At 43.9% G+C, this 144,179-nt stretch overlaps 2 protein-coding genes across 4 annotated transcripts; one reads left to right on the top strand and one right to left on the bottom strand.

Moving 5' to 3' along the window:
- The first annotated feature begins 46,828 nt into the window (after window positions 1-46,828).
- topaz1 (testis and ovary specific PAZ domain containing 1) lies at window positions 46,829-109,513 on the top strand. The gene is made up of 21 exons (XM_041190228.1): window positions 46,829-46,982; window positions 54,225-54,391; window positions 56,346-58,465; window positions 60,007-60,077; window positions 61,145-61,263; window positions 61,935-62,002; window positions 64,903-65,006; window positions 66,089-66,177; window positions 69,794-69,907; window positions 70,275-70,338; window positions 72,325-72,476; window positions 74,242-74,334; window positions 75,650-75,765; window positions 79,432-79,498; window positions 91,184-91,355; window positions 94,287-94,387; window positions 95,915-96,077; window positions 103,890-104,054; window positions 105,409-105,612; window positions 108,930-109,113; window positions 109,198-109,513. The coding sequence occupies exons 1-21, from the start codon at window positions 46,829-46,831 to the stop codon at window positions 109,412-109,414; spliced, it is 4,704 nt and encodes a 1,567-aa protein (XP_041046162.1). The 3' UTR covers window positions 109,415-109,513.
- A 6,498-nt stretch (window positions 109,514-116,011) lies between these two features.
- On the bottom strand, window positions 116,012-139,125 carry tcaim (T cell activation inhibitor, mitochondrial). Of its 3 annotated transcripts, XM_041189677.1 has the most exons (10): window positions 138,955-139,125; window positions 135,326-135,458; window positions 132,689-132,842; window positions 130,694-130,943; window positions 125,941-126,063; window positions 124,458-124,555; window positions 120,355-120,446; window positions 119,566-119,798; window positions 118,408-118,539; window positions 116,012-116,451 (listed from the first exon to the last, which is right to left on the bottom strand). In XM_041189677.1, the coding sequence occupies exons 1-10, from the start codon at window positions 138,999-139,001 to the stop codon at window positions 116,226-116,228; spliced, it is 1,488 nt and encodes a 495-aa protein (XP_041045611.1). In that variant the 5' UTR covers window positions 139,002-139,125; the 3' UTR covers window positions 116,012-116,225. The 3 variants fall into 3 exon arrangements, with proteins under 3 accessions (XP_041045611.1, XP_041045612.1, XP_041045613.1); XM_041189678.1 differs by lacking the exon at window positions 118,408-118,539; XM_041189679.1 differs by lacking the exon at window positions 120,355-120,446 and having other exon boundaries at window positions 119,566-119,740.
- Window positions 139,126-144,179: the final 5,054 nt, after the last annotated feature.

Raw genomic sequence — 144,179 nt, 5'->3', positions numbered from 1 at the left:
TTACCACAGAAATCCCAGCCTCATCTTTTTATTTGTTTATGGGATGTGGGCATTGCTGCCTAGGTCAGCATTTACTGACCATCCCTAATTGCCCTTGTTTAGAGGGCATTCGAGTCAATGACATTGCCGTGGATCTCGAGTCACATGTAGGCCAAATCAGGTAAGGACGGCAGATTTTCTTCCCTAAGGGAAGTAGTCCATTAGAACCAGGTGGGTTTTTACGACAATTGACAATGGTTTCACGCTTATGAAACTTTTAATTCCAGATTTTTATTCAATTCAAATTTCACCATCTGCCGTGGTGGGATTCGAACACAGGTTCCCGGAGCATTACCTGCTCTTGTAGCCACAGTATTCCAGTTCAGTTCTGGTCAATAATGACCTCCAGGATGTTGATGATGGTCATGCCTTATTGATCAGTATTTGGCTATACGATTAGTTGCCCTTTACAGTTCATGAATTGATTCCCTATGTTCTGCCCAAGATCTCTTGGGTCAATAGATCCTCGCTGTATCTGCAAGGCAGTCACCTCAAATAATACCATATTTTTATCAAATACTATTATTGCCAGCAGTTGCCTTCCCTAGGATGAGAGAGACATGGGAATGTACAGATCAGGAAAGAACAATGACAATCGTGCAGCCCAGTGAAGTCTAGAAAATATTGTGCACTCTTATCTCAATCATTTATCCTGCCAAAAAGTCTTACAGTTGCCTCTTGAATTTGCCATCATCCACTTCCCTGGACCCCCTAGTCCGTTTTACCGTTCATCATCCTGTCTGTAAAATAATTAAATTTGAACTATATAAACTGTTTCCAGTGGTAGGGTTGTTAACTGAGGGACACAGATCGAAGGTGATTGCAAAAGAAGCAAAGGGGGAGATGAGGTAACATTCTTTCACACAGCCAGTGGTTGTGATCTGGAAAGCACTGCCTGAAAGGGCGGTGGAAGCAGATAGTAACTTTCAACAAGGAATTCAATAAATACTAGAAAAGCAGGAAAAAATAATACCAAGCTACAGGGAGTGAGCAGGGGAATGGGATTAATTGAATATCTTTTTCAAAGAGCCAGCACTGGCATGATGAGCCAAATAGCCTCCTCCTGCTGTATTATTCTATGATTCTACATTCACCTTGAATCTGTTTTACTTTGTAGAGTCAGTGACTACATCAAATATATATTGAGTGAAAATTTCCTCAGAGCATTACATGCAGCAACCCACATCCTTTGTAAACTGCTTCACAATTTATATTTATTCATAGGACTCAAGAGGAAAACTCTCGTCCATTATTAGGCTGGCCTTCAATACTTAAGTAAGATCTCTCTGATTCTTTCCCTGTTGACAAAGTGAGCAGTTAGCCTTATCGATCAGCTGCTTGCATTGCCTTGTAGATCAGGTGCCTCACCCAAGTGTCTTTTGCTGTACCCCCTCTGAAGCCATGCAGGCTGTAAATGTTGATCTAGACCTTACAGAGAGGCCTGATCGAGGCAGGCCTCAGCTGCTTCACGTGGGTGGGGGGATGTTGGATGGGATAGTGTGGGGCTCAATCGCCAGGACTGTTGAGTTGGGGTGGTGGAGGTAGGAACTCCGGCTCCTCCTGGTTCCACAGAAAAGTGTATTAAATTTTAAAACCTCATCCTTGTTTGGCATCCACAGGGACTGCAGCAGAACATCAAGTGCAGATCTGCTCACTGCCCCTATCATCAGCAACATATTTTTGTAAAGGGCTCCTTCAATACACCTAAGAAGCCACATAAACATAGGATTATGGTTATACAACACAAAAACACCCTATTCGGCCCATCCAGTCCATGCCAGTGTTTATGCTCCATTCGAGCCTTCTCACACCTTTCCTCATCTAAATCTACCATCATAACCCTCTATTCCCTTCTCTTTCATATGCTTATGTAGGGGTGTGCGACTTTGGAACTCTGCCTCAGAAGGCAGTGGAGGCGGAGACACTGAATATTTTTTAAGGCAGAGGTAGATAGATTCTTGTTAGGCAGGGGAATCAAAGGTTATCGGGGGTAGATGGGAATGTAGAACTCGAAACACAAAAAGATCAGCCATGATCATATTGAATGGTGGAGCAGGCTCAAGGGCTGAATGGCCTACTTCCATTCCTATTTTGTTTGTTCCCCTTAAATGCATCTATTCTATTTGCTTCAACCACAACCTGTGGTAGCCAGTTCTACATTCTTACACACAGGGTAAAGACATTTCATTCTGAATTCCCTATTGGACTCTTAAAGACTATATTGATGACCTTTAGTTATGCTCTTCCCCACAAGAGGAAATATTCTCTCTGTATCCACTCTACCAATACCCTGTATTATTTACGACCTTAGGTCAACCCTCAGCCTTCTTATTTCAAGAGAAAAAAATTAAGTGGCCTAAAGCCAGCTTTATGGGCCACAACAGTGAGTCCAGCACCTGCATGGGATCTCTTGCGGTGCAGCAAGTGGTATCCCCACTTCTGAGCCAGAAGCTGCAGGTTCAAATTCCACCCTGGGGCTTGATGGCCAAGGAAGGTGCACTCATAATGTGACCAAACAGGTTGAGTATCAATCTGCAAATCCTTCCAACACACACCAATGACAGTGGGTAAGACTGGGTGAGGTACCTGGTCAGCCATATGATGGAAAGCAGTTGTAGCTTCTACCATCACTTTCCATACATCCAGACTACAACATGCATATACAAGTGCATGTTACCACAGCAGCTTGGACCCCCTGAGTGAACTGTAACCCACCAACTGTACAGATTAGATGTGGGACATCTCATTGTTTAATTGGTGTGTTTTACAGCCCCCCCCCCCACCCCCACCCCCGCCGAAAACCCAACACAATGCAGGTCAATTTCTGTTACAAGACATGCTTGTTTCGGTACAGAAACCAGAATGATAAACAGTATCTTAGATCAATGCTCTGTAGATAGCACCTGCAGTCTATCCCTCTTTGACTATTCTCCCCAAGAGATTGTGATGTAACATCCCGTGATTGATTAAAGAAGGTTTCACATGTGAGCCAAGAAAAATCACAGGATTTATGTTTTGTAATCTTTGAACTTTCAGTGGTGTTAGTTTTAAAATAAGTATAGAGGTACTTGTACGTTGAGATAACTGACCATTAATTTGTTCATGTGATGCCCACTGGGAACACTGGCAGTGGAATTCACAGTTCTATGCCTGAATTTTCAAATCCACTTCAAAATTTGAAGGACCAGCAGCATCAGCTTGAGCTTTTATAGCGCTATTTACAAAGAAAAACACCCCAAGGTACTTCACAGAGTTATAATCAGACAAAAACAGATGCTGAGTTACAGAAGAGATTTAGGGGCAGTGACCGAAAGCTTGGTCAAAGAGGTGGATTTTAAGGTGCATCTTAAAGGAGGAGAGAGGCACAGAGGCTGAGGGGGGAAATTCCAGAGGGCAGTGCCTGGATAGATGAAGGCATGGCAGCCAACGGTGGGGCAAAGAGTGGACATGAAGCGCAACAGCACAGTAGGGGGTTGAGAGATGTGATGGAGAGATGGAAATGCTTGTCGCCAGTTGACCCAACATCTATGGGCGGTGCTGCTAAGAGGCAGACTCTAAATGATGAACAGGAGGGAACCAAGGATACATCCTTGAGTGAAAGAAACCAGAAAGACACAGAGGTTTCTTTGGTGTCCAGGGGTCTGGATGAGTGGGAGTTTTGGCAGAGAAGAGTGAGTGCTGATAACACTTGAGATGGTGCAGCAGATATGCTCACAAAGGAAAAACCAGTTGTGCATGAGATACATTGAAGTCTGTGGCTCCTTGGACTTGAGGGAGTGAAAATGGGGGTGTTGCCAGGGGGGATGAGCAAGAGAGGAAAGCATAATGATTTTAATGTAGTGAGGGAATGGTTGGGCAAATCTTATCCTAAAGGCTGGGCATTTGGTAGTTCGAAAGTGTGGTTGAAGGGATTTGGGGGAGAGCTTTATCGAAATGCAGAAGGAAGCAAGACTGGAAGATGGTAGGAGGCTGTGGCTAGTGAGAGACCTAAGGAATTGGTTTTGTTGAAATCTGTAGGAGCAATCCCAAATGTAGAGTTCTGCACCTGAATTTGTAGGCTGACATCTGAATTTGATGGACTGTTACTGATATTGAAGGCTGATGTCTGAATTTACTTTTAACAAGTCCCAGTAGAAGATTAGGACTCTGAATTTTGAACATTGTTATTTCACCCATGCTGTGTTTCAGGTAAGACATTTAACCTTGACCATGTATGCTCTCTCAGTATGGGCTGTAAAGGATTTCATGGCTACTATCTCCAAGGATGGCAGTTCTTGCTGTTGCCCAGGCCAATGTTTATCCCTCAACCAACATCATTAAAACAGGTTATCTGGTCATTATCACATTGCTGTTTGTGGGAGCTTGCTGTGCATAAACTTGCCTCCGTGTTTCCTATGTTACAACAGTGACTATTCTTCAAAAGTACTTCATTGGCTGTAAAACACTTTGGGATGTCCAGAGGTTGTAACAGAAGCTATATAAATGTAAATCTTTCTTCTTACCAAAGGAGTCAGCATGTTAAGCATCCCAACTATTTCAAGCAGTTCAGAAAGTTCTTCACACTGTCATATAATATTTGTATTTGATTCCCTCTGTGGATTGATCTGTGCCTGGGTCAAATGCCTCTCTCATTGTGACAATCACCCATTCTCACTAGAATTGGTACTTATGCAGTAGGCCTTTTGGTTAATGAATCTGGAATAAAGTGGCCAGGCCCATTGCTATTCTAATCCCTTTCATAGGAACAGGAGAAGGCCATTCAGTCCCTGAGCCTGTCCCACCATTGAATTTGATCACGGCTGATCTGAACCTTAAATCCATTTACCCACTTTGGTTCCAAAACCCTTAATACTCCCACCTAACAAAATCCATCTCAGTTTTGACATTTTCATTTAAACCCTCAGCCTCTACAGCTTTTTGGGAGGTGGGAGAGAATTCAAGATTTCCACTCCCCTTTGTGTGAAGCACTTCCTGATATCACCCCTGAACCACCTGACTCTCACGTTCTGGACACATGAGGAAAAAGTATCTCCCTATCTGCCCGATCAAATAATTTAATCATCTTAAACACCACAATTGGATCACCGCCTAATCTTCTAAACTTAAGGAAAAACAAGTCTAGTCTGTGCAAACTGTCCTCACAACTTAACCCTTTCGGTCCTGGAATCATTCTGGTGAATCTGTGCTCTACCCCTTCCAGAGAACATATATATCCTTCCTGGAGTATGGTGCCTAGAACTGGGTGCAGTTACTCCCAGTGAGGGTTGGGGGAATGTGGGGAGGAGTGGGGGGAGGGGGGGATCTAACCAGAGCTTTATATAACTCTATCAGGCCCAACCATCTTCAGCTGCTTCATCAATGACCTTCCTTCTATCATAATGTTCAGCACCATTTGTGACTCCTCAGATATTGAAGCAGTCCATGTCCAAATGCAGCAAGACCTGGACAATATCCAGGCTTAGGCTGACAAATGGCAAGTAACATTCGCACCATACAAGTGCCAGGCAATGACCATCTCCAACAAGAGAGAACCTAACCATTGCCCCTTGACATTCAGTGGCATTACCATCGCTGAATCCCCCACTATCAACATTCTTGGGGTTACCATTGACCAGAAACTGAACTGGACTGGCCATATAAATACTATGGCTACAAGAGCAGGTCAGAGGCGAGGTTTCCTGTGGCGAGTAACTCATCTCCTGACTCCCTAAAGCCTGTCCACCATCTACAAGGTATAAGTCAGAAGTGTGATGGAAGACTCTCCACTTCCCTGGATGAGTGCAGCTCCAACAACACTCAAGAAGCTTGACACCATCCAGGACAAAGCAGTCCGCTTGATTGGCACCCCTTCCACCTACAACATTCACTCCCTTCACCACCTACACACAGTAGCAGCAGTGTGTGTTCCATCTTCAAGATGCACTGCAGGAACTCACCAAGCCTCCTTAGGCAGCACTTTCCAAAACCACAACCACTATCATCTTTCTAGAAGGACAAGGACAGCAGATGTATGGGAAAAGCACCACCTGCAAATTCCCCTCCAAGCCACTCACCATCCTGACTTGGGAAATATATCGGCCGTTCCTTCAATGTCGCTGGGTCAAAATCCTGGAACTCCCTCCCCAACAGCACTGTGGGTGTACCTACACCACATGGACTGCAGCGGTTCAAGAAGGCAGCTCACCACTGCCTTCTCAAGGGGTAATTAGGGCTGGGCAATAAATGCTGGCCCAGCCAGCGACACCCACATCCCGAAAATGAATTCAAATAAACTACAAATTCTACCTCTTCACATTCCACGTCCCCTTGTGGTACATGCTGTTCATCTTCACTCCTATATTAATCAGAATCCTAAGCCCATGGAAGGTTTTTAAGAAAGTGAAGCCTGTACTGGGGCCAAACAACCACCTGATCTAGTGCCAGATTCCTGTGTTTGTTTAGCGCTGGGAGAGGATTTGGTCCAATTATGAGAAGCATAAATGTGTGGTCCAGAACAGAGCCACTTACAGCTCAACTCTGATTAAATATTTTTGATGTGGTGAAAATAATTAGCTTGGAGGAAAAAAAAATGAAGTTATATTTCAATGAGTTGCCATGTAATATCCTTCACAACTGAAAGACAGAAATATTGCTTCCGATTTAAATAGTAAAATGATAAATTAAATATTATACACAGATTAATTAGGAATTTCAAAACATGTCCATAGATCGACAAAACAGCCACTTACATCTTTATTGAAAAGTTTTGTTTCAAATCGTAAATTTGTATCATTTTAGTTAATTTGTGGCTATCTGCATTAGCTTCGGAGGTAATAATGGTGCCTGAGGTATTGTTTCCCATAAAAATGATTCCTTGTAATAAAGATTACTGTCTCTCAAATCGAAACCACATTGACTTAATATCATTCCCCATTCCCACTTTAACCAATCATACAGTAATGCAGTTATGCTCTATCAGCTGCCATCTCAGTTGTCCTCGTTCATTTAATTCCAATTTCACTCACAGGTTTCTGTTCTTTTAGCATTACTGTTCCTTTCTGTCAACATTCTCACCCCACCCCCACTCCCCTCTTAGCTGCACCTGACTTTTGCAGTTAGAAATGTAAAAGGTGCTTCAGGTGCAGATGAAGAACAGATGCACCCGCTGAGCTCAAAGATTCTAAGGGGAGAAAGAGAGGAAGGTTTGCATTAACATAGCACTTTTCATAATCTCAGAACATTGCAAAGTGATTTATGGCGAATGATACTTTTGAAGTGTGATCACCGTTGTAATACAGGAAATGCAGCTGCCAATTTGTGCACAGCAAGCTCCCACAAGCAGCAACGTCATAATGACCAGGTAATTTGTTTGTTGTGATGTTGGCTGAGGGATAAATATTGGGGAGACTTCCCCTGCTCCTCTTCAAAATGGTGCCATAGGATGTTTTACATCCACCTGAGTAGGCAGATGGGGTTTCAGTTTAACATCTCATCCAAAAGATAGTGTAGCACTCCCTCGGCACTGCACTGGGATTGTCAGCCTGGATTTTTGTGCTCAAGCCCTGAAGTGGAACTTAAACCCAGAACCTTACAGGGACAAGAGTGTTACCCGCTGAGCCAAGGCTGACACATGCTGGCATGTTCTGCACTATCTTCCTCCTGCCCAGACACTGCCCATTCAGCTGGAGGTTCCACCAAAGAGCCTCATTGCACACCCCCATCACCCAGCCTCTTCTCCAGGATTGGACTCTCTGGGAATTGAAGATTAAGCTCCTCAACATTCCAGGAGAAAAAATAATAGGGGCATTTTTTAAAAATCATTCTCTTTCAAGTTTTTTGTTCGGTAGTTATAAAGAGGCTGTTTGACCAACAGTCAAGAACCATCCAGTCAGGTAACAGGAGGCACAGTTTGCTTTCTAACTGATGTGATGAAGTCTCCAGTATTATGTCCAACAACAGTTAGTGACTAATGTTCCCTTTAAGCTGCATGACTGCAGCCACTTGAAAGTCCCCACACGTGTGCGGTCCCCTTGAGAAAGAAACTAAAGGGGCCACGCAATTAAACAAATTGCCCGCGAACTCCAAAAAAAAAAGTGAGGGTAAATTGCTGGCAACTTTACACCAAGCCCAGAGACATTGGGGTCAATTTTGCCTCCCCTTCACCCCACGCTAACGCGGTGATGTGACAGCCTCAAACCGGCAGTCTAGTTAATGGCCGTGTCCCTGTCGGCGCCATTTTTAAAGGGCTTTGGGACTTCCTAAGGTTGTGAAAGGCGCTATAGAAATGTATTTTCTTTCTTTCTTTTGCAGCCCATGTACGTAACTCCTAGTAGCTCTGGGTAGTGGCTGCAAATTACCTGCTGCCCATTTAGTAATCCTCAAAATGCATGCAGAGCACTTTTCCAGTTCCAAGATAATCCTTCAACTAAGTGACAGGCCAAGAGGCTGTTGAGGGAGATCTGGCTCTTTGTTTAAAATCAATCAGACATCTGCATCTAATGCAGCTGAGAGTCTCCTCAGGAAGTATTAGGTTATTAGCCTCTTCTGGCAGGGAAGCTAAAATATAATTTATGCAATGGAACACATGAAGATTACTGTTTGACAGAGCGAAACTGAAACCAGGCCATCTGATCTCTGGTTAGAGCAAGTAACTGTTTACTAACTGTTTTAAGGAATATAAGAAATAGAAGCAGGAGGAAGCCTTTTGGCCCCTTGAGCCTTCCCAGCCGTTGAATCAGATCATGGCCGATCATCTACCTCATCTTCACTTTCCTGCCCTACACCCATATCCCTTTATTCCCTTAATGTCCAAAAATCCATCAATCTTTGACTTGAATTTACTCATTGATGGAGCATCCACAGTTCTCTGGGGTAGAGAACTTCAAAGGTTCACAAACACTCTGATCAACAGTGTTATAATAAAAATAAAATAACGCGGACGCTGGAAATCTGAAATAAAAACAGGAAGTGCTGGAACAACTCAGGTCTGGCGACCTCTGTGGAGAGAGAAACAGAGCTAACATTTTGAGTCCAGTATGACTCTTCATCGGAGCGCCCTCTAATGTTTCTTGGGGAGTGCATGGGTGATTTTTTTTTTTCTTTATACTTTGATGGGATGTGGGTGTCACTGGCAAGGCCAGCATCTGTTGCCCATCCCCAATTGCCCTTGAACTGAATGGCTTGCTGGGCCATTTCAGAGGGAATTTAAGAGTCAACCACATGGCTGTGGGTCTGGAGTGACATGTAGGTCAGGCTGGGTAATGATGGTAGATTTCCTTCCCTAAAGGGCATTAGTGAACCAGATGGGTTTTTACAACAACAGCAAAAATGATAGTCTCATGGTCGCCATTACTGAAACTAGCTTTCAATTCCAGGGCCAGAATCTTCGGGTTGGTGTGGAGGGGTGGGCCCCACTTGCTGATGCGTAAAATGACACACGGTGACATCAGGCCTGTGTCCCGACGTCACCGCGCCTTATTCCGATCTTCAGTTCGGCGGGTGCGCACTGGAGTTGGCTGCATGCCCGCCGATCTGTCAAAGGCCTATTAAGGCCATTTACATATCAATCAAAACAATAAACTGAGCTTAAGGTTGGCGGGGGGGGGCAGGGGGGGTGGTGGTGGTTGCAGGCGAAGAGTCCAGGCGGCCTTCGCATTTATCGCGGAGTCTCAACCACGGGCGGGATGAGGTTTCGTGAAGGACTTATAATTCAAGTAAATTTTTTAATTAAAATTCATTGACCTGCCCCAGCTCACGTGATACTGTCACCGTGAGGGGACATGTCTGAAATGCCTTTTGACTCTTCATTTAAATTTTTCAAAATGTAATTAAACTCCCTGAGGCAGCTCAGTGCCTCAGGGGGATTTCTGCGCTCTTTCGCATGCATGCACGAAAGAGGCCCCGACTCAGCCTGCTCCCCCCCCCCCCGCCCCCCCAAAGTGCCCCACAAGGAGTGCTCAGCGCTTACGGGTGTGCGTCACGCAGGGCGGGCCTTAATTGGCCCCGCCCACGTAAAATGGTGTTTTATTAATTGAATTCAAATTCCACCAACTGCTATGGTGGGATTTGAATCCATGGTCCAGACCATTAGCCTGGGTTTACTAGCCCAGTGACATTACCACGATGCCACCATCTTCTGTTTAAACAGGTGGTCACTTCAATCTTTTTCGCACAGCCACACACACACACACACACACGCACAGGTAACTTAAAGGTGGCCAACTTGAGTGGAAACTTTTGGTCACACGGTTTTGAAGAAACATTGCCTGTTGAGTGAAGAACTTTCTCCTCATGTCAATCCTAAATGGCCCACCCCTTATCCTGAAATGGTGACAGCATGTTCCAGACTCTGCAGCCAGCAGAGTCATCCTCTCCAGAATTTTATAGGCTTCAAAGACATCACCTCTCATTCTTCTAAACTCCAGAGTGTGTAGGCCTATTCCTACCCAATGCTGCTTGTTGGCCAGTTTGATGGGTAAAAATACCGGATTTTGGTCTCTCTGAGAATTAAGGGATATGGGGAGTAGGCGGGAAAATGGAGCTGAAACCCACGATCAGCCATGATCGTTGTGAATGGCGGAGCAGGCTTGATGGGCCGTGTGGTCCACTCCTGCTCCTATTTGTTACGTTCTTATTAGATGTTGCTGCGATGGGAAATATCTCCACGCTGGACTGTAGAGGTTGAAGAAGGAGGCCAAATGGCAGCTTGCAGGTGGACAACAAAATATTGGCCTTGCCAGTGTCGCCAACATCCCAAGAATGAGTTTTAGGAAACTGGCCCCAAATGAGACATCCACCTGATGTACTGCGCCAGGCCATTCTCCCACCAACATCCAGCTTGACCTGAACTGTAATTCCTTGAGTTCTGCTTCAGTAAAGCAAAATTAATATTTAAGTAGCACCTTACATAACCTCAGGAAACATGACAGGCAATTTGAGCATAGCAAGCTCCCACAAACAGCAATGTGATCTTTTAAATTTTAATTGGCTCTGCAAAAATCTGTCTTTGTCATGTTAATTAAGGGATAAATATTGGCCAGGACACTGGAGAAAACCCCCCTGTTCTTCTTTGAAATAGTGCTATGGGATCATTTATACCTACTTGAGAGGGCAAATAGTTTAATGTCTCTTCCAAAAGGCAGCACCTCTGACAGCGCAGCACTCCGTCAGTACTGCACCGATATGTCAGTGTAGATTCTGTGCTCATAACCCTGGAGTGGGACTCAAACCCACAGTGTTCTGACTAACGGGTGGGTGTGTGACCCACAGCTATAGCTGATACCTAACTCTCAGGGGCATCTCACCTGCCTTTGGGAATATGCAAGCAAGGGGGCACGGTTTCTAAATTCTACTTCAGGAAAGTGCAGAATGTTCCTCCTCCTCTGCATCCAGAGATAACACTGTGGAACACGAGCCAAAAAGTAAACAACAGCAGCCAACCACAAAGTTGGAAAAGCAGTGCTCAGATGATGAAACCAAGGTAAAGAAAGTCAAGTCATAGTCATTCTGCACTGTAATGATGCAAAGTGTTCAATATTTTTCCAATTAATTATTTATTTTGTATTTTTGCCAACGAAGCAGTATCTGTTTGGCTGCGAAGTTTGCAAAAATCAAATACAAATAAAAGCCACATGGAGCAGGTATGGGCTTTTTTTCATTTGTTCACAAAATGTGGATGTCGCTGTCAAGGCAGACATTTATTGCCCATCCCTAACTGCCCTTGAGATGATGGTGGCAAGCTGCGTTCTTGAGTATAACTGAATGGTGTGCTGAGCCATTTCAGAGGGCAGTTAAGAGTCAACCACATTGCTGTAGGTCTAGAGTCACATGTAGGCCAGACCGGGTAAGGGCAGCAGATTTCCATCCCTAAAGGGAACTATGAACCAGGTGGGGTTTTTATGACAACCAGTACTTTCATGGTTACCATTACTGATGCTAGGTTTTTATTCCAAGTTTAATTATTAACTGAGTTTAAATTCCCCAATCTTTCAAGATTAGCTCCACTTCTTAATTTTAATAGGCTCCCCAAAAATTGTTTAGTAAGCTCAAGGAGACCAGGTGGCACAGTTAAGGGAAACTGGTGGAAAATCTAGTGAGGCAGCAGCACTTAAAGGGCTGCCACTTGCCATTGAAGAGTAAGAGATTTTTCTATAATTTTCTTTCAAATGGAATAAGCAGAGATTGCTGGGTAGAAGATCTGCAAAGTGTGCAATGTTGAATAAGGACTGAAAACAGAGATACCAGAGGTAGATGTCTAAATTGGGTAGGGGAGTAGAGGAAGCTAGAGGTATAAAAACAATAATCATTTAAAGTAGTGACACAGGTTAATAAAACCCTAAAAATAAAAATGCAAGCATAGGAGTTCATTTCTAAAGGGATTGAACAGAAAAGTTTGTTAAACTTGTACTGAACCTAAGTTAGACATTAGACTCAGTGTACTGTGGCCAGTTCTGGCCTCCACATTATAAAAAGGATATTGACGCACTGGAGAAGATGCAAAAAAGATTTACTGGCAGGTTTTATCTATCAGGAAAGACCAAACAGGCTAGGGCTCTTCCCTCTGGAGAGAATACTGAGGGGTGACTAATGGAGGTTTTTAAAATTATCAAGGGATTTGTGAGAGTGGACATAGAGAAGCTGTTTCCACTTGTGGAGGGAGATCACACTGAGGTCCATTAATATAAGATTGTCGCTAATGAATTCAATCAGGAATTCAGGAGAAATTTCTTCACCCAGAGAGTGGTGAGAATGTGCAACTTGTGACCACAGGGAGTGGTTGAGGTGAACAGCATTGATGCATTTAAGGGGAAGCACATGAGGGAGAAAGGAATATAAGGATATATTGATGTGATTAGATGAATTAGGATGGGAGGAGGCTCATGTGGAGCATAAACACTGACATGAACCAGTTAGGCCCAATGTAAATTCTACGTAACTCCCTCTCTTTGATGGCAATGCCTTGGAAGTTCTTCTCCAAGAGATGCACCAAGAGGAGGACACCATTTTTGGAATGGTGAAGTTTGTGGTGCAAGCTGCCAGTATGGAGGTCATTTTTCTTAACTCTGGCACAGGCCCACAGGTGCCAACAATCCCACAAGATTTTTAAAGATGCGGCTCATTGTGTAGAAGATGTGGGGGCGGGGAGGACGGTGTGGTCTAGATTTAATATCACTGGATCCATATTATAGACCCAAAACAGATTCAATGATGACCAATTTAGCAGAGCTAAGGCTGATGCCCTATTTGCACTGGAGTTCAGTCCACTGCTAAGTTGGTCGGTGATGAATCCTGCTTCAGACATCAGGAAGTAGACTTTTTAGTCTTGAGTCTGTTCACGACAAATCTCTATTAACAACCCCTAACTACATATGTAAATACAGTAGATGGTGCAGGTATGGAGCTGACTCTATCCTAGGTCTTTACACATCTCTGTCCATCTCTAGACTGACCCTGGCTCTGGGTCATTTACATTCTTACATCACTGTGTGGGTAGTGCTGTACTCAGTTCCTCATTAACCCTGTATGTACCAGACTCTACCACGACAGTCAGGGCAGTTATACCTACCAAAAATCTATCAATCTCAGTTCTGGCATTTTCAGTTGACCTCCAGCATCAACAGTTTTTTGCTGGAGAGAGTTCCACATTTCCACTACCTTTTGTGTGAAGAAGTACTTCCTGACATCACCCTTGAATGGCTTGGCTCAAATTTTAAGGTTCTGCCCTCTTATTCTGGACTGTCCTCCATCAAAAGAAATAATTTCTCTCTAACTATCCTATCGAACTCTTTCCTCATTTTAAATGCCTCAGCTAGATCACCCATTAATCTTCTATACTTGAGGGAATACAGGCCTAGTCTATACAACCTGTCTTCATAATTTAACCCTTTTAGCCCTGGCACCATTCTGGTGAATCCCTCTCCAATTTCTTGTCACCTTAAGACAAACACTACAGCAGTGTAAAGAATTAAATAAAGGTAGTGTAGTAAGCTATTGAAGACAGTTCTGCACATTGTGCTGAATATTAATAGAGAGTTTCACTTGGTATATTCATTCTGATTTGGGAGTCTCTTAAGTGGAATAAATTGCAAGATAAAATCATTAAGTGGAGCAGATGGAAATTATTTAGTAGGCAGATATCCTTTTAGCGGGATTCTGTCAATAAACACATCTTTATCGGCCCTTGCTGGTGCCTAAATACTTCTTATAATCTCAAGGTTTATATGTGTTTATGTAATTCTGTAATTACCATGGAAACCAACATTTACCATGGATAATAATGTCAACTATTGTGCCAAAGAACTAGGAGAGGGAGCAGAAAGATAATTCCTCACCAAGGGAAGAGTTCCACTTGAGGACAAATATCCTGCAAACAGCAGCGTGATAAAGAGCAGGTCATCTGTTTATTAGATACTGGTCGAGGAATAAATATTAGCTCAGGAGACTGGGAAGAAATCCCCTGCTCTTCTACTGAAATAGAGGCTGTGAGATCTTTTATGTCCATCCTAGAGGCCTCAGTTTAATGTCTCATCTGAAAGACAGTACTTTTTTTTTCAATTTATTCCTTGGCAGTGTGTGGGCATTGCTGGCTAGGCCAGCATTTATTGCCCATCTCTGATTGCCATTGAGAAGGTGGTGGTGAGCACCTTCTTGAATCGCTGCAGTCCCTGAGATGCAGATACACCCACAGTGCTGTTAGGAAGGGAGTTCCAGGATTTTGACCCAGCGACAGTGAAGGAACGGCAATATATTTCCAAGTCAGGATGGTGAGTGGCTTGGAGGGGAACTTGCAGGTGGTGGTGTTCCCATGCATCTGGTGCCCTTGTCCTTCTAGATAGTGGAGATCACAGGTTTGGAAGGTGAAAGGTCCTCTGACAGTGCAGTGTCCCATCAATACTGCATTGGGAATATCAGTCTGGATTTTGTGCTCAAGGGTTTAGAGTAGGATTAAGCCCACAGTCTATTTGTACGCAAGAGTTCTAATTGCCGAGCCATAGATTGAAGTCACAACAACACGAAGAGTCATTCAAATTGAAATTGAAATGGGATATAAATGAGCGATGAAGTAGATAGCACAATGCTCCATAGAAATAACAAGAAACTGATTCATAGGGCCAACGCTGTAATTTTACTGGCTGACATGTCCTCTCTGATTTATATATAACTATTTTTTTGTTGTTCTTGACAGAACTGATGAAAGAGCCCCAAATCTATTGTCTAAATAGTAATATCCAAAAATAGGAACTTGGCTGAAATCGTAAAGGGAGCAGGAGTAGGCCATTCAGCCCATTGAGTCTGCTCTGTCATTCAACAAGATCATGGCCGATCGGATCGTATTCTTAAGTCCACTTTCCTGCCTGTCTCCAGGAACTCATAACTCTCTTGTCAATCAAAAATCTATCTAACTCAGCTTTGAATATATTCAATGTCCCAGCCTCCACTCTGCTCGCTGGGGAAGAGAATTCCAAAGACTAATGACCTCTGAGAAAAGAAATTCCTACTCATCTCCATCTTACATGGGAGAGTCCTAATTCTGGATTCTCCCACGAGAGGAAACATCCTCCTAATGTCAAACCCGTCAAACCCCCTCAGAATCTTATATGTTTCAATAAGATTACCTCTCATTCTTCTGAATTCCAATGAGCATAGACCCAACCTGCTCAACCTTTCCTTATAAAACAATCCCTTCATCCCAAGGATTGGCCTAGTGAACCTTCTCTGAACTGCTTCCAATGCAAGTATATCCCTCCTTAAGTAAGGAGACCAAAACGGTACACAGTACTTCAGGTGTGGTTTCACCAATGCCCTGTACAGCAGTAGCCACACAACCCTAAGTATATATTCCATCCCCCTTGCAATAAAGCCCAACATGCAATTAGTCTTCCTAATTAATTGCTGTACCTGAATGCTAACTTTTTGTGATTCACGTACAAAGACAACCAGATCTCCCTGTACTGCAGCATTCTGTAGTCTCGCTCTATTTAAATAGTATTCCGCTTTTCTATTCCTCCTGCCAAAGTGGGGCAGAATTTCCCGGTCGGCATGCAGGGGTGGGACCCGCATGCTGACGTGTAAAATGACGTGGGGTGATGTCGAGCATGTGTCACGTCGTCGCCCCGCATCATTTAGATTTTCAGTTTGGCGGCCACCGAACTGTCAAAGGCCTGTTAATTACCTAATTGAGGTCGTTGTCAGGACTGCCCATCCAACCAAGTCAGGCGGGCTTCCAAGAAAACATGAAACCTCATCCACAGGCGTGGTGAGGTTTCATGAGGGTTTTTAAAAATGTTAAATTAAGTTTTAACATTCAAGTAATTGACACGTCCCAGCTCATGTGACAGTGCCACACGAGGGGACATGTCAGTAATTCTTTTTCTTCTCCGTTCAGCACAGTTTTTAAAGTTGAAGCGATCTCCCTGAAGCAGCACTTAGCCTCAGGGTGACCTGCGGCTTCTTTCGCACGTGCACGAAGGAGCACACGGACCTGCTCAGGGAATCCCCGCCTGGCGCACACAGGGAGCGCACAGCGCTTCAGAGCGAACGTCACACTGGGCAGGCCTTAATTGACCTGCCTGCATAAAATGGCGGCATGCCCCTGACTGGCGGCGCCAATCGGGAACCCACCTGCCCACAAACGCGCCTGCACAACCCCCCCAACGGGCAGAAAATTGGACAACCTCATATTTTCCCACATTATACTCTATCTGCCAATTTTGTGCGCACTGACTTAACCAATCTATATCCATTTGCAGGTTCTTTGTATCCTCCTCACAACTTGTTCTCCTAACTATCTTTGTATTGTCAGCAAATCTGGCTACACAGTTGGTCCCTTCATCTAAGTCATTAATACAGATTGTAAACTGTGGAGATCCCAGCGCTGATCTCTGCGGCAACTCTACTAGTCACTGTTTGTCAAACCACAAATGACCCATTTATCCTGACTCTGTTTCCTGCTGGTTAGCCAATCCTCTTTCCATGCTAATATATCACCCCAACACAATGAGCTCTTATCTTGTCTCGTAATCTTTTATGTAGGACCTTATCAAATGACTTTTGGAAATCGAAATACACTACATCTTCTAGTTCCCTTTTATCCACCCTGCTAATTATATCCTCAAAGAACCCTAATAAATTTGTCAAACACAATTTTCCTTTCACAAAACCATATTGACTCTGCCTGATTGTATTATGGTTTTCTAAGTGTCCTGCTCCTCCCCTTTTAGTGATGGATTCTCGCATTTCCCAATGACCCATGTTAGACTTACTGGCCTATTGTCTCCCGCTTTCTGTCTCCCTTCTTTCTTGAATAGTGTTACATTTCTGGTTTTCCAATCCACTGGTGCCTTTCCAGAATGAACGGAATTTTGAAAGATTACAACCTATGTATCCACGATCTCTGCAGTCACTTCCTTTAATATCCCAGGATGCAGGCCATCAAGTCCATGCGACTTGTCAGCCTTTAGTCCCATTTGTTTTCCCAGCACTTTTTCTCTAGTGATTGTGACTGTTTTAAGTTCCTTCATCCCTTTTGCCTCTTGATTTTCTAATATTCTAGGCATTCTTTCTGTCTTCCTACTGTGAAAATAAATATAAAATACTTGTTCATAGTCTCTGCCATTTCCTCATTTCCCATTATTAATTTCCCAGTCTCACCATCTAAGGGACCAATGCTCACTTTAGCTACTCTCTTCCTATTTATATACTTGTAGAAGTTTTTACTGTCTGTTTTTATATTTCTTGCTAGTTTCCTCTTATTCTCCCTCTTTAATTATTTTTGCTGGTTTCTAAAATTTTCCTAATCTTCTGGGCTATCACTAATATTTCCAGCAATGTACATATTTTCTTTCAATTTTATGCCATCCTTAGCTTCTTTAGTTTGCCACATATAGTGTATCCTTCTCACAGAGTCTTTCTGAATTCTCAATGGAATACATCTCTGTTGAGAATGATAACATATCTCCTTAAATATCTGCCAATGCTTCTCTACCATCTTACATTTTAACCTATTTTCTCATTCCACTTTCGCCAACTATCTTTATACTCTTGTAATTGCCTTTATTTAAGTTTAAGACACTAGTTTCAGACCCAAATTTTTTGCCCTCAATCTCAATGTGAAATTCTATTATACTACGATCACTCTTACCTAGAGGGTCCTTTATTATGAAATCATTAATTAATCCTGTTTCATTACACATTACCAGGTGTAAAATAGCCTGTTCCTTGGTTGGTTCCAGAAAATATTGTTCTCAGAAACTTTCCTGAATATACTCAATGGCCACTTTTGCCAATTTGATTCATCCAATCTATCTGAAGATTAAAATCTCCTACAATGATTGTAGTAACTTTCTTACAAGCCCCCGTTATTTCTTGATTTATATCCTTGTCCTACAATGTAGTACTTTCAGGGGTTCTATGACCACTCCCATGAGTGACTTCTTTGCTTTGCTATTTCTTATCTCCACCTAGATTGATTCTACACTTTGATCCCCTGAAACAAGATAATTTCTTAATCCTGTACTGATCTTATCCTTTATTAACAAAGCTGTCCCAATCTAGAGAGAATGAGCAGCTTTTCATTTGGAAGAAGCACAGGCTAGTAGTAGAGTTCACACAATTCACTGTCCCTAAAAGTGTGCCAGGGCTAAAGGCATCCACACTGCATGCCTTGAGGGTTAATAAAAGTTGAAAGCAAAATATTGCAGATGCTGGAAATCTGAAATAAAAATAGAAAATGCTGGAAAAACTCAGCAGGTCTGGCAGCATCTGGTGGAGAGAGAAACAGAGTTAATGTTTCAAGTCCGTATGACTCTTCAGGGTCATATGGACTCGAAACGTTAACGCTGTTCCTCTCTCCACAGATGCTGCCAGACTTGCTGAGCTTTTTCAGCATTTTCTTTTTATTTTATAGTAATAAAAGTTGAGTTGACTGATACCAGAAGTTCTTCTGGTGTGAGGCAGATTAACATTGGGGAGATGTGGCAATCAAGGGGATGGGTGCACAAGTTCTATTTAGCAAGGACTTAAAGCACATTCAAAAGTAGCTGTTATGCACTGGCATCTAAAATATTTAATGAGAGGCTTAATCAATTTGACTTTGCCTGATGACTTTGGCAGACTGAGAACCCCACTGTGCAGCCAATTTCCATGTCTCCTGGCCAGCCTTGTGTTCTTGTTCTGCTTGTTGCTGCCTTTCCTCTCCTGCCTGTTCAATGTTTAACTTTGTAAGGTGCAGGTATGTGCTGTGGGAATTCCACAGAATACACAAAACAAAAACAGGCCAACGTTTATTCTCCACACAACCTCCTCCCGTCCTACTTCATCTTATCCTATCGGCATATCCATCTATTCCTTTCTCCCTCATGTATTTATCCAGCTTCCCCTTAAATGTATCTATACAATTCACTTCAATTACATCTGGTGAAGTTCCATATTCTTACTACTCTCTTGGTAAAGAAGTTTCCAGCATTCCTTATTTGATTTCTTGGTGCCTATCATTATATTGATGGTCTCTAGTCCTGCTCCTCCCCACAAGTAGAATCATGTCTCCTCCCACTACCTTATCGAACCCTTTCATTATTTCAAAGGTCACTCCTCATGTCCCCTCCTTTCCAACAGAAAGAGTCCTAGCTTGTCCTGATAAATAAATCCTCTCAGTTCAGCCACAATGTTGTGGTTTCTTTTTTGCACGTATCATGAATGGTTAGTTATGGACCACCTGGCAGGTTTGAGTCTAACTCAGATTTTGAATCTCAGTTCCTGGCTCACCCCTTTTTTAATTCATTTATGGGTGTTGGTGTCACTGGCTAGGCCGATATTTATAGGCCTTCAGATGGTGACGGTGAGCCACTTTCCTAAATGCAACTGAATGGCTTGCTAGGTCATTTATATGGAGTACTCCACAGCCCAGACAATATACATGTATTAATATATACATAATATATATATATAAATTGGTAAAAACTCATCAGGTTCACTGAACTTTTTAGGCTATGTATTTTTTTAAAATTATATATATATATATATATATAGTTATTGTTATACTATATATAAGAAACTGTAGTAAACTTGATGAGTTTTTAGAACTTACAATTTTTTAGTTCATTAACAGAATTCAAATTCCTCAGCTACTATATTGGGATCTGAACTCATGCATCCAGATTACTAGCCCAGTGACATAACCATTATGCTACCAGACCCCTGTGGCTCTTAGCTAGGTTTGTCAGGTTATCAACAGCAGGAGTTCCAGTGCTAGAGCTTCATAGCTAGATGGAAAAATTGGCACCTGAATAATAACCATTGAAAGCTCATCACGAACAACACTGACCAAGACTGAAGGAGCATCTACAGCTCATTGACTGAGAATACATTGGAATCTTTAGCCCATTGACTGAGACTGAGGGGAATCACTGGATGTGTTGCATGTCTTAGACGGGGCTGAGGGAGCTATGAGAGGTAAACTAATGCAACTGCGTCTACTTGTGGTGTGTCTTGTCTGTACTATCCAGGGATCTGCACTTCTAGAAGGTTAAACATATACCAGACATGTCAGAAGAGACGTATTTTCATCAATTTCTGTTTTATAAAAAAGATAGAGACCACCTCAGAACATCCCAAAGCTCTTTACAGCCGATGAAGCGTAGTAGCTGTTGTGATGTAGGAAATGCAGCAGCCAAATTGCGCACAACAAGCTCTCAGAAACAGCGATGTAATTGTGCTCAGATTATGTTATTTTTGGCACTGATTCAGGGATAAATTTTGGCCTCAACACCAGGGAGAACACCTACTGTTCCTCTTTAAAATATTGCCCCAGGACCTTTCAGATCCATCTGAGTGGGCAGATGGACCATTCTTTTGCAAGCCAAGTTAAAATTCTTTTGCAAGGCAGCGCCTCTTCTTAATATTAGTCCTTCAAGAGGGCAGATAAAACTTCTGCCCATTTCTGCCCACTCCCACCGGGAATTTCCACTGTCCCTCCCTTTGCAATGGTGACTCAGAGCGATGGACCCCACCCCATTTCCTTGCTCCGCCAGACAGCGTTTGTAGGACTTCTATCCCAGGACACCAATGGCCCTGAGACTTTGGTTGCTAAAGGCTGAGGAGACAGGTCTTTTCGATTATGAAAGGGTTTGATACGGTAAATGTGGAGAAGATGTTTCCACTTATGGAGGAAATCAAAGCTAGGGGTCATAAATAAAAGACAGTCAGTAATAAATTCAAATGAAAATCAAAGGAGAAACTTCTGTATCCAGAGAGTGGTGAGAATGTGGAACTCGCTACCACATAGGAACGGTTGAGGTGAATAGCATAGATATATTTAAGGGAAGCTAGATAAACACACGTGGGTGAAAGAAATAGAAAGATATTTTGATGGGGTGAGATGAATAAGGGTGGGAGGAGGCTTGTGTAGAGCATTAACACCAGCATGGACCAGTTGGGCCAAATGGCCTGTTTCTGTGCTGTACTTTCTATACAATTCCATCTTTTGATGGTGATGCCTAGGAAGTTCTACTGCAAAGAAACATAACAAGAGGGTGGCACCATCTAGGCTGTAAATTCTATATAAAAACGCTGGGGAGGTTTTACATCTCTGTAATACCCCGGGTGAGTTAGCTTGCGGAGTGCAGTGGATGTTATGCCAATGGGGTGAGATAAAGTAGAGTTGGGGGGAGGCTCACATGGAGCATTAACACTGGCACAGGCCAATTGGGCCAAATGGTCTGTTTCTGTGCTGTAAACAAGGTAATTCTATGTAGAGTGCACCAAGGTATCAAATATGTGACAAACCCAATGATTGGAAGATGCAGCACCTCAATCACATTCCCTATGGAAAGGATTTGATCTGGGCACAGAGCATTCACGGGATAGCAGGTTCCCACAAGTCAAAAATGACACCCCCTTGCTTATATTCATGGCTACTGAGACCACTGCAGAGCAGGGAAGATATTTCTTCTGGTGGGGGTAGTCCAGAACAAAGGGATACAGAACCTTAAAATTGGAGCCAGGTCATTCAAGGGTGACCTCAGGAAGCACTTCCTCACACAAAAGGGAGTGGAAATCTGGAACTCTCTCCGTAAAAATTGTTGAGGCTGGAGGGTGGATTGAAAATATTGAAACTGAAATTGATAGATTTTTGTCAGGTAGGAGTACCAAAGGTTACAGAGCCAATGTTGATAAATGAAGTTGATACAAACCAGCCATGAACAGGCTTGAGGGACTGAATGGCCATCTCCTCGACCTAAAAAAAAGGTTTGCATTTATATAGCGCCTTTCACAACTTTAGGACATCCTGTAGCACTTTACAGCCAATTGAGGTTTGAATCATAGGCACAGTCCTAATATAGGAAATGTAGTAGCTAATTCGTGCACAAGATCCCACAAAGAGCAGTGTGATAATGACTAGATAATCTGCTTTTTAGTGATGTTGGCTGAGGGACAACATTGGCCCCAGAACGAATTCCTCTGTGCTCTTTCAAATAGTGCCATAGGGTAGCGCTTTCACATCTGCCTGAGAGGGCCTTGGTTTAACATTTCATCCAAAAGACAACACCTCTGACAGTGTAGCACCCTCTCAGTACTACACTGGGAGTGTCAGCCTAGATTTTGTGCTCAATACTTTGGAGCTTGAATCCATGAGATTCTGACTTTGAGGTGATAGTGTAACCCACTGAGCCAAAGCTATCGTGGGTTGGGGGTGGGGAACTGTGAGTGCCTCAGGCTAGTGGCTTGCCCTGTTGTAAGATGTCCATTAGCTGCCACTTCCAAATGCAGAAAGTGTGCCTTCTGGTTTTGGCACAATGAAACTGTACATTCAAGGGCGCATGTAGTATTTGAAATGGCGTCTCTCAGAGGGCGTGACAGACTTCACGGTGAATTATGCGCTAATGAGCACACCGACCTCTATTGCTCCCCCCCTGACACCAGTGAACTTCTGGCTGACTCGCTCAGAAACAAGCTGATGGGAGTGATTCAGTCAGTAACCTCCCTCCAAGTCACTGGTGCCTGTTGCCTACTGCTCCAGATAGGGCCATATTTACTGTATTGGTTGCAGGGCAGGTAGATCTCCAGCATCAAAGGGAGGGATGTTTCTTCTTGTTTCCACAGCACCACAATTTAATCAACATTCAAGGGTAGACTCACTGACCTTGCACGGTGAGCACACATTGGAAAATCACAGGCTTAACGGCCATACTTTTTCACCCATTGACAGCAATAGATGGATCATCACCAGCTGTGGAACAACCACCGCCAAAAAGGAATAAAAACAGAAAGTGCTGGAAACACTCAGCAAGTCTGGCAGCATCCATAGAGACAAAGGCCAATATAACTCTTCAGAACTGCCGCCAAAAGGAAATTAGATAATACTTGATTTTTCTCTGCAGTTGACCATTTGTCCAAATTATTGAATCGTTGACGGTGGCTGTAGTTGTCCCATTGGGCTTGAGGAGATTGAGTGGTCAGAAAGATACCTGGTAAGAAGGGTGGTATACTGCATGCTGATTCGCACCAAGACTGTGCAAGGAAAGCACCTGTTATGTCAACTAATGTTACCTGACAAGCTAACTTGAAATTACCTATCATGGTGCTATCTACAAGTGTTAACTAGCACTGCAGGTACCTGGCGACACTTAAAATGGATTTTGCCATAGACAAGGTCTGACATGGGAGTTTTCGATGCACTTTGAACTGTAATATTGCCACCAGCTCTGCAGTTTTAAAAGGTAATACGTAAGCATTTAAAAATTATTTCTTGGACTTTTATAATGTTTGAAGGTTGCAGACTCTGCTTTGGAATCTGAGCCTCTCTATATGAACAAGGAGCAGGAGTAGGCCATTCGGCCCCTCGAGCCTGCTCTGCCATTTAATAATATCATGACTGATCTGACAGTAACCTGAAATCTGCATCCTGCCTACCCCTGGTAACCTATCACCCCCTTGTTAATCAAGAATCTATCCACCTTTGCCTTAAAAATATTCAAACACTCTGCTTCCACCACCTTTTCAGGAAGAGAATTCAAAACACTCACCACTCTCATAAAGAATTTTGCCTATTCTCCATTTTAAATGGGCCATCCCTTATTTTTAAACAGTGACCCCTAGTTCTAGATTCTCCCACAAGGAGAAACATTCTTCCACATCCACCCTGTCAAGACCCTTCAGGATCTTATATGTTTCAATCAAATTGCCTCTTACTCTACTAAACTTGAGCGGACATGAGCCTAGTCTGTCCAACCTTTCCTCATAAGACAACATGCCCATTCCAGATATAAGTCTGGTAAAACTTCCCTGAACTACTTCCAGTGGATTTACATCCTTCCTTAAATAAGGTGACTGATACTGTACACAGTACTCCTGATGTGGCCTCATCTTTGTTGAGACAGAAGAGAAAGACTAGGAGAACAACTGCAGAGAGACGTCAAGTGGCCTCGAAGCCCATCCCCTTGTTGCCCAAACCTCCTCTCACTGTAGATTAAGGTAGGGCAACTTGGATAATCTAACAAAACACCGGCTGCTGCAGCCACATCTTAGAAGGGAATAGCTGATGAAAGTCCATGGCATGTGAATCCTGCCATCAGAGTTACCCTCTTAGCAACAAGCTCAACTTGGTTAGCTCTCTGCCATTGCTATCAAGGTGCCATCAGCAGCCCATTCCGTTGGTCATTTGCGCAGACACCTCACCTCAGATCATTCTGCACCTATCTCATGAATGACAAAAACATGCCACTGAAAATGATATGACCACCTTTCTTACTGCTGGAGGGCTGGCTCTCTTCCCTTGGTCCCTTGCATCTGTTGTCTTTGCTTTTCAAGGTGCTAGAGTTCCTGGGTTTGGGAGGTTCTGTTTGAGAGATGACCGACCAATGAATTGCTGCAGGAGCCTTGAATGTTGAGGTGGTTCCTGTCTTGCCTTCAGTCGTGTTTCCCTTTCAGATTAGAGCAATTGAAGGCAATCCACTTGCCAGCATATGAAATTAACCCAAGATCCTGTAATGGAACTGGCAATTAAATATCTATCATTTGTCTTTTCCACTGTTTCCTTATGTGTTCAACTGTGAGTAAGGGAGCAGTTACAGGAGAAGGAATAGGGTTGTGCAGAACGTTGCAGAGACCTCCTGCATTTAGGTGGTAAATTATAGATGATGTTTGGCTCAGCAAGGACAAGGTGGCAGTATCTGGGATACTTGCTTATTGCGGTAAACTGCTGCAAAGTGTGACTGTTTCCTGTTATCCTGGCTGCTCTAGCGAGGTCAGTGAACTTTGTTGAACGTTGAATAGCCATGTGGAGGTTGCTAGAGTTCATGCTCACTGCCAAGGTCACCTCCTGCCATGGACCTGAATTCACAGAAATCAGAATTATACAGCACAGGATGAGGCCATTCAGCCCATTGTGACCTTTCCAGCTCTTTGATAAAGTTGTCCAATTAGTCCTACACCTGCTGTTCTCCCTAACCCTGCAATTTTTTTTTTTGCTTTTAAGCATTTATCGAATTCCTTATTGAAAGTTATTATTGAATCTGCTTCCATTACCTTTTCAGGCAGTGAATTCCAGATCACAACAACTCGCTCCATATTCCTTTTTCCCTCATGTCACTTCTGGTTCTTTTGCCAATTGACCTAAGTCTGTGTGTCCTCTGCTTACTGACTGTTCTGCCGATGGAAAAAGTTTCTCCTTATCTACTCTATCAAAACCGTTCATTATTTTCAACACCTCTATTAAATGTCCCTTTAACCTTCTCTGCTCTAAGGAGAACAACCCCAGTTTCTCCATGAAACTGAAGCTGTTATTTCATCCCTGGAACCATTCCCGTAAATCTCTTCTGTCCCCTTTCCAAGGGCTTGACATCCACCTGCAAGATACCCTATTTCTGCAAACAAATGTACATAGGATTAGGATTGGTTTAACCTCATGTGACAGCTAACTAATGAATAATTACTGTAGCTAGAAATCATGAAATGATTCATTTGTAAATTTTCAGGATATTCCATGGTTTAATGTGTCAGTATGCAATTAAGCTGTTTAGCTTCTGTTTAAAGCATGTTTTGTACCAGTTGACATCTTTTGTTACTACATTCTAAAATGAGGCAGCCAAGATCATCCTGATATAAGATGGACACTGGGGGCTAAGATGAACAGTTAACGTGCTTAATAATAAACAGATTGGCCATCTGGAAGTTCTGTAACAACTACCACATTTTGGGGCATGTCAATCACAAATGTTACCAGGACGCAATAAATCATCTAGGATTCAATGTCTGACTAGAGATCTATCTAGACACCTTTGTAGTGACATGATAAGGGTTACATATCTATCCAAGAGATACTTAGCAATTGCATTTACTTCTCTGTATGATTACTGCTTAGAAACATTGAATGTGTCAAGATGTAATTGAACACAATAAAAAGATTAAGTTCCAAACTTTATTTGGTGTCAGATCTGAATTCTCTTATACTTCCGAAAGTGTGGTAGCCAGAATTGGACACAAAACTCTGTCTATGACCTACCCCAGTGGTTCATAACCTATATCCAGTGTGGGCCTCCTTTCCTCAGGGCCAGAAAGTTGGACCCTGCTTTGCTGAATTACAAAGAGTAACGCCTTGACTGAAAAGTCTTTAAATGTGTTGGCGCATGCCCTGAAGAAACACCAACCTCACATGATGCAGTTCCCATCATTATTACAGCTCCAAAACAGCCATCGTGATCCTCTCACCTTCCAGTACATCACTCCGCACAGAGACAGGAGGAGGTTATTCAGCCCCTCAAGCCTGACCCATCATTCAGGCAGATCGTGGCTGATCTGTATCTTAATTCCATTTTACCTGCCTTGCTTCTGTAATCCCTAATACCCTTGCCTAACGACATTCTATTGATCTCAGTTTCGACATTTTCTATTGACCCCCAACATCCACAGTCTTTCAGGAGACAGAGTTCCAGATGTCCACTGCCCTTTGTGTGAAAAAGTGCTTCCTGACATCACCCCAGAACCATCTGGCTCTAATTTTAACGTTCTGTCCCCTTGTTCTGGACTCCCAGCCCACCAGAGGAAATAGCTTCTCCGCATCTACCCGACTGAATCCTTTAATCATCTTAAACACGCTGTTTTAGATTGCCCTTTAATCTTGTATACTAAAGGGCACAAGCACAGTCTATTCAACCTGGGGTCATAATTTAACCCTGCTCTTCTGATTTGTTGCACAGTAATAATATATTCACCACTTCGAACGTGGTTCTTCTGCGTTATCGATGAGTTTTGTAGAGGTCTCCAACTCATCAAAAATGAATGGATAGTCACGTACGGTGCTCATGTCGCCAGATGTTTGCAATTAATATTCAGTGAGGGTACCCCATTGGGGAAAATTGAATCGGGGCAGGGTTTTACACTGATTGGGCGGGCGCGCGCCTGACCCGATCGGATGTGAAATTGCGCGAGATGACGTCGGGTGAGTGCCCCGGTACCCAGTGCCATTCGACGCTCGAGCAGTATTTTGGTCGGTGGGCGCGCACGGGTGTCGAAGCAGCACCCGCCGTCAATTAAGAAGCCAGTTAAGGCCATTAAAAAGACAATTGACCAAGATTTCACATTGACCGTGCAATTTTGCGCTCGTTGCATGGGCAAAACGGGCAGCCCACGTTTTGTAAAACTTCGCCCAAGGGCGGGATAAAAAAGGGTCAGCAGCATTACCAGTGTGAGTAGTGAGGAGCTGTCAGAGATAAAAACAAAAAAACTGCAGATGCTGGAAATCCAAAACAAAAACAGAATTACCTGGAAAAACTCAGCAGGTCTGGCAGCATCGGCGGAGAAGAAAAGAGTTGACGTTTCGAGTCCTCTTGACCCTTCAGGCAAGTTCTGTCGAAGGGTCATGAGGACTCGAAATGTCAACTCTTTTCTTCTCCGCTGTCAGAGATAGTTCGCTGCCGGTTGTTTTTTGGTACTTGGTAGCTTCATCTCTGTTTGCGGCTTCATTGTTAGCACGTCCAGCCTTCATTTCAGGACTGATTGGTGTCTCCAAGGCCCCCCAGAGGATTCAGACTGTGTGGGCCCTTCCAGGTATCAGACAGCCTTCCCTTTCCCTGGTAATGGGGTTTATGGTCTCCGCTGGAGGCACCTCCTCTGGGGAGGAAGAGAGGGGCAGAAGGGAGAGAGGGCCAGGTGTCCCAGTGCACCTTCCAGGGGAGGGACCTGTGGGAGGCGAGGCGCAGGCACAAGGGGCGCAGGGCCAGCAGGTTGTCCAAGGCGTTAGGGGCCGCAGAAGATGCCACTATCCTGCTGCCAGGGTTTACAGGCGGCGATGCAGCCACCTCAATATGTCCCAGGTGCGATACCAAAGGAGGCTCCGCCTCTCCAGGGAGACCGTGACCTCCATTTGCCAGATGACTGAGCCTGAGATCAGCTCCGACTGTGTGGGTGGACACCCCATGCCAGTGGTTCGGAAGGTCACAGTGGCCCTGAACTTCTCTGCCTCTATCTCTTTCCATGAACATGCAGAAAGAGTGAGACCACAGGACGCAGATTCTAGAAGTCTGTGCAGGTTACCCTGGCGGCTCCCATGACATGTACATCCTGAGACACTCCCAGGTGCCGAGGCTCTTCAGTGCTCCAGCCTGGCTGGATGGATGGCTGCTGGATGACAAGGGCTATACATTGAAAAGGTGGCTTATGTCGCCTCTCTGGTATCCAAGAACAGAGGCAGAGCAGTGTTATGAGTCATACCGCCACAAGGGCAGTGATAGAGAGGGCCATAGGTCTTCTGAAGATGCGCTTCCCATGCCTGGGCTGTTCAGGGGGAGCACTGCAATACACCCAGAGCACGTATCACCGATAGTGATTTCAGGCTGCACTCTCCACAATCTGGCACTGACAAGGGGGGACTCACTAGAGGAAGAGGACGTTGACACAGCTCCACAGGCCACAGAGGATGAATCCAGTAGTGAGACAGAAGAGGAACACGGTGAGGAGAATGCTGAGGGCACTGAGGCAGATCTTGGTAACCTCCAGGGAGGCAGGGACACCAGGAATGCCTTGATCCAATGCTCCTTCAGCTCGGCTGCCAAAGATCCGCTCCCACCTCGTGCCAGGACTGCAGCCTCCATCCCAGACGTCTGAAATGGTCCTTTCATTTGGACCCAAAGTCCACTCAGTGTCTGTGTATTAAGGTTTAGAGCCACTCACGTCCAGCATTACATACTGGTGTACCCTGCACTAGAAATAAAAGGTGAAGCATACTCAGGCCATCACAACAAAAGCAAATTTAATGTTATTGTTGCATTGAAATCACACTGACATGACCATTACTGGTGTTGCTGCCCAGTAGACATATAAACCAAACGTAACTGAACAGAAGATCACCCATGATCAGTCCGTCTTGTGCTTATGGTGCCTTAAACTTATATTTGCGAGTGTTACATCTTGGTGCCTTACCCCCGACCCCTCACTGGCAGTGGCATTGGAGGCAGCCTGCTCACTCTGCTGTCTTGTTTGTCAGTGGAGCCTGTGCTGGCCCCACCTGTAAAGGGAGCGGCAAGTGCCACAGCTAGCATCTCCCCAGTCATCGCAGCCTCACCAGATGCCATGGTCACTGTCAGAAGGGCAGAGGAGCTGCTGCCGTCATCCAGAGCGCCCTGAGAGGAACCCACAGAGACAACAGGCAGCTCGTGCACCAACGTGAGGTTGCCTGGTTGCACGGGAAGCCGCAAGGCACTCTGTCCAAGCTGCCAGGGCTCACCCCCCTTGGCCAGCTCCGGCATCATTGACAGTTGGCACTCAGACTCTAACACCCCTGAACTCCACAGGAGGATCAACCAGCCCTTAACACTTCTGTACACCGATCCATGCCAACTCGGTACTCACCCTTCCTGAGCGCAGCTGGACACTGAACCTTTTGCGGCACTGGGCCCACATGCGCCACACAAAGTCATGGCTGCCACCTCCTCCCAGGCTTTCTTCGACAGGTGTGGCGGCCTCCTCCTTCCTTCCCTTGGTACAAGGGTGTCCCTCCTGGTAGCCATCTCCTCTGGGAGGACTGCGAGGCACCCATCTGAAAAGCGGGGTGCCGAGTGCCCACCTCACCTGCCCTCCCGCCTGGCGTCTCTAGCCGAGACCACAGGTGCCAGCTCCGCAACGCAGGCTGTACGCATCTTCACCGGCAGCCTTCAAGGGGCTGCCTGTGCTGGTTTTGAACTGGCTGCCGGGTCGCCATTGGACCCTGCGCACAACATGGCCCCCGCCCGCGCGCGGCCCTTCCCGACCACTCGGGAGCCGCGTTTCACACTGGGCAGGCCTTAATTGGCGATTGCAGCCGGCGGCCCATTTCCCGGCCGATCCCAGGCCTACCAATCGCGCCCGCTGACCTGAAAATTCAGGCCTTGGCTCTCAGTAGCGTAACTGTGGAGGAAAACCTACCAATGAGGAAAATTCATCTGTCTTACAATGCTCATGTCTTAACTCTATATAAAGGAGGCCATTCGGCCTATCGAGTCTGTGCTGGCTCTCTGAAAGACCATTCTGCCTGATCCCACTCCCTTGCCTTATCCTTATAACCTTGCACACTCTCTCTTTTCAGATAGCCATATAATTCCGTTTTGAATCCCTTGACTTGCCTCCACCACCCTCTCAGGAAGGTCGTTCGTACGTATGGTGGTTTTGTTACTGGTCGAGTAACCCAGAGGCCTGGACTAACGATCCGGAGACTGAAGTTTAAATCCCATCATGGCAGCTGGGGATTCGGTTCTTTAATCAAATATGAAATAAAAAGGTAGTATTAATCATGATGACCATGAAACTACCAGGTGGTCGTTAAAGCCTCAGCTGGTTCTCTAATGTCCTTCAGGGGAGGAAATCTGCCATCCTTACCTGGTCTGGCCTACATGTGACTCCAGACCCACAGCAACGTGGCTGACTTTTAACTGCTGTCTGAAACAGCTGAGCAAGCCATTCAGTTAAGAGTACAAGGCTCACTATCACCTCAGCAATAAATGCTGGCTGTGTCAGCGATGCCCACAACCTACAAAGCCATTATTGGCAAAAACAATAGCGCATATTGGAAGCAATCTTGACACGTGTTGGTAATTGATTGGCAGGTAGGAGACAGGAGAATCGGATACGGTGCTCTAATTGGCAAGCTGTGGCAAGTGGGGTTCCTCAGGGGTGTGTACTGGGACCTCAGCTTTCACCACCTATATGAAGGAATTGCGAGTTGTATACTGAAGTTTGCAAGTGACACTAAGTTAGGAGTCACAGTAAGTTGTGCAGATGGGAACAGCACGTTACAAAAGGGGCACAAGACAGATTAAGTGAGTGGGAAAAGTATAGATGAGAAAGCTCAGTGAGAGGTTGTCAGATCCTGAGAACAACTTTGACGGAGAAATGGGTGGAGTGTGCAGGGCAGATGCCAGTCTCATTTCTTCACGTGTTGAGAGGTCCAACTGCTGGAGGCTTTGCAAAAATGGTAAGTGATGTGAGGATTTTTTGTAAAAGATTTTTGTAGGGTCAGGAGGAATAGGAACACACATCACACCACCCCTCATCGCCCCCCCGCCCCCCCCCCCAACCCCTACCACCATCGCAGGCCATACCTGCTGGATGGCTGCATGCTACAACCAGCTGACTTTCCACCATTGGAAGCCTTTTTGCCATCTTCAGCTTGTAGTATAAGGCTATCTGTCATAGCTAGGGTCAATGTGGGACTGGGAAACAGCCCCGCCCACGGTGTGATGTAAAGAGACACATGCCCTGAGACTAGGGTTAGTTATGGACTGGACAGAGACAGGTTCTACATATAGGCTGACGACACCAGCTCTACCTCTCTTGACCTTTTCATTGCCCGTGTTATCAGACTGCATGTCAAACATTCAGTCTATCTGCACACCCGAATGTTGGAAAATAATGTGCAGGATGGCATGACTCCTCAATATATCACCAAAAAGCTGCCGATACTGATTTTCATTCACCATGATACAGTGTAAATCAGTAGAAATTTAGTTGTCCATCAAATTTCCTGCTTTGCTCCATTCCATAAACCAAAACACCCAGAGCATAACAGAGATATAAAATTTCTCCAGTGTCTTATATAGAATTTACAGCTCAGGTGATGCCCTCCTCTTTGTATCTTTCTTTGATGTAGAACATCCAAGGCCTCACTGTCAAAAGAGGGAGTTACATAGATTATGCAGCACAGAAACAGGTCATTTGGCCCAGGCGATCAATGCCAGTGCTTTTGCTCCACATGAGCCTCCTCCCACCCCCTCTACATCTCACCCCATCAAGCATATCCTTCTGTTCCTTTCTTCCTCATGTATTTATCCAGCTTGCCCTTAAATAAATCTATATTATTCGCCTCAACCACTCCCATGTGATAGGGGGGTTCCACATTCACACTACTCTCTGGGTAAAGAAGTTTCTCCTGAATTCCCATTTGATTTATTAGTGACTGTCTTATATTTATGACCCCTAGTTCTAGTCACCCCCTCCCCCCCACTAACCTCCTGGTATATCCTTCTTGCATCTTCCCCAATATTTCTATATTCTGTTTGTAATATGGAGACCAGAACTGCGCACACAGCATGCTCAGTGTTTCCTTCTGATTTAAACAGAGGTTATAGTTGCTAATGGTTTAAATCCTGAGATGACATACGCACACCCTCTGACAATGTTATTATTTCCCACATATTAGTCTTCTAAACCTTTTATTGCTGATGGGAAGTGGCATGACTAAAAAAATTAACACTGCATTTCCTGGGAAAGGGTGGGGTGAATTTCTGGAACATTTCAAAAATCAATTTGCAAGCCCTCCCTTTTTGCTGTATCATGTTGGTTTTTTTTTAAATGGGGGAGGCGAGTGACTCTAATCAGGTTGCTCGTGGAGTGACTTCAGATCAAAACCACTTAACAGAGAGGGTGATGTACAGCCAGTTAACGTGCATTGACTGCACTCTCAGTCTGCTGACTCCCCCCCTGCCACCATCCTACATGGTGCAGGCCAGCAGATTATAAAATGCTCCATGTGTCACTCTGATCGCAGAACCAGGGTGTAGCAAACTCACCCGATTCAGCAGACAGAGCTACATGTACCATCCTGATATCAGAAGATGCTGGCAAGAAAATGCAGAAGAACACGCAGGTGAGCTTTTATAAAATAAAACTTGCTATAAGAGCGCAAAGAAATTCTGTTCAGTAATTATTTTTAAGATTTTGGATTAAATTGCAATTTTCAATCTGATGAATTTTTATTTTAAAAAGAATGTTTCTCTTTTACTTTTTTCACACACTTCTACCCTCAGTTAATCACCACATTGCGAATCTGTTCTTATTCATATACTGCTGATACTATTCACAATGTCCAAATCAAAATTAAGATTTTTAAATCAGAATTTATCAAGGACTCTGCTTTCAAAAACAGCCACAATTATGTTTTAATTAATGCTCTGGCAACGTTAAACCTCACCTCCTTAATTAGCAAGTTGTAGTCAAATGCTAAAATGGTTGGCCTCAAAAAAAAATGGATGTGAAATTGTTATACACGTAGATCACAAATGAACGAATTCAGAAATGTTTCCCATGCATCATCAGTTCAATGTGAGACTCTGCAGACATTTGCCTTGTCCCCCCTTATGCATAATAGCAGAAAATGCTGGACATACACAGTGGGCCAGTCAGCATCTGTAAAGAGAAAAGACAGGTTAATAATTTTGGGTGTGTTCCCCTTCATTAGAGCTCCTTTTCCCATCTTCCCCGCCCCCCCCTCCCCCATAATTCAACAAGGCTGATTTTCTCCCATCGTCTGACAAGTGCAGATGAGAAGTAACAAAAATAATTACGCATTGCAAGTGAAATGGCTGCACCACTTGAGACATTTATGAAGACTGGCTGGTGTGATTCTTGTCTGTATCATACATCTTCTGAGTTTCAATCGAAGATGGGCGTAGCAGGAGGAAGTTGAATCACAGACGGCTTGTAGATACCTGTAGGTTTTCTATTCTGCTGTTCTTTTTTTCTCACAACTGAAATGAGCATCAGCCGGGCAGTTCTACCTCAGAAAGAAAGGCTATTCCTTATTTGCAAATATTTAAAGGCTAGACACTGACAGTCTACATGTTACGGGCTTGTTATCTCTAACCTTCTATCGGATGACAGCATTCCTGAATGGCACTGCAATTATTTTCGTTACTTCCATTTGCAACTAGCTGGTTTAGGGGAGTTCCTCCTGGTGTCCTGGCCAACGTTTATTCCCCCAGCAGCGAAAACACAGTGTCATTACCTCTTGCTGCTCATGGGAGCTTGCTGTGCGCACGTAGGCTGCCGCATTTCCTGCATTACAACAGAGACCGCACTTCAGAAATGACTGCATCGGATGCAAAGCGCTTTGTGACAGCCCGAGGTCAAGAAAGACTCCGTAGAAGTACAAGTTATTTTTTTCTCTCTTTTCGAATGTTTGCAGCAAACGTCTATGCTTCCTACTTTTCCTGCATCTGGAACAAGGTAATGCACATATGCAATATCCAAAAAGAATATTGAGTCAAAAGGCACACTTTAGTTCCAAACCACTGGGGCTTCGGTTTTCCAATCCGGTTTGGAATTGCTATCTCACTGTCAATCAATTTCTTCTTTCGGCCAAGAGAGCAGGAAACAGTGAATGATCAATGGTTGATTGATTGATGTAAAAGGGACACAAAATAAAAATAGTACAGGTGAACCTCTCAGTTGGCATCGTACCAGCACAGTCAGGTGGCAATAAAAATGACAGCAAATATAGCTACCGCCTGCATTACTGGTAATTAGGATAAGGTTATTATTAATAGCAATAAGTATAGGATGAATATTAATAGTAGTTAATATCGAACTGTCACCGATAGTAATGAGTATTGGGCTAGCGTTAATGATAGCGAAAATTGGATTTGCGTTATTTGTGATTAATATAGGGTTGGCCTAATGGTAACTAATAAAGGACCAGGCTCACTGGTAATGATCTTAAGGCCAGCATAATGTTAATGACTATAGGATTAACACTATTAATTATTACATGGCTTCCATTAATCCAAATGAATATAAGGCACACATCAATGGTAATAAACATAGAGCTAGCATGATAGTAAATCTGGGGATAGTATTATTGGTAACAAATATAGAGAGAACATTATTAATGATTCATATAGATAAAGCATTATTGTTATTGAATATATGGTAAACATTCATCGTAATGTAATATAGAGTTTGCATTAACGATAATGAATATGTCTGTCCGTAATAGGAATGAATGTAAAACCAGTATTAGTGGTAATAAATAGATGACAAGAATCATTGCTGGTGAATCTGGGGTTAGTATTATCGGTAATGAACATAACATTCACACTATTACTAATGGATATGACAAGGATTAATATTTTTTATAAAGGACTAACATTAATACTAATGAATCTAGGGATAGCATTAATGGTACTAAATGTGGTATTAGATTTAGTCATAGTGAATATAAGGCTAATACTAATGATATAGGGATGGTATTACTTGTAATTAAAATGAATCCAGCATTAATGATAGCAAATCTGAGGCTTGCATTATTGGTTTTACACATAGGATTAACATTATTGGTATAAATATGGGATAATCATTGGTATAAATAGTGAATATGTGACTAGCATTACATTAATAGATATAGGTCTAGTACGAATAGTAATAAAGGGCTACTATTAATGGTAATGCATGTGAACATTAATGATAATAAATCGAGTGCTAGAATTATTGGTTTTGTATACAGGACTAACGTTAATAGTATTCATTATAGGGCAGTCATCAATGGTAATGAATATATGGTTAGTATTAATGGTAATGATATAGGGCTAGTATGATTGGTTAAAAAATATAGGACCAACATTATTGGTAATGAATATAGATTCAACATTAATTCTAGTGGGTATAAAGGAAGTATTATTAGCAATATATGTAGGTATTAATGGTAGTGAACATTGAGCTAGTATTTTTGGTAATGAATATACCACTCCCATTATCGATCATAGTTTTTGGGTTTTAATGGTAATAGACATATAATGCACATATTGGTAATGATAATAATATTGATAATTGGTTAAATAGGGCATCCTCATTAGTAATGAGTTAAAGCATTAATTGTAATGGATATAGATGTACTATTCAACTCCATGACCCCTCCTTCACAAAGTCTACAATTTTCTCCCTCCATAACAATACTTCCCTTAGCCATACTTCAGCCCACCAGCTGCTAAAATCCTCATACAAGCCTTTGTTACCTATAGACTCGATTAGCCTAATGGTCTCCTGACCCGCCTCACAATCTCCATCCATTCTGTATAACATCAGCTCATCCAAAACTCTGCTGCCTGAATCCTCTCACACCAAGTCCCACTTGGTCATCACCTGCATTAATCTCCCAATGCCCCATAATTGAATTTATGAATTGGTTTTTAATTCCCTCAGTGGCCTCACCTCTTCCCATCTCTGAAACTTCTCCAGCCCTATAATCCACAAATGCCACCACAACCCCCCACTCCCCAACTGTTTGTTCTTATGGCTTCAGCCTAATCTCTCTTCACTTCACGATTTTTGGCCCAACATTCAACTGCCAAGACTCCACACTCTGGGATTGTTCCCCAAAATTATATATGAACATACGAATTAGGAGCAAGAGTAGATCATTCGCCCTCTCCCCAGCCTGCTCTGCCACTGAATAAGATCATGGCTGATCTAATTGTATCATCAACACTACTATCCTCTGCCTACCCCCGATACTCTTTGACTCCCTTGTTAGTCAAGAATCTATCTACCTCTGCCTGAGAAGTATTCAATGATCTGCCTCTAACACTGTCTGGGGAAGAGAGTTCCATAGAGTTATGACTATCTGAGAGAAACAATTTCTCCTCATCTCTATCTTAAATGGGAGACCACTTATTTTTATATTGTATCCCCTAGTTCTGATCTCTCTCACAAGGGGAAACATCCTTTCAGCATCCATTTCTGTCAAGTCTCCTCAGTATCTTATATGTTTCAATAAGATCAGCTCTCATTCGCCTAAATTCCAGTGGATACAGACCCAACCTTTCCTCATAAGATAAATGTCTCATCCCAGGAATCAGTCGAGTGAACCTTCTCTAAACTGCTTCTAATACAATTATGTCCTTTCTTAAATAAGGAGATCAAAACTGTACACAGTACTCCAGTAGTCTCTGCCTTTTCACTGCCCGGTCCACTTTTACGACCAGTTTAAAAGTCACTTCTGAATAAATTTTTATGACTCCTCCTGATCTTCATTAGCCTGGAATCCATAACTCCTTACACATCAGTGAAGTGCTTTGTGATGATTCTCTCTGCTAAAAGTATATGAAAATGCAAGCTGTTATTTTGCACGTCAGCCTTGGCTTAGTGGGTAGCACACATGCCTCTGAGTCAGAAGGTTGTGGCTTTAAGCCTCTCTCTAGAGACTTAAGCACAAAAATCTAGACTGATGCTTTAGTGTGGCCTTTTGGATGAGACATTAAAGCGAGGCCTCCCTCTCTGCCCTCTGAGGTGGGTGTAAAAGACCCCAGTGTACTATTTCGAAGAAGAGCAGGGTAATTAATCCCCAGTCTCCTGGGCCAATATTTATCCCTCAGCCAACATCACTAAAAATGGATTATCTGGCCATTATCTCATTCATTCTCAGAATCCTTGTTAAGGCAAAGGCATCGTTGTATCTTGCCCCAGCGGGTGTGCTAGGATGACACAACGCAGTGAGCAGTCAAGGCAGCAGTGGCCTTCCACCACTCTCCTTTGACCTGCACAATGAACATATTATGGCAGCTGCCTGAGTGTCTGTCAATTACTGATATGTGCTAATTGTCACATACCAACTGGTCATTGATGGGCCCTTCCTCTTCCAATAGCGGGCAGTTCTACCAGGCAGAACCCGAAGTGCTACATGGATCCCAGTAATATCCCCATATACTGTGAGAAATCCCAATGTACAATAGAATGCAAAACCTCTAGTCTGAACATCCCTGGCCTCCAGAGGAAGCACAATATAGTTATTGGCCCATGTGATCAGCAAATCTGGCACTTGCTATGTCCATCAATGCATTGATGACTGACAAATGCTTGCTAATTCATTTGTGCCAGCCTGGAAAGAGCCCAAACATGACAAGCTCAATGCAAAGTAACTTGCACTGCTACAGGGTGGGCCATTCTTGCTGTGGATTGGTGGCATTGGCTCATTCTCCAGTATGGTCCTAAGCTTCCTTAACCACCTCGCTGGTGAAAGTAAGGTCCTGAGGGCCCAGTAGATCCTTGGATACAGGTAACATCAGGTAGGTGCCCTCCTTCTCATGTGTTGTCCATCTTCTTGGGCAGCCAAACATTTCTATTCCTTCCTCCTCCCCATCTGAGCAAGCTCAGTTCACAGAGATATTCAAAAAAGATGCACTACCCAGCATGCCACTTTCCACGGGGTAGACTTGGCTTTTTAAGGCGCTCACCTCTAAGTAGGAGCTAAAGGGACATCAGCAAATTTCCATTGCAGTAGTCTCTGGACCATTACCTCAGAATGACACAGCAGAAAGCCAGCACTCTGTTTCCACAGGGTGACCTTGTTCCTGTGGCCTCTGGAAATGCAGCCCTCTTGGTGGCAGGCAGGAGTGACACCTCAGTCGAAAAGGTAAAATTTGCAGGGCTGTGGGGAAAGAGCAGGGACGGGGCTGGACAGTGGGACTAACTGAATAGCTCTTTCAATGAACTGGCAGGAGGATGGTGTGTTGAATGGCCTCCATCTGTACGATTCTATGATTGCTGCACTAACAATCCAGGAGAACATCAATGGGTGATTTAATAAAAAGGAATGTTTTTTTTTCAATTTTCTTCAAACACTTTTATTGATATTGGAGTTGGGAGGAAAAAGGACTGACAGTTCCATTCAGTTAAGCATGAAAAGTCTTTGTCTTTCCAAAGAACATGGTATTAGGGTGTCCAGAGGTGGCTCTGTGGGGGCAGGAGATCATGTGACAAAATCTCCAGAAAAATTTCCGACTAAAATCGGCAACCCTCATGATTACAAATCCATCCAGTCAGTTCCACCCCTCCATGGGTTGTAATCAATCACTGGGCAGCTGCTGCCTACTTTTTTCAGTTATAGAATGCCCTCCTTATAACCCTTGTACCACCTCCATCCCTTGACACTCCCACTGACCATCAGCAACCTCTCACCCCCCCTACTCCTCCCATTGACTGAAGAGATACAGCATTGCCTTTACGGTAAAATTCTCATCCCCATCATCAAACCCTCCATGACTGCTGCCTCCCCATCTCTGCAAACCTCCTCTCGCCTGATAATCCTCCAAAATCTCCGCACTCGTCCAATTCTGGCTTCTTGCGCGTCCCTGATTTTCATTGCTCTGCATATGTACCTTCAGCTGCCGACTGTAAGATTTTGATAATCTACTAATTTTTCCTGAAACGAACCGTTGGTCAGACTGGTTAGATAAGGTCCTAAGCTCTATCATTTTCTCTCTAAATCTCTCCACCTCTCTCTCCTCCTTTAAGATGCTCCTTACGACCTATCTCTTTGTCTGAGCCTTTGATCACCTGTCCTAACAGCTCCGTATGTGTCAAATTTTATCTGATAATGCTCTGTTGAAGTGCCTTGGGGATGTTTTATGACATTAAAGGTGCTATATGAATGCAAGTTATTGTTGACGAAGCACCACTTATAAGGTCACCGAGAGGAAGCACACAGTACAAACTTCTGCAGCAAACCGGTGAAATTCACTGTGTTATTTTTAGTTCTGTATTCCATTAACTTAAATGCACACTGTGGGATCTGCTCTAGATACACTCACTGCATCAGTGGAATTAAGCAGCACAGTGTCCCTTTGGCATTCTGCAAAGCAACTTCGCAGCTATTTCCACGATCATTTCTAAGATATAAGTAGAATGAAACATTCACACGGGAGAATTTTGCTTAACCATGTGCGTCACTGCTGAAACTTACAGTGAGGATGAAGAAAGTGGGAGGTATTAATTTGGTCATACTGCCTCGCCCTTTCAACAGCCGGGCACAATACAACGTCGCAGCCTTCTAACGATTATTCTAGAACAGTCTGTCGGTTGATATGTATTTACCCAGGCAATGTGGGGACTTGCGCTGTTGCAGACTAATTGTGCTCAGCCACGTTTAAGCTCAATAAAAGCTGATTAATAAATACAGGGTGATTCAGTTCAGTGATTTTTCATAAGCAGCCTCGATAAATAATGAGCAAAGGTATTCAGCGATGAATTAAAGATACCTGCCAATAATTTACTGGCTGCTGTTTCATCGCATTTTAACATTTATTTTCCTGCTGTCTCCCAAAGGCAGTGACCAGAGAGATGTGAATACCAGACAAATCCTCAACGTGAGATTATCATTCCTGAGTCAGATGCATGCCCATGATTGTTTTGTCTTGCAGCAAAAATAGAAACAGACATCACACTGTGCATGTCCGTCAAGTTAAAGAGACCTAATCAGTCCCTGTTCAGATTTGAAACTGCTCTGTTACAACTGATGCAGCAACTTTGATTCGTAATGTTAATTATCATCGAAACAATTAAGTCGCAAATCCTGGTCACTATGGGGAAAGATCAGCACACGTATTGAGTCCTGTCTGTAGCGTGACAGCATTTATTACCAGATTGATCAGACGTGGCACTTATTCACTGGTTCTTTGAAACACGTTGCAAACTGCTTGCGTTTAAGGAAATGTTCTCTGAATTATTTTCCGTATTGTTTTAACCTTTCAAAAATCAGCATTATATTCTAGCCACACACTGAACCCACTCAATTCCACGTACATAAAACCAATTCACGCCACGTGCCCTCCCTCCCATTCTCCACCCATTATCTACTCTACCCCAGCCACCACTGGCTCTACCCCAACACCCACTACCCTGCCAATAAAAAAACTCTACCCCACCCACTCACTCTATTCTGCTCATTACCTGCCCACCAACCTTACCCATCTGCCCAACCCCACCCACTCTACCCTACTCAGCCACTCTACCAACCCACACAACCACTCCTACCAACTCTAACTGACCCAAGACTACCCCCCCCCACCCCCCACCACCCCCACAACTCTACCTCATATACCACCCACAACTCTACCCCACACAGCACCAATTCTATGAGTATAGCTATGCCAGTCTGTTGCTTCACAAGTCTGTGGATCAGTTCTCTCAACTTGGGCACTGGACGCAAGACATTATTGAGGTCAGCTGGGCCAAGATCTCCCCTTTTCTCCCTCCTTGTAATTCTCTGCTCCCTTGTTTCACTGCCTCTTTAGTGTCACAAAATCACACGTTACAGCCATTTATTAGATATCTTACTGTGCCAAACACTTTCCGACTCAAGAGCTCCTCTCCTGCTGCTGCAACCTTCTTGGCTTTTGAAAGTCTGCGCCAGAGTTTCCAGTCTTCACCCTCCCATCACCACCCTCAGCGCACCACTCCAGGTCTAAAGAGAACCCATGCTACTGAAATAAAAACAGAAATGCAGGAAATACTCAGCAGGGTCTGGCAGTATCTGTGGAGCAGGAAGCAGAGTTAACGTTTCAGGTCGAAGACCTTCTATCAGAGCTGGAAAAAGTTGAAGATGGAGTGAGTTTTGAGCAAGCACAGAGGCAGGGAAAGGTGGGGAGGAAAGAGCGAAGGGAATGTCTGTGATCGGGGAAAATAAGAGTGATTAAATGACAAAACAGACTGGGAATGGGACAAGTAAAAGAACAGAAGATTGGTCCAGAGGAGGTGTAAATGTGAAAAGTAGAATCGTGTACCCCTTTTTACCAGCATTAACACCCCCTCTGCCTTGCACCATCATCCTTCTTGTCATTTAATCTCTCCAACCTTCCCATGTCAGAGACCTTCCCTTTTGGTCTTTCCAAGCCCCCTTTCCCTGCTTCTGCTTGCTTTAGTCCTGTCACATCGCTAACTTATCCCAGTTCTGAAAAAAGATCATCAAACCTGAGGGGTTAATAGTGTCTCTCTCTCTCTCTCCCCACAGATGCTGCCAGACCTGCGGAATGTTTCCAGCATTTTCTGTTTTAATTTCAGAATTCCAGCTTCCGTGGTGCTTTGCTTTTGAATTTGTGCTACTGGACTACTAAAGGCTCTTTAAAAGAGTCAATCGCACAATCTCTTAGGGTGGCGGGGGTGGGAAGCACAGGACTCCGCTGGGGGAGCAAGTTCCAGGGACACCACACCCATGTAAATGGCCCCATGGGATTTTGGAACTCCAGGTTTTCAGTTACCTTCAGCTCTCTAGGCCCTAAATTCTGGATTTCCTTCTCTAAACCTCTCTACCTCATCCTCTGGGATGGGAGGTTTGTCTTATGAGGAAAGGTTGAGCAGGTTGGGCCTATGCTCATTGGAGTTTAGAAGAACGAGAGGTGATCTTGTTGAAACAGAAGATTCTGAGGGGGCTCGACAGAGTAGATGCTGAGAGGGTATTTCCCCTCGTGGGGGAATATAGGACTAGGGGGCACAGTTTCAATATACAGGGTCGCCCATTTAAGACAGAGATGAGGAGGAATTTCTCCTGAGGGCTGTTAGCATTTGGAGTTCTATTCCACAGTGAGCAGTGGAGGCTGGGTCATTGAATATATTTAGGTCTGAGTTAAATGAATTTTTGATGGACAAGGGAGTCAAAGGTTATGAGGGACAGGTAAGAAGGTGGAGTGAAGGCCACATCAGGTCAGTAATGATCTTAATGACAGGTGGAGCAGGCTCGAGGGGCCAAACGGCCTACTCCTGCTCCTATTTCTTATGTTACCTCTCTCGCTCCTTAAAACCTACCAGATTTGATCAAGTTGTCTCTCACCCATCCTCGTTTGTCCTTATCTGTCTGGCTCGGTGTTTGATAACGCTTCTATGGGATGTTGGACTCTATTAAAGACACTGTATAAATACAGTTGTTGGACATAACATAGGTCACAGAGAGGACACATAAACCAGGAAGAGAAATTGTCCTTGCTTGTCCCAACATCACCAGCTCAGAGAATTAATGGAAAATCCACTATGAGCTGGCTGCATGCCCGGTACAGCTGGTAGGACCTGGGGGAGATAAAAACCATTTATTCAGGATCTCTTTTCAAGAGCAGAAATGAGTTACCAAAGACATTGGTAAAACATTTTCTGTGATTATAAAGTGGATTGTTGACCCAATTTAAAGGTCTATATAGTGGAGTGCAGAGATTTTCTCCAGGTACAGAAATCTCAACAAGCCAATTTGAAAAACAATCAAAAGGGCTAATGAAATGCTGGTCTTTATCTCAAATGGGCCAGAGAATAAAGGAGCCATGTTAAGGCTCTGGTTACCCACCCATTTAGAGTAACGGCGTTAAGTTCTGGTCACCACATCTCAAGGGGAATATATTGGTCTTGGAGAGCTTGCAACACAGAGATGTACCAAACTGATACCAGGGCTAAAAGGATTAGATTATGAGGACAGGTTGCATGGGGTGTGGGAGAAGCCAGCTAGGCCAGCATTTATTACATATCCGTAATTGCCCTTGAGAAGGTGGTGGTGAGCCACCTTCTTGAACTGCTGCAGTCCATGTGGTACACATGGTATGCCCACAGTGCTCTTGGGGAGGGAGTTCCAGGATGTTGACCCAGCGACAGTGAAGGAACGGCAAACTAGTTTCACGTTAGGATGCTGTGTGGCTTGGAGGGGAACTTGCAGATGATGGTGTTCTCACGCATCTGCTGTCCTTGTCCTTCTAGGTGGTAGTGCTCGTGGGTTTGAGAGGAGCTGACGGAGAAGCCTCGGTGAGTTGCTGCAGTGCATCTTCTAAATGGTACACACTGCTGCTACTGTACGCCGGTGGTGGAGGGAATGAATGTTGAAGGTGGATGGGGTGCCAGGTTTGTATATCGTTGAATATGAACGATTAAGAGGTAACCTAATTTATTTGTTTAAGACGATTAAAGGAACTAATGTGGTAGATGGAGCAAAACTATTTTCTCTGGTTTGGGGGAGCCCAGAACCAGTAGGTCAGAACCTTAAAATTCAAGCCAGGCTGTTCAGGCTTGATATCAGGAAGCACTTCTTCAAACAAAGGGTAGTCAATGTCTGGAACTCTCTCGCTGCCAAAACGTGTCGTTGCTATATTATGCATGCTATGCCAACCAGCAGTAAAGGGGTGAACTCTTTAACAAGCATAAAAATAGCAACAAAATATTTCCTGAATTTATGATTACTGGTAATGAGGCGGATTTCTTCTTTCAAAGTCAATAGGGTGAACTTATTGGGGCCCCATGCTCCCTGAACAGCGTGCTGCCTGCCATTTTGCACCCATTGATCTCAATATCCAGCTCCTTTCAAGGTGCTGTGTGTGTGTGAAAGACTCCCAATAGCACAAGGTGTAATTTACCCTCATAGAATGGTTCACATTTACTTGCCCATTACAACAACCTAGCATCCATAGGAAACACGGCACAGAAATAAAAATATTTCAGAATAAACTAAATAATTGACCAAGCCTTTTATTACACCAATAACCAATCTTCTTGTATATATTTAATGTACATTTACTGATATGTAATACAGGGGACAAGGATCAATGCTGATATGAATAAATGTATTCTGTTCTATGCATGACAGAGTTTGTGTACAAGAAAGATGGGCTTTGCTGGGATAGTTAAGGTTCTGGAGGGATGAGTTTCAATGGGGGAGTGTACAAGGTGGGGCTGGGCTTCAATGGGAGAGTTAAGGACTGGAGGGATGGGTTTTGATGAGAAGGTTTGTGGAGTGGAGGAACTGGCTTCAATGGGAGGGTTAAGGATTAAAGTAATAGGTTTTGATGGGAGGTTTAGTGGAGCAGAGGGATCGGCTTCGATGGGAGAGTTAAGGATTAGAATAATGGGTTTCGATGGAGGGTTAAGTATTAAGGGGTTGGCTTCAATGGGAGGGATAAGGATTAGAGGAATAGGTTTTGATTGGAGGGTTAGTGGAGTAGAGGGATTGGCTTCAATAGGAGGGTTAGGAGACTACAGGGATGGGTTTTGATGGAGTTTGCGTCCTAGAGTGATGGGTGAGTTTGTATACTATATATGGGCTTCAGTGGAATAGTTAAGGTACTAGTGTTCCAGTCACCACAAAGATGACAAAAGATTAAAGTCCTGTGACAGGATGCAGAATTCAAGCATGTTAACATTTTTGTTATTACTGTAAATGTTCTTACCTTCTTTTGTGTTTCATTTTCCTCTTCTTTTTTGAGAAGGTGACCACAAGATAACTGCTTTCTCAACACTGTCCAGAGCGGGGTACAGCCATTGGTCTTGTGGTAAGGTGCTGCAGCTGGTGTTGTGAATCAGGCCGTCAGCATTAAGCACCCGGCTACTTCACAACACCAGGGTTGCACCAAACTATTGGCAACATCTGGCTTGGTACAGGATTTATTTACACCAACTCATCTGGAAAGCAAGTAAGCATATTCAGTTATCATTCTTCATTAACCGTGGCTCAAATAGTTCATATTTTTAAATACAGCCTTTTGTGGCTCCCACTTCCTTAACATGTAATTCCCCAATGAAAGGAGTAACACAGAGCTATTGTGGTGAGTTTAAGAATTCAACATTTAAAGCAATGACCTTGACAATATCTTGAAAGTTAAGGACATACATTCCACTGATATGATCTCACTAGTTTTTCTTGTGAGACTGACACTTGTGTAAAAGCTTCTGGGATCTAATTAGTTATTTTAAAGCCTCTAATGAAGTTCTGCTAAAATAAAAATAACCCTTGTAGGTACATGGGTGTGTTGTAGTGCGATCCCAGTGGAGTATATAGAATTAGGTTCCAACTCATGGCACCAGGATTACACTGATGACTTTGGTCTTAAACCAAATGTATTTTACAGAGGTTAACAGAAAACAGATCTGGGAAATATTAGAACACCAAACTTGTCTGCAGTGTTAGCGGGAGTAGTGATAGAGGGTAATAGGTGTCAGCCATGGCTCAGTGGGTAGCTACTCTCATTCATCAACTTCCAGGGATGGACATTTAATCTCCAGGGCAACGCTGTGAGCAACCTGGGGAGAAAGCTAAAAGCAAAGCATTGCACGTGCTGGAAATCTGAAATAAAAACAGAAAATGCCGGAAAACGTCAGCAGGTCTGACAGCCTCTGTGGAGAGAGAAACAGAGTTAATGTTTCGAGTCCATATGACTCTTCAGAGCTGGGAAGAAAGCTGTTTGACTGAGAGGATAGAATCATTGACCTGACAGCAACGAGTCTTGTTCCCAGTTGGCTGTGGGCAGCTGGAGGCTCTTTTTCTCCCTTTACTTCCCTTTATATCCTGACCCTCCCCATTATCCCATCTCCATCTCTATAACAGCTTTCTCCATATCCCTCCCTCCCTATATCTCACCTCTCTCCGTATCACCCTTCCTCCCTCTCTGTACATATCACCCTCTTTCCATATCCTCCTCTTCCCCCCACTTTCTCCAAATTCCACTGATTAGCCTCAATCTCCCGCCCAATTCCACAATGTACCAAGCGCTGCGCAACTGTTGGCCCCGCCCACTCCCCTTCGCCCACACCCACAGCCCCGCCCGCTCCCCGACCCCGCCCCCCCACAGCCCCGCCCCTCCCACTCCCCGACCCCGCCCCTCCCACTCCCCGACCCCGCCCGCTCCCCGACCCCGCCCCTCCCACTCCCCGACCCCGCCCGCTCCCACAGCCCCGCCCACTCTCCCTCTCCCGCTCGCGCCCCACGCACGCGGCAGGTGTTTTCCGCTCGGAGTCGGAGTGACCTTGTCTCTCTCTCTCTCTCCCCACCCCCACCCCCATGGCCGCAAGCCGGCCCTGGAGCGGCCCGGGTCGGTTCAGGGGGAGACCCTTCCCCCGAGTCCCGGGCCCGGTTCGGGTGAAGCAGCCGGCACCGAGCCCTCACTCAGCCGGCTCCAAACCCGGAGCCTGCCCGCGGCAACTGCGGAGATCAAGTAAGCGGCCCAGGGTTCGGACGGAAGGAGGGAGCTCGGGGGGATGGCGGGGAAAGGCCCGGCCGGGGCCTGGGGGTCTCCCAGGGTCCCGCGGTGTGGGCGTGGGGGGAGGTTGGGCTTACGGGGTCCAGCTGAAGCCCTGACCATTGCAGCGAGGCCCCCTTGGCTCCTTTGGGCAATTGGTAAACTCTGGATTAAATGTCACCTTGAGCAAGGGGTCAGGTGAGGGGAACAAGGGGGTCAGGTGAGGGGAACAAGGGGGTCAGGTGAGGGGAACAAGGGGGTCAGGTGAGGGGAACAAGGGGGTCAGGTGAGGGGAACAAGGGGGTCAGGTGAGGGGAACAAGGGGGTCAGGTGAGGGGAACAAGGGGGTCGGGTGAGGGGAACAAGGGGGTCGGGTGAGGGGAACAAGGGGGTCGGGTGAGGGGAACAAGGGGGTCGGGTGAGGGGAACAAGGGGGTCGGGTGAGGGGAACAAGGGGGTCGGGTGAACAAGGGGGTCAGGTGAGGGGAACAAGGGGGTCAGGTGAGGGGAACAAGGGGGTCAGGTGAGGGGAACAAGGGGGTCAGGTGAGGGGAACAAGGGGGTCAGGTGAGGGGAACAAGGGGGTCAGGTGAGGGGAACAAGGGGGTCAGGTGAGGGGAACAAGGGTCGGGTGAGGGGAACAAGGGGGTCAGGTGAACAAGGGGGTCAGGTGAGGGGAACAAGGGGGTCAGGTGAACAAGGGGGTCAGGTGAGGGGAACAAGGGGGTCGGGTGAGGGGAACAAGGGGGTCGGGTGAGGGGAACAAGGGGGTCAGGTGAGGGGAGCAAGGGGGTCAGGTGAGGGGAGCAAGGGGGTCAGGTGAGGGGAGCAAGGGGGTCAGGTGAACAAGGGGTCAGGTGAGGGGAGCGAGGGGGTCAGGTGAGGGGAACAAGGGGAAATAACATTCAACCTCAGAGTCAGAGCAAAAGAGGAGAGAAATTTACAAACTTCCTCACCCCTAGGGTTGTATCTGTGTGGACTCTCTCCCATTAAAAAAAGCAGCAGATACAGGGGATTAATTAAACCTCAGATGGATAGAGCTTATTGTTAACCAAGGCTATTAAAACATTTGGAGTAAAGGTGAGTTTAGCAGGGAGTGGTGAGTATAAACAGGAGGAACAAGACCAACCAAAGTACAAAGGAATCTCGGAGAGCTAGGCTGATGGGGATCATCATCCAGCTTTCCACATTTCCAGCTGTGGGTGGAAGGAAATAAACATTGGGGGGTAACAAACTTTAGGTATTGTTCTGAGCTTTAGGGTACAATACAGAACAAGGTTTTGGCAACAAAAACAGAAAATGCTGGAAAAACTCAGCAGGCTTGGCAGCATCTGTGGCGAGAGAAACAGTTAACGTTTCAGGTCATGAGGTGTGGTGTGCTGTGATGTGTAAGCCAGAAGTTAAAACAGATTAGTGCAAGATGGCCACCCTTGGGGTACTGTGTACAATTCTGGTCTCTGCACTGCAGCGAAGGCATTAGATGTGGTACGGGAAAAGGCGACCAAACCGTTAACCAGCTGAAGAATGAATGGGAGCCACAAGAAGAGGCTGAAGACCCTGAGATATTTTGCTCTAAAATAAAGGAGGCTTGTTGGAAGATATCCAAGGTTCTAAAGGGGATAGTTAAATCAAACTGCATCAATACGCTCAGGATTGTTACAGATCTAGAAGCATAGAACACGGCCTCAAGCTGACAAGAGGGAAGGAAGATGCAGGAGTAACTTAGGAATTACATGGATGTGTGGGATGGTGTGCACAGAATGTTGGGCGAATTTAAGCGAGAATTAGATGCATGAAGGGGTGGACATATTGAAGGGTATTGGGGCTAACTAAAGTCCTTTTTGATCCTGTAAATTTATATGTCAACCTTTCCCTTCAACCCCCAATTTTCTTGTAACAAGCATTGCTTCTTATCTGTCATTTTTCCCTGTACCTTATGGTGGATAGTTGTTGTGATTACCCTCACATAGTGTTCACCCTCACTGCATGGTTTGGAGCATTGAAAAAATTTTCTAGGCTGATTTACAACCTTCAATGAGCCTTCGCTGTGGTGAACAGTGCTGGAAGTAGACCTTGAACATGGGTCCTTCCGACTCACCAGTGGGACAATGTGATTGGTCACCATGATAGAAGAATGGTTGAGATTGTCGATGAGACCTGTAACTAGCTTTGCTTTGGTCAGTTGAATGAATGTTTGCTGTGAATGGCAAACCATTGCCATAATGTGACACTTCAAATCACACCTAGAAATCCACACAAGTCAAGCTTCTTCCTCTCCAGAGGGACATTGCCCCCTGCCCTAAACTCTAGATAATTAAGGCCCAAATTGGCAAGGGCCAGTGTCAAGCAATTTCCCCAGCCTACAAGTGTGGATAGGCATATTGCTGAAGCTCAACATATTAAAACCATGCCATGTACCAGCACAGGACATTGATAAATGCCCCAATTTTTATTTCATTAAGATTGTTTGTCCCATTACGACATTGACTTGCAGGATAATTTGGAGTTGACCAAGAACAATTGCATTCGCCAACCACAAGCTTATCCTTTCAGGTCCCAACCATGTGTTTAAGCTAGCTGCTCAATCGTGGGTGTTGCTCTTGATAGTTACTTTTGAGCTTGTCCTTGTCATATCCTTTCTCCAGAAAAGGATGGGAAGAATACCAGAACAGAGGTGAGTAGCTGCCTCAGTGTGGAGTTTGGTACCAAGCAAACTGGTCATGAGGGCAGGACTGGGGCTGTTTTATACGTGATACAATGGTATTTAGCTGCAGTGACAACTATGAAATTGAGGTGATCAATGCTAACCTACAGCAGGACCTGAACAAGACCTTTTCTTGGCAAGAGGCAGGTATCATTCGTGCTCTGTAAGTGCCAGGCAATAGTTTCAAATAAGCGAAGACTTAACCCTGATCTTCAATAGCACCACAATTGCCAAGTCTCCCCATCCTGGGTAGGGGAGGGTCTGTCATCACCATTGACTAGAAATTTAGTTAACCCAACTATATCAACACAGGCTGACATTCTGGGTAATCTCTGCAAACGATTCTGCTGTTTTGCTACTGTCCACAATGCTCAAGTCAGAAAATGATGGCATGCTCAGCTCTCCTGGCTGGCTGCAGCTGCAGCAACTTGAAGTTTAACACCATCCAGGACATAACAGACTGGACTGGCAGCCCTGCTGCTGAAATCTATGTCCATTCCATCCCCCACTGTTGCACTATGTACAGGATGCACTGCGCGCAAGCTGCCCAGTTCCATGACCTTTACCATCAAGAAGGACAAGCAGAAATGTCAGAGGAACACCTCCATCTCCAACTCTCACACCATTTTGGCTTAGGCATATAGTACCATTTCATTATTATTGCTGAATTAAAATCCTGGAATTCCCCACTTCAAACCCATCACCACAAGGACAGCAGCAATTTAACAAAGTGGCAGGCACATCTTTTCAGGGCAGCTAGAGATATGCAGTATATGTGGCATTGTCACCATCCCAAGAGCAAATCAAAAAATGCACGTTGCTGGACGTGGATTGTTAGACCTTGCTGGGCTGGAATCGTGTACCAGTAGCAACTCACTATGACATGTCAGCACATTGCTGCTAGTCTGGCCACAATGTGAGTAGAGAGCATACCTCCTCAAATCCTGGTTCCACTATTTGGAGTTGCAGCAGTTACTTAGCCAGTCAAGATATGTGCTGAGCTATGGATGTCAGATTATGTTTACATACCTGTTCTTCTGGTAATTATTGTGCCAGGCCAACAACTATAAGTGAATGCTGCTGTGTGGCAGTGTTTGGTAACAGGCATCCCATGAACTAGCTCTGGCCCAGAGAGTTTTTCTCTCCCATGTTAAATACAGACTCAGGTTCAACTATGGTTTGTTTTATGGGAACTGAAGGTAACAGTGGTTGAAATTGACTTTTCCCTCTTAATGAGAACAAGGGAGAACTGGACAGTGGCCATCGGCGGGCCCAGCTTGGGCATGGCCTGTGGGGGAGGTGGCCCCTCCTGCCTGCTTTGTACTTCCCCAGAGTCTGAGCGTGCAGAAGGAGGACAGGTTGACTGCTGGTAGGCTTGAAGCCTTGCATAGCCAGTGGGCAACGGAGAGCTCGGAGGTGGAGTTGACTGTTAATAATTTAATGTTTTTCTATACCGTTTATTGGTGCCCTTTAAAGATGGACTGGGAGGTGGGGCGCAGTGATGTTGTCATCCTAACTGTCCAATAGCAGAGAGAATTGAATGGAGAGCCCAGCTGCTGCTTTACAGATTTTCCTACAGGCTGACAACAATTTATTGATTTAGACTAATCAGGAAGCAGCTTCTGGCACCAATTAACTCCTCAGGAAATTAAAAAGCCAAGGCTGAGCCCTCTCTGTTTCCTGTGTAGGAGGAGGAGGAGAATGATGGAGGCGAGAATGGGTGGGGTTGGATTGGGTGTGAGGAGTTTGACCTTATTCCGTGCATGACGGTTTTGCCTTTCTGCTGAGGGTATTTGGCTTTCTATATGTGTGGGTAGATTTCTATTTTTGTGTTTAATAATGTATTTTTGAACATAGGGCTCCTTATGTATAGTGGGTTTGAATTTTTGTGAAAGTGGTGTTTACATTTTCTGTTTATCAGGACTCTCATCTGTGCTTAAAACCAGAGATTGGCTGCACAATTAATGTGAGTATCACCCTCCTAGCTCCAGATGGGTAAGATTGCCCTAGTGGATAAATAATGGGAAGCTTACCACTGTTCTGCTCTAGTCTGCGTGGTTTTAATTGGTTAGACTATGCATGCTTAAGGTGAAGATTGCCTCAGCTTTGACCCCTGTTTCCCCTCTGCTTAGGTTTATCTGGGTTTGACTAATTGGGCTTTACCTTTACAAGGACAGCGTGTGCACTTAATACCAGTTACATAAATATTAGCTTTCAGATTGCAGACGTGGAGGACTGCCTGCAATATGAAACAAGTGCAACGTGTTAGTTGATTCAGTCCACCAGCTATTTAATCTAGGTCACCCTGAAAGTGGCTTGATGTGGATGCTTTGATTCTGCTGTGAATGACAGATTGGTAACTGTTTCTCTTTTTGCCACAAATCCACCTTGGACTCACATCCAGGCAGAAGTAAAACCTTCCATTGGAACCCATGTTCTACCTCTCTGGCCACAAATGAGTCATCAAGATGCAGTGGCAAGTTTTACCTGTACTTTACCACTGTGTAAAACCTTATCCTTGCTTGTATCTTCTCTGCACTGGATTTCTAAAATGTCCTCCTTCTCTGCCTCATATCATCCACCCTTGTGTCAGCCAAAGCATAGTGGGTACCACTTGTGAATCAGAAGATTGTGGGTTCGACTTCCATTCTGGAGACATGCACAGAAAACTAGAATGACACCCCAGCGCAGTCCTGTGGAAGTGCTGCTCTGTCAGAGGGAACCGTGTTAAGATTGAGATGTTAAACTAAGGCCTCGTCTGCACTCTGGTTGATCTAAAGGATCCCTTGCACTGTTTTGAAAAAGAGCCAGGGAAGTTCTCCCCAGTGTCTTGGTCAATATTTATCCCACAATCGACATCGTTTAAAGAGAACAAATTGTCAAATTGTTATCACATCGTTATTTGAGAGCCTGCTGTGGGTAAATTGGCCGCTACATTTCCATCACTAGAACAGTACACGTGAGGTCACGAAAGGTGCTGTATAAATGCAATTGTCTTTCATAGACACCCAACTAGTCCGCAATGTATCCTGTCCTGCACAACTGCCCACACTCGCCTTCCTGGTCCTTATGAGTTGCACAGGCTCTCCTGTTCTCCAAAGCATTGAATTTAAACTCTGGTACTCATCCTTTGCTAGCTTTGTGGCACCCTACCTGTGATATTTCCTCCAGCTTTGTTTCCTTATGCACCTTTTGGTCTCCAAGTATGCTATTTTTTGCATTACTTTCTTTGCTGCCAGCAATTGATGACGTTATCTTCGATTTGTCTTAACCCTACTGTCTGCAGCCACTTCCTCCTCTCTCCATCTTTTAAAAGCTCATCTCTTTTAAGAAGTGATCCAACACTTGGTCACTCTTCCACCAGGGATTGTTGTCCCTTTCCAGAAGGTTCATTGGGATATTTTTCAATATTAATGTGCAATGAGTGCAAATTGTTGCTACATCAGTACTGTTCACCCTGGGCTTTAAATATTAATTTGCTGTCAATTTGGGATTTTGCTCTACTGCATCTCAGCTTGAAGTCTCTAAAGGAGAAGTGCTTGCTCTATGATTTTAAGCTTCACTCAGCAAGGATAATGCAGTAAAGGTACAGCTGCTTATTATAGAACAGATATTCCAGGCAAAGTTACTTTTTATAAAATCAGTTTAAGTATTCTGTGTGGTGAAACCAAATGTAGGCAGATGAAACTTGACTAAAAACGTGGCAATAGGAAAACCTGTAAAGACTGAGGATGCAGCAAAAAAAAACTGTAGAAGCAAATTAATATTTAAAGCCCAAGGTGAACAGTACTGATGTAGCAACAATTTGCACTCATTGCACATTGTACTGTTGAGCGAATGATGTTTAATACTTATAAATATAACACATTCCACATAAGACAATTGTGGACACAAGTATAGAATGATTGGGAAGAGAAAATGCTGGAAACAAACGTGTCACGCAGTGTCTGTGGAGTGTTTCTCTTTGCATGGATGCTCCCTAACTCGCTGAGTATTTGCAGCATTTTCTGTCTATTTCAGATTTCCAGAATCTGTAGAATGTTGCTTTTGTATAGAATTAATGCTGTAACTTGGCACACTGAGCATTATAAAAGGATCTATTGTGTTTTTGTGGTAATGGCAAAAACATTTACTGGGCATGGTGTAAGACAGCATGCATGAAGATTCTGACCTATAGGGAATGATTCTTGAAGCTTAAACTTTGCAGCCCAGAAGGAAAATGGTTAAAGGGTATCTCATCGATGTATCTAACATTTTTTAATTGACCAAGGACTAAATAAGGTAAATCCAGATGTTCACATTCAAACAAATACTTCTAAGAAAATAGGGTATAAGTAAAATGGGTGAAAATTACATTTAAAATAGCTGTCAGGAAAAGGTTATTTGCTTGGTGCTACCACAACAGAGTTAATCTATTGGAGGAGCGAGCTTTAATGGGCTGCAAGTACACCCTTTTGCCTGAATTTTCTCATGTTCTTAACTTCTAATATATTTTTCTTTCTCTTAATTGCTAGCAATTGAACAAAGAATAAAGATTGCTCAAAAGAATTTGACTGAGAGAAATCCTTCAGAGTTTGGTGATGTAGTGATGGACCACAGCAATAGAGAGCCCAGTGTGGATTCTACAAAGCACTTAAACTGCAGATCAGTTCAACAGGCGCATTTTAAAAGAGAAACTGCGGTAAGGATTTTTACTCTATTTGTACCACTTGTGTATTTGTACCACTTGTGAATATTGTATTATCAAATATCACCTAGAGAAGATGTTTCCACTTATAGAAAGGTATGGCAAAGACAGCATTGGCAGAATGGATGGTGCAGTGGGTAACAATTTTTTATTTATTCATGGGATTTGGGCGTCGCTAGGCCAGCATTTATTACCCATCCCTAATTGCCCTTGTTCAGAGGGCATTTAAGAGTCAACCATGTTGCTGTGGGTCTGGAGTCACATGTAGGCCAGACCAGGTAAGGATGGTATTAATGAACCAGATGGGTTTTTACAACAATCAACAATGGTCCTCATTAGACTTTTAATTACAGTTATTTATTGATCTGTCGTGGTGGGATTCAAACCCAGGTCCCCAGACTATTACTCTGGATTACTAATCCAGTGACAATACCACTCCACCATTGCCTCCCTGCAATTTTTTATTCATGGGATGTGGGCTTTGCTGGCTAAGACAGCATTTATTGCCCATCCCTGGTTGCCCTTGAGAAGGTGGTGGTGAGCTGCCTTCTTGAACTGCTGCAGTCCATGTGGTGTAGGTACACCCACAGTGCTGTTAGGAAGGGAGTTCCAGGATTTTGACCCAACGACTGTGAAGGAACGACAATATATTTCCAAGTCAGGATCATGATTGACTTGGAGGGGAACATCCAGGTGGTGGTGTCTTCATCTGTCTGCTGCCCTTGTCCTTCTAGATTGTAGTGGTTGTGGGTTTGGAAGGTGCTGTCTAAGGAGCTATGGTGAATTCCTGCAGTGTGTCTTGTAGATGGTACACACTGCTGCTACTGTGCATCGGTGGTGGAGGGAGTGAATGTTTGTGGATGTGTGGAAAGTATTCCATCACACTCATGACTTGTGCCTTGTAGATGGCTTTGGGGAGCCAGGAGGTGAGTTTGTCGCTGCATGATTCCTAGCCTCTGACCTGCTCTTGTAGCCACAGTATTTATATGGCTAGTCCAGTTCATTTTCTGGTCAATGGTAACCCCCAGGATGTTGATAGTGGGGGGTTCAGTGATAGTAATGTCATTGAATGTCAAGGGGGTGATGGTTAGATTCTCTTGTTGGAGATGGTCATTGCCTGGTACTTGTGTGGTGCCAATGTTACTTGCCACTTGTCAGCTCAAGCCTGGATATTGTCCAGGTCTTGCCGCATTTGGACATGGACTGCTTCAGTATCTGAGGAGTCACGAATGCTGCTGAACATTGTGCAATCATCAGCGAACATCCCCACTTCTGACCTTCTGATAGAAGGAAGGTCATTGATGAAGCAGCTGCAGATGGTTGGGTCGAGGACACTACCCTGAGGAACTCCTGCAGTGATGTCCTGGAGTTGAGATGACTGACCTCCAACAGCCACAACCATCTTCCTTTGTGCTAGGTGTGACTCAAGCAGTGGAGAGTTTTTCCCCCCGCCCTGATTCCCATTGACTTCAGTTTTGCTAGGCCTCCTTGATGCCACACTCAGTAAAATGCAGCCTTGATGTCAAGGGCAGTCACTCTCACCTCACCTTTGGAGTTCAGCCCCTTTTGTCCATGTTTGAACCATGATGATCTCAATCTAGTTTGATGGGATGAAAAGTCTCTTTCAGCATCTCAGCCTCTTCCCCAGTAAGCTTGTGTATGTAGTAATGGAGCCACATGCTGATTGGCATTGAAAATTAATCTCAGACTGCAAGAGTGGATGGCATAGGAAATGTGTTTCTGTGTGGTAAATAAATAAGCTTGAGACTGTTTGAAAAATATTACTGTTTCCCTTAAGTCAAACTTTTGCTTATACTTATCTGGGCACGCTTGTTGCAGATAATGTGTGGCAAAGTCTTACAGACTTGATCCAAGATATAAAGCAAAGTTAGAGCATAAAATGTCAAGCATTCAACTAGTGATGTTATGCTATAATTGTATTTTTCAGCAATGTAGAACAGTTCGTGTACAGCTATGTGACTACATAATGCCTAAAGGGCTCAAGCAGTCTTCAATACATGACCTTTACAATCAGTGTAATGACGTGTGCAGTAAGTCAGGGAAAGGTCCCAAAAGCAAAAGGTGCCAAGTGAGAAAACTGGAAGAGGATCACAGCTGCAGGGATTGTAAAGTGGCTGATGTGATGAAAAATAACCGGAAGGGCACAGAGCTCATAGCAACAATTGAACCTCTCCAGGTTAGCCTAAACCGAAATGGCTGTAGTAAGATAAATCCTTCAGAGGATTTATCGAAATGTATTAAACAATATCATAGCACATCAGTGGACATGGAGTTTACAACAGGGAACAGCACTAAAATACTGCTGGAAACTGGACCATCAGAGCTATCCAGAGTAATTCAGAAAGACATACCGCATCTTAAAGCTCTTGACAAAGCCCAGTTGAGGACTGATACTGTATCTGGTGATATTGAAATGACTCAAACATCTAATGTTCTCGAAGCTTGTTCTGAAATAGCATTTAAACCAGGGTGTTTAGAATTATCCTGGCATCCCAAAGATTTTTTTTGGCAAGGTACGTGTCAGGACAGCACAGCTTGGAGCACAGCGGGTTCTACAGATGTAACCGGGGACTATTTAGAAGAGGACATACCAGTGTTGTCTGATAGAGCACTAGAACTAACTGCTGGCTTTGAACCTGTTGACTTCATTGCACCCAATGAGGTGGTAGGACTTTCTGAAAGCTGTAAAAGAAAGGCAAGTGAGTATGTGCACTCCGAGCCTCCTGTTACACAGTTTGGTTGTGCAAGAACAACACCCATCACTGTGGATACATGTGCTCGAGCAAGGCCATTCAAGAGAGCAAGACTATGCCCAAAGTTTTGGTTTGGTTCAGAATGGTATTCCAAACCAGAAAAAATAGGTGAACTGCACAGACACACTTCAGTACTCAAGCCAAAATCAGGAACATTGCCTCATCAAGGATATTTGGAATCAGTTGAGAGCATTTTATATTTGTTGAACAGTTTGTCCTTGGAAGTGCCTGAAATAAAAGTGGTTAACAAAGATAATTTGAGAAGCAAATCACTATTAGAAAATAATTGGAGTTGTGCATCCTTTGCAAGTGACAAAGTAGCTAAAGTACAGCCATCAATACACTTCTCGAAGTATTCCAATATTGTAGTAGAATATGGAAGACAGTTAAAAGATGCATACAATAATTTTAAAACATCGCCATCAATCAGTGTATTTAACTCCAAAATGGCAAATGGTCTTTGTGTTGAAGAAAAAAAATGTCCAATCAGGCAAAGTAAATTGAATTTTACAAGTTCAGCTGCTCATTGCACTAAAACACTAATGTCTGCAAAACTGCCAGCATTCCCCATTCCTTTGTACAATGATGTAGGAGGAAAAGCAACTGTAGACTCTCAAAGATGTGAGACCATTCAGGATAAATTTACTCCAAGGAAAGTGTGCACAAAGGAAATTAATGGTATACAGTCAACGGTAATCCCCATTCATCAGAATGCATCTTTAGAGTTGAGATGTGGTCAAGTGGATGGGCAGTGCCAATTTGAACCTAGTGAACAAACTGGGAATGAGAGGTTTGTTGAGCGTTACCCTTTGTTAGATGTAGAAAAAAATGCAGAGCCGCGATCAAAGGCAGTGGAAGTGTCTCTGTGGCCAGATGGTAATTGCAACCTTAAAGAACCATTGAATTCTCCGTGGAAAAGAAGTGCTGAAACAATTCCTTTATTAGAAGACCAGCAAGTCCTTCCATCTCCAAAGGAGCCTTTTGTTGCAACACAGTCAACTACGGACAATGAAGTCAAAGAAATACTGGATAGGAACTCTGAAAAGAAAGGGAATGTACAGCGAGTACCTGATGTCATAAGGGCCTATGAAGAAGATGTGCTTGTACTTGATGTGATTCAAGATGACCCAGAGCTATTTGGTGGTCCCAGTAACACTGAGGTGGTGCAGACTGCTGAACTATTGGTAGGTCTGGATGAATCTGCTTGTAGGAAAGTGGAGTTAAAACCTGTAGACTGTCACCTTGGAAGTGAACTGAACAGCGAACAGAAAGAGTCAAGTGAAAGGATCTCCAGGTGTGTGTATGCTTTTTCATTTTTAATTGGTTATTTGATAGAGTAATACTTTTAAGTTGGTGAAGAAGAGTTTAAAGAATTTTTCTAAATTGTACATCTGATAAAAGCTATGAAAATCCCTTTAAATCACTGAGGAAAAAGTTGGAAAAAATGAATTCAATGCTGTAATGTCATCCCATCATATTTCTAATGAGCCAATAACCAATTTTTATACTGATGGTACGTGACAAGATGAATTAAATGAGTTAATTTCAGGATATCAAGGAACATAGGTAATTGAAGTGTAGGTACAGATGAGCCATGTTTCTAATTGAATGGCAGAACAGGCTCAAGGGGCTGAACAACCCACTTCTATTCCTATAACAAAATGACAACTGATTTCCGGTGGCATTTCTTATGAGTAGTCTCAACTGGATTACAGCTGTGATGTTGAATGTGACCCAGGGCATGGTGCACAATGAGGGAGCCAGTTTGGCAGGGTCATTGCCAAGCTATAGAGCCAAGTGAGAGAGAGTTTCAAAATCAAGACCAATTCACTTCCACAGTGAGAATGTGTAGTTAGGACCAATGAGGGCAAGTGAGATCGAGCAGGTTTCTTGGATCCGTTTTCCAATAGCAAGCTGGGGCAACATTTTTTTTGGTGAGAGTCAGGATGTCATTTTTCTTTCTTTGATAGCAAGATTGCCCATTAGTAAAGGAAGCCACAGCTTTTATATTCTCAAAAAAAACCCCAATAAGTGCTGGAAATACTCAGCAGGTCAGGCAGCACCTGTGGAGAGAGAAAGAGTTAACGTTCCAGGTCCTGACGATCAAGTTGTTCTGATGAAAGATCACCTTGACCTGAAACATTAACTCTTTTTCTCTCTCCACAGGTACTGCCAAGCCTGCTAAGTATTTCCAGCATTTCCTGATTATATTTTAGATTCCCAGCATCCACAGTATCTTGCTTTTTGTATTAGTTTTTACATTCTCAAGAAGTGGATGACTGGCAAGGCCACATTTTATTAGTTGTCCCTTCCAAGAAAAGCAGTGAGTTCTTGCATTAACCATTTAAGCAACAAGATCTTTTAAAACACACGTTCTTCCAGAATGTTTCGCATCCTTGAAGATGAACCATTTTCTGTGATTAAAGTGTTCATCACATAACCTACTGCATCTCTGGCTCTTTTTTTGTCCATAACCTCCTCAACTTCAATTACTCGTTCAACTTTGTTTTAAATTATTTATGGAATCAGATTCCACCATCTTTTCAGGTAGAATATTCTGGGTACTGAACAGGAAACCCTGAAATAATAAAAACATGAGGAACTTGAAATTCATTTTTGATTTTTGGATTCAGAAACGGGAAACTGTTACATGGCGTCTTCATCTGTCTCAGTGACCATCATGGTTTACATTGGCATTTGACAGTTTTCCTAGTAAAATGAAAAAACACTGCCACTCTATTGTGTATGCTTCTCTTACTGATGTTAGCATAGAGACTTACAACTATGTTTAGAAACTGTGTTCTAAAAATCTGCAGGCTTTGTTTCTATTCACAGCACCTTTCTGTGTGTGCCCAAGGATGATGTCTCTGGAAAGCTGCCAAATTGTACCAGACTGCAGCATGATGGTAAGTGTATGTATAAGAACATAAATAGGAGCAGGCATAGGCCATTCAGCCCTCAAGCCTGCTCAACCATCTAATAAGATCGTAGCTGATCTTTGACCTCAACTCCACTTTCCTGCCTGATCGCCATATCCCTTAATTCCCTTCAAGTCCAAAAATCAGTTCATCTTGGCCTTGAATGTACTCCATTGCTAAGCATCCAGAGCCCTCTGGGTTAGAAGATTCACAACTCCTCTGAGTGAAGAAATTTCTCATCTCGGCCCTAAATGGCAGATCTTATATGCTGAGACTCAGCCCTCCAATTCTAGACTCTCCAGAGCGCCTCAATATGACACTGTATGAATAGATTAAACAACTGATGTTTAATACGTGGAGGAAAGAGTACAAATTTAGCTGCCTGGTTATTCGGAATCATAGAATAGTTACAGAGCAGAAAGAGGCCATTCGGCCCATGTCCACACCAGCTCTCCAAATGACCAGTTCATTTAGTGCTATCCTCCTGCCTTGTCCCTGTAGACCTGCACATTCTTCCTTTTTGGATAACACCCTAATTCCCTTTTGAATACTTAGATTGAACCTGCCTCCTCCACACACTCCAGCAATGCCTTCCAGAGCTTAGCCACTCACTGCAAGTGAGAGAGGTTTTTTTTCTCTCATTTTGCTTTTGCTACTTTTGCCAATGATTTTAAATCTGTGCCCTCTCATTTTCAATCCTTCCACCAATGGGAACAGTTTCTCCCGATCTACTCTGTCCAGACCCCTCATGATTTTGAACACCTCTATCAAATCTTCTCTGCCTATTTTTTTCCTTCAAGGAAAAGAGCCCTAACTTCTAAAATCTACCTTCGTAACTGAAGTTTTGGTCAGAAAGTTTGTGTATAGAAGAAATAGCCATTTAATGTTGTATTGGGATATGTTTTTCTGTAGCCCAATATGGAAACAAACTCAATCTTTAGATTTTTACAGCAAAGAAGTCCATTAGGCCCATTGCACCTGATCCAAATAGCTCCTCAAATTTATAATACAGGCTATGTTTGATTAAAGCAATGGATTAGTTCTTTGCATTTTAGGATTCAGAACTCAGAGCAGAACATCTGTGAGTGAAGAGAGTTATTTTGATGAGGATGCTCCATTGGAGATATTGGTGAAAGAGGGAGAGATTACTCAATCTGGATACAATTTGTGCCGGGTAGGTTGATAGTTTAATCTATGCTTAAATGATTTCCTTTTTTGTCGGTTTTCTTTTCATGTTCAGTTTTGTTAGATCATCACTTATTTTTAAACCCACAACTTTCATGCTTTCTTTCAATGTTCCTACCCTTGTCTCCCCACCTCATTGTTTCTTACTGCTGCCTGTAATGTTTGAAGAGGGCAGAGTCATGAACTCAATCGTGCATTAAGCTGATGGTTCTCTTTCCCATCCCCTGTCCTGGTCTTGAGTCTAAAGCGAATCCCTGGAGAGCAATCTAAACGCACTGACCTCCCTCCTTAACACACACACAAGCAGAGCTTCTGCAAATCTGTAGAGGAGAGGGCGGCTGAGCTGTTTCTAGTTCCAATGTGACACTTCACTAACCTGTGCATTAAGTAACTTACTTCATGACCTTGGTAAAGGCTGATGTTGTGAGGCCAGTAACATGCTAAGGATTTGTACTGTAACCATTTTGATTGGAAGGGAAGATGTAGCACTGATCCAGGTAATATAGGAGCAGGACCAGTCCAAAGAACAACCGGGCACCATCACCTGTGTGGAGCCAGTACAGTGCCAATCACAGTTCATTGGTAGTATGTTTATCTCTATAATTTGTACATTACAATGATGTCTCAGAGCAAAAGCTACAGGGTGTCTTTTATTTGCAGGTTGCTTCAAAAACTGGATTAGTTTCTGAGATGGATGAACAACAGGATGACAGAGGGACTGAAATAAGGTTAGCGGATGGAATTATTGCATTTGCTGCAGTAAGGGACGATAATCCCCTCATGCAAATGCATCCAAACAATGCCCCAGCCCTGCAATTCTCTAAATCCCCATAAGCCTTTTTTTCATAACGACATCGAAATATACAGTACCAGAGAAGAGTTTTGCACCAACACCAGAATCTCAGAAATATCATATTGTAAGATAGAGTTCATTCCCCTCTTTCCAGGCACTCATCTGTGCTGATTCGAAACTGATGATCTGAACTTTCCTGCCTCTTCTGGTCATCCATTCATTACCCTTTGCATGAAGTAATTACATTTAAAATGCCTCTCTGTTGCTAATTTTGAGACTTTTCCCTCATGTGGAATTTGTGACTGTTAAAAATGTTGGCATTTACTTTGCCTGCAGCCTTTTATGATCTTGAATATTTCAGTGAGATCACACAAACATTTTCTCTTCAGTGTAAACATTCCCAGCTTCTATCACCTCTCCTCAGAGACAGGTGTCTAATCCTATTCATCAGTTTAGTTTCCTCTCACTGCATGCTCTCAGTGCCTGGATATCTCTTTAACACTGTGACCAGAATTGTGCATGTTTCAGATGGTGTAGTGTTGGACCAGTGCTCTGCGAGCTCAGTTGATTGCTGAGATTTGACCTCTTCCAGCTATGCAGCCCACTTGCTCTTTTAAACAAATTGAATTTTTTTTTAAAAATTATGTGAGTTCTTACGACCTGGAATGCTGTACAGTACCTGAGAGGGTAGCGACAGCAGATTCAGTAATAACTTTCAAACAGGAGTAGCCGTATACTTAGGGGAAAAGAATCGCAGGGTTATGGGGAATCGGCAGGAGAAGCAGGATTAAGTGGATCACTCTTTCGCAGAGTCAGCACAGGCACCAAGTGTTGAATGTTCCTCTGCTGTCTTTCTACTGCATACTGTGTTGGTATCAATATCCTGGGGGTTATCATTGACCAGAAACTGAACTGGACTAGCCATATAAATACTGTGGCTACAAGAGCAGGTCAGAGACTAGGAATCGTGCGACAAGCAACCCAACTCCTGTCTCCCCAAAGCCTGTCCACCATCCACAAGGCACAATTCAGGAATGTGATGGAACACTCCCTACTTGCCTGGATGAGTGCAGCTCCCACAGCACTCAAGAAGCTTGACACTGTCCAGGACAAAGCAGCCTGCTTGATTGACATTACATCTACAAATATTCACTCCCTCCACTACTGACGCACAGTAGCAGCAAGAGTGTACCATCTACAAGATGCACTGCAGGAATTTACCAAGGCCCCTTCAACAGCACCTTCCAAACCTCACACCACTATCATCTAGAAGGACAAGATCAGCAGGTGCAGGTAGATGGGAACACCACCACCTGGAAGTTCCCGTCCAAGTCACTCACCATCCTGACTTGGAAATATATTGTTGTTCCTTCACTGTCACTGGGTCAAAATCCTGGAACTCCCTTCCTAACAGCACTGTGGGTGTACCTACACCACATGGACTGCAGCAGTTCAAGAAGGCAGCTCACCACCACCTTCTCAACGGCAATAAATGCTGGCCCAGCCAGCAAAACCCACATCCCATGAGTGAATAAAATAAAATTCAGTGATCTATCCACCAGGGCCCCAAGTCTTTCCTTTGTGCTGTGTCTACATAATATTATTTACTTTATATTGTCCCTGTTTACTAGTCCTCCTCAATCTCATTCTTTTTCATTTGTCCATGTTAAATGACATCCCTCTGCCATCTATGGCTGTGGATAGCACTCTCTTCTGAGTCAGAAAGTCGTGACTTCAAGTCCTATACCAGGCACTTGAATTCCTAATCTAGTCTGACACTCCAGTGCAGTAATGAGGGATTTCTGCACTGTTGAAGGTTGCGTCTTTCAGATGAAACATTAAATCAAACCCCCATCTTTCCATCTCAAGTCGATGTAAAAGAACATGTGGCACTATTTTAAAGAGCAGGGGAGTTCTCCCCAGTGTCCTGGCCAATATTCATACCTAAGCAAACATCAATAAACCAAATGATCACATTGCAGTTTGTGGGACCTTACTGTACAGAAATTGGCTGCTGCGCTTTCTACAGAGGGAGGCACAGGGATAATATCTGAAATATAGTCCAAAAATGTAATAATACTGTCTCGTGGCTGGGGGAGTAAAGCAAAGCCCTAATCCTGGTGCAAGTAGATGGAAAAAAATTCAGCATCATCATTATTCAAAGAAAAAGCAGGGCTGCTTTGGTGAACACCAAAAACAGATCACTGGTCATTCATCACTCTTGTCGTTTGTGGGATCTTATCATGCGCAAGTTCTCTCATTTGCCTATAAAACGGCAATGGTTGCACTTCAAAAGTAATTTCTTTTCAAAGACAAAATGAGCTTGTATTTCTTTGGCACTTTTCAGGATATCCCAAAGTTCTTTACAGCCCATGAAGTACTTTTTGAAATCTAGTCCCTGTTATCATGTTAGGGCTGTACTAATGATGTGATGAGATGCTGCTTGCAAGTTGGGGTCAGGAGTATGTTGCCTTCTTGGATTCGGTGGTGGCAGTCATTTCTGTAAGTGGACCAGAGGCCCTTCGTACTTAATTACACACACACGCGCGCACACACACACTACACTTGCAGAATGTCCAAAAATTCTGATTATAACAAGAAACAATTTGACATCTTCAGAGTTTTGTGCTGGGAGCATACGCAGACAAGGATGACTTCTCAGACTTGTTTGATATTAATAGCCATCTGACTTCCACTCCAGATACCTGAGCATATGTTTGAATCCAGATCCTGGGGGTCTAGCCCTCTAACCTGCCATGTCTTTAACCATTAAGGTTAAATTATTGTAAAATATCTGGATTAATAACTTAATATATGTTTTTCTTGCACTGTCAGCAGCCTTCAGTACCATTGTTCAGACAGACGTCTATTGGAAAATCAGTTGTCTCTGAAACAACCTTGTTCTGAATTTCCATTCCAGAAATCAGCATTGACAAATGGTATGCTCCAGCTTTGTAATTGTGTATACCAGCATTCACGGTTAACCTTTGTAATTTTAAAATAACAATGTGATTGTCAGTGCTATGTCTTTAATGATTTGAGTTTGAGTGCTTACTGAAGCTCTTGACAGTCCTTGCTGAAATTGTCCAGGGTTCCCACAATAGACATTTGTTTATGTTTCAAGAATATGAGGTGTTAAATTATAAACCGAAAATGCTGGAAATACTCAGCAGGCCTGGCAACATCTATGGAGACAGTTAGAACTGTTAGAGTTGACCTGAAATGTTAACTTTTACTCTCTCCACTGAGTGTTTCCAACATTTTCAGTTTTTATTTCAGATTTCTGCCTTGTGCAGTATTTTGTACTAATTATGAAGCCTTCCAGGTTGTTATTGTTTATCAGTCTAATTCTTGATTTATTTGTAAAATAGACTTGTTCTACTTTTAAAAGGCATTTTGAATTCAAGAGAATATGAGAGTTAAAATGGTTGAGTTTGTATTATATTTAAAAAGGACAATGAAAAATTCATTCTACTCTTTAAACCTGTGTCCAATTTTCTGTTCCTTTCCTGAAGATGCTAGCTCGTGGCTACTTGGTGAAAGTGGCCATTTATGCATGAGCTTAGCCAGGAAATGGTAGCAGTCGGTTTGACTGAGGTGTGATGGAGGTGACCCTGACCTTGATCTTGCCCAATAGCCAAGCACCCATTCATTCAAGCAGGGGTCCATGGAAAGTGTTTGGGAGAAGATTCCCTGATAAAGTGCCAGGCTGCTCCCTCCCTCCCCTCTCCCTATCCATCTCGTACAATGGGATCCTGAAACTGTCTGTAAATAATCTCCTGCAATCCCACCAGCTAATTAAACATGCTGCAGGAATTAAACCCAGGACTTTCCTGATCTGCCCAATCTGGTATCCCACTGGCAGTTGAATTTGCTTCTTTATTTTGGGAATGGCCACTTGGATTAGGTAGCAGAGGCTGATGTCACTTATGGAGATGTACATAGTGAGCATCGATATCATCAGGAGGAAGGAAAAGAAAGACTTATAACTCAGTGACTAGGACCTTTTCTGACTCCTTAGATTTAAGATTTCCACAAGAGCATTTACCAACATCAGCATGTGCTCCTCCTCCAGTATTTCCGAATAGCTCAGAGCATTGGACAAGGCCTGTAAGTCTGGAATTCATATATCCCTTTGTGATCTGCTGAATTTACGATAGTAATATAGATACGAGCCTTTAAATTATATTGAATGAATTGTGTCTGCTAGCGAACACTTTCCAGTGTGCGTCACACCGGAATAACAAACTTGTAACTTGATTCATTCACCTTTTTTCAAAAAAAAAGTAAGAATTGCATATCTTATTTGGTTAGTGTTATGACACAGCTGATGGTAAATGCTGAGCCGGTCAAATCCCAGAGGGAAACTTGAAACAACTGTCACACCTAATGTTCAATTTGTATGTTCTGAGATGCGGGCTTTGAATTCAGTAACAATAAGACCACTGAGTCTTAAGAGGTATTTATAAAACTAAATTAAACATTTACTAATTACAGATCGTAAGCACATACATATGTCTACAAATTACTGCTACAATAACTTTAAAATCCCCTAATTAATCTGATTCCCAGTTACACCTTCGTTAAGGCAACAGTAAAACACACAGATTTTAAAAGACCCAGGCAAAGTAAACAATATCCTGAACAGTCAAATTCAAAGTGAGTTCTCTTAACTTCAGTGCTTGGAGGCAGCAGTTTGGTACATACAAGCTGATAGAATCTCAAACTTGGTGAATCTTAGACTGCCTACCCTTACACACAGTCATCGCTCCTATATTCAAATAGCCATTGTTTCACTGTCTTTGGACTTTACCTTCTTCGTAATAAAAAAAATCACTCCTAGCACTAACTTTTGCCAGTAGTCTTTGGGAAAAATAAACACACTGGACAGAATATTGAGCTCTGTGGGTTGGATGTGCCTGACCCAGCTGAGCATAAAATGACGTGCAATGATGTCAGGCGAGTGTCCCAATATCATTCCTAGTCCTGTGATGTTTTGTCCGGGTGTGTGCCAGAGTCAGCAGTGCACCCGCCGACAATTAAAAGGCCTATTAAGGCACTAACAAGGTCATTAATTTCAAATTTACGCTCTCCATCCAACCTTACGATTGGTGGGCAGGTGAAAATGCCAAGCGGCCTTTGCACTTTTTAGGAAACCTCATCCATGGGTGGGATAAGGTTTCCTAAAGCAAATAAAATTAAATTTTCACACATGAATTAAAAACATGTACCTGTTAATGTGACAGAGTGGCATGAGGGGACATGTTTTATGACATTTTATTCTCTCCAGTTTTTGTTTAAGCAGCATTTCATCTCCCTGAGGCAGCTCTGTGCCTTGGAGATTGAAGTGCTCTTTCGCGCGTTTGCGCAAAGTTAGCACTAAGCCTGCTCACTGCCCCCCCTCCTGCCCGCACAGGCAGCGCTGGGTGGGCCTTATTTGGCCTGCCTGTGTAAAATTGCTGTGTCGATCGCGGGCGGTGGTTGGGTTTCCAACTGCCTGCCCCCATCGAGCACCCCTGCCAAGGGTAAAATTCTGCCCACTGTTTCTAAACTTCACCTGGCTAGGTGACACATTTCACCCCTCCTTTGAAAACAATCTAGCCTGGCTCATTTAAAAATGAAACAAAAACAAAAAAAATGCTGGAAAAACACAGCAGGTCTGACAGCATCTGTAGAGAGAAAGACAGAGTTAGCGTTTCAAGGTTTCAAGTCTGTATGACTCTTCTTCAGAGCCATACGGACTTGAAACATTAACTCTGTCTTTCTCTCTACAGATGCTGTCGACCTGCTGAGTTTTTCCAGCATTTTTTGTTTTTGTTTCAGATTTCCAGCATCTGCTGTATTTTGCCTCTATCATTTAAAAATGAAATGTCCTTTTACACCTTTACATTCTAAACTTGCCCCCATGTTTACATCAAAGCCTTCAGACCAGCTGCCTTTAATCCAATTAAGTCTCTCTCACTCACGCACGTACAGATACCACTATTTTACAATAAATTTCAGTAACATTATGGAATTATTATATCTTTTTGACAATTAGCACACCTTGTCCTTGGAGTTGGTAGAGTTTCTTCTGTAAAATTGCATTGCGCTCCTCCCCTCAAAGATTCACAAGACTCTGCTTTTGGTTTTGTCTATTGTCAACAGTGTTATTTTATGTTCATCTTCTACAATGTTTACACTGAGATTGAAAGTAAGCGTTGTGATCCATGAAACGATGCTGAGTAGGGAAATCCCTATTGTTAGACTTGTGAGAGAAGGTTGGAAGAAATAGGGGGTTCCTTGCCCTTGATAGGGCGCCACTGAGATATTAACTGTTATGCAAGATAAATCCAGAGCGTTACTTCAATGTAAACATCAATAGGAGGATTTGGTTTCAAACTGGAGAAAGGCGACTTGAGGACTGAGTCAGGGAATCTTTCAAAACTTGGGAATAAGCCTCTGATAGCACAGTAAGATTCAGATTCTCCAGTTAAGCAGGGAAGGGAGCACAGGTAAGTTATTTCTCTAGATGAACTAACTTGTTTTGCTATTCCTGCATTTTGTCTATGAATTTTTCAAGTCATCCAATACAACATCAAAGTGTGCATGGCTCAGCACTTTTCCAGGGTTGCCATCTTTCTGGTATGGTGATTGTACGGAAAATATTTTTATACAAAACACTTTTGCAATGATTTTTTTTTACTGTGGTGATATAGTGGAGTTGGAAAATACCCCACCACAGTAAAGTAAGTGGATTGCCTTGTCCAGTAACTTTGCCTCATAGCAACAGCAATTTATTTATATAACACCTTTAATGCTGTAAAACATCCCAAGGCATTTCACAGAAGCGTTATCAAATAGAATTTAACACCAAGCCGCATGAGATATTAGAGCAGATGACCAAATGTTTGGTCAAAGACCGATGTAGGTCTTAAGGAGCATCTTGAAGCAGGAGAGAGAGGTGGAGAGGTTTGAGGAGGGAATTCCAGAGCTTGGGTCCAAGGCAGCTGAAGGCATGTCTACCAGTGGTGGACGATGAACATTGGCAATTGGAGGAACGCTAAGATCTCGGAGGACTGGAGGAGGCTATAGCGGTACAGAGGGTTGAGGCTATGGAGGGGCCGGAACACGATGAGAGCCACCACCACTGTTTGCCGATACCTGAGATATCATTTTAATTTTGCGCTATTTTGCTCAATGTAGATGTTTACTCCATGAATCGATATCTTTTCGGGTATTTTGTAGATCTAACACTATAGGCTTGAAGCTTGTTTTGCACATTTTAAAAGTTGTTAGTCAGTTTGAGCATGACCGTTGCTTTATTTAATGCAGTGCTTCTCCAAACATTTTTGGTTGAAGGACCCATTTTCAACTGGATTAGTAAGCACAGAACCACCCCGCCCCATGCTCCATCTAAATTATAATGCAATACTCAACGTGCAAGTGCTGCACGTAAAGTGTGTTTTAATAATTCTTTTCATGCCACTGGCAGCGCTCTTTCATGTATGCTGTCTTCCTAGATGAGACAGCTAGCCCACACTGCACTACATGTGTGGCAGCTGCACATTTGGTGGTTGCTCTTAGCTGCTGCTGCTTATCTCACACTTTCACATTACTTCATGGGCCCCCTAAAAAGTGTCGATGTGCCCCCCGGTTGTCCACGGACCCCAGTCCGAGAAACTCTGCTTCAATGTGAAGCACTGCAAATGAGTCAAAGCTTAAATTGTTTTGTCGTTATTTCCAGCTGGAGTTGACTGCACTACCATCTGGTTACTGTCGATTTTATTTCACCACCGTTAAAGGATGCAAGAAAAAAAAGTGCAGGTTTGGACATGAAGTTAAAAAAGGAGATGAAAAAGTAAATGCCTTACTTCACTACTTAATACCATTGAATTTTCAATATACTTGCTGAGCTGTAGTATTTTTGTATTGCATTGTAAGACAAATCATTGATCATCGTGTCTTGCAGGGTTCTGCTCTCTTTAGTAATTTATCAGCCTAACCATTTTAGTATTTACTTATTTTGAAATTATTCACTAATAATTTGAATCATTGATGAGGAAAAAATTGTAATACTGAATCTTTTACCTTTTTGTTTGAATTTGAACTGTGTAAATGAACAAACTTTTTTTTCTGCATGTATAGACATTATTCTTTTTGAGTTAATTACGATTTCAGGATGATCCACTGAAACTCTTTTTGCCCATTCATTTTACCTTTTCCAGTTCTGTATGGAGATTGTTCAGAAGTTTTTGGAGACGGGAAAACTGCATCTCCTACTACGTGCAGGTAGGAATAAGCCTGCTAGCTGCTGCTCTCTCTGAGGCTTTTATTCCTCATTGGTTTTTAATTGTAGCATTACTTCTAGCGGTACAATTAATTTGGGTAATGTAGCATTGTGGTTATGTTACTGCACTATTAACTGGTATTGCATTAGCTGGAGATTTTAAATTCAGACAATTAAATATTTCTAGAATGAAAAGCGAATAACAGTAATGGTGACCATGAAACTACCAGATCATGGTTAAAAACCCATCTAGTACACTAATGTCCTTTTTAGGGAAAGAAATCTGCTGTCCTTACCCAGTCTGGCCTTTGTGCAACTCCAGACCTTCAACGCAGTTGAATCTTAACTGCCCTCTGAAATGGCCTAGCAAGCCCCTCAGTTGTCTTTAGGGCAATTAGAGTTTGATGATACAAACAAAAATGCCGGAAAAACTCAGCAGATCTGGCGGCATCTGTGGAGAGAGAAACAGAGTTAATGTTTCAAGTCTGTACCCAGAAGGAAAAAACAGTTCGGACCAGTACTGTTATTTCCCAGTTTTTACTGGTGTTCCATTTTAAGGCATACAAGACCAGTTCAGACCAGTGTGCTTATTTCCCAGTTTTTACTGTTCTTTCATTCTGGGTATGTCTCTTCATACAGACTCAAAACATTAACTCTCTCTCCACTGATGCTGCCAGAGTTTTTCAGGCATTTTCTGTTTCTTTTCAGATTTCCAGCATCTGCAGTATTTTGCTTTCATCTTAAGGATTGAAAATAACTGCTGGTCTTCCCAACTGCATCCACATTCTGTGAATGAATGAATAATAAAAATAATTAAGTGACTGCGTTTCAATTGGAAAAATTGCATGGAATGGGAGTGCTTCAAGTTAGTAAAAAAGCCAAGATTATTCTCTTCCAGAAACCTTGAATCACATCCTAAAATTGATAACTTCCAGAGAGGGAAATGATCTTACTATCTTAGTGAATGGCCTTTTGCACTCATGTGTGAAATGCGAGGGGGCCTGGGAACCCCAATGTCCTATACCAAGGTCATGTTAATTATTTAGGTTTTTTTTATATATTTAGGCCATTATTTGGCTGCACCTCACCAGTCCGCCACCTTCTGTTAATGTGGTTGTATTGTGCTTTCTGCCGTACATCAGGAATGGTCAACAAAGAAGGTGTTAATGCTATTATGAAGTCTAAACTTTGATAAGTGAGCTTTCAGCTGAAAGAGAAATAATAGATGAGTAAATATAAGTAAATCACCAAATGGGTTTTATAGATGAGAAACAAATTGGTGTCAAACTGAGAAACTATGTCAGCCATGACGTTTTGACTGAGATGGCAACGGTCAGCATTGAAAAGGCAAAATGGGTGCAGTTTGAAATGAGTGCACTATGACCATCTCGGCTTGAATCTGCAAGAGTGGGGCAAATAAAAAGGAATGGTTCCAGAATTAATACTTGTGGGACGTGCATCAACCAGCTGAGTTTTTAAACATGTTACTGCTGCGTGAAGCAGATCATTCACAGTGCTTCCAGCAACTCAAGCTTGGGTAGGGGAAACAAAAACAGAATTACCTGGAAAAACTCAGCAGGTCTGGCCGCATCGGCGGAGAAGAAAACTCTCTTTTCTTCTCCGCCGATGCTGCCAGACCTGCTGAGTTTTTCCAGGTAATTCTGTTTTTGTTTTGGATTTCCAGCATCCGCAGTTTTTTTGTTTTTATCTTGGGTAGGGGAACTTGCCGTAGTTTCAGCACCAGGGCAGTTTCTCCTGATAAGTCACATCAGAGTTCGAAGCTTGGTGCTGATCGATCTTTCTTGAGTTTCCCAGTTTGGCCAGGAAGCTAAGGAAGGGTAGTTTGGTGATCTGTGGCTCCTGGTGCTGCTTCAAGCAGGTGAGATGGGGAGTATTGGACTGGCTGCAAGCGTGGAAAAATTATTGAAGATAGAATAAAAGTTTCTTAATCCCAATAGTGATGCAGTGTGTATGCTTTTCTTACTCAGTAAGAACATTTAGAAGTTACTACAGAAATTTTCCACCTGGCATTTACTGTAGTTCCCAAGTGATGAACAGACTACTTTTCGTACTGTTGAACTTGCGTATGTTGCAAGAAGTTTTTGAGCTGCTCAATATGGCTGTAATCATGAAGGTGTTGGTGAGTACTTGTTTTGTTAATCCAGACTAAAGGTAATAAATTTTCCTACCTCTTGGCAATACATAATGTACAAAATAATCAGAATCAAAGCGCTGACTGTTTCATTGAACTTGGGGATGTTGGTGCCTGCTTTCGGTATGATCGGTGTTGTAAACTGATACAACTCAATCACCTCAGACAGGTGGCAGTCAGTAGCTGTTAGTTTTGAATATGTTAAGCTTTAAACTGTTAACCATAATATTTGCCAAGTTGCTCTTTTATTGATGTGGCAACGTATCCCTGATCTACTCTGAATTTTGAATGGTAAAACTTTAAAAGTACCAGGTAGAATTGTTAAGCTGTGTAGAAGGGCAATAACCTCTGGGAACTGTGCATCAGGATTTCATTTTTTTTATTTAAGGGAATACTGGGTAAGAAATTTTCCCACAGATCTTCAGATGCTTTCTTGTGAAACTTTTTGATACTCTGCAAGCCAGTTTTTTTTTCTCCTATAAGATTATTTCTTCAAAGTTGTCAAGGTGTCACTAAACAAGTCTGGGTAAGCAGGTTTTCATTGCCAGTATTCCCCTACTTTGTTATTAGATGTTTGGCAACTTGCTTCCTCTTAAAAGCCATGGGCATTTTCAGTTTGCTGACATTGACACACAGTGGTACCAGATGCCAGATTCTGAGAAACTTTTCTGGCCATTGACTACTGGGACTCATCTCTTTAACATCTTAATACCAGGATCTTGAAACATGAGCCCATTTCTGAAGCGCCTTTCAGAAATTGAAGAACTTGTAGACCATTATAGTCCCTGTCTCTGAAAATTGCCTAGTATTCATTCTTGCCTTTCCAACAAAAAAAATCAATAATTCATATACCATTCACACTTGATTATTCCACTTTTTTTTAACCCCTCCTGTATCTTCGTGTACCCTCTCTTATGCATGGCTGGGAGACATACAGAATAGAGAAAGAAAAAATTAGATTCAGATAAATGGAGCTGGCTAGAAAAAGTACACGGAATGCAGAGGGGAAAAAGCAGAAGACATAGAGAGAATTGGAGAGTGGGCGAAGAGTGGGGAGAATTAGAGTGGGATAGTGAGCAAAGACTAATGGTTGAAGAATGGGAAAGGAGCAGAGAGACAGGATGGGAAAGTGGGAAATGAACAGCCAAGAAGGTTATATCTGACAGTAACAACACAAGAGAAAAAGACCAATAATATAAAGCAAAATGAAAATCTAGTTTTCTTAAACTCCTCCAAGATGGAGGCCATTCAACCCAGCGTAGCTGTGCTGATTCTTCTAAAGAACCATCCAGTTAATCTTGCTCCCCCTGTTCCCCCATTAGCTGTGCAAATTTTTCCTTTTCCAATATATAGCCAATTTCCTTTCAAAATCTATTTAATCTGCTTCCACCACCCTTTTTCAGGGAGCACATTCCAGATCACAACTCACTGCATAAAAATAATTTCTCCTCATCTCCTGTCTGATTCTTCTACCAATTTCTGTAAATTTGTGTCATCTGGTTACTGACCCTCCTGCCATGGGAACAGTTTCTCATTTATTTACTTTTATCAAGACCCCTCATAATTTTTAATACCTCTATTAAAACTCTCCCTTAACCGCTCTGTTCTAAAGGGGCCAATCCCAGATTCTGTCATCACGATAGATAACTGTCCTTTATCTCCTTTTTTATAGTCATTAACAAACAAGATTAGAAATAGAAATATGCAGTTAACAGAATGCTACTAAACATATGAAAAATACTTTCTCTTCTAGCCAGAAGGTGACATTTTACTGAATGTATTTAACCTTGTGGTATCCACGGACTCAAGGGCCATGATTCCTAATCTTATAGAGATAACCTGTAAGGTAGGGGTCACTGCTGGGTATTTTTTTTTTTTTACACACGTGATAGAAATGCAATGTGGTTGCTCTGTGATTGAATTTTAGATTTTGCTACATAAATTGACAAATTTGCTGAAGAAGTATTATTAAATGGACTTATTCAATGATATCTGTATTACGGAGTACAAGTTTCTGTCTGTCTGGCTCTCTGTCTTTCTGGCTCAATAACTAATCTCATTACCTCATGTAGAAAGAGTTCAACCGTATTATTGCTAGAAATAGACATGGTGAGATTTTTAATTTTGCAGCGTTTTCAGGAGTATAATCTTAACCAACATTTTGCTGCTTCCACAAGGAAAAGAAGCCACTTCTTTTGACCTTATGCTCTTTTGTGGTCTCAAACCATAGCAAGGTTGTCTCTGACTTTTGCTTCCCCCACCCCCTTACCTGAGATATCTCCCCCTGGGGTTTTTCTTCTCTTGTCTCTCCTAATTCACTATCCAACTCCCAATTCATTCTCTTCAGGCCCCGCATCCTGTTCTTTAATTCAAAAGTGATCTCCTTTGCTCTCTAGTTTTTTGGCACTTATAATGGTACATATTCCAGGAAGGATAGGCACATTAGAAATGTTCTGTTGATATGCATATTTATTGAAAACTTTCTTACGGATGCAAAAGCAAGATACTGGAGATCTGAAATAAGAATAGAAAATGCTGGAATTACTCAGATCAGGAAGCATCTGTGGAGAGAGAAACGGAGTTAACATTTCAGGTTGATGACCTTTCATCAGATCTGGAAGAAGCTAGAGATTTAATAGTTTAAAGCCTATTGACCTGAAATGTTAACATTCTCTCTCTCTTGCGCGCTCTCTCTCTCTCTCTCTCTCTCTCTCTCTCTCCCGCTCTCTCTCTGCAGATGCTGCCTGACCTGCTGAGCTTTTCCAGCATTTGCTGTTTTTATTTGAGATTTCCAACATCTGCAGTATTCTACTTTTTGCTCAAAGAGCTTGTGCATCAGATTTGTGTTACACATCTTAAAAATAGATGGGACTTCAGCTGTCAATTAAATATGTAATGCACAATGAACCATTCTAATTTTGGAAAACTGTAGAAAACATTCAATCAAAATTGTATTCATTTAATGAATGTCAGGGAAGATATCAGGAATGCTGGCTCAGAGGGGAAAGCGTTACCCACTGAGCCGTGGCATGTTTTACATTTGCAAATGGAGTTCTAATTAAGTGGCTGCATTTGAGCTAAAAACTAATGGGGTAAGTGTCAGTTATTAAAATTTAGATGTATTTAAGGTTTTTCATAAAGTAATTAGTGAACTTTTACAGCTTGTGGAAGTGGGACTTAAGTTCCAGTTGGATCAGTTTAACTACATGATACATCTGCTGAATCAACTGCAGGTGTCTCACCAAGAAGTACATTTCATCATGGCACTTAAACCCAGGTAAGCAGTTGCCCATTTTGTTCTCCTGTTAGCTTGTATAAAGTTGCAAGCCTATGACACTAAAAGAGTTGGCCCTGGTTTTTTTAAGTGATGTGTGTGATGGCTGAATCAGTATATATGGGCTTCACTTGGACTTTTGAAGGGTTGATTGAAATTATATGGGCATGTACTATTGGCTCATGGAAAATAAATGACTCATTTGAAGGTCTATTTCAATCCATTTCAATTCTAATGGGGATGCAGGAGCAGAGGGACTTGTGTGTGTACATGTGCATAAGACATTGAAAGTGACAGACAAGTTCAGAGCACAGTTAATAAAGCATACAGCATCCAAGGCTTTATTAAAAGGGGTATGGAGTACAAGAGCAAGGAGGTTATGTGGAACTTATATAAGACACTAGTTCGGCCTCAGCTGGAGTATTGTGCCCAGTTCTGTGTGTCGCACTTTTAGGAAGGATATGAAGGCATTGGAGAGAGTGAAGAAAAGATTCACGAGAATGATTCCAGAGATGAAGAACTTCAGTTATGTGGATAGATTGAAGAAGTTATGACTGTTCTCCTTGGAGTAAAGAAGGCTGAGAGGAGATTTGATATAGGCATTCAAAATCATGCAGCATCTGGACGGAATAGACAGGGAGAAATTGTTCCCACTCATGAAAGGATAGAGAATGAAAGGGCACAGATTTAAAGTAATTAGTAAAAGAAGCAAAAACAGCAGGAGGAAAGCTTTTTTCCACACAGTGGTTAAGGTCTGGAATGCACTGCCTGAGAGTATGGTGGAGGCAGGTTCAATCGAGGCATTCAAGAATGTGCAGGGCTACAGGGAGAAGTTGGATGTTAAGACCAGGTGAGGAAGTGTGCAAGGATTTCCCCTCTTTTTCCCACTTCTCAATTGATTGTAATGAGTTTTTTGTAATTTTATAAGGATGAATGTGCCAATTCATTCTTGTACGCACTTAATTGTTTACGTGCTGATTGCAGAGAACGCAGTCCGGCTTTTTTGAATTTAAACGAATAAGGGGTTAGTTTTTGTGCTAAAAACGCACCTAGGTAATAATATTAAAAAGATGGTAAACCCACGTCCTGATTTCACAACGTTTGTGCATGCGGACATGCACACCCACTCAAAAATACAGGTTACAAAGTAGCGAGGATGAATCTGAATTTGGCCAAAAGTTAAAACAAGAAAAGGCAAGTAAACAGAGTTAATTGATTGCATGTCTTTTTGTGATGTTTGTGGCTGAGGCAGTTCTTAAAGCTGTAGCCCTTGGTTTTTTTTCTCTGTGAAACACTGCTTTGGAATTTGAAGTCATCTTTAAAATTTCTCTCTGCTGTTCACAGTATTGTATAAGCAGGCAGTGTTCAAGTTAGTTGAGAGAGAGAGGAGAGGCTGACAACCTCCCGCTGCTGGTTTCATCTGCTCTTCAGGCGTTACTTTTAAGATTGCTCCAAAGCAAGCAATGTTTTATGATAAAAGACATTTCAAAATGGTGTTCCTGATCAAATGACCTCTCTCCATGGTGCTGAGTAATTCACAGAAGGTAATTGATTAGCTGAAAACACTTTGGCTATTATGTTATGGCTGAGGGGATTAATTTTTTAAGGTCCAAGCCATCACTTTTTGAATGACCCATTCTCTCATGTAATGAGCGAGGAAGAATATTTCTAAACCTCCAAGGTGGCCATGGTCTCTGCACATTGTCTACAGCCTGACGGGAATGAAATGTAGCTATTATAGTGATCTAAACGGTGGCAGCCATTTTAAGTTTCCGTCCATCTTTGAATTAATCCTTAACATTGGCAGGCATGAAATTCAACAGGAGGATTGCCTGGACATGCCTTGATTATAATCCATGTTGGAAACTTCCAGATACTTGACCAACTTGCAGCTGCAGACATGTCAGATGACCTCTGGCCTTAAGTCAGTGTCTTTGTTTTAACAGTTGAAACTACCTTTTGTTTAATTTCCATATGCGAGTCCAGCAGACGAAATTGAAATTTAAAATTTGACATTAACACACTTCTGTAGCCTGAGAGAATGCATGAAGTGAATTGCTCATTCAGGGAGGTGGTGCAGACATGGTGGGCCGAATGGCTACCTTCTGTGCTGTAACATTTGTGATTCTGTGAAGTGGAGAGGAGGGATTAGTTTAATTTATTGCTGCCCATTATCACATGCTGAGAAAGTTGGGAGGGACAAATATATTTATCGTTATAAAAGTTTTTTTTTATCTGTCTGTAGTAAGAGAAATGCTATTTTCCAGGACCAATCAAAAATACTGTCTTGGGGAGATTTGTTACAAACCTGAGCCATCTGATGGGCCACAGTGATCTTTCAGGCATCTCTGGCTCACTGAATAGCAACATAAAATATTTGCTAGTAATTTTCAAAACTGTTCTGTCTTAAAACATTGCAGCATTACATATAATCTCACAGTACGGAACGAGGCTATTCAGCTAAGATAAAGGCAAAATACTGCAGATGCTGAAAACCTGCAACAAAAACAAAAAATGCTGGAAAATCCCAGCAGGTCTGACAGCATCTGTGGAGAGAGAAACAGAGTTAACGTTTCACGTCCTGTATTACTCTTCTTCAGAACTAAAGGGAAGTAGAAATGTGGTGAAATATATACTGTTTAAGGGGGGGTGGAGCAGATGAAGCTGGATAGAAGGCCAACGATAGGTGCAGGCAAAGGAGAGATTGCAAAATATGAATTTAAAAAATAATGCAAATAAGTGGGTGGAAAAATGTTTTTAAAAAAAATGAATATAGAAAAAAGGGGGCGGGGATGGAAAGAGTGAGTTCATGGTCTGAAGTTGTTGAACTTAATGTTAAGTCCAGAAGGCTGTAAAGTGCCTAATTGGAAGTTGAGGTGCTGCTCCTCCAGTTTGCGTTGAGCTTCACTGGAACATTGCAGCAGGCCAAGGACAGACATGTGGGCACGAGTGCCCACTTTACAGCCTTCCGGATTTAACATTGAGTTCAACAACTTCAGGCCATGAACTCTCTCTCCATCCCCATGCCCCTTTTGATCCCCTTTTTTTATATTCATTTTTATTTTTTAACTTTTTTTTCTCCACTTATTTTCATTTTTTAATTTATTTCCATTTTTTTTCATTGTTTTATCCCCAGCTTTTAGCCTATTTTCGATCTTTTTTCCCCACCACTGTCCCCTCCCCCCACTAGGGCCATCTGTCACTTTCCAGAGTGCTTACCCTGGTCCAGCCATTATCACATTTTGCTTTCCACTCTTAATGTCACCATTAGCACTTCCTTTAGTTAGTACCACTGCTATTAACAACCCTTTGACCTTTTGTTTATGACATCTTTTGCAATCTCTCCTTTGCCGCCACTAAGCTGGCCTTCTATGCAGCTTCTCCTATTCCATCCCCACCCCCCCCCCCAAACAATATATATTTCATCACATTTCTACTTCCCTTTAGCTCTGACGAAGATCATACAGACTCGAAACATTAGCTCTGTCTTTCCACAGATGCTGTCAGACCTGCTGAGGCTATTCAGCTGATGCTGCCTGTATTGACTCTTTTGAAAGAGCTATAACAATTAGTCCCATTCCCTCTGCACTTTCCCATAACACTGTAAATTTTTCCTCTAAGTATATATCCAATTCCCTTTTGAAAGTTACAATTCTTTTTCTCTTCCAGGTTACTTTCTCATCAAGCAGAACCAGAAGAGGTGTTTGACTTGAATTTTGCAATAGCTGAAATAGAGGTGTTTAGATTTTTTTTTTTCAAAAGTGTTCTTAAATCTGCTAATATTTATGTAAATGTTCTGGACACTGAGTGCTTTAGGCTTGTGGGTATAAAGGCTACCATCAGAAAATTCTGATATATAAATAGACGCTTCAGCTGGAACCAGTGTTACTGACCCTCTAGGATTGATCTAGAGTCTCGGAGTTAAAGATTAATCTCCAGTACACTGCTGTGAGCAAAACCCAAGGAGAGTAACCATAGGGGCATAGAAATAACTTCCATTTTTTTTGATGGTTACAAAATTATTGGTAAATGAGGAAAGAAAAAAGCTATTTGGCTGTGTTGGGGAGTCGGAGGTGAGAGTTCACGTGATGAGCCCTCCAATAACATGTCCACCGAGAGCTGGCAACCCTAGTTTGGAATCGCCTTGACTGTCCTTCAGGTGTTCTCTTCTTCAAAAGTGTGTGCTGGCAAGCAGCAGCAAGTTTGTTATAAAAGGGGCTATTTTATTTCCCTCTGTTTCATCAAAGATCTGACCTAGACTTCACCTGCAACCCACCCTTGTTTGCCTGCTGCCCTTTTTCAAAGTTAACCTGTATTCCCCCTCTCACCTGAGGACCTTTTTTGTTTCAGGTGCATTACTGTTCACAGAATGAGAAAAGTGATCTTGTCAATTTTTGAAAAATAATCTTTAGTACTTGTTTCTGTCGTAGAAATTTGCTTGCAATAAGAATTATTTCCCACTAAACGATTGAAAGGGAAAGGTAAAGCTCGTAATGCAAGCAGGTTTTATACACTCTAAAGGCCAGTCATGTGAGAGAAAACATCTTGTGTAGGACCAGTCAACCAGACAGACCTCCAAAACAGTGCAGCTTTGAATCCTGGTTCCAAACTCTATTTGATCCTGATTGTGAATCAAGGCGAGCCTGCTTGGATCAGGGAACCTTTGTAATCCTGACACAGGTTGAGTGACATTAACAGTGCATCTCGATGGGCTTTAAAATGGTAGTTCAATAATTGTTATGCTTATAATTTTGTTTGTATGCCAGCAGGTATCCATTAGTGTTGCTCACGTTAAGTCTGAGGATGTGATGCTTTATAACAGATCACAGGATGTTACAATGCACTGGCCACTTAGCCCACTAAATCTGCATTAATGATTTCCTCAGTTTGAACATCCTAGTCCAATTTCACACTCCTTGCTTCCCATAACTTTTCAATGGTCAGTTTAGACTCACCCAGATTTGCAGTTTTCTTTTGTCTGCCTTTGCTGATTTCTTTCTCATCTTGTGCAGTTTAACCTATTTCAATCTTCCTACCTCTTTGTTTTCTGGTTCTAAATCTTACTTTCCCTTTCAGTCTACTCTTATTTCTTGCTCGTGTCATTTTAATTGAAATCTTCCCTCTCAACTCCTAAATAACCTCTTCACAAGAATAAAGGTTCCAGTTCTATTCAAATGTAGGCTATTCTGTTGATACAGCTCATTACTGCTTCAGGAACCTGAATCCTTGCCCCATATATATGATAGCTCTAGCTGTGTATTTACCTCCCAAAACTGGCTGTTCTTGCCTGGGCTGGTGATGAATTGGCTAGCAATCTTTTAAACATTGCTGCTGTTTTCCTTTGGAATCTTTCCTCTAACTCCTTGTTCTTTTTGCAGGACCTGTCCTACTTTTCCCTTGTCATCACTTAATCGCAGACAGTGTTTTCTGGCTGATTCCTCCTTCCTTTTCAGAGGCTTCTTTACATGAGAGGCATCACACCATCTGGGACTTCCTTTTACACATTGCACAATTGACTGTCTGCTCCTCTGACTATTATGGCTCCTAATACTACTGCAAATCTTTACCCAACCTTCGTTTGACCACCTACGATGGAGTTACTGTTTGTCCGTATGATGAGTACTGTTCATCTATCCGCCCCATGGGAGTTTCCTGCATTATTTCTAATTTCATACTAATGCTGCAGGAATCTAAACCCCTCCCATACCAGGCCTCTGTATTTACACATTAAGCATTACCGAAGCAGCCAGCTTAAAGACTTAACATTGATAAGTAATCCTGAGGTTACCACCTTTTTTGAGGTTCTGCTACTTTCTACTCAACTCACCCTCCTTTGCTTCTCTATTCCTCCCTAGCTGTGGGATGATGACCTGCTGCTGTGCTGTTCTGGGAAGTCTTCCTCATTCTGTTTGCAGTTACTTTGTAAACTCAAGTATTTCCAGATGAACTCAAGAATTACTATTTATTTCAACTGTGGTGCTTTCAAGTTGATTTCTGGGCTTTACACTTGTTAAAAGGGGCAGTGAAGATATGGAGCGAAAGAGAAGCTGATCTCTGAAAAACAGGCATGAGGATCGCATTGCGTGATTAACCCGCATCTATTCGTTGCACTGCAGGCAGAATGGTAAATTCATGCTGTTTGCTGCTTCCCGCAATCGCTGCATGCAGTCAGCATTACTAGCACTGTTCATTGGCTCCAAGCACTAGCAAGGGTCCCGGTTTTAGTGTGAGCAGCCAGCACTAAAAGACTGCACAAACAACTCCCAGCAAAGGTCGGTGCTGCAGTTGAAGCACAGACTGCTGCCTTCATGGTTCAGATTATCACTGTTCAGAAGAACTTCCAGACCATTACAGCAGTCTGTTAATCTCCTCTTCAACAGGGTACTAGGATTGCTGAGGTGCTGCCTGAGGAGAGTGACAGTGGCTCTGTGGAGCATGAGCCTGCTGTCCTCGCTCAGGATGGCAGAATTCCAAGTCCCATTCCTGCCACTCTGCCAGTGCCCATCAGCCAGCCTACCCAGACAGCTGCAGCCCAGTCCAAAATGAAGCAGTTTGAAGCCTGGCCTTAGCTGAGATCGATGGAGGTTGCCCTCAAAGGCCAAATGTAGCCTCCTCAGTTGGATGTCAGGAGCCTTCCATCACCCATGCTTTAACCACTAGAGAAGCACAGCGTAGCAACACCAGGAGAGGCGAAGGCACAAAGGACCCGCACTAAGGGAATGCAGATGGATGATTTTTTTGCATTACATTACAGTTGAATTTATAAAATTGGATTTTAATGTGTGTTTTCTGTTGGTTTTTATTTTTGTTGTTAGAAAGAGGGTGATATGATGTGATGGTCAGTGATCAAAGAAAGGCATGGAATATGGGACTGCTGCTGAACACACATGTGGTTCAGGCTCCTGATATCACTCAGTTATTTCATCACGTGGAGTCTGGGTAGAAAGGGGTTGTCTGCATTGTAGCCACTCTTCCTGTTCCTCCTGCTTCTCAGCTTCTTGCCTGATAGTTGGTGGTAAGGTGCTTCCCTCATAATGGTTAGGTTGTACAACTTGCAGCTTATCACTTCAAATCTTGACTCTGTACCTGCTTGGCATAAAACACGGGGCTTCTTTGGACAATTGAGTTGTTACTTAAGGACACCAGTGGGATGCTCTGTGTTGTTCCTTGTGGCAGCTTGGCTTCCATTTTAGGTCTGCTGTGCACATGTGCATGGGTTCTGAACAGGAGTCGTGAGCCATATCATGAGTGGCTAACCCTCATCACTGAGTACCAAACCTTTGGGTAAACTGTAGCTGGAGCAGAGATTTTCCACAATATGCAGGAATCCTGACTGCCAAGATGACAGATATTCACCTGCATGATGAGCTGCTTTTGGCTGAACTCCAGCTATGCATTGAGGGATTGGAATCCCTCTTGGTTCATGAGAATGACCGAGTTCATGTGAGGCACAAGCAAGCCAATGTGTGTGCAGTTAATTGCACCCTGCACAGTGGGGAAGCCTGCATTACAGTCAAACCTTCATGCTGGATCTGTTTGGTCCTGGGAAAAGGGAGTGGGATGAAGCTAGAGTATCATTCATTAAGTTAATGAAATAATTAATATAGAGAGCGTCAGTGATCTCCCTTATGCAGCAGTGTATTGCAAACTAAGATGTTGCTAGTGTCGCTTATAGCAACGTGAAAGGAGCCAGACCCTTGAAAGAACTGCAGTCACCTTGTAGCTAAAGCTGCCCTTGCCCTGTTTTGACATTGCAGTTGTGGTTGCAACAATTGGTGTGTTTAAGTCATGCCATCTTTAGTGAAGCAATGATGTCTCAAGCATTGTTCTCGCTAAAGTTGAGTTATGGTAACTGTTTCTTAGTGAGCCTGGCCTCCTGCTAAGAATTTTTCTTCTCCACTCCCCTCCCCAATTTCCAGCAACTTATCCTACTCAGCTTTGTTCACTCTCCCTGTCATCTTCCATTCCAAGAGGAAGACCTACTTGGCCATCCCTGTCTGGAAACATTTAGTTTCAAGACAAGATTTTAAATGAAAAAAAAAGTACTTTAGCACCAGCCAGACCACTGCTTGTAAATTATTGAAGGTTTATCAAGTATGGAAAATCTCCAAAAATGTATACAATTGCATCAGCAGCCAGAATAAATAACCCAGCAACTAAAGTAAGTAGTTCATGACCCTCATAGCAGTGCTGGTCAGGGGGCGATGCTGCTTCATTTCACCTAATGTCAAGTATGGTTGTCTGAGGTTAATGCAGGGCTCAAGTTAGGGCATGGTGCTCATAAATGGCAGTGTTAGTGTGAGTCCTTGTTGCTCTGCAAGCCGCCAGCAGTCATTATGTGCTCACGAGTAAACCTTTACTAAGATGGAGTCCAGTAGGCTTGGAGCCCTGTCTCCTCTTGGGCTGCAACTAAGCCCAGTTTCTCCCCCCATAATCTTCCAGCCACCTGCTTGTGGACTGAAGCTTATTCAAGCCCCATCTGATCATTCTGATTTGTTTTCCTTGGTGGGATAATGACTAGCTTCTCAATTTCCAGATCAGCCTATCCACACTTGGTTTTCCTTTTTTATTCTTTCATGGGATGTGTGCATTACTGGCAAGATTTGTTGCCCACCCTTAATTGCCTTTGAACTGGCTTGCTATGCAATTTCACAGAGCAGTAAAGAGCAACTATGTGGCTGTGTGTCTGGAGTCACATGTAGGCCAGACCAGGTAAGGATGGCAGATTTCCTTCCCTAAAGGACATTAGTGAACCAGATCAGTTTTTAAAACAATTGATGATCGATGATGGTTTCATGGTCACCATTACTAAGACTAGCTTTATGTTCCAGATTTATTAATTGAATTTAAATTCTACCAGCTATTGTGGTGGGAGTTGAACCCATATCCCCAGAGCATTAGCCTGGGCTACTGGTATAGTGACATGACACCAAGCACCCCCCCCCCACCCCCTCCACACACACACACCACTGTGGCAATGCAAGTCAGCCAGTCAGTTCAGGTTTTTTGCCCACTCCCTCCACCCCCACCAGAATTGTTCACTGCACCATGACCTCCCTACCGGCTAATTAATCTGCTCCCCCTCCACCCCCTGCCAAGAAGCTTTACTCTGAATAATCTAACTCAATGCTGGCTAAGCATCTTAAGAACATAGGAATGCTTTAAAGCACTTAACCTGGTTATTATACTGTACAAATGCCTGGTATTAACTGGTTAGGTGCCTAAGAAAACTTTTAAAAAAAAAAAACACTTCTTAAGCTGAAAGAGGTGCTTACTTTTCTCTTTAACTCATCTTTACAGTTGGCAATTATATGATAATCGGTCGTAACGTTTTGAAAAGTAAACTGCCGGTGAAACCGGCTCAAGTTGCCTTAGCGGCAGGAAGCAGCAGCGGCAAAGGTAGGAAAGGAGTATTAATTACGAGTGCCTGCTGCATTTAATTTATTAATGTATTGCTGACCCTGCTGCTGTCTGAATATTAACTTACTAGCACTCCATTAGTTTGATTAGTTGCTGTGCCAGCTCCTCCCATTAATCTATTAATATGTTTGCCCATTGCCCTTGATGTGCTGGGGGTATCACTGAATACATAATTTACTACTCTATTTGGTAATTAGCTGGCTGCTGTGCCTGCTGCTCAATTGATTTATTGGTTTCAGTGCCCTCTGGTCTTAAGAATTTATTAATTCATTCTTGCCCGCCTTCGCCCACTTAATTTGTTAGTGCCTGGAGCTGTATTAATGTTGTTCATTCGCTGCTGTCTGCTTAGCTGTGTGGCACTGCTAATTGGTTTGTTTTTTGCCAGTTGTCAACTGTGTCCATTCCCTTGCTTTCTGTGCTTCGGGTCCCCTGCTACGATTTGCATTGTGGCAAAAAAAGAAGAGAGAATGTTGTTCTAATTTAAGTTCTCCAGTTTGCTTTATTTTATTCTCAAACGTACATGTTATTAAGGTAACCCCTTGTGCATCGTTAGGGTGATCTGGCATCACATCCTTTGGGAAAATTGAGATGAAGCTTTCCAACATTGACTCCAACATAGAAATATATGGTATCTAGCTTCTCAAATGATGTGCAAAAGTCCTGTATCAATTTATCATTCTTTCACTGATCCTTTCATTTCTCAGCGCTTTAAGAGCTGGATTAGCCTGACCTATCAGTTGAAAGTTCTAAGGCAGCTCTTTCCAATTTAAACACCCTGAAATGCCTGTTGGGGCAGCTGCCTACACAACTCTTGCTTCATTTAATGGGATAAAAGCAAAATACTGTGGAAGTTGGAGATCTGAAATAAAAAAAAAAGTGCTGGAAAAACGTAGTAGGTCTGGCATCACCTGTGGAGAGAGAAACAGCATTAACGTTTTGAGTCAAATATGACTCTTTGGAACCGACCGAGGTCACCCTCTTGTGCATTCAGTATTCAATTTGAAAGAGTTTCCAGTCATCCACATAACTGGACAGTCACATAGAACTGTTTGTTTGAATTACCTATATTTTAGGGCATAGAAACAGTCCATTTGACCTAACCAGTTCATACATGTTCATTCTTCACTTGAGCCTCCTTCCATCTTTCCTCATCTAAATCTATCATTGTAACCCTCTTTCCCTTCTCCTGTTGTTGCCTAGCTTTCCCTTAAATGTATCTATACTATTCGCTTCAACCACTCCCTGTGGTAGTGAGTTCCATATTTTCACCATTCTTTAGGTAAAGAAGTTTCTTCGAATTCCCTATTGGATTTCTTGGTGACACTTTATATTGATCGCTTCTAGTTACGCTCTTCCTCACAAAAAGAAGCATTCTGTCTGTATCTACTCTTATCAAAACCTTTCATTATTTTAAATACCTCTTAGGTAATCCATTAACCTTCTTATTTCAAGAGAAAAGAGACAATCCTTTCCTGATATGTATGCCCACGCATTTCTGATATCATCCTTATAAATTTTCTCTGTACCCTCTCCAGTGCCTCTCCTTTTTATGATGTGACCAGAACTGCGTGCAGCCCTCTAGGTGTGGTCTAACCAAGGTTCAATACAGGTTTGCCATATCTTGCCTATTTTTCAATTTTGTTCCTCTAGAAATAAAGCCAAATGCCTGGTTTGCTTTTTTTTTTCTTAATGACCTTGCTTACCTGTGGTGCAGCTTTTAATGATTGATATATTTGTAGTCCTAGATCCCTTTGTTCCTCTACCCCACCTAGACTTGCACCTTCCAAGTAATAGGTGATATTCTTCCTATCAAAATGTGCTACCTCACATTTATCTGTGTTGAACTTGTTTGCCAATTATTTGTGCATTCTGCAATTTCACTAATGTCTTCTTGTAATTTGTTACAGTCCTTCTCAGTATTGGCTGTCATCTCAATTTGGTGTCACCTGCAAATTTCAAATTGTGTTTTTGGTTCCAAAGTCCAGATTGTTAACATAAATTGCAAACAGCAGGGTCCCACTATGATCCTTGTGGAACACTACTTCCTACCTTCTGTCACTCTGAATAACAACCCATTATTCCCGCTCTGCTTTCTGTCTTGGACCCAACTGGCAATCCATTCTACCACTTATCCTGACTCTACTACATTCTCTGCCCTTATTCATTAGTCTATTATGGGGCTCCTTACTGAAGGTCTTTTGAAAATCCAGATAAATTACATCTACTGCATTACTATTGTCTACCCTGAAAAAAAAATCAACAAGATTGATCAAGATTTTTCCTTTTGAAGCCCATGCTGACTATTCATTATCTGTTTCATCTTTAGATGTTCTTCTAATCTCCCCTTTTTAATAGGGATTGCATGTTTTTCTATCACTGATGTTAAGCCAACTGGCCTATAATAGTCATAGAGGTCTACAGCACAGAAAAAGGCCCTTCGGCCCATCGTGTCTGCGCCGGTCAAACAAGTACCTAACTATTCTGATCCCATTTTCCAACACTAGGTCCATAGCCTTGTATGCCATGGCATCGCAAGTGCACATCCAAATACTAAAGTGTTTTAAGGGTTTCTGCCTTTACTATCCTTTTTCAGGCAGTGAGTTCCAGATTCCCACCATCCTCTGGGTGAAAAAGCTCTTCCTCACATCCCCTCTAAACCTTCTGCCCCTTACCTTAAATCTATGGCCCCTGGTTATTGAACCCTCCACTAAGGGAAATAGTTCCTTCCTGTCTACCCTATTTATGCCCCTCATAATTTTATGCACCTCAATCATGTCCCCACTCAATCTCCTTTGCTCCAGGGAAAATAACCCCAGTCTATCCAATCTCTCCTCATAACTAAAACTCTCTGGCCCAGGCAACATCCTGGTAAATCTCTGCACTCTCTCGCTAGTGCAATCACATCCTTCCTATAATGCGGATTCCAGAACTGCACACAATACTCTAGCTGTGGCCTAACCAGCGTTTTATACAGTTCCATCCCCTGACATGGTTCTGTTCCCTTTTATATAGGAATTAGCTATCCACTAGTCCTCTGCATTGCCCATTTTTAAAAAAGAATTATTAAATGTGTATATAATTCCTCTGCTATCTCTTCCCCAGATTCTTTTTAAAATATGTGGATACAATCCATCTGGACCAGGGTATTTTTTTTCTCTCAATGTGGCATGGTTCCCCATAAGTCTGTAAACTTAGGACAAAGTCTCAACAATTGTATAATTTTAGATTGAAGCAGGATTTCATTTGCAAGTTCTTTTTAAAGAAAATATATCATTCCACATTGTACTTGGATTAGACAACCACAACAACTCCCTTTATTCCATAACACTTAAAATATATCATGATGGTAATGCATTCACAATTGCACTGCATGATCCACTCTCCTTATCAAACACTCTGTGCAAGTGTGAACAGTATAATTTCAACTTGAGATGAAAATGTCACTAGAATAGCACTCTGTAATGGCAATGCCACTTGAATTATTCAACCACTGTAAATCCGTGAAACCTGTGTTATAATGTACATTACATAACATTAAGAAGTGTACCCTCAAACTCGCTGTAAGCAACACTGAGAAATCTGCTAAAATACAGATGTACGTTTTTATCCCAAATCAGGCTGTCCAAAAACCAGATGTTTTTCTCTCCGCCCACAGAGCACTGTGAATGGAGAAAAAAATTAAATAATTGAAAACTCTTTGAAATACAGTATGTGGTTATATGGGTGCTTACATTAATCACATCCTTGAAATCATTGTAGCCACTGAACAATATTTTTGGCATAATCAGTCTGAAACTTGGATATTAAATGCAGGGATTAAGTACAAGGAACTGTCCTCGCTGAGAGTATATCACGGGTTAAAACAGGTGTCCTGGACGGATTGCCGACCTTGGAAACAAAAAGTGGAACAACCTCAGGCCAGTTCAGAGACTTGAAAGTAAAATGTTTACCTTTTGCCGCCTGCCTGCTCTCATGTGATCCAGTGGGTAATCTAAAATCTGGCATGGTCTGGGTTCTGAGATAATGACTAGGTAATTTGTATTTTTTGGTGATGGTGGTTGAGGGATAAATATTGACCCGGCCACTGGGAAGAACTGCCCTGGTACTGGATCTTCTACACCCAAAGGAAGGCAGACAGAGCCTCGGTTTAACGTATCAAGATGAAAGATGGCACCTCTGACAGTGCAGCTCTCTCTCAGTACTGCACTGAAATGTCAGTATAGGTTCTGTGGTCAATTGTCTGGAGTGAGGCTCAAGCTCACAGTCCTTCTGACTCAAAGGCAAGAGGGCTACTCACTGAGCTAAGGTACCGGATTTTGGACATCAGACCTGTATAATGGTTTTGAACAGCATTTGTGATACTTGCTGCCTTTTCTTTAACGTGTGAAGTAATGATAAATGGATCCCAAGCCAGATGAAAGTATGAAACTAGACACACATCCTTTCCTTCATAGTTGGTTTATTTGCAGAGTGCAGCATTACTTATATTTGCCTTCTACCTGGGCAAATTAACACATTAAATGAAATTGATAGCCTCATGAAGGGGTGCTGTATCAAAAAACAAAATCTTAAAGGTAATGTACTACTCAAATTAAAATGTTGTTCTTGAGGCTGGTGAAGCGCACCAGTTCCCCTGTGGTGCCCACCAGTCATGGAAGCCCAGCAGTTTGAGTGCTCTAAGTACTTAATTTTAAAAATGCCCTATATCTGTGTATTTTAACATTTATAATTTACATGCCATTAACATTAATACCTACTTCTGTTACTTATAATGGACAAGGCTGTTCAATCCCTCCTCCCACTAGTGCTGCTGTGACACATGCTGCCCAGCTTTGCCGACTATACAAATATTGCATTTTACAGCACCAAAGGAGACCTGTACAGCCCATTCTGCCAGCTCTCATTTCCCCTTGTCTGCTCATTCCTGTTGTCATTTTGGTTAAAATCTCTCTCCCATCTTCACTATGCTCCACGGGTTTTCCCTAAATTAAAGATGCCCAAAACTGGAGGCTGTTGTATAAACTTGCAGTCTGACTGGAGATCTACCATTTTGAAACAATGAACAACTATATAAACAGTTTATAAATCTTGCAGATCAGCATTTACTGTTTTGAACTGAAAATTCTCCTCATACATTTTTCTTTGTTTAATAATTATAACTGGGAACACTGGTTTGGAAGTCTTAGATTTAGCACAAATCATTCTGAATAGATTTCTGTCAGGTTAAGGATTTGTATGTTTCAGATTCTGTTATTTGCTTTTCTGATGCTGCTGAATCCTGGTAACTTGCACCATTCCAGTGCTGGTTCATTCTGGGCTGTGGTTCCACCTCCACAATCAAGTATGGTGCCTAAATGTGCACCTAGTCCATGACAGGCTGTTCAGCTATTCCCCTTTTCTTTGGAGGTGTCAGCCTTGGCTCAGTGAGTAGCCCTCTTGCCTTTGAGTCAGAAGGACTGTGAGCTTGAGCCCCACTCCGGACAATTGACCACAGAACCTATACTGACATTTCAGTGCAGTACTGAGGGAGTGCTGCATTGTCAGAGGTGCCATCTTTCATCTTGATACATTAAACCGAGGCTCTGTCTGCCTTCCTTTGGGTGTAGAAGATCCAGTACCAGGAAGAGCAGGGCAGTTCTTCCCAGTGACTGGGTCAATATTTATCCCTCAACCACCATCACCAAAAAAACAAATTACCTAGTCATTATCACATTGCTGTTTGTTGGGTCTTGCTGTGCTCAAATTGGCTGCTACATTACCAACATTGCAGCAACAATAGTTACATTTCAAAAGTACTTCATAAGCTCTTTGGAATGTCCTGATGTCATGAAAGATAATACATGATGCAAGTCTTTCCTGCTTAACAGAAGCCTACTGTAATATCACCCCAGCTCAAACCATCCCATTCAGCGCAGCTCATCATGGACTACCCCATGTACATTTGTGTCTAAGGTAAGGGAAGGATGTCTGATCATTCTGGTTTTTGATCTTTGCTTTGCAGCAATATAAAGAAAAAGAAGAATGGAGCAAGATGGGAACTTTCTTTCAGAGTTTACACTGGAATTTTGATACTAAGAGCGAACTCCACAGAATTGCCACATGCATTGCTGTTACTCTTGTTAAAAGCAAGGATAATGGAGCTGCAGTTCCCTTCTGTGAATTTGCAAAAGCAGGTATGGTTCATTTGATAAATGTTAGCACAAAGATGTTGGATGCTCTTAGTTCCATTCTGGTGACTACCAAAGCAATTACACTGCAGTTTTTAACTAGTTCAGTGTATGAGAGATTTTACCATAGTTTTCAAGTGACAAAGATATTGCAAAATTGATTCTCTCTAATTGGATTTTTATTCATTTGTGCCAGATGATTCCAGATCCCTTGTGGTTGTTGCATGTGAGAGCTGCATCATTCACTGATTCGCTGAATGCAGCAATTCCTCGTAGAGGTACAGCTCCCTGGCACACTCTGGTCATTTGCCGCAAGTGGCATTCCTCATGCCTTCAGCATTAGAGTACTTTTCGATGAGAGGCTGTTCTCAACCAAGCCTGGTCATGTCCTCAGCTAATGCCCAGTAACGCTCAGATGTGACTGATAGACACTGATTAAAAAGCGACAACCGTGGCTACTTGTTCTTCACTTGGGGGTACTGACATCACGTGTAATGCCACTACTGCAGTGCAGTTTAGAATTTTTTGCATGGTGCTCCCATGCTTACCCTGTGTGCCTCTCCATAACCATTCTCTCTCTTCCATTTGTCTCTGGGCCTCCTAAATATTTTCCCCTATGTTTGCCACTCTCTTTCTCTCCTTGCTTCACTTGATGCCTTGCATTCATCTTTGTTTCCACCATTTCATTCTGTCCATTTGTGCCCCTGCATTTCAGTCTCGTGTGTCCTTGTGTCTGGTATCAGGGAAAGTCATAGGGAACATTAATTGAGTGGAGCCAGGGAGGGTGTTAAATTGGGAAAGGAAGTGTCACAAAGGATTGGGCTGGGGAACACCAGCTATGAAAAGTATTCTGGCTGTTAATGGGCTCTAGGGCTAAGGGAATGGCAGTGGTTTGGGGCAAGGAACTGAATTATGCTTGGCTGAGATGATTCTGGATACAGCAGAAACTACAAAGCAGATTGATGGTGTAGAAGTAGGATTGGCTCACTGACCCCCTATTGACTTTAATAAAGGCCTTTAATTTAGATTACCTTTTTTTACTTGAGGTGGATCGCACTTTCCAGAAAGTGTTTATATCCTGCACCTTGGCACGTCTAAGGTCAAGTATGTCATGTGGGGCTGGAGTTACAGGTCTCCCAGACGCAGGTAGGAGTGGAAAGTTCCTCCTATCCTTGAAGGATAGTTGGGGTTCCATGACAATCTGGCAAATTTCATGGTCTTTTTCAGGTGTTGCCTCACCACAAATGACTTGATTTATTGAATTCCGTTTCAGAACTTGCCTTGGTGGGATTTGCACTCCCAACCTCTGGATTACTAGTCTGGTACCTTAACTGCAAAGCTACCCATAGCCATTAGCTAACTAAAGGTGTCAAATAATAAGCGTCTTTCTCAATGTCATAGGAAAGCCTTTAAGGGAATCCTACCCCTGAATTTCAAGAGCAATTTGCTGGTTAAGATTGGAAAATGGTCGTTGGGCATATGGTTTGTAGTAGGTAGAAAGAGAATGAAGGGGGAGCCAGTGGATGTGATTCATTTGGACTTCCAGAAGGCTTTCGACAAAGTCCCACATAAGAGATTGGTGTGTAAAATTAAAGCACGTGGGATTGGGGTTGGTGTATTGACATGGATAGAAAACTGGTTGGCAGATAGGAAACAAAGAGTAGGAATAAACAGGCCTTTCTTCCAATGGCAGGCAATGACTAGTGGGGTACCGCAGGGATCGGTGCTGGGACCCCAGTTACTCACAATATATATTAATAATTTAGATGAGGGAATTAAATGTAGTATCTCCAAATTTGCAGATGACACAAAGCTTGGTGGGAGGTTGAGCTGTGGGGAGAATGCAGAGATACTTCAGTGTGATTTGGACAAGCTGAGTGAGTGGGCAACTGCATGGCAGATGCAGTCTAAGGTGGATAAATGTGAGGTTATCCATTTTGGTAGCAAAAACCTAGATTATTATCTGAATGGCTATAAATTGAGAGAGGGGAATGTGCAACGAGACATGGGTGCCCTTGTATACCAGTCGCTGAAGGTAAGCATGCAGGTGCAGCAGGTGGTAAAGAAGGCAAATGGTATGTTGGCCTTCATAGCCAGAGGATTCGAGTACAGGAACAGGGATGCCTTGCTGTAATTGAGACTACACCTGGAATATTGTGTGCAGTTTTGGTCTCCTGATCTGAGGAAGGACGTACTTGCTATAGAGGGAGTGCAGCCAAGGTTTACCCGACTGATTCCTGGGGTGGCGGGACTGACATATGAGGAGAGATTGAGTTGATTAGGATTGTATTCGCTGGAGTTCAGAAGAATGAGGGGGGATCTCATAGAAACCTATAAAATTCTAACAGGACTAGACAGGATAGATGCAGGAAGGATGTTCCCATTGGTGGGGTAGTCCAGAACTAGAGGGTCACAGTCTGAGGATATGGAATTGACCATTTAGGACTGAGATGAGGAGAAATTTCTTCACCCAGAGTGTGGTGAGCCTGTGGAATTCGTTACCACAAAGTAGTTGAGGCCAAAACATTGTATGTTTTCAAGAAGGAGTTAGATATAGCCCTTGGGGCGAAAGGGATCAAAGGGTATGGGGAGAAAGTGGGAGCAGGCTATTGAGTTGGATGATCAGCCATGATCATAACGAATGGTAGAGAAGGCTCAAAGGGCCGAATGGCCTACTCCTAGTTTCTATGAAAAGTGCTGAAGGCAGGTAGCTGGTTGACAAGAATGATGAAACACCACCATTGATGGGAGGCCTGCAGCCACACTGTGACAAGCAACTGTTTACATTGAAAGTTTCAGTTATGAATATTGGCATAAAAGCATTACCAAAAACGATGACACCATGAAGTTGGGTGGGTAGTAATAAAATGAGTGCAGACTGAAATATTGGAACGCAAAATGTAATTAAAATTTTGTCCATTGTGCTTTGTTTTTCAGTTTGGCAAAAGCCACACATCAATGGTATGGCCAAGAAATTGCTTGTTGGGATTGGAACCTCAGTGATGGTTGCTTACTATAAAAGTGAGCAGTGGAGAAAGGTATGTTCAAGGCTTGTCTATCTCAATGAAAAATAGTGAAGCCCATTTACTTTCAGAATTTACCCATCCATTTTATTTGCATTGTTACTCTTGCTTTTGTCATTTTCAACACCAAAGAACATTCAAAACTATGTTTCTTGTCACCCTTGTTCACTGCTCTCCGTGAGGACTTGACGTTCTTATTTTCGCATTTTGGTTGTTGTCAAATGGCTTTGTGTATTATTTTAATAAAGTTATTTACTCATTGTGTAATCAGTATTACCACCAGAATATCACCAGTCACTATTTTAATTGTCTTAATTTACATTGGTTACTTGTTGAGAAGCCAAAGTCGAGGGCCAAGATGCACAGTGCTAGGATAACAGCATGTTTGGAAGGAGATTAGGTTATTCAGGCACTGGTGGCTAGATGATGCCAACCTTGGGCGTTAAAAGATTGAGGAGGCCAAGGAGATTGCGTTTTCATTACACAGAAAAAATTAGAGTAGGAATGGTTATAATCAAATGAGAGGCTGGAGGTGAGCAAAGGTTTGACCATCTGATAAAGGCTTTTTCTTGTTCTCTGGTTAGGTGAGAGGTATCATCCAACATACGAGCAGTATTCAACTCTGGAGAATTGTGTGGTCGAAGGGGATGTAAAAATCTGGCATGTAATAGGAAAGGAAGTTTTTTTTTTTGGAGAGAGCTGTGTCAATGGACAGGATATGAGATCTCCTGAGATCAGTTGATGGTGAAGTCTAGAATGTCAATAGCTGAAGAAGGACTAAAATTGGAGTTGTCGGTGTTGGGGTGATTTGATTCAATTTCGAGGATTGAAAGAAACCAGGTTTTCAGTTCCCTGTTGAAGGATGTGGAGGAGAATTAGATGTAATGTCCAACCTTTGCACTGCAAGAGGTTTAGTGAGCGGATATTATATTTTTGAATTTTTACATCTTTCGTGATGTCAGAGTCCCACAGCATATGCAATCACTGTTGTGGTGTGGCAGTCAATTTGTACATGGCAAAGTCCCACAAACAGCAGTATAATAACTAGCAACTTATTTTAATTATGTTGATTGAAAGAGAAATGTTTATGGAGAACTCCTGTCTTCCCATGGCATTCTTCAAAAAGAGGATTTTTTTTTTTACAATGATCTGATTTCGGGGCCTTGGTTTAGCTTCACTTCCAAAAGGCGACATCTTTAATAGTTCTTTCACTCTCCTTGTGATGTGTCCTGTTCTTCCCCCCACCCCCCCCCGCCCCCACCCCCAAGCCTTTTCCCTGTCTCTACACTTGCTTAAAATCCATTCATCCCTGACTTCCATTTTTGACAATAGGTCATTGATTAGAAATGCTTTTCTCTATTTCTCGCTCCTCTGATGCTGCATGAGCTGCTGACTTTTTCCAGCATTTTCTGTTTTTATTTTTGATTTCCAGCATCTGCAGTATTTTGATTTTAGCTTTGTTAGATTTAGAAGTGTTTCTGGTTTAATTTAAGTGTGTTGAACTATAACTGAATTGTGTGAATATTTTGTCTTATCGAACAGGCAAGAAAAGTTCTGGACATGTTGCAGGAAATTCCAGTGAATTTCACCGTATTGAAGAGTCTCGTTAACGAGTGTGCTGTATCAAGATGTCAGATCATTAACATTGCTGGAGAAATCTTTCTCAAAACAGGATGTGTGAATAAAGCACTTTGGCTATTAAGAGGTATTTCCTAATTTATTCAAAATGCCTCAATGGATGGATGCAAATGACATTGAACAGTTAAGCTTTTCCTTATCACTGTCAAACTCAGAAACATTTACTTGTAACTGTTATTTTCTGTGACTATTTAAGGTAATACGAGCATGGGGATTTTCACTGAATTTTCAATTCTGCACAAATCCTGGGAATTGCTATAATTTCACAGAGAAATGGCCATTGGGTGTTGTTTCTAAGAAAATTTGTACTTGGGGAAGTTAGGTTTGTTTCAGGTTATCAAGGTTACCCAAGAAGCGTGTTTCTAATGTTTCACTGTGCTTTACTCTATTCTTAGTAATAGACCAGGAAAAAAACCTAACACTCCATTTAGCAGATCACTGAAGCATCGAAATTTATAAAAAATTGAAAACATTTGGGCCATTGTACCCCTTCATTGGAGCCATCAAAACCAGTTTATTTTCCTCTGCTGCATGTGTTTATATAGTTGCTTCTCTCTGCCTTAACTCCTTTTTCTGAGCAAGCATAGGCACAGGAGGAGGCTGTTCGGCACCTCAGGCCTGTTCCATCATTCCATTAGATCACTGCATCTTAACTTCATCTCCTGGCCTGGTTCTGTAACCCTTAATACCCTTGTCTATCAAAAACCTATCAATCCCAGTTTTTAAACTTTCAACTGCCCTCCACACCCATCCACCCCCGCCTCAGCCTGAATTTTTTGGTGGAGGGTGTTCCAGATCTTCACTACCCTTTGTGCGAAGAACTGCTTCCTGGCACTTCCCTGAATGGTCTAGCCCCCTTGATCTGGGCTCCCCCACCAGAAGAAACAGAGCAGATAGAGAGAAATGATCAGTTCCTTTTAATCATCACAAATATCTCAATTAGATCACTTCTTAACCCTCTGTACTCTAGTAAAGCCTGTTCTAAGGAATCTGCCTTCATAATTTAACCCTGTTGAGCAACAGCAATTCTCTGGATAGCTAAAATGTAACCTAAAGCCCTCCATTTTGCTTGTTTAGTGATCTCGATGACCGCTGACCACTGATTCTACAACCACTGTACCTCCTGCCAACGCGAGATGGCCACCAATACTTGCCTGCAGCCTGTGCAGAATCCTATGTCGTCATTTGCAGGGAGACCATGCTGGCTGGGAGCCATTTACCCAAGTTTCTGACCCACCCGTGGTGGGCGGGCATTTGGTGTGCAGCTTCCCAGGAGGAGAGGCTCCCAATTCCAGGAATCAGGATGGAGAGGGAGGGGAGGCTTCTGATCCCTGAAGCCATTTACCCAGTTTTTGAGCCCCACGATGGGTGGGCAGTTGGGGCATGGCCTCTCTCAATTTCAAGTGATAGGGATGGGGGAGGCTTTTGACCCCCCCCAAGGTGATGACCGCAATTCTGTTTGCAGCTCCCAGGGCTTGTTCCTCCCAGCACAACACATTTAAGCACCAACAGGGGAGGCAGATGATGGAATACAGGCTTAATTGCACACCATTTCCTTTCACACCACTGCGATATGCTGCTGTGACAGAATGGTTTATTGGAAGAAAGATGTCTTCCCAAAAGAATCCGGGAGAAAAAGCAAGAGAAATGTTAGGGGAATCAAATGAAGTAAAAAAAAAACAGTGGGACTCTTGAGAGATTCTGCTACTGGTGCTGTAATATTTGCAATTCCAGGACCATTGATCATCACGCACGCGTCCTGATGCACATTGCCCTCTATAAAGATAGCAGCTGTGCCTACAACTGCATGGCATTGGCAGCAAATGTAGCCTTCTACAATCAGAAGAAATAGTTTTTCTCTGTTCAACCTGTCAAAATCCTTATTATTTAAAACGATCTTTATTAAAATTCCTCATGGTCTCCACACACCTGGACCTTGTGGCTGATGGCTAATATTTATAACTGGCTTCTTAGTTTATATTTGAGTGCTACACCTTCTAAGCAATGGATGGTCTCAGCACCTATTCCCACAGCATCCTGTTATTGAATGGCGAAAGTAGGCAGTGTTCACAAAATCTCAGATTAAAGATGCACCATTTGAGTAATTTTCTTTGTTGGATGTTTTGTTTGGCCAAGAGAAAAGAATTGAGTGGGATGGGAGGCTCTGCCTTCTGCAGGCTTCATAAATCAGCCCATTAATGACAATATTGAGGACCAGCTAAGTCAACAGGACCATCACCAAGGCTGCTTTATTGATCCCAAATATGATGGCTTTGCAGGCTGCAACATGGGGCTACTGTCATTCAGTTCTAAAACATGATTCCAGTATTGATATGTTACTGAAGTATGTCCAATTGGTCTAAGAGCAAGTGCGATTGTTCACCTTAGAGTAGAGAAGGTTAAAGAAAGATTTAATAGTTGTGCTTGAAATTGGAGTGAAAGAGGAAGAACTGTATTTCTACTAGCAGGAGGGACAGTAACCAGAGGACACTGATTTAAGATAAATGAAGAGGGCACTCAGTGCATACATCCGCCACAGTGTTAACTCATTGTTATTACAATTAAACAGCTCTTCCTTGAGGCTTTTCCCTGCCTGGTTGATGGTCTGTAACTACAAAGCTGAAAAAATAATTTTTTTTATTAAGAGCTTCAATTTCACTGAGGAGGCTTCAGGCCAATCCACATGCAGCAACCTGTTCGGAAAACTCTTCGCATTTTGACAGCTGTAACAAATTCCGCCACAGTAACTGAGACAATCTGCAATATTTCAACAATATTCCAGGATCCAGGTCTTCACCAAAAACTAATCAGTTCTTTGTTGGACCATGGTTTATTGGAAGAAAGATGCACCAAGTTTAATGAAAATCCATCCATTAGCTTTTGAGATATTGTTTATAAACTAACAGGGCAATAACGTTACCTCTGTCCACCTTTATTGGTGGAAGCAATTGGCAAAGGTACCAGAGGGAGGGTAGATGAGAATCGGTTTTAAGCGGCTAGTTATGATCATCTGAAAGTGTGGCGGAGGCAGATTCAACGGTGACTTTCAAAAGGAAATTGAATAAATACTTGAGTGGAAAGAGTTTGCAATGCTATGGGGAAGGGGCATGGGGCTAATTTGATAGCTCGTTCAAAGAGCTGGCATAGGAACAATGGTTAGAATGACCAGCTGGCTAAAAGGATTTTAAAGGAGAGACCCGTCCTATTATATAGCTCCAGCTGATTCAGGGATCCTCTTCCAGACATATCGTGGGGGAAAGCTCTCATAACTTCTAAAAGGAAATCTGAGTTACGGGAAGTTTGAAGTAAGAAGCTCTCCTGGTCGGGGACATTTTAGTTTGGGGATTGGCTTCATATGAAATTCCCAGGTATGTGGGTGTATCTAGTCCACATTACAGGTTGTGGACAGATCATGGTAATTGCCAGCAGCCGTTATGGCTATTGTTTAGCTAGTGATGTTGCTGCAGCAATTCATTGCTGATTTTCATGCAATGCTGAGGTTGTGTCTCACAACATAGTTAGAATTGGGGTAGTCGGAGGTGGGGGTAGTCCAGGGGGTCAGGAGAGTGGTCGCGGGTGGGGTGGGGTCCCTTGGGGGGTTAGGGAGTCGGGGTGGCGTGCAGTCGGGGTGGTGTGGTGCATGTCAGTACTAAATTTACCCAGGAGTTAGAAGTGGTTTTAATTCTTCTAACTCTTCCTGGGTAACTATCCTGGTAAGACAGTTGGAGCTATCCTAAGTCTGCAATTTAAATCGGTGCAGGGCAATTGCCTAACAAAAGTTTTCATTCCCTAGGCAGTCCTTGCGCATGGGGACTTCTGGGCTGGGTTGCTGGGCCAAATTCCCTAACAGCATGGTGGGTGTACCTACAACACATGGACTGCAGCAGCTCAAGAAGGCAGCTCACCACCACCTTCTCAAGGACAATTAGGGATGGGCAATAAGTGCTGGCCCAGCCAGCAATGGCCACATCCTGTGAGTGAATTTTTTTTAAATGATACATGGTTTCATGGTGCAAAGACAAGGGTGTGGTAATGGGACAAGTAAAAAATGAGTCCAGAAGAGGAGTGAATTACAGAGTAATGAATAGCTGCTACCTGAAAGCAAAACCAGGGAAATAAAAGAAACCGACAAAGATAAAGGGGACAAACTGGGGGCAGAGGTTACAATTTAAAATTGTTGAACTCCGTGTTGAGTGCGGAAGGCTGTAAAGTGCCTAGCTGAATGGAGGTGCTGTCCCTCGCTTGTGTTGAGAAGGAGACCAAAGACAAAAGTCAGAATGGGAGTGAGGCAGAGAATTAAAATGACAGATGACACGGTCCCTCCAAACTCATATTTCACTCTGTCCGCTGAGCTAATATGTGTGTCCCCTCGCTCGATTGACTATCAAAGTTTTGTATATGGAATTCTTTTCCTAAACCACCACCTTGAAACACCGCCTCAAATCCTCTGGGACCAAGCCACCACCTCAACCTCGGGGTCTGTTACCCTGCCCTTGGGATGTTTGCCACATTAGTAGCTCTTATGTGAGACTTAGCTTGGTCAGTGAATGAGTAGAGGACTGAAAATGAAGTCAAGCAGGACTGTTTCCAACCTCCAGAAAAATTGCACGTTTCAAGCCCAAGGCACATATGGAGAAAAATCAATGCTGAGATTTCCCTTTAAATCCTTGAGTAAGATTAATAGTAATTTTGGGAATTGAGAGTTGTGCTATAAATTTCATTTTTTTTGGCAGTGTATATAGTTCAGAAGGGAAACCAATAAAGGAAATTTAAATCAGAAATGTGGTTGGTTTCTGGTACTTAACCGTTTATTAGTACCTTTTCACTTCTTAATTAATGGAAATTTTATTAGCGAGATGTCATTTTTACGCATTTAGTGATTCCTGAATGTCGGAAATGTCTATAATTCAGAAGAACAAATCAGTCTTAATTGGGACATTTTGTCCTATGGGAGAGGCCCAGGAGAGGAGGGTTCAGATGGTGCCAAACACTGGAGGCTAACGGGGGCCCCGGGCTCATTGCTCTAAATGGAGTTTCTTGTTGCCCCCCCCATCCCCAACCAGAGGCACAGCTGCAGGACCCTGAAAGACAGGTCTTAAAAAATAAAACCTGAACCTTCAGCCTGAGTTCTGATTAGTTGCTGCGCTGCTGCTTCCAACCTTTCGGGCAGTTTCGTGGTTCAGTTTTTTTTTAAAAAGCTTGCCAAAAAAACATGGAGTTGTCTGAAGATCAGCAGCAGTGCAGTAACTGAGAGGTCTTGACTGAAAAATGGTAAGTAAAATCCCTACTTTAGGCCCAAGTGGATGCTGGGGTTGGGGGCGGGAAGGGAGATTGGGGGTTGTCGTCCTTTTTTGCTGTTGGAGTTTCTTATTTGTTAATTATGTTGTTTTTATCTTAGGCTGTAAATTTAATGTTCAGCTCAATTTATATGACAATTTCTGGGGGAAGGGGAAACAATCAAGTCCGAGTTAAGGCCGTACTAAATTTATGTACCATGTATCATTCTTATCTGGAAAAATTCCGATCAGCAATTCAGTCTACTGTACGTGCTTCCTAAGCTGCTGGTAGATGCATGATTGGCAAATCTTGGGAATCGTGTCATTAGTGCAAAAGGAGCAGGTACCATTTATGGTATACTGTGGGTTGGCACCAGAGAAGTCAGAATGGTAAGATTGTATTAGCTACAAAATTGAATTGTTTTGTGAGTGTAGTGATTTCTTTGCAGCCACTTTCCTAACATCAGTTGATTTGTTCTGTGATTAATTATCGTTAAGGAATCAGCATTGGGCCTCCAGTTTCACCATTACAGCAGTCACTCTGCCTACTGCATGCAGATATAATGAAAGAAAGACAAAACCTACATTTTATATTAGCACCTTTCAAGATGTTTCAAATCGCTCTACAGCTAATTAAATACTCCTGAGTTGCAGTCACTGGTGTAATGTAGGCAATGTTATCAAATGGCTGAGCAGGCTCGGTGTCAAATGGCTTACTCCTGCTCCAGCTATGTATGTCATTCTGAATTGATGAGATGAGCTGGGTTAGATGGCCTTTTTGCAAGATAATTATAATTGACACAGAGGGTGGAACCATGGCTGGAGTTCTGTTTATTTTGTTGCTGATGGAAGTTTACTGTGAGTGGGCTTTGTGCGGTGAGATTGCCAGGACAGGGGTAATGGGCTCATAGTGAATCAGTAACCTGTTATATCCTGCATGTGATTCTCAAGAGTCTTTTCCGTTGACTTTTGACTTGTCCTTTTGTCTACTTACCTAATACCCCACTCTATCTTGGTGCTTTTTGAGGTACTGAAATATTGTGATAAAGTTGTCACATGACAGATATTAAAAAACATTGTAGTGAGAAGCAGCAATCAGCTCTCTTCAGACTTGCTGATCAAGAAAACAGTGTTTGTCTTCTGGCCCCTTAAAAGTTGCGTCACATAGAGACACCCGAGGACTCCAGTGCTTCTTGCTGACCGTGAAGACCTATGTTGTTCAATCAATTCCACTTTGTTCCTTAGATGTCATTTGATCTTTCTACTGTGAGATTACTGATAAAATAGAATCCAGTTCCCACCCCATGTATGAAATAATTGTATTGAACAATCTCATGCACCCAGGCAGGATAAAGTCTTCTAATTCTTCTACGGAATGGAAAAGATCTTGTGCAGTTTATCTGGGTTGCAAGTATTGAATCTTTCCACTAAATATGAATTTACTGTCACCGTGTCCATATGGTGCAATGTGCAGAACATGTTAATGAGGGCTGAGGCAGTCGTCAAAATCAGTGTTATCGTCTGCACAGTGTTATACATAACTAATGGGGTATTTTCCTGTCAAGTTAATAATATTACATGATGCTGTTAAAGTAAAATTTGTGCGTTCTGGTTTGCTTAATAGTCACAGTGGGATCACTTAAAGGGCATACACAAATTGCATTATATTGTTGCTGCTTTTAATATTAATGACCCATGCTGCACATATATTGGATGGTATTTGTAACCAGATGCCAACAATGGGCGTTATCATTTTACAAGTCGGGTGGGGGGGGGCGGGGGTTTGAGTGGAGGTTGTGAGGAGGAATAAGGGGCCCTAAGGGTGTTATGTTTTCTGTATGGCTTTGTGTGTCATGCACACAACCTTTTTTATTGTAAGAACCAGTGGTTCTCAAACTTTCTCGTCCGAGGCCACATTTGGGGCAAAAACCTCAAACCACCTACTGCCCCCAACCCAGTTTGTGCTTAACACCGTTTTTTAAAAAACCTCATTCAAATTAATGGGAACCTATAGAAACTATAAATATTTCACTACTTTTTCTCTACAAAATGTAATAGATTTATGCACATTAATTTTTGTTAACAAACTATTAATTCATGCTAGAAACAAAAGTGTAGACATTTTCACATTATAAACATTAATAGTACAAAAGAACACATTTATTTGAAACATTCTAATATGTTATAAAGTCAGCCCAATAGTCTTATTCAGAGAAACTAATACAGTAGTTATCATGATCTATAATTAAACATAACCAACAGTAACATAAATCTTGCTTATAAAACAACGTTGTTCATGCTTATGTTGATCCATGCTGTGCATGGGGGAGCTGGTCTAGTTGTGTAGCTCCAGGTAAGTCGTGGGGGTGAGGTTTCTGGCTTGTTCCTTCATATGTCCTTGGCCATGGCGTTGTGCGTCAGTGACTTGCATTTTGGACCAGCACACGGACCCTCATAGATCACTAGTGGTCCATAAACCACACTCCCAGAGCCACTGCTCTAAATGGATGGGTTTTGCAAAATGAAATCAGCAATCACAATTTTGCTTCTGTTGAAATGATACAGACACAACCTCTTTACTCTGAATTATTTTTAACACACAGAATCTGACTGGATAATCAGTACCCCCGAATGGCCCTGTGACAAATTGGATGTTCTCAATCGACACAATTTTCTGATTAGCCTCGCTGATGCTACTCTTCAGAGTAGCATGTATTGTGAAACACTGGAAGTTCTGCAGCACTTGCCTGGATTCCAGAGTATAAATGGTAAGTGCAATGGAATCAACCTGGCATTGCACAGATTTGTAATTTTAGGGAACAATATACTAATTTTCAATAATAATCTTCCTGCAGTTGGCTTGTTTTCTGAATTTTGTATTCGTCCAGAAAGGGTGACCCTTCTGGGGAGTATTTCATATTCTCACTAGTTTTGTTCAGCATTGAACATACCACCTTATGGCTAGAGTTTCCAATTTGAATATATATTCCTGGAGGTTTCATCACACCACCTCACACCTCTAACCTCCCTGTCTAGTCAAACATTCCTTTTCATCCCCATCTGAATGTTTTACAATTAATAGAAGTGTTCATAAAAAAACTATTTAAAAAAGAAAATGCACAGCCTCTTTTTTTAAATTTATCAGATTCTGGTCTAACCATAGACCAGTTTTAAGAGCAGCAACTGCCAAGTTGTATTGAATATATGTAACAGTCTTGTTAGTCCAGACACCCCAGGAAAAGGCAGAGATATGGCATGGACATTGTGGCTTGATTGTGGATGTTGTATTTAACAGGGTCCCTGCAGCTGTATCAAATCTGCCACTGAGAATAAGGCTGCAGTGGATCAAGAAGGTGACCCACCACCACCTTGAGGGTCAATGGCCAATAATTCCTAACCTTGCCAGGAACAAATAATTAATAAAACAGGGTTCTCAGTTGTGATGCAAGTTTCCCGTTGTGAAATTTGTGGATGTCTGGTGCAGATAAGACGTAGCTCAGCTGTGATGTCCCCCATGGCTGAGATGTCTGCTTATAACATTTTTGAGCCAACTAGTTAAGAATAACTAATTAACAGAGGCTGGTAGCACTGGTGAAATATAACCCAGTGTGAGGAAGCAGGTTCAGCAAGCAAATGGAGAAGAACTGGGTGGAAAAACTGAACACCAAGTGAGATAGCCATCAGTGGACCTTTCCTTGCAGTCAGCTAAAACTAAAGTACTTACCAAGTCATCAGGACTCTTAGCTCATAAGTTATATTTCTGTTGGTGTAATCACTAGGACTGGGAGGGAGGGTACATCAAAATTGATCTGTTGCATAACAATACACCAATAAAATGCTAAACACTTCCTTGCAACCCAGTAAAAGTAATTATTGTTCATCTTGAACTTAAAATGTTGATGGGTGAGAAATGTAGGTTGGCTGGAAGTCCAGAAATTCGAGTTGCTGGTGGTAATTCCACACTCACGTTATGGCTTAGAATATTTTTCTCAATCTTGCTGCTGTTGAACTACTTCGAGAAAAAAAAGACAATTGATGGTGACTTTCTAAGAAGTGCAAAATTAAACATTTACTTTCAGTTCTCTCTTGCAGAAGTTAATTGATTCTTTTTTGGTGTTGCAGGCACCATGGATCTCACACCGTATGTCAGGATTTTCAACAACCTGCTGCTTGAGTGTATCCAGAATAATTGTCTTGGGGTGTCGACTGACACAGTGGAGTTTATGAGGTCGGCAAACATACCCGTAAACTCTTTGGCTGTAAGAAACTTAATTACAGCCTTGGGCAGGTCCTGTTTGTGGCCGAAAGCAAGAAAACAATACAAGAGTAAGTCTGTGGCTGTGTTTAACCCTTGTCTACTTATATATCTGTATCAGAAAGTAAATGGAAATCCACGTGTTGGCCAGGATCGGATTGTCGATAATGTTGGAATGAATATTTACTTGCCTTGTTGTTTAGACCTACATTTTATCATTTCTCTGTCAGCTTTGGTTGTATTTTGTTTTCTTTATTCTTTCATGGGACATGGGCATCGCTGGCAAGGCCTGTGATTGTTGCCCATCCCTAGTTGCTCCTAAGAAGGTGGTGATGAGCTGCCTTCTCTGTGTGATGCTGTCTGTGTGGTGTAGGTACACCCACGGTGCTGTTCGGGAGGGAATTTGATCCAGTGACAATGTCTGGGTGGAATGCTTCTTCCTGCTGCCCAACCACCAACCTTGCCTCCCCCAGCCCCACCAAGCCCTATGCCAGAGCCACGTGACCTTTCTGGCTTCTGCAGCAGTATAGCAGGCTTACAAGGAAGTGCACAAAGGTGATGAGTGATCACCTCTCACTTGGAGAAAGCACCAGACCAGTGAGCCTCTGGAGCTTGTCACCAGCTGGGTGCAATGCGTGCTGACTCTCTCCATTCAACAGGGATTTGGCTGGTTCTGGTCTGGGGCAGAGATTACATCATATTGAAGGGAAGTGCTTTTACAGATAACACTTAGCATGTGTGATCTCCTGGACTTAAAGGTTTGGAGGGGAATTTGACACAATACTTTTTCCAACATTGTCCCTGTTTTATATTTGGTTTTTTTTTGGCCTTTTCCTTTTTTGGCCTTTCCCAGAAGCTAACATGGCAGTAGACCGGGAATAGGCGAGTAAGTCTTAGTCCTGATACACTGGCTGTCAAGGTGTGGGGAAGGCTTAATGTAGATCAGATGGTCTTGTCCTGCCTGTCAGTTCTGTATGTTCCCATGTCATATCATAAGGCTAGATCAGAAAATTCAGGTGTGTCTGCCAGCCCTGTCTGTTGGTTCCTTTTGGTTCAGACTGCACCATTCAGGCAGCACACACAGTTCTCTTGGTGACCTCAACCAGCGGCATGCACAAAAAAGGTTCAGTTGTTTGTCTCCTTTGCTGTTTGTAGAATCTTGTTTAGCAGAAGTTTACTGTCAGGTTTCCTACATAGCAATAGTGACTGCACTTCAAAACTAGTGTGGGATGTCCTGAGAGCCTGATGAGGCAATTAGCAAATGCAAATCTGTCCTTTCCTCTCCCGTTTTGGTTTTTTCTGTAGGCTCTGGAAATAAAAAGTTGATCCCAGTAAGTGATCACAAAGCTGTCAGATTATCATTTTAATAAACTCAATCGGTTCATTAAAAGGGATCTGCCTCCCTAACCCAGTCTGGTCTACATGTGACTCCAGTCCCACACCACTGTTGACTTGACTCTTTGAAGTCAAGCCTAGCAAGCAACTGAATTGAACTGAATTGAACGTGCTATGTGCATCCGACCAGTGTTACTGGTGATGCTATTTGAGGTATAACTGTTCGCTAGGGCACAGGAGAATTCCTATGGTCCAGTTGAGAGACCCACATGGACAGGTACACGTCTTTTTTGAACCATAGCTCTCTGCCATTACAACACTCCTGCAGGTATTGGCACTGGTTGCTCACGTCCTGGAGTGGGGCTTGAACTGGCAACCCTCTAACAGAGATGCACATATTGCCACTGAACTAACATGACATTTCATGCTAGCTGGTATTAGAGGAGCTGAATAAAGTAGCAATCGAGCACCATAAACTCAATTAACCCATTTTGCTTGGTATGTGAGCCACAGCTTCAGTGTTACGTTAGTGCAGGAATAAAGCGCCTAATAGGACACAGCTATCTGTTTAAATTTTTTAAAATGAAAATACAAAATTATACTGATGTCCCCAACGGGAGTCCCTGGAACTAGGAGTCATAGTCTCAGCACAAATGATTGGCAATTTTGGACAAAGATTTCTTCACTTAAGAGGCTGTGAATCTTTGGAATTCTCTACCCCAGAGAGCTGTGAATGCTCAGTTGATTTTATTCACAACTGGGATTGATAGGTTTTTGGACACTAAAGGAATTGAGGGATTTGGACATAGTGTGGCCATGTGGAATTTAGGTAGAACAGCCATGATCTTGTTGATTGCTGGAGCAGACTCAAGGAGCCAAATAGACTACCTCCTATTTCTTACATTGCTATGCAAATCCTTTCTGACAGGGACATTGATTCAGGATACTGAGTATGAATTGTATGTATTTAAGAAAAAAAAGACTTGCATTCATATAGCACCTTGCACAACCACTGGGACGCCTCAGTACTTTACTGCCAATGCAGTACTTTTGAAATGTGGTCGACCGTTGTAATGTAGGAAATACAGAATTGTTACACTGTAGGAGGAGGCCATTCAGCCCATCATGACCACACCAGCTCGCTGAGCATTTTAACTCAGTATTAATCTCCTGCCTTTTCTGTGTAACCCTGCACATTGTTTCTATTTAGCTAATCATCCAGTGCCCTCTTGAATGCCTCAATTGAACTGCCTTCACCACACTTCCCGGCAGGGCATTACAAACCCTAACTACTCGCTGTGTAAAAAAGTTTTTCCTCACCTCGCATTTGCTTCTTTTGCAAAACACTTGAAAACTGTGTCCTCTGGTTCTTGATCCATTTATGAGCTATCTACTCTGTCCAGGCCCTTCATAATTTTGCAAACTTCTATCAAGTCTCCTCTTAACCTTCTCCTCTCCCAGGAAACAGTCCCAACTTCTTGAATCTTTCCTCATAACTGAAGTGTCTCATCCCTGGAACCATTCTCATAAACCTCTTCTGCACTCTCTCCAGTGCATTCACATCCTTCCTATAGTGTGGCGCCCAGAACTGTACACAATACTCCAGCTGATGCCTAACCAGTGTCTTATATAAGTTCATCATAACCTCCCTGCTCTTGTATTCTATGCCCCTATTAATGAAGCCTAGAATACTGTATGCTTTCTCTCTACCTGTCCTGTTACCTTTAGTGACTTATGTACATGTACACCCAGGTCTCTCTCCTTTAAAATAGTATCCTTTATTTTCTACTGTCCCTGAGGAGCTCCTCTATAAACCTCCTTCCTGTCTGAAAAATACCCATTAACCATTTCTCTGTTTCCTATCCCTCAGCCAATTTTGTATCCATGTTGCTACTGTCCCCTTTATTCCATGACCTATAACTTTCCTCACAATTGAAATGTGCAGCCAATTTAGTGCACAGCAAGCTCGTGATGTTAGTTGTGGGATAAACATTGGCCCCAGGACAAGTGAGAGAAAATAAGTTCTTTCTATAATTCTGATTTCTTTCTGTAGAAGCCTTGTCCAGTGGATGTTATCCACCTGTTGAGGAAAGCTTGTACCGCAAACTGCTCCCAATTCCATGCTTCCTGTCAGAAGTGGAAATGTTGTTGGCCACTGAGATGTTCCTGGTTACGAATGCAAGCAACATTCAGAGTCCCAGTGTCTCCAAGCAGTCTCTGCAGATTGTGCTGAGAAGGTTGAAGTCCTCTCCTTTTTAAATCGCGTTTTCACTATTCGGTAATCGGGTGTTTTATTCTGAAACATATTTTTATTTTTAAAGGTTCGAAGATGAAAGGAGTCAGTTGGCAAATGGCGATTACGAAGCAGCGGTGGACAGATTGCTGGCAGCTGCCCGAAAATCAGAACCAAAGCTTCAGATAAAGCACACAACCGTCAACATCGCGAAAGAAGAGGTTTTCAGTTTGGAATATTCCTCTGCTCTAAGGTGGCTTGAACAGAACATGAAGTGGGCGGGCAAAGTTTGGCTGTTTGACTAATTAGGGCAGAGAGATCGCTCTGGCATGAGTATTAAAAAATATTTTGAGTTATTAATGTTAAATTGACAATCACTGTACAATAAAACTATTTGATGAAAATGTGTTTATTCAGTAAAACCCAAGGGACTTGCTTCGACACACTTGACCTAACTTCATTTAAACACAAAACAAGCCAAAGGTCCCTTTGTAACTGGTTATAATTCAGCATTTTTGCAACTTAAATCTTACTCCAGCTAATATGGTTAAAAGTAGCGCTGTATTTTATATGAAGCTGCCCTGTTATCTTGGTGGGAGTGAAACAACAGGTATAAATCCAACCGTTCTATAATAAACCATAAAAAATTGATATTGGAAAAAGCTTACTTTTGGTTACCACTCTTAAGTATATCGAGAAATACATTTTAGCAGAAAGTCTTCAAAAAAAATAGAAACTGTTAGAATGCTTGGTCGTGTTTGGAAGATTTTATGTTTGTGATTATGCAAATGAGTTTTAGCATAATCATAACCCAACTAGGGCAGTTTCCTGATAGCAGCCAAAATGGCAACTCTACCCCAGAGTATTTACTAATATTCAACAACAATTTGCATTTATAAAGCACCTTTTAAGGTAATAAAACATGCCAAGGCGTTTAGCAAGAGCAGAATGACAGTGAACCACAGGAGGAGACATCAGGAGAGGTGACCAAAAGCTTGAAGAGGTAGATTTTCATAAGCATCTTAAAGGAGAGAGAGAGGGGTTTAGGGAGAGACTCCCAGAGCCAAGGTCCAGGCAGCCGAAAGTACTGTGGCCAATGGTAGAGTGAGTAAAGCTGGAGGTACAAAAGATGCTAGAATTGGAGCAGCATGGATAATCTTGGAAGAGTGGAAGGAGGTTACAGAGATACAAGAATGGGAATTTTAAAGTTGAGGCATTTCTGAACTGGGGCTAGTATAGGTCAGTGAACACTGGTGATGGGTAAAGGGACTTGGTGTGAGTTAAGATATGGCAGCAGAGTTTTGGATGAGCTCAAGTTTATAAAAAATGAAAAGCCAGCCAGGAGACATTGGAATTGTAAAGTACAGAAATAGCCAAGATATGGATGAAGGTTTCATTAGCAGATAAGCTGAGGTCAAGTTGCAGAGGTGAAATTAGGAGGTCTTAGTGACAAAGTGGATATGTGGTTGGAAGTTCATCTCCGGGTCAAATGCAACACCAAGATTGTGAACGGTCTGGCTCAACTTCAGACAGCTGCCGGGCAGCACAGTGGAAACTGATCAGGAAGCAGAAATTGTACTGGTGACCAAAGACATTGATCCAATGGGTTTAGTTTATGCGTGGCTGAACTGTGACCATGCGTCTCTGTTGGCTCAGTAGCTCTAAGCCCCAGGAAACAGTAGAAGCCATTACCAGTTGGGTTGAGATTGCTTGTAAGGAAGATCCTGTTCAATCTCCAGTGACTGATGTTAGATATCAGGCTTAGTTTGATGCCCCCTACAACTGGCTGACCTGGGATCACTGTCAGCACTCAAGGTTCAATAAAAAAGCTCATTTAGGTGCTTGGAAAGACAGAATAAACTTACATTTCTACAGTGCCTTCCATAACTCAGAAATATCTGGGAGCACTTTGCAACCAATGAAGTGCTTTTGAACTGTAGTCACTGTTGTAAAGTGGGAAACACAGCAGCCAATTTATACACAGCAAGCTCCCAAAGGAATGAAATAAATAATCAGAACAGTTATTGATTTGAGAGTTGATTGTTGCTGTTCTGCACATGTGCTACAGGACTATTTACATCCACCTGAGAAGCCATATGGGCTGTTGGTTCAATGTAATTTGAATGAACAAAATTATCAAGGAACTCTAGCAAAACTGCAGTCAATGGGATTCATGGGGAAAACTCTTCAGTGGTTGGAGTCATAGCTAGCACAAAGGAAAATAGTTCTGGTTGTTGGAAGTCAATCATCCCAACCCCAGAACATCACTGCAGGAGTACCACAGGGTAGTGTCCTCAGTCCAACCATCTTCAGCTGCTTCATCAATGACCTTCCTTCATAAAAGGTCAGAAGTAGTGATGATTGCACAATGTTCAGCACCATTTGTGACTCCTGAGATACTGAAGCAGACCACACCCATATGTAGTGAGACCTGGACAATATTCAGGCTCAGACTGACAAATGGCAAGTAACATTTGTGTCACACAAGTGCCAGGCAATGACCATCTCCCCATGACATTCGGTGGCATTACCATTGCTGAATCTCCCAATATCAACATCCTGGGGGTAACCATTGACCAGAAATTGAACTGGACCAGCTTCATAAATATTGTGGCTACAAGAACAGGTCAGAGGCTGGAAATTCTGCAGCAAATAACACCTCATGACTCCAAAGTCTGTCCACCATCTACAAGGCATAGGTCAGGAGTGTGATGGAATACTCTCAACGTCCCTGGATGGATGCAGCTCCAACAACACTTGAAGCTGGACACTATCCAGGACAAAGCAGCCCATTTGATTGGCACCCCATCCACAAACATTCACTCCCTCCCACCACTGACATATGGTGCCAGCAGTGTGTACCGTCTACAAGATGCACTGTAGAAACTCACCAAGGCTCCTTCAACAGCACCGTCCAAGCCCACGACCTCTACCATCTCAAAGGACAAGGGAAGCAGACACATGGGAACACCACAAGCTGGAAGTTCCCCTCCAAGTCACTCACCATCCTGACTTAGAAATATATCGCCGTTCCTTCACTGTCGCTGGGTCAAAATCCTGGAACTCCCTCCCTAACAGCACTGTGGGTGTACCTACACCACATGGACTGCAGCGGTTCAAGAAGGCAGCTCACCACCACCTTCTCAAGGGCAATTAGGGATGGGCAATAAATGCTGGGCCCAGCCAGCGAAGCCCACACCCCATCAATGAATAAATATGAAAAAAAACAGGAGTGTCAGCCTAGATTATGTGCTTGAGGTTCTGGAGTGGAACTTGAACACATGAACCTCTGACTCAGGGAAAACCCACATCGCAGGATAAGAAGGGGGGGGGGGAAATGAGTATTGTCCAGCTCGCTCCAGTACATGGTTAGAAAGACTTACATTTCTATAAAGATAAAAACAAAAAACTGCGGATGCTGGAAATCCAGAACAAAAGCAGAATTACCTGGAAAAACTCAGCAGGTCTGGCAGCATCGGCGGAGAAGAAAAGAGTCGACGTTTCGAGTCCTCATGACCCTTCAACAGAACTGGGTGAATCCAAGGAGAGGGGTGAAATATAAGCTGGTTTAAGGTGTGTATGGGTGGGGGAGGGGGGGGTGGAGAAGTGGAGGGGTGGTGTGGTTGTAGGGACAAGCAAGCAGTGGTAGAAGCAGATCATCAAAAGATGTCACAGACAACAGAACAAAAGAACACAGGTGTTGAAGTTGGTGATATTATCTAAACGAATGTGCTAATTAAGAATGGATGGTAGGGCACTCAAGGTATAGCTCTAGTGGGGGTGGGGGAGCATAAAAGATTTAAAAATATTTAAAAATAATGGAAATAGGTGGGAAAAGAAGAATCTATATAATTTTTAAGAAAAAAACAAAAGGAAGGGGGAAGAAACAGAAAGGGGGTGGGGATGGAGGAGGGAGTTCAGGACCTAAAGTTGTTGAATTCAATATTCAGTCCGGAAGCTGTAAAGTGCCTAGCCGGAAAATGAGCTGTTGTTCCTCCAGTTTGCATTGGGCTTCACTGATAAGTGAATTCAACAACTTTAGGTCCTGAACTCCCTCCTCCATCCCCACCCCCTTTCTGTTTCTTCCCCCTTCCTTTTGTTTTTTCCAATAAATTATATAGATTTTTCTTTTCCCACCTATTTCCATTATTTTAAAATATTTTTAAATCTTTTATGCTCCCCCCACCCCCAATAGAGCTATACCTTGAGTGCCCTACCATCCATTCTTAATTAGCACATTCGTTTAGATAATATCACCAACTTCAACACCTATGTGTTCTTTTGTTCTGTTGTCTGTGACATCTTTTGATGATCTGCTTCTATCACTGCTTGCTTGTCCCTACAACCACACCCCCCCTCCACTTCTCTCCCCCCACCCAACACCACCCCCCCACCTCCCCCCCCCCCCCCCCCCACACACACACACACACACACACACACCTTAAACCAGCTTATATTTCACCCCTTCCTTTGATTCACCTAGTTCTGTTGAAGGGTCATGAGGACTTGAAACGTCGACTCTTTTCTTCTCCGCCGATGCTGCCAGACCTGCTGAGTTTTTCCAGGTAATTCTGTTTTTGTTTTACATTTATATAGCATGACCACAGGACATCCCAAAGCGCCTTACAGCCAACAAAGTACTTTTTGAACGTGTATTCACTGTTGTAACACGACAGCCAATTTGCTGACAGCAAGATCTGACAAACAGCAATGTTATTAATATAATATTGGCCCATGGACATTGGCAAAATGCCCTTGCTCTTCTTGAATCATGCCTGGGATCTTTAAGGGCAGAAGGAGCATTGGTTTAATGGTACATTTAACCCTGGAGTGTCAGGAACATCCACTTTGCTTCTGACACACTGCACGCACACAATGAATTACAGTTCACATTTATTTTGGTCTAAAGCAATTTCTAAAATCATGCTTTCGAATTTGAGGTTAATCCAGCAAGACAGGCCTCAGATGTGGCTTAGTGAGTAACATACTCACTTCTCAGTCAAAAGGTTGTGGGTTCACCTCCCATTCCAGGGCTTGAGCACAAAAATCTGATGGTGCAGTGCTGAGAAAGTTTTTTTCATTCATTCACGGGATGTGGGCTTCACTGGCTGGGCCAGCATTTATTGCCCACCCCTAGTTGTCCTTGAGCAGGTGGTGATGAGCTGCCTTGAACTGCTGCAGTCCATGTGGTGTAGGTACACTCACAGTGCTGTTCAGAAGGGAGTTACAGGATTATGACCCAGTGACAGTGAAGGAATGGCAATATATTTCCAAGTCAGGATGATGAATGACTTGGTGGGGAACTTCCCGGTGATGTTCCCATGTATCTGCTGCCCTTGTCCTTCTAGGTGGTACTGCTCATGGGTTTGGAAGGTGCTGTCAAAGTGCATCTTGTAGATGGTACACACTGCTGCTACTGTACATTGGTGATGGAGGGAGTGAATGTTTGTGGATGTGGTGCCAATCAAATGGGCTACTTTGTCCTGGATGATGTCAAGCTTCTTGAGTGTTGAGGGAGCTGCACTCATCCAGGAAAGTGGGGAGTATTCCATCACACTCCTGACTTGTGCCTTGCAGATGGTGGACAGGCTTTGGGGAGTCAGGAGGTAAGTTACTCACCACAGAATTCCCAGCCTTTGACCTGCTCCTGTAGCCACAGAATTTATATGCCTAGTCCAGTTCAGTTTCTGGTCAATGGTGAGTGCTGGCTTTTGGATGAGAGTTTAAATCAAGGCCCTGTCTGCCCACTGAGGTGAATGTATCTCAAAAGAGCAGGTGAGTTCCCCCTGGTGTGTTGGCCAATATTTATCATTCAAATCAACACCATTAAAAACAGATGATCTGGTCATTCATACATTGTTGTTTGTGGAAGCTTGCTATGCACAAATTGGCTGCACACTTCTTACAACACTTAGTGGCCTCCATATTTAACTGGCTGTAAAATGTTTTGGGACATCCTGAAGTGGTGAAAGATGCTATAGAAATGCAAGTCATTTTTTGGCTTGCAATGTGGGCCGTTGACAGACTCGTTTCCAAGACGATCTGAGTGACTGGTCTCTGTCTCTCCCTTTGGCTCTCTGCCCTGGCACTGACACTTATTGCACTCAATGGAAAAGGGTTGACTTAACACAGACCGGGGATCAAACTTAGTAGTTCACTGAGCCAGCTGGGAAGCGCCCATTTGATAAAGTTGGATTAGGGCTTTGTTCTATCGTTCTAGGGGCTCTCTCCAAGCCAACACTGCCATGATCAGCTCTTCTGGTTTATTTTTAAATATTCCATGTCCTGTCAGAATGTGCTGCAGGTTCCAGATCCACTGCACTCAATATTCCTTGTTGGGCATGGTGGGAGTGTGGTGGGAGGAAGGATTTAAAAAATCAGAATCCAAATTAGCCTCACTCAAAACGGTTAGCGATGGTATTACAAATACGAGCTTTGTGAGATTGCTATAGGGAGGCCTTGAGGTTTAGTGGATAGCATCCCTGCCTCTAAGCCAGAAGTTCTGGGTTCAGATCGCACTCCAGGACCTGATAGCCAAGGAAGGTGGGTTCATAATGCGGCCAAACAGGTTGAATATCATTTTGTAAATCCTTCCAACACACTCCAATGGTAAGAGCGGGAGGGATTCCTGGTCAGCTATGTGATGGAAAGAAAATGGAAGCCTCCACCATCACAACATAAAGCCCCAGGCGACAACATGTATGTAAAAGTGGATGTTGCCACAGCAACTTGGACCCCTTGGCTCGTGGGTACTAAACGTGGGCCGGTTGGGCTGAGTGGCCTGTTTCTGTGCTGTAAATCAATGTAAATAAGTAAGAGGAACAAATGACAATGAAGAACCATGTAGAGATGAGAGATGGATGAAGTAAATGGTGAGGCTGCTCACATTGTGTGTCGTCAAATTTTAAATATTTATATGTATATATCATTTTAATTCACACAAATTGTTTTACAGTTCTCTGCTGGCAATTAGGGATTCCCCAGTCCTGGATGTGAACCACAGCTCCAAAAACACACAGATGACCCAGTTTCTCACACACGGTTGGCTTCATGCTGCTCCTGCTGAGACTGCGGGTGAACGTCATCGATCCAGTCTCCTTTTCCCATTCTCCACAGTCACTGTTTCCAGTCCCAGGGCATGCACAAGTCACCATCCTGCAACACTGAATAGAAATGAGAAATACACAGGTGCATCCCTTGTAACTCATTGATGTGTCCTTCAAACAGTCGTTGACAGCATTTCACCATTTGTTGACTGGACACACTGGGCTCCTTATAGAGTCTCTTGAGTCCAAATTTTTCTGTGCAATCGCTGATCAGTTTCTTCTGCTCCACTTCCAATCTAATTGGATAAAAAATAAAAATCCATTAAATTCTGGAGTGAAACAGTGGGCTGAACCTCGCTTGTGAACCAATGAAGTGTTAACAATGCACACTTATTAATCAGCCAGCAAGTTCAGCAGATGAAGAGGTACAATTTGAGCTGTGAAACTTCAGAACTTGTTGGTCAATTTATGCCACTTCACACTAACAGCGTCTTGCCCTCAGCCTTCCTGTTATTTTTAAGAACTTGCTGGATTTACACATTAATTGCCCATTAAACTCACCACAGAAATTTAGAGCTGGCCATTAATTGTGTAAGTACCCCATTAACAATGAGATAATGATGCAATGCCAATCAACCCCTCTGGCCCAGAAAGGGAACAATTTGAACTATAATACAAAAGTAAAAACCTGCAGATGTTGGAAACCTGAAATAAAAACAAAAAAAGCTGGAAATACTCAGTAGGTCTGGTAGCATCTGTGGAGAGAGAGTTAACATTTCAGGTCTGTGACCTTTCATCAGAACAATTTAAATTGTTCAGTTCCCGTCTTTCAGACAGTGCTGGAGATTTTACAAATGTTAAGTTTTTTTTCTTACTTTCTCTCTCTCCCTCTCTTGATCCAGTCTTTCTTTCCCTCTCTATTTCCCTTTCTAGATCTGTTTTGACCCTACTTCACCTGATTTCCTTCTCCGTAATTCCTGGTTTCTTCTCCATTCTGAAATCTCATGGATAAAGGAGAAATACTGTTGGGTCTCACCGCTCATCGACATCTCAGGTGCCTCACTGCCTTCACTGCGCCGTTGTCAGAAAGTCAAAGGAGAAAAGATCTTTGAGCTGAAGGCTGCAGTAAAAGGTTTAACTAATGGGGCCCCACTCCAGCAAAATTTTCCCCAATTAACATACTTTTCCCTTACGATCTAACTAATGGATTTTGAACGTTAATGCTGGTTTTATTACACAATTATTTTACTATCTATTTGGTGTAGCCAGTAAATTCCTCAATCTCACCAGTGGTAATTGATGTTAATGAACTAATAATCAATGGGGATTCATAAATACTGATCACACCCCCAACACCTTATGTTGGCCCAGTCAATGACACTTTAGTGTGGTGTCATGTGGGATTGCAATACACAACGGATGCAGGTCAAAGATAAAAAATAAATTGAAGATCCTTGAACAATTCAGGAAAAATACCTTTACCCAGAGAGTGGAGAGAGTGTGGAACTTACTACCACAGGGAGTGGTCGAGGCGAACAGTACAGATGCATTTAAGGGGAGACTGGATAAACGCATGAGGGAGAAAGGAACAGGAGGATATGCTGATCAGGTGAGATGAAGGGAGGGATCTGTTATGTCCAACTCTCCCGCCTGTTAAACATTTCTCCCAACTTTGGTTTCCACTGACTACATGGAAAAGTCTCTGGATAGAGATCGAGGTTAGTAACATGATTGATTTTTTTTCCTCCTCAGCCAAGGTTGCTTTAGACTATGAATCACACCTGAGACCTTTTTAATCTGTGGGAATTAAACCCCACATTGAACATGAAAAGGAAGAATGTGCAGGGTTACGGGGAGAAGGTAGGAGAATGGCACTAAGTGAACTGCTCATTCAGAGAGCCGGTGCTGACACAATGGGCCGAATGGCCTCCCTCTGCGCCGTAACTATTCCGTGATAAACAGCAGCATAGGCTTGTTGGGCTGAATGTCCTGTTTCTGTGTGTAGATTCTATGCAAATCAACAAATAGCAAAGAAACACACACTGTTCTGGTTTCTATGCTAGTTAAAGTTACACATTTCTTTATGGTCACAATTAAAATGGATTCAGCCGTTTCCCAATCCTTCACTGAATTACCCTCAAACAAAAACTGCAAAAAAGTAGCCTGTAAAAAGCGAGGTCCTGTTCATGGGATTGGCTTCAGCTGTTGCCCTCTTGTCTGCAATATGTGCTCAGTAAGAATCAGTTACTTACTCCTCCTCTCTTCTCAGGTAGGTCCTGGCTCTTTGTGCATGAGCTAGAATAAACCATTGCAAGGCAGTGGGGTCACACGTGACTGGAATGCTCAGCTGGCCTGATCTGAGGAGGCTGGGAGCAGAAGAGTCGCTGAAAGGACAGAACAGCATCCTGTTAGTGTGGACAATTGTGTGAAAGAATGGTGGAGTGGGAGGTTGAAATCTCTTAGTGCCTTTCACAACTTCAGGGCATTTCAGAGTGCTTCCCACCCCAAGCCATACTTTTCAAAGTCAAGTCACTGTAGCAATGTAGGAAACACAGCTGCCAATTGTGCACAGCAAGATCCCACAAACAGCAATATGCCAATGACCAGTTCACCTGCATTTGTGATTTCAGTTGAGTGATAAATATTGGCCAGGACTCCGGGGAGAGCTCCCCTTCCTTCTTCTCTGGGGAGAGCTCCCCTTCCTCCTTCAAATAATCCTGTGGGATCTGTTATGTCCAACTCTCCCGCCTGTGAAACATTTCTCCCAACTTTGGTTTCCACTGACTACATGGAAAAGTCTCTGGATAGAGATCGAGGTTAGAAACATGATTGATTTTTTTTTTTTCTCCTCAGCCAAGGTTGCTTTGGACTATGATTCACACCTGAGACCTTTTTAATCTGTGGGAATTAAACCCCACATTGGACATGGCAATAACTTAGTGAGCCTTCTAGAGTATTTAACTATGAAAATGAATGCATTTCCTATAAGAGGTTTCTCCCAGCGGAAGCCAAGTCATTAATTATACAAACTCAAAAAACATGGAGCTAAGGATCTTACTTAACAACTCTCATTATCATATATGAATGGTCACATCATCAATGGTTTGTTCAGCAATTTCACCCTCTTGCCATGGCCTCCCACTCCCCCCCAACCCACAGAAGCCACATTCCACAGCACCACCACTGATCAGTACAATATACTAGGTGTACGGTAGGCAGCTTGAGTGCATTATGTTGGCCCATTTCCTCTATATGGAACATCAACATGGACCTGGCACAAGTGAGTTAGCTGATGAGGGGGAGGTGGAGGGGTGAGTTTCATGTTCTGAGATATGATCACCGTATTCCCTTCTTCCTGTGTGGCTTCAGTCACCTATCAACCAGAGAGAACTACTGTAGCGATTACTCACTTTTCTAGAATTACTTGCAGTCCTTTTAGACTCCGTGGGTGAAACAGAGGTTGAGTGACAGCCAAATTCTGATGGAAGATCTTTAACATCCTGTAATAATCCTCTAGCATCATGGTTGGATGCAGGTCCTCATCATAAATTAACTCGACATCTCCCAAAAGGTAGCTGGTCCTCTCTTTCAACACAGAAAGGTGGCTGTGAAGATCATAGTAGATGGGCAACCTCTCCAATAGCTTCAAGTAATAACAGATTAAATGTTTACTGCACTAATACTTGGTGTACAATTCACACCTTAAACATTTTACAGATGCTTTTGTTACCTCCAGACTCAACTACCCCAAAACTCTCCTGGCCAGCTGGATGGCCTCCCACCTTCCATTCTCTTGAGCTCATCCAAAACTCTGCCAAGTTATCCTAAGTCCCATTCACACATCAGACCCTGTGCTTGCTGCCCTACATCAGCTCCCAGTCTGGCAATGCCCAGATTTTAAAATTCTCATCCTCGTTTTCAAACCCCTACATGCCCTCGCCCCTCCCTTTCCCTGTAATCACCTCCAGCCTTACAACCCTCCGAGGTCTCTGCACTCCTCCAAAACCAGCCACTTGAGCATCCCTGACTTCCAATTCATCACTGGCAGCCGCAGCTACAGCTGCTAGGGACCTAAACTTAGGGAATTCCCTCCCTAAACTTTGACCAGAGAGAACGATGTAACTGTTCATGTCAACATATTGAACATAAAAATGCATGCATTTTCCTAAAATATTGTCTATCCTGTTAATTTTACTTACTTTTGTCCAGTGATGGTGGACATCTACTGTTCCCAACATAACCTGGCCTGCAGCATTCATTCCTGAGTTATCAGCAAAGATTAGAATACATCCTGTGAAGGGGACAACCAAACCCAGAGAGAGTGAAAGGTTTGCTTCAACATTCAACATGTAGAAGACATGTCACAGAGCTCAATTTTAAAAATGGTTAAACTCCCATCTGGAGTAACTGGTTCTGGGCACCGCACCTCAGGAAGGAGATATTGTCCTTGGAGGGAGTGCAGTGTAGATTCACCAGAATGATACCGGAACTAAAAGGGTTAAATTACGAGGACAGGTTGCACAGACTGATATTGTATTCCCTCAAATGTAGAAGACTAAGGGGTGATCTAATTGAGATGTTAAAGATGATGGAAGGATTTGATAGGGCAGAGGGAGAGAAACTATTTCCTCTGGTGGGTGGTGGGAGGAGTCCAGAACCAGGCAGCAGAACCTTAAAACTTGAGCCAGGCTGTTCAGGGGTGATGTCAGGAAGCACTTCTTCACACAAAGGGGAGTGGAAATCTGGAACACTCTCTTCCAAAAGCTGTGGGTGTTGGAGGGGTAGGACATGGAAGCATAGTGGTTATGTTACTGGACTAGTAAGCTAGAAGCTTAATACAAGTTCAAACTGCATCGTAGAAGGCAGCGAACTTAAATTCAATTAATTAAATACATTTGGAATAATTAGCTAGTCTCTAGTCCAGAAATGATGACCACAGAACTACTGAGTTGTCATTAAAAACCCATCTGGTTCACTAATGTCCTTTAGGGAAGGAAATCTGTCCTTACCTGGTCTGGCCTACATGTGACTCCAAACCTTCACCACTCCCCCCAACCACTTTCCGCAGGGATCGTTCCCTCTGGTACACCCTGGTCCACTCCTCCATCACCCCCTACACCTTAACCCCCTCCCACGGCACCTTCCCATGCAACTGCAGAAGGTGCAACACCTGCCCCTTTATTTCCCCCCTCCTCCCCATCCAAGGGCCCAAACACTCCTTTCAATTAAAGCAGCATTTCACTTGCACTTCCCTCAATTTAGTCTACTGTATTCGCTGCTCCCAGTGCAGTTTCCTCTACATTGGAGAGACCAAACACAGACTGGGTGACCACTTTGCGGAACACCTTCGGTCTGTCCGTAAGCATGACCCAGACCTCCCTGTCGCTTGCCATTTCAACACAACACCCTGCTCTCATGCCCATATGTCCATCCTTGGCCTGCTGCAATGTTCCAGTGAAGCTCAACGCAAACTGGAGGAACAGCACCTCATCTTCTGACTAGGCACTTTACAGCCTTCTGGACTTAATATTGAGTTCAACAGTTTCAGATCATGGACTCTCCCCTCCATCCCCACCCCCTTTCCGATCCCCTTTTTCCAATAATTTATAATTTAAAAAAAATATATATTTTTCTTTTCCCACCTATTTTTTAATTTATTTCGATCTATTGTTTTATCTCCACCTTTTAGCCCATTTCGATCCCTTCCCCCCACCCCACCCCCACTAGGGCCATCTGCCACTAGCTTGTCCTGGTTGCTATCTTTAATGTCCCCATTAGCACATTCCTTAGATAATATCACCACTGTCAACACCTCTTTGTCCTTTTGTCTAAGACATCTTTGGCAATCTTTTCTTTGCCTCTACCTATCACTGGCCCCCTTTCCAGCTCTACCTGTCCCACCCCCCTCTACCAGCTTATATTTCACCTCATTTCTCTATTTCCTTGGCTCTGATGAAGAGTCATACGGACTCGAAACATCAACTGTATCCCTCTGCGCAGATGCTGTCAGACCTGCTGAGTTTTTCCAGGTATTTTTATTTTTGTTTCAGATTTCCAGCATCCGCAGTATTTTGCTTTTATATTTATATGTGACTCCAGATCCACAGCTGTATGGTTGACTCTTAACTGCCCTCTGAAACGGCTGAACAAGACACTCAATTGTACCTAACTGCTACAGGAAAGTTAAATAAAAACTGGACAGACCATCTAGCAATGACCTAGAAAACGAGCGGAAATGGCAAACCTAGCCCAGTCAAACCTGCAAAGTCTCCCCTGCTAATACCTAGGGATTTGATTGGGAGAGCTGTCCTGTGGCCCAACTGCATAACATTGTCATAATCACCGAATCATATCTGACAGCCAATGTCTCATGCACCATTCCTGGATATGTCCTGTCCCACCAGCAGGACAGACCCAGCAGAGGTGGTGGCACAGTGGTATACAGTCGGGAGGGAGTTGCCCTGAGAGTCCTCAACATCGACTCTGAACCCTATGAAGTCTCATGGCATCAGGTCAAAAATGGGCAAGGAAACCTCCTGCTGATCAACATGTACCATCCCTCCCTCAGCTGATGAATCAGTGCTCCTCCATGTTTAACACCACTTGGAGGAAGCACTGAGGGTAGCACGGACACAGACTGTGCACAGGATGGGGGGGCTTCAATGTCCATCACCAAGAGTGGCTCGGGTGCTCTGTGACTGGCTAAATCCTGAAGGCCATGTCTGTCAGACTGGGTCCGTGGCAGGTGGTGAGAGAGCCAACAAGTGGGAGAAACATACTAGACCGCATCCTTACCAGTATACCTGTCACAGCTGCATCTGTCTGAGACAGTGTAGGTAGGAGTGACCATTGCAAGGTCTTTGTGGAGACAAAGTCCTGACTTCACACAGAGGACATCCTCCATCGTGTTGTGTGGCACTACCACTGGGTTAAATGGGATAGATTCAGAACAGATCTAACAGCTCAAAACCAGGTATCCATGAGGCACTGTGGGCCATCAGTAGTAACAGAATTGTACTCAGCCACAATCTGTAGCCTCATGTCTGGTGCATCCCTCGTCACAGTTAGTGCACACGGCTTTAGGCAGGCCACAGTGGTCTGTCTGACTGTTGTGCAGTCATGCGCTACTCCATAGGCACAAGCAGCGGACTCCTGCGCGCTCACTGCCAGACCGTGCAGGAGCTTGACACTGACTTAACTGCAAAATATGTCAGCACTTTAGAAAACATCTTTCTAAAGTTGCAAACACTTGAATTTTAAATGAAAGCTAGGAAATGTCTTTACCAGCATCTGTAGAATCAAAATAAACAGGTGAATGTTTTCTTTAAATGTGATCTCGATGAGATTGAAATCCTGCAATTAAGCAATGGGGTGAGTGAATCCTCTGGCCAGCAGGTTCCTTCCCCCACTCACTCCTTCTCATTGAATCCTGTTGGGTAGATGTATCCCGATATATGTCTGTCCTATAGCTTACTGTCTCAGGGGGTGGGTGTGAAGTGGTGCTTGGGGGCATAGGGGAATTGGGGGAGAATGAAGTGGGAGCTGTGGGAGTGGGGGGGTGCTGCCTGGGTGTCACTGCCCTATGGTTGCTTGTTTGGGGTTCACTTACAGAAACTGAATCATTGACTCAAAGCATAGAGGAAGTCATTCGGCCAATTGTGTCTCTGCCTGATCATTCAAACAGCTTTCCAATTATACCCACCCCCCCACAAATACCAGACTTAAGGCTCCCCTTCAAACAGAGCCTACACAGCGAGCAATCTATGCCAGAGTGCTGCTATCTAACTGAGCAGGGTGATTGAAAGAGAGGGAACACAGGGACACGAGGAGGCCATTCAGCCCTCTCATTCAATTAGATCCTGGCCGATCTACACCTCAACTCCATTTACCTATCAGCACTCCATCAATATCCTTACCCAACAATAATCTATCCACTCAGTCTTGAAAACTCCAGTTGATCCCCAGCACCCACAGCTTCTTGGGGGAGAGGGTTCCAGATTTCCACTACCCTTTGTGAAGAAGTGCTTCCTGACATCACCCCTGAATGGTCTGGCTCGAATTCTCAGACTGTGTCCCCCTTGTTCTGAGCTCCCCCCCCCAGCCCGCTTCTCCTGAGCTCCCCCTTCTCGACTAGAACAGACTGGATTTAAAACCTAAAGCCACTGAGGCAAAGTTACATTCTCCTAAGCCATGAAACTAGAGAAATTCAGTGTAATGAGGCCACAGATGGTGTGTGGGATGATTTTGTCTTTGGCTTTCAGTTGCATGCGATTTATCTTTTGTGAATAAGTAGAAGGTAAACCTTTGACATTGCACAATACTTGAGAGTTCTGCTGGCAAAAGCGAGCAAGGCTGTGCAGTTGGCTGCATCGATGAGCTACTCCCCAACTTCTCTGCCACCTAGACCAAGAACAGAATTAAAATCAAGTTACCCAGGATAGACTTTGGTGTACTAACGAGAATGGAGAAATATTTCTAAAACACGTTGGAAACCAACGTGAGAAATAAAACTTTAATATTCTTCCGCGAACAACATGGTGCCAGTGGGGAGCACTCTCAATTCCTCGGGTTCAAGTCCCACTCCAGAGCCTTGAACAAAAAATCCAGGCTGACACTCCCAGTGCAGCACTGAGGGAGTGCTGCACCGTCAGAGGTGCCAACTTTTGGATGAGACATTAAACCAAGGCCCCACCTGCCCTCTCAGGCAGATGTAAAAGATCCCAGGGTCACTATTTCAAAGGAGAATCACTCTGTTACTGATTTTACTGCTGCAATGCAAGAAATAATTTCACTAATTGCGTGCAGAGTAAAACTTAGATGTGGCACTTATTAACTGTGGGATTTACAGCATATGGCTACAACAACAGCTTGCATTTATATAGCACCTTTAATGCAGTTACATCCAAGGATATCCTTTACAGGATTGTTAACGGACAAAATCTGACACCGAGTAGCACAGGAGTTTTTAGGACAGATACCAAAACCATGGTCAGATGTGGGTTTTAAGGCATGTATTAAAGGACAAAGACAGGTGGCAGGCAACGAGGTATAGGGAGGGAATTCCAGAGCTTAGGGCCCAGGCAGCTGAAGGCAGAGTCACCAAGGGTGGCGTGAATAAAATTGGGTATGCTCAAGAGGCCAACATTGGGAGGAATGCAGAGAAATCGGAGGGTGGTGGGATTGGAAGAGATTACAGAGATAGGGTGGGGTGAGGCCGCGGAGGGATTAGAAAACAAAGATTAGAATTTTAAAATCAAAGTGTTGCTGGATTGAGAGCCAGTGTAGGTCAGCAAACACAGGGGATGGTGTGGGACTTGGTGCGAGTTTGGATATGAACAATCATTTTGGATGAGCCCGGGTTTACAAAAGGCGGAAGATGAGAGGCCAACCATGAGAGTGTTGGAACAGCTGAGTATGGATGTAACAAAAGCACATATAAGGGTTTCAGCAGTGGAGGAGCTGAGCGCCAGGGAGATAGGGGAGACGTTACGTAGGTGGAAGTAGGCAGTCTTGGTGATGGAGAGAATATAGGGTCAGAAGCTCAGCAGGGGTCAAATAGGGCACCGAGGTTGCAGACGGTCTGTTTCAGCCTCAGGACGTGCAAACATCATCAATCAGAACCTGGTTAAAAGATGCACAAAAAGCAGCTGTGGAGTGGGAGAAACCGCCTCTCTGAGCTAGGATGTCAACCAATGCCCTCTTTCATTTCATGGAGAACCATTGAAAACTCCACAGATCATACACATGCCTTTCTTGCACATCTTGGTTCCTTTTAGCACCAATACCTGATATCGCTTATCTCCAGTCGCTGACATAGTTCAGTTTTTAAGCGATCGAGCTCATCCCGCAGTGGAATACTGACAGTTAACCTCTCAGTGGCAGCAGCCATGTTTTCATGCAACCACAACCTGCAAGATGAATATTAATATCAATTTGTCATCATTACACTCCAAATAAAATCTCTGGTTTCCTTAAAATTGTCCCAGAACCGAATACCGTAGAATTGAAGAACATGTTGGTCTTGTAACTCTGACCTAGCAAAATTTAGGATTATCCATTGCTCCTGAAACATAGATTAGAGGAAATTAGCTGGACCACTTAACCAGATCCACCAACCCTGTACAAATCACCCATTTCACAGTATTATCAGGTGTAAACGGATCATCACAACAATCGCTGATCACTTTGTTACTCCCTTCACTTACAATGTATAGAAATGGGTGAAAGTTTGAGCAATTTGCTTTTTTGCTTAACGTCGAAAGAATAACCTAAAATGGACAAACGTTAAGTAACGTTGTGAGAAACTCATGCCTGAAAAGATGGGGGAAAGAGATTCAGTAGTAACTTTCAAAAGAGAGCTGGATAAATACTTGAAAAGGAAATATTTGCAGGGCTATGGGCAAACAGCAGGGGAGTGAGACTAATTGGACAGCTCTTTGAAAGAGCCAGCACAGACACAACGGGCTGAATGGCCTCCTTCTGTGCCATATGATTTCAAAGGACTATTTTTTTTGGCAACCCTAATCTATTAGTTTTCAAGATCCAAGCAGTTAACCGGTCGCTTTTCACAACTTCAGGATGTCCCAAAATTTGCACACAGCAAGAACCCACAAACAGCAATGTGACAACAACTGGATGATCTGTTTTTGTGATGCTGATTGAGGGATAAATATTGGATGGGACACCAGGGAGAACCCCCACTATCCAGCCCGCGGACCCCATGTTCAAAATGTCGGTAAGTGAATTTGAAGATTCTTCAAAGAACTGCTCCTCCAATCACAGCCCATTTCTCACCTGTGTTTGCTGTTGCTAGGGTCACTAATGAGCCAATCAGTGACAAACGTGGGAGAGAACCAGTCTCTGATTGGAGGAGCAGCTTTCATCAGTCTGAGGGCTGAAAAATATGGCACGACGGCACCGGTGATTCTGCTGGGAGGGTGGCGGGTCAAAGTGGCTGCCGGGCAGAGGCGAGGGGGGGACAGTGAGAGTGTGTGTGAGAGGGTGAGTGAGTGAGTGCGTGAGAGTGTGAGTATGTGTATGTGAGAGTGAGTGAGTGTGAGTGAGTGAGAGAGTGAGCGAGAGTGTGAATGAGTGAGTGAGAGTGTGTGAGAGTGTGTGAGAGTGTGTGAGAGTGTGTGAGAGTGTGTGAGAGTGTGTGAGAGTGTGTGAGAGTGTGTGAGAGTGTGAATGAGTGAGTGAGAGTGTGTGTGAGAGAGTGAGTGAGAGTGTGAATGAGTGAGTGAGAGTGTGAGAGAGTGAGTGAGAGTGTGTGTGTGAGAGTGTGTGTGAGAGAGTGAGTGAGAGTGTGTGTGAGAGTGTGTGTGAGAGTGTGTGAGAGAGTGTGTGAGAGTGTGTGTGAGAGTGTGAGTGAGAGAGTGTGAATGAGTAAGAGTGTGTGTGAGAGTGTGAATGAGTAAGAGTGTGTGTGTGAGAGTGTGAATGAGTAAGAGTGTGTGTGTGAGAGAGAGTGAGAGAGAGTGAGTGAGTGTGTGTGAGTGTGAGTGAGTGAGTGTGTGTGTGAGAGTGAGTGAGTGAGAGTGAGTGAGTGTGAATGAGTGAGTGAGTGTGTGAATGAGTGAGAGAGAGTGTGAATGAGTGAGTGAGAGTGTGAATGAGTGAGTGAGAGTGTGAATGAGTGAGTGAGAGTGTGAGTGAGAGAGTGTGTGTGAGAGTGTGTGTGAGAGTGTGTGTGAGAGTGTGTGTGAGAGTGTGTGTGAGAGTGTGTGTGAGAGTGTGTGAGAGAGTGTGTGAGAGAGTGTGTGAGAGTGTGTGAGAGTGTGTGAGAGTGTGTGAGAGTGTGTGAGAGTGTGTGAGAGTGTGTGTGAGAGAGTGTGTGTGTGTGTGAGAGAGAGTGAGTGAGTGCGTGTGAGAGTGTGTGTGTGTGTGAGTGAGAGTGTGTGAGTGAGAGTGTGTGAGTGAGAGTGTGTGAGTGAGAGTGTGTGTGTGAGAGTGTGTGTGAGAGTGTGTGAGAGAGTGTGTGAGAGAGTGTGTGAGTGTGTGTGAGTGTGTGTGTGTGTGAGAGAGAGTGAGTGCGTGTGAGAGTGTTTGTGTGTGTGAGTGAGAGTGTGTGAGTGACAGTGTGTGAGTGAGAGTGTGTGAGTGAGAGTGAGTGAGTGAGTGAGAGAGAGTGAGAGAGAGTGAGAGAGAGTGAGAGAGAGTGAGAGAGAGTGAGAGAGAGTGAGAGAGAGTGAGAGAGAGTGAGAGAGAGTGAGAAAGAGTGAGTGAGTGAGAGTGTGTGTGTGTGAGAGAGAGAGTGAGTGAGTGTGTGTGAGAGTGAGTGAGTGTGAGAGTGAGTGTGTGTGAGAGTGAGTGTGTGTGAGAGAGTGAGTGTGAGAGAGTGAGTGTGTGAGAGAGTGAGTGTGTGAGAGAGTGAGTGTGTGAGAGAGTGAGTGTGTGAGAGAGTGAGTGTGTGAGTGAGAGTGAGTGAGAGTGAGTGTGAAAGAGAGGGTGTGTGTGAGCGAGAGAGTGTATGTGTGTCTGAGCGAGAGTGCACGCGTGTGAGTGAGAGAGAGAGTGCATGAGCGTGAGCATGGAATGCAAAAGCAGGAAGGTTATGCTGGAACTGTATAAAACACTAGTTAGACCACAATTAGGGTACTGTGCACAGTTCTGGTCTCCACATTACAGGAAGAATGTGATAGCACCAGCACAGAGAGTACAAAGGACAGTGACAGGAATTCTGCCAGAAATACAAAATTTTAGCCATGAGAGGATTGGATAGGCTTTGGAGCAGAGAAGGCTGAGGGGGGATTTAATTAAGGTGAATAAAATTATGAGGGTCTTAGACAGAGTAGATAGGGAGGACCTTTTTCCAGCAGCAGAGAGGACAATAACCAGTGGGCATAGATTTAAAGGATTAGTGGGAAGTTGAGAAGAATTTTTTCACCCTGTGGGTGGGGGGGATCTGAAACTCACTGCCTGAAAGGGTGGCAGATGTAGAATCCATGTGCAGTCTGAGGTGCCAAAATCCACAGGACTATTGACCACGAGCTGTAAAGTAGATTAAACTGGATAGGTCTATTCAGGCCAGAATGGAGATGATTGGCTGAATGGCCTCCCACTGAAATTTCTGTGATGCTAAGTGAAGCCCCCTCAATACTGCCCCTTTGCTAGTGCAGCACTCCCTCAATACTGAACCTCTGACAGCGCGGCTACTACCTCAGTACTGACCCTCTGACAGTGCAGCATTCCCTCAGTACTGACCTTACGACAGTGCAGCACTCCCTCAATACTGAACCTCTGACAGCGCGGCTACTACCTCAGTACTGACCCTCTGACAGTTCAGCACTCCCTCAGTACTGACCCTCTGAGAGTGCAGCACTCCCTCAGTACTGACCCTATGACAGTGCAGCACTCCCTCAGTACTGACCCTATGACAGTGCAGCACTCCCTCAGTACTGACCCTATGACAGTGCAGCACTCCCTCAGCGCTGACTCTCCGACAGTGCAGTGCTCCCTCAGTACTGACCCTACGACAGTACAGCACTCCCTCAGTACTGACCCTACGACAGGGCACACTCCATCAGTGCTGACCCTCCGAAAGTGCAGCACTCCCTCAGCGCTGACCCTCCGAAAGTGCAGCACTCCCTCAGCGCTGACTCTCCGACAGTGCAGTGCTCCCTCAGTACTGACCCTCCGACAGGTGCAGCACTCCCTCAGCGCTGACCCTCCGACAGTGCAGTGCTCCCCCAGTACTGAACCCCCGACAGTGCAGCACTCCCTCAGTACTGACCCTCCAACAGGTGCAGTACTCTCTTAGTACTGCTCCTCTGAAAGTGCGGCTCTCCTTTAGTACTGACCCTCTGACAGTGCAGCTCACCCTCGGTACTGACCCTCCAACAGTGCAGCTCACCTTCAGAACTGCACCTCTGACAGTGCAGCAATCCCTCAATACTGACTTTCCAACAGTGCAGTGCTCCCTCAGTACTGACTTTCCAAAAGTGCAGCACTCCCTCAGTACTGATCCTCCGACAGTGCAGTTCTCCCTCAGTACTGATCCTCCGACAGTACAGTTCTCCCTCAGTACTGATTCTCCAAAAGTGCAGCACTCCCTCAGTACTGATCCTCCGACAGTGCAGTTCTCCCTCAGTACTGACCCTCCGACACTGCAGCACTCCCTCAGTTCTGACCCCTCTGACAGTACAGCTCACCTTCAGTACTGCACCTCTGACTGTGCAGCACTCCCTCAATGCTGACTCTCCAACAGTGCAGTGCTCCCTCAGCGCTAACCCTCCGACAGCGCAGCATTCCCTCAGTACAGACCCTCTGACAGTGCAGTATTCCCTCTGTACTGACCCTCCGACTGTGCAGCTCACCCTCATTACTGACCCTCCGACACTGCAGCACTCCCTCAGTACTGACCCTCCGACAGTGCAGTTCTCCCTCAGTGCTGACTCCAGAAGTGCAGCACTCCCTCAGTACTGATCCTTCGACACTGCAGCACTCCTTCAGTACTGATCCTCTGACAGTGCAGCACTCCCTCAGCAATAATCACAACAATTCACATAACCTGAGGTAAGCAATAAGAGATTGTTATACCTGAGTGCAGGTTCCATACGGACAGTGGAATCCAATTCTTCCTCTGGGTCCCTGTAGCCAGTGAAGGAGTAGTAGGTCTTATCCCATCGGATGGGTCTACTGAACGGAACTTCCCCGTTTCGATGATTGAGGCCCTTGTCAACCTGCGAGTCCTGAACATGATCAGTGGGTAAACTGCAGGATTTCAAGATCTTTACCACTGTACTGAGGAGGTCCTTACTCTGCAGCGTGAAAGTGACCGCTCGAAACCCTGAAACAAATAGTTTTGTCTTAATGGTTTCAGCCTGGTGTACGAAGAAGGAAACAATTATCAATTAAACTTATTGTAGACAAAAAGTGAGCTTACTATAATACAATATGAAATTATAGAATGATACAGCACAGGAGGAGGCCATTCAGCCCATCATGTCTGTGCTAGCTCTTTGCCAAAACATTGCAAATTCAAGCATTTATCCAATTCCCCATTTGAAAGTTATTTTTGAATCTGCTTCCACCGCCCTTTCAGGCAGCGCCTTCCAGATCACAACAACTAATATACACAGAACAAAGAAGAATCAAAGATGATCTGTAGTGTTATGTAGCTAAAGCTGTTCTGCTACAATCACCCATTCACATATTTCAGAACTTCTAAAATTTGGTAGATTTCAATTTAACATACCCACTGGCAGTGAAACAAGAGTAACAAACAACTTGCATTTATACAGCACCTTTAACATTGTAAAATGTCCCAAAGCACTTCACAGGAGTGATATCAAACACAATCTGACACAGACACTTAAAGAGATATTAGGATAGATGACCAAAACCTTGGTCAAAGAGGAAAGTTTTAAGAAATGTCTTCAAGAAGGGGAGAGAGAGAGATAGAGGCAGAACGGTGCAAGGAGGGAATCCCAGAACTTAGGGCTCAGGTAGCTGTTAGCATGGCTGCCAATGGTGGACTGAGAAAGTGAGGGATGCACAAGAGGCCAGAATTGGAGAAGCACAGAGATCTCAGAGAGTTGTAGGGGTTGGAGAGGATTACAGAGATAGGGAGGGTGAGGCCATGGAGGGATTTGAAAACAATGTTCAGCATTTTAACATTGAAGCATTGCTGGACTAGATCAGTGAGCACATGTAATGCACCTCTCAGCCTGCCACTGCATCAGTGCAAGCAGAAAAACACTTGCACAACACTGTACCACCGTGACTGCTCCAACATAGCCCTGTTGTACATCTGCACTCCCTGCACCACAGGAATATACTCCAACTGTGGTAAACCACGACAAATAGTGAATACGCAGTATGAGGTGCAAAACACGAGAAGAGAAAGAACTTGTATCTCTACAAGTGCCTTGCACAAGCTCAGGATGTCCCAAAGCGCTTCATGGCCAATGAAGCAGTTTTGAAGTGTGGTCACTGCTGTAATGTGGGATACCTGGCAGCCATTTTGCACAAAGCAAGCTCCCACAAATGAGCAATGAGCTAATGTCCAGATGATCTGATTTCAGTGATGTTGACTGAGGGACGAATATTAGCCAGGACACTGCGGATAACTCTCCAACTCTTCTCCAAAGTGGTACCGTGGGATCTTTCTCGTACACCCGAGAGAACAAATGGGACCTTGATTTAACATTTCATCTGAAAGGTGGCACCTCCGACAGTGTAGAGCTCTGTACCCGTATTTGGGAGTGTCAGCCTGGATTTTTGTGCTCAAGTCCTGGAGTGGCCTTGAACCCACAACTTTCTGACTCAGAGCGGAATGTACAACTCATTGCTTCACAGCTGGCATAATGAGCTTGGGTTGAATAGCTTCATCTTCTTTGTTAAGCAAATGGGTTCCTTGCTATAAAGACAATGAAACTGTACAACAACATAACAAGAAGCAATTAGAGGAATACCCTGAACCATAAGACAATGCAGAAAGTACCCGTCCGAAAGTTCTGATTGACACCACTTAAGTCACAACAAAAAGAGTAAGAGTAATGTGTACAGCTCCCAACTAAACACTGCTCCCACCTGAGGTATTTAGACTGCGTTGGGGAGTATTTGGATCACTGTCTGTGTCTCTGAGGTAAAACGTGAGCTGGGTAGGTTGAAGAGCTTTCTGCCCCGGTCTCTGCATGCGCTCCAAGTAGCTATTCAACTGCTTGAGGGAATTTTCATTCACTTCCTGCAAAAGCAAAACAACACAGAGACTTTCTTACAAGCTGAAAGCAGTTTGTGTCTGAATTGTAGAGTAGCACAGAAACAGGCCATTCGGTCCATCAAGTGTGCACCACTCATCCAAAGTCTGACTCAAAGGATTCTTTTGGTGGGACCATGAATGCTGCCTGATGTACTTGAGATCTTCTGTTAGCTGTTAAACGCTGCCCTAGCCAGCATGCACTGCTGTCATCACACCTTTACCTAACCAAATCTGGGCTGCAGCGTTCAAGAAATTAAAAACCCTCATCTCCAACTTGAATAAAGCCTCCACCCAGCCCATTATCATTTAGTCCTTTATACTGGAGCACCGTAGAATGACAGGACCTCACAGATAGGCTCCAAGAGAACTTGGCCAGCACATGTGAGTGAATCAGTCCAGTCTGCATTTCATCAAATCAGATTCTAACCTTCCCACTGTAGGCTGGGTTGAAATAGGGCTGCTTAGCATTGCTGTCTTTAACTTTGAACATAGGAGCAGGAGGGAACCACCCAGCCCCTTCAGCCATTCAGCGAGAATGTCGCTATCTGTGACCTAACTCAATATCCCCACCTGCCCTCCATATCCATAAAACCTTTGGTTAACAAAAATCTATCAGTCTCAGTTTTGAAATTAACAATTGCTCAACTGTCATTTGTGGAAGAGAATTCCAAACTCCTACCACCCTTTGTGCGTAGGAGGGTTTCCTAATCTCACTCCTGAAAGGTCTGACTCTCATTTTTAGACTCTGCCCCCTAGTCCTGGACTCCCCCAACCAGCAGAAATAGGCTGGATAGAGGGAAACTATCTGTTCCCCTTAATATCTTGGAAATTTCAATCAAATCACTCCTTAACCTTCTAAATTCCAAGAAATATAATCCCAATTAGCTCTTCCAAACAATATCACCAGTCATAGAGATTAACTGAAAGATTAAACTATGATCAAATTATCTCTCAATCTGAAACAGGATTTCATGCAATTAAAAATTAAACATCTCTCGCTAAGATTTAGTTTGTCCTGGGCTTCATGAACATCACTGGTGTGTTTAAAGAGTTAAAAACCCAGCTCTTCTTATAGAAACAGTATCCCAGCATAACTTCCTTGCAATAGTTAGTTGGGCTATTGGAGTGGCACAAGCAGATTCAATAATAACTTTGTAAAGGGAATAAATACTTGAAGGCAAAAGGTTTACAGGGCTATGTTGAAAGAGCAGGAAAGTGGGGTTAACTGGATAACTCTTTCAAAGAGACAGCATAGGCAAAATGGGCTGAATGGCCTCCTTCTGTACTGCATCTTGCTATGATCGCTTTCAAGCACAGGATTCGGGTGCTCACCTGAGAAAGCCGTTTGAATCATGGAATACAAGTGACCAGCTGCAATACAATATGTAACAATGGTGGCAGTATAGGTGGATTACCACTGGCAGACCAACAAGAGAAATTTAAAAGCACGTGCAAGCAGTTACAGATAAGAGTGAAGACTTCTGGAAGGGCTCAAAAGAGCACAGAGCTAGAACGTGCCTGCGTAGCTTAAAGAAAAATTGAAGGCACAGCATTTCATCTGAAAAAGCAACAGCATTGGGCCCATCGAGGCAGAGCTGGCTCTATCCAATTAGTCCCAATCCCTTACCCTTCCCCATAGCCCTGCAAATTTCTCCCCTTCAAGCGTTTACCCAATTCCTCTTTGAAAGTCGCTACTGAATCTGCTGCTGCCGCCCTTTCAGGCAGCGCATTCCAGGACAATTAACTTAAATCCCTGTCCCTCTGGTTACTGACCCTTCTCCCAGTGGAAACAGTTTCTCCCCATGTACTCTATCAAAACCCTTCATAATATTGAACACCTCTGTTAAATCTCCTCTTCACCTTCTCTGCTCTAAGTTGAACAATTCCAGCTTCTCCAGTCTCTCCACATAACCGAAGTCCCTCATCCCCAGTAACTTTCTGAAAAGAAAGGCATGCATTTCCATAGCACCTTTCACATCCTCAGGAGATCCCACAGTACTTCTGAAGTGTAGTCACTGTTGCAATGTAGGAAATTCAGCAGCCAATTTGCACACAGCAAGATCCCACAAACAGCAATGTGATAATGACCAGATAATCAATTTCAGCATTGTTGATTGAGGGATAAATATTGACAGAACACTGGGGAGAACTCTCCTGCTCCTCTTTGAGTAACAAGGGACCTTTTACATCCACTTGATAGGATAAACAAAGTTTTGGTTTAACATATTAGCTGAAAGATGGCATTTTCAACAGTGCAGCACTCCCTCAGCACTTCACTGGGAGTGTCAGAGCACAGATTTTGTGCTCAAGTCTCTGGACCCACAGCCTCCTGACTCAGAGGTGAGAAGGCTACCCAGTGAGCCATGGCTGACACTAAATCCTGATAAAAACCTCCGCGCTCTCTTAGTTCTCCGCATTACTTAGTTCTCCGACTCAGAAAGCTCACAACATAGAGCCTCAATACCTACCCTTTCTCTCGGATACTGGCCAAAGAAATCTGGGTGTACAGCAAAGTAGAATGGTCTCAGTGCAGTCACAGCGTCAGTCACTGATAATGTTCCCATTCGACTAGTCTGCTGGCTGGCTCTTCCTGAACAGAATCTGGGATATAAGGTGGAATGATCTGGTTATTGACAGGGAATAGATTTCTATTACATTGTAAGATGTTTTCTCAACTGAGCCCGTGCAGCAGGAGAGTTTTCTACAAAAAAGATCTCAATAATGGAAATGATAGCTTGGGCTAAATGGAAGTTATTTGGGACAGTGGGAACGGCCTACCAAATTGCACATAGGGCTAGCAGAAGACATGATGGGACGGATGGCCTACTTCTGCTCCGACATCTTATGGTCTAGATAAATTTGAGGGAGAGGCCAATGGAAGGGTACGTTGATGGGAGTAAGATGAATTAGGGAGGGAGGAGGCTCGCATGCCGCACACACACAGCCTTGGGCTGGTTCAACTGAATGGCATTCAACATATACATGGGTGGGTTGGAAATTCTGGCTAAAATCTCCCCAGGGATGGGTGATGTACTCACAGGCGCTAAAGGAAATACTGTCATCGACATGTAATCGGTGATTCCAGGCCAGGCCTCAAAATCAACCGGAAACATTTCAACGACGTACTAATCTCCAAAAATAAGGCCACAAAGCAAAGCAGGGTAGGCTTGCGACACAGGCAAATGAAAAGCTGACAGAAATTAGCGTGAGTAGAGTCCAAGGCTGTATTTATAGGACTATTGACCAGAAAAAAGAGCATCCCATTTTGTCCTTGTAGAAGGCCCTGGCTGGTCCACAGTTAGAATACGGTGTTCAGGTTTGGTATTTTCACAGGATAGATGATATTGAGGCTTTGGAAAGGGTGCAGTGGTGGGACACTGGGCTGATATTTTGTACAAAGATTGTTCATTGTCAAGATTGGATAGAAAGGCTGGGGCTTTACAGAAGTGAAGATTCGGGGCGGGGGGGGGAGGTGAGGTTTAGAAGATGATGATGTTCCAATTGACAGATTGTCCGTTCAGTTCAGTTCAGGAGGAGAAAGGGGTCACAGTTTTCAGTTATATGAGACCAGATCTAGGATTGATGTCAGGAGGGGGTTCTTTTCCCACAGAACAGTGAAGCTCTGGAACTGGGTGCCGTCCTGTATGATGGACGCTGACTCGCTGAGTTCCTTAGTCGAGAGCTGGAGCTGTTTCTGGATGGAGGGGAGATCACCTTGTACAAGAGGCAGCTACTTTATAGAATGACCAGGGCTGGGGTGATGTCCAGCCCAGTTTCGAGTGCCTAGATGGGCCGGAGAGGAATTTCCCAGATTTCCCTCTCCCCACAATTTGGTCTGGGGGTGGGTTTATCATTTCTTCCCCTTTCCCAGAAGATCACAATGATTTTTGGGTGGGGGGGGCGTCTGTGTTGTAATACACAAGGTATCACAAATCGTGGCGGACAGGTTGGATGGACCAGATGGACCTGTCTGTAACTGTTTATATATCATACGAAACCCAAGACTGTCACAGATCACACGGAAGTGGCAGTCTGGGAGTTAGTTATTCCAACACCTTCGGGTAAAGAATGTTTAACTGGGAGCCCTCCTGTGGAAAACCTTAAACTCAGTACTTGATCCAGACCATTTACAGTGAACCCCAAACCGTGAACATGTTTGTGATCACACTTTCAGCACATTGGATGAAAGTTGAAGTTAGTAGGCAGGATAAATCAATCTCATTATTTACAATCTCACAATCTGACCAGGCAATCTCTCTCCCTGGGGTGGGGTGGGGTGGGCTGGGGTGTGGTGGGGTGGGGGGAGGGGGAGGGAAGAGGGATGGCGGGAGGGGGGAGAGAAAGTGGGGTAGGGGTGGGGGGGAGAGAGTGGGATGGAGGGGGGTAGAGAGTGGGATGGAGGGGGGTAGAGAGTGGGATGGAGGGGGGTAGGGAGTGGGGTGGAGGGGGGTAGGGAGTGGGGTGGAGGGGGGTAGGGAGTGGGGGGGAGGTGGGTAGGGAGTGGGGGGGAGGCGGGGAGAGAGTGGGGGGGAGGCGGGGAGAGAGTGGGGGGGAGGCGGGGAGAGAGTGGGGGGGAGGCGGGGAGAGAGTGGGGGGGAGGCGGGGAGAGAGTGGGGTGGGGGGGAGAGAGTGGGGTGGGGGGGGAGAGAGTGGGGTGGGGGGGAGAGAGTGGGGGGGAGAAAGTAAGGTAGGGGTGGGGGTGAGGGGAAAAAGTGGGGAAGGGGTGGGGGGGAGATAGTGGGAGGGGGTGGGGGGGAGATAGTGGGAGGGGGTGGGGGGGAGATAGTGGGGAGGGGTTGTGAGGGGAGATGAGGGGAGGGGGTAGAGGGGGAGATGAGGGGAGGGGGTGGAGGGGGGAGATAGAGGGGAGGGGGTGGGGGGAGATAGAGGGGAGGGGGTGGGGGGAGATAGAGGGGAGGGGGTGGGGGGGAGATAGTGGGGAGGGGTTGTGAGGGGAGATAGAGGGGAGGGGGTTGGGGGGAGATAGTGGGGAGGGCGTGGGGGGGAGACAGTGGGAAGGGCGTGGGGGGGAGACAGTGGGAAGGGCGTGGGGGGGAGACAGTGGGGAGGGGGTGGGGGGGGAGACAGTGGGAAGGGGGTGGGGGGGGAGACAGTGGGAAGGGCGTGGGGGGGAGACAGTGGGAAGGGCGTGGGGGGGAGACAGTGGGGAGGGGGTGGGGGGGGGAGACAGTGGGGAGGGGGTGGGGGGGAGACAGTGGGGAGGGGGTGGGGGGGAGACAGTGGGGAGGGGGTGGTGGGGAGACAGTGGGGAGGGGGAGGGGGGTGGGGGGGAGATAGAGGGGAGGGGGTGGGGGGGGAGATAGAGGGGAGGGGTTGTGGGGGGAGATAGAGGGGAGTGGGTGGGGGGGGAGACAGTTGGGAGGGGGTGGGGGGGAGACAGTGGGGAGGGGGTGGGGGGGAGACAGTGGGGAGGGGGTGGTGGGGAGACAGTGGGGAGGGGGAGGGGGTGGGGGGGAGATAGAGGGGAGGGGGTGGGGGGGAGACAGTGGGGAGGGGGTGGTGGGGAGACAGTGGGGAGGGGGAGGGGGTGGGGGGGAGATAGAGGGGAGGGGGGTGGGGGGGAGATAGAGGGGGGAGATAGAGGGGAGGGGTTGTGGGGGGAGATAGAGGGGAGGGGGTGGGGGGGGAGACAGTTGGGAGGGGGTGGGGGAGAGATGAGAGGAGGGGGTGGGGGGCAGATAGTGGGGAGGGGGTGGGGGGGAGATAGAGGGGAGGGGTTGTGGGGGGAGATAGAGGGGAGGGGGTGGGGGGGGGAGACAGTTGGGAGGGGGTGGGGGGGTGATAGAGGGGAGGGGGGGCAGATAGTGGGGAGGGGGTGGGGGCAGATAGTGGGGAGGGGGAGGGGGTGGGGGCAGATAGTGGGGAGGGGGAGGGGGTGGGGGGCGGATAGTGGGGAGGGGGAGGTAGAGGGGAGGTAGAGGGGAGGGGATGGGGGGAGATAGGGGGAGGGGGTGGGGGAGGGGGCGGGGGGGGGGAGATAGAGGGGAGGGTGGTGGGGGGGGGGGGGGTGGTAGAGGAGAGAGGGAGGGGTCGGGGTGACTTTGACCATTGACCCCTGACCCGGGGCCGCCCTCACCTGCCCAGGACCCGGAGCGGCCTCAGCAGCGACCCCGCGCGGAACATCGAGGGCGGCGGCCCCGCTCCCGGGTCTCCGCTCCCTCAGCCCCGGACAGCCGCGGGCTCCACCTCTCGGTGTCACCGGGACAACCCTGGCCGGGCAGACCCTAGTGATCCATCCCGGAGAGGTCAATCCCCAGGCGCGGCTAATCCATCCCCGAGAGATCGATCGCCAGGCCAGGCTAATCCATCCCCGAGAGATCGATCCGCCAAGGCCCAGACCTAAACAATCCATTATTCTGGCCATTGGGCCTGTTGCCAGCTGAGGTTGCCAACCCTCCAGGATTGGCCTGGAGCCTCCCTGCAAAAATTTCACAGGGGCCGTTAAAAACCACACCTGTTTTTCCTTCTTGTTCCTTCGAAATCTCCCCCATTACCCAACGTGAGGCTGTTTGGCTGAGAATCAATCATCATCCAATCGGGGTACTGAGCCTTTTTTGCTTCCCAGTTGGAGTGGGAAGGCCGCGCGACCCCCAGGATGGACGTGTCGGCTGGAGCTCGGGGGCAAATCAGGGGCTGAACCCAGCGTAACCTCGCTGCTCTCATATTCTACACCTCGGTAATAAAGGCAAGTGTCCCATACGCCTCCTTAACCACCTTATCTACCTGTCCCGCTACCTTAGGGAACCGGTGGACATGCACACCAAGGTCCCTCTGACCCTCGGTACTTCCCAGGGTTCTACCATTCATCGTGTATTCCCCGTGCCTTGTTTGTCCTGCCCAAGTGCGTCACCTCACGATTATCCGGATTAAATTCCATTTGCCACTGATCAGCCCATCTGACCAGCCCGTCTGTATCCTCCTGTCATCTAAGGCTATCCTCCTCGTTATTTACCACCCCGCCAATTTTCGTGTCATCTGTGAACTTACTGATCAACACTCCTACATTCAAGTCAAAATCGTTTATATATACCACAAACTGCAAGGGACCCAACACCAAAACCTGTGCAGCCCCACTGGACACAGGCATCCAGTCACAAAAACACCCCTCGACTGGGAGGAGCATCCCACAGTCAGCATCGCGGTGAAGCAGACTGGGAAGAGTGTCCCGCAGTCAGCATCGCGGTGAAGCAGACTGGGAAGAGTGTCCCGCAGTCAGCATCGCCGTGAAGCAGTCTGGGAAGAGTGTCCCGCAGTCAGCATTCGTGTGAAGCAGCCTGGGAAGAGCATCCCACAGTCAGCATCACGGTGAAGCAGTCTGGGAAGATTGTCCTGCAGTCAGCATCACGGTGCAGCAGCCTGGGAAGATTGTCCTGCAGTCAGCATCGCGGTGAAGCAGTCAGGGAAGATTGTCCTGCAGTCAGCATCGCGGTGAAGCAGTCAGGGAAGATTGTCCTGCAGTCAGCATCGCGGTGAAGCAGTCAGGGAGGAGTATCCTGCAGTCAGTTCTTGTTGTAAGTAACAAGAGTGACATCACAAGACAATGCGAGAGCACGGCAGAGAGATCAGAACCAACGTGAGTGCGGGGAAGCTTCAAAAAGTGATGTCAGCACAAAGGTGAGAGCTGATTGGTGAGTAGTGGGTAAGTGTTTTTGTTCAGTTTTTCTCCAGTTTAAAATAGAATAAGCTAAGGATAGGTAACAGTTCTAGTTTTATTTAAAGTACATAAATAATTTAATGTTTTTTTAACTGTATTTAACTTAAAGTAAGGTTTTTTTTTTCCAACTAGAGGCATGGCAGAGCAGTTCAGTCCAATTTTATGTACCACCTGCAACATGTGGGAATTCCTAGATGCTCCTTGCGCTCTGACTGACCACATGTGCAGGAATTGCCACCAGCTGCAGCTACTTGAGCTCCGAGTTTCAGAGCTTGCGGGGCAGCTGGAGGTGCTGAGGTGCATCTGCGATGCTGAGTTTCGGGGATAGCACGTTTTTACACGTCATCACCCCACAGCTTATGGAAATGCAGACAGAGAGGGATTGGGTGACCATCAGTCAGAAGAAAGGTGTCAGGCAGGTAGTCAGGAAATCCCCAAGGTGCATCTCGCTCAAGAACTGTTTTTCTGTGTTGGAAAACAGTGAGAGTGACGGTTCCTCTGGGGAGTGCAGCCACGCTCATGGCACTGTGAGTGGTTCAGCTGCAAGGAGGGGAGGAAAAAGAGGGGAAGAGCAATGGTGGTAGGAGACTCAATCGTAAGGGCAAAAGACAGGCATTTCTGTGGCTGTAGACGTGACTCCAGGATGCTATGTTGCCTCCCTGGTACCTGGGTCAAGGATGTCACTGAACGGCTGCAGGGTATTCTAAAGGGGGAGGGCAAACAGACAGAGATCGTGGAACATATTGGTACCAACGACATAGTTAGAAAGAGGGATGAGGTCCTGCAAACAGAATTTATGGAGCTAGGAGGCAGATTAAAAAACAGGACCTCAAAGGTAATAGTCTCTCAATTACCTCCGGTGCCACGTGCTGGTGAGTATAGAAATAGGAGGTTAGTCCAGATGAATGTGTGGCTGGAGAGATGGTGCAGTAGGGAGGGCTTTAGATTTCTGGGACATTGGGACCGTTTCTGGGGGCGGTGGGACCTGTACAAAGTGGATGAGTTGTATCTGAACCGGAATGGGACCAACATCCTTGCGGGGAGGTTTGCCAGTGCTGTTGGGGAGGGTTTAAACTAACTTGGCAGGGGGATAGGATCCTGAGAGGAGGTTCAGCAGGGGGAGATGCACAGCCAAAATTAGAAGAGACAGCAAGGGAGTCTGGAAGGTGTAGAAATTATCGGCCAGTTAAGGCACAATGGAGTTTGGCAAGGTTGGATGGTATTTATATTAATGCAAAGAGTCTGACGAATAAGGCAGATGAGTTGAGGGCACAAATTAATACATGGAAGTGTGATGTCATTGCTGTCACAGAGACATGGTTGAGAGTGGGGCAGGATTGGCAGCTCAATATTCCAGGATATAGAGTCTTCAGGGAAGGAGGTAAAAGAGGAAGGGGTATCGCAATATTGATCAAGGAATCAATTACAGCAGTAAAGGGGGACAACATCTTAGAAGGCTCCTCAAATGAAGCCATATGGGTAGAACTGAAAAACAAAAAATGAGCAATCACATCGCTGGGAGTGTACTATAGGCCCCCAAACAGTCAGAGAGAAATAGAAGAGCAGATATGTAGGCAAATTTCAGAGAAGTATAAAAATAATAGGGTAGTAATAGTGGGGGATTTCAAATTCCCCAACATTAATTGGGTTAGTCACAATGTTATAGGTTTAGAGGGAGCGGAATTCTTAAAATGCACCCAGGAGAGCTTTTTAAGCCAGTACGTAGAAGGTCCAACAAGAGAGGGGGCGGTTCTGTACTTAATTTTTGGGAATGAAGCTGGGCAAGCGGTAGAGGTATCAGTGAGATAGTGTTTTGCAGATAGTGATCATAACTCCGTTAGATTCAAGGTTGTTATGGAAAAGGACAAGGATGGGCCAGAAATCAGAGGTCTAAACTGGGGGAAGGCCGATTTTAATAAGATCAGATATGATTTGGCCAGAGTGGACTGGGTGCAGCTACTTTTAGGTAAATCTGTGCCAGAGCAGTGGAACTCATTCAAGAAGGAAATAAGGAATGTGCAGGGCCAACACATTCCAGTAAAGATAAAGGATGGGACCAACAAATCCAGGGAACCCTGGATATCGAGGAATATATAGGATTGGATAAAGAGAAAAAGGGAGGCTTATGGCAGATACTGAGGACTCAAAACAGCAGAAGCCCTAGAGGAGTATAGAATGTGTAGGGGGAAACTTAAAGAGGAAATTAGGAGAGCAAAAAGGGGGCATGAAAAACATTAGCAGGTAAAATAAAGGAAAATCCAAAGTTATTTTACAAGTACATTAAGAGTAAGAGGATATCTAGAGAAAGAGTAGGACCCATAGTGTTAATTTGTGTGTGGAGCTGGAAGACGTAGGTAGGGTTTTAAATGAATATTTTTTGTTGGTGTTCACAAGTGAGAGGGACAACGCGGGTATGGAAATCAGGCAGAAGGACTGATATAATTAAAGAAATTAGCATAGAAAGGGAGGAGGTTCTAAGTGGTCTGGCAGGCTTAAATGTAGATAAATCTCCAGGCCCAGATGAAATATATCCCAGGCTGTTGAGTGATGCAAGGGAGGGGATAGCAGGGGAGCTGGCAATAATTTTCAATACCTCTCTGGCCACAGGAGAGGTGCCAGAGGACTGGAGGACAGACAATGAGGTACCGTTATTCAAGAAGGGAGGAAGGGATAAACCAGGGAACTACAGGCCAGTCAGTCTAACCTCAGTGTTGGGGAAACTATTGGAAGCAATTCTGAGGGACAGAATTAATCCACACTTGGAGAGGCAGGGATTAATCAAGGATAGTCAGTATGGTTTTGTTAAGGGGAGGTAACGCCTGACCAATTTGATTGAATTTTTCAAAGAGGTGACCAGGTGTGTAGATGAGGGCAATGCATTTGACATTGTCTATTTGGACTTCAGCAAGGCTTTTGATAAGGTCCCACATGGGAGACTGATAACAAAGGTTAGAGCCCATGGGATTCAAGGCAATTTGGCAAATTGGATCCAGAAGTGGCTGAGTGGCAGGAAGCAGAAAGTGATGGGTGGTTATACTGGAACCCTCATAACATGTAAGTGGTATTTGGATATTCACTTGCGATGCCAAGGCGTACAAGGCTATGGGCCTAATGCTGGAAAATAGGATTAGAATAGTTAGGTACTTGTTTGACTGGTGCAGACTCGATGGGCCAAAGGGCCTTTTTCTGTGCTGTAGACCTCTATGACCTTATTAATACATTTAATCACAGTTGGCAACCCTACTGTCAGCCCAGTCCTGGGGAAGAGCTATCCACTTCAGCAGAATGTTGTCCACTCGTTGCATCATCTCAAACTAATGTTCCTCCCTTCACGTTACCCCCAACCCTCTGAATCTCCCCCTCACCGGATCAAAGCTGGCACAACATTACAACTGTGACTTCACTTCAGAAATACTTCATTCACTGTAAAGTGCTACAGAAATGAAATTCTTTCTTTAAATCAGAAGGTTGTGGGACTTGAGCCCCATAATTCGGGCTGACACTGCCTGCGCAGAACTGACATAGTGCAGCACAGTCTTGCAGATGAGACAAACTGAGGCCTTGTCTACCCACCTTTGAGATACAAGGGCATTATCATCACCGAATCCCCACCATCAACACTGGAAGTCACCATTGAACAGAAACTT

Source organism: Carcharodon carcharias, chromosome 6 (genome assembly GCF_017639515.1).
Source record: "Carcharodon carcharias isolate sCarCar2 chromosome 6, sCarCar2.pri, whole genome shotgun sequence".
NCBI classification, from domain to species: Eukaryota; Metazoa; Chordata; class Chondrichthyes; order Lamniformes; family Lamnidae; genus Carcharodon; species Carcharodon carcharias.
The sequence above is the reverse complement of the archived record's forward strand: the minus strand, read 5'-3'. Positions and strand labels throughout refer to the sequence as shown.

Excerpts from the sequence above, each read along its gene's own strand:
- topaz1 (XM_041190228.1), top strand. The coding sequence starts at position 46,829 with ATGGCCGCAAGCCGGCCCTGGAGCGGCCCGGGTCGGTTCAGGGGGAGA. Across the intron at positions 61,264-61,934 it reads CTGGATACAATTTGTGCCGG|GTTGCTTCAAAAACTGGATT; the intron begins GTAGGTTGATAG and ends TTTTATTTGCAG. Across the intron at positions 65,007-66,088 it reads GAAATCAGCATTGACAAATG|ATTTAAGATTTCCACAAGAG; the intron begins GTATGCTCCAGC and ends CTGACTCCTTAG.
- tcaim (XM_041189677.1), bottom strand. The coding sequence starts at position 139,001 with ATGTTCCGCGCGGGGTCGCTGCTGAGGCCGCTCCGGGTCCTGGGCAG. Across the intron at positions 135,459-138,954 it reads CCGCTCCGGGTCCTGGGCAG|ATTCTGTTCAGGAAGAGCCA; the intron begins GTGAGGGCGGCC and ends CTTATATCCCAG. Across the intron at positions 132,843-135,325 it reads GCCAGTATCCGAGAGAAAGG|GAAGTGAATGAAAATTCCCT; the intron begins GTAGGTATTGAG and ends TTGCTTTTGCAG.